General features: G+C 42.2%; 7 protein-coding genes and 1 pseudogene across 7 annotated transcripts; 4 read left to right on the top strand and 4 right to left on the bottom strand.

Annotated features, from left to right (window-relative positions):
* The first annotated feature begins 2,141 nt into the window (after positions 1–2,141).
* On the top strand, positions 2,142–3,071 carry LOC116318433 (olfactory receptor 142-like). The gene has a single exon (XM_031737437.2). The coding sequence runs from the start codon at positions 2,142–2,144 to the stop codon at positions 3,069–3,071; it is 930 nt and encodes a 309-aa protein (XP_031593297.2).
* A 10,545-nt stretch (positions 3,072–13,616) lies between these two features.
* Positions 13,617–14,546, bottom strand: LOC116318432 (olfactory receptor 11A1-like). Its single transcript, XM_031737436.2, has one exon. The coding sequence runs from the start codon at positions 14,544–14,546 to the stop codon at positions 13,617–13,619; it is 930 nt and encodes a 309-aa protein (XP_031593296.2).
* A 10,312-nt stretch (positions 14,547–24,858) lies between these two features.
* On the top strand, positions 24,859–25,785 carry LOC116318431 (olfactory receptor 142-like). The gene has a single exon (XM_031737435.2). The coding sequence runs from the start codon at positions 24,859–24,861 to the stop codon at positions 25,783–25,785; it is 927 nt and encodes a 308-aa protein (XP_031593295.2).
* A 15,563-nt stretch (positions 25,786–41,348) lies between these two features.
* Positions 41,349–45,858, top strand: LOC116318430 (olfactory receptor 11A1-like). Its single transcript, XM_031737434.2, has 2 exons — positions 41,349–42,254; positions 45,649–45,858. Exons 1-2 carry the CDS (start codon positions 41,349–41,351, stop codon positions 45,856–45,858), a joined length of 1,116 nt encoding a protein of 371 aa, XP_031593294.2.
* A 12,488-nt stretch (positions 45,859–58,346) lies between these two features.
* LOC116318429 (olfactory receptor 142-like) lies at positions 58,347–59,324 on the top strand. The gene has a single exon (XM_031737433.2). It carries the CDS (start codon positions 58,347–58,349, stop codon positions 59,322–59,324), a length of 978 nt encoding a protein of 325 aa, XP_031593293.1.
* A 24,242-nt stretch (positions 59,325–83,566) lies between these two features.
* On the bottom strand, positions 83,567–86,823 carry LOC116319574 (annotated as a pseudogene).
* A 6,358-nt stretch (positions 86,824–93,181) lies between these two features.
* Positions 93,182–94,108, bottom strand: LOC116319583 (olfactory receptor 4S2-like). The gene has a single exon (XM_031738962.2). It carries the CDS (start codon positions 94,106–94,108, stop codon positions 93,182–93,184), a length of 927 nt encoding a protein of 308 aa, XP_031594822.1.
* An 11,515-nt stretch (positions 94,109–105,623) lies between these two features.
* Positions 105,624–111,131, bottom strand: LOC120432792 (olfactory receptor 142-like). Its single transcript, XM_039597983.1, has 2 exons — positions 110,241–111,131; positions 105,624–105,716 (listed from the first exon to the last, which is right to left on the bottom strand). The coding sequence occupies exons 1-2, from the start codon at positions 111,129–111,131 to the stop codon at positions 105,624–105,626; spliced, it is 984 nt and encodes a 327-aa protein (XP_039453917.1).
* Between the last annotated feature and the right edge of the window lie 7,456 nt (positions 111,132–118,587).

Raw genomic sequence — 118,587 nt, 5'->3', positions numbered from 1 at the left:
CAGACATGACAACAAGATCTTGACAGCATAAGATGTACAGACATGAAACACATGAAGGCAAAGGAAACTTAAACACTGGGGTTGAAGACCCAAGGGGAACTGAAAGATAAACTACAGCAAGGCAACCTAGGCAAAAAAAATGAACCTAAAGGACTTAAATGTAAATATAAACTAAAACTCAAAACTTTGGGTCAAAAGACCCAGGATCGTGACATCCAGCCCCTCTCCAGGACACTGGTTCCAGAGACCATGCTGTGTGTTTAGGTGAGCCCAACCTCTCAACCTCATGCACTAACTCAGACTCCAGCCCCACCAGAGAGTTCCCATTCCATGTACCAATTGCTAGTCTCGGTAGCCAGGGATCAGTCCTCGAGGGCCTCTGTTCCTGGCCACCGCCTGACACACATTGCACCCAACCCATACGGCACATCTTGCAGCTGTTGGGTCTACAGGAGGATGGGCCCATGTCCCCTTTTTCGGGCTGTGCCTGACCGGCCCCCAGGAATTGCTCTTTGTCTGGTCCCTCACTCAGGACCAATTTGCCATGGGAGACCCTGCCAGGGGGCAAATGCCCCCAGACACACAAACCCCTCCAACACAATAAGGTAGCAATTCACGAAGGGGAAGAAAAGTCTGAGTGGATAGGGTTGCCAACTCTCTCGCTTTGAAGGGGAAATAAAGCTACCTTAAATGTCCCGTATATTGACCGTTACCTGCACTGTCACTTTCTGACCAGCAGAAGGCAATCTTGACTGCAATTGTATCAGACGAGTGCTTGTGTGAAGTCACAACTGTCAGTGATGGCCTGTCATGTACACCAGATGTGAGGAGTAATATGTCATTTGTAAAAATAAGGTGCCATTTGGTCTACATAGCATAATAAACTGGGAAGTGAAGCCTGTATTTACAGTATTTTATTACAGTACATTTTTTCTTTTTGCTTATTTTTAAAAGGAAATGCCCGTGTGATATCTGTTATCATTTACTGTATTGTTTTAGATGAGGAATTGATTAAACTGAATACCAACCATCAGCACAGCTGAGTGTGCATTGAGCTTCTGGCATGCCAGAGTCTCCCTTATTTGATACTTAAAAAGTTGGTAAGCCCATGAGGGGATGAATGATGCCAGATGAACAGCAAAGCGAGGTGCAGGTGAGTTGAGTACCGTTCCAGAAAAAACAAACTGGGCACACAAGGAAACCACAGTTAGAATATGACGAGACCATGTACAACCCCTCGACCCTGAAGAGAACTGAACACCAGACGCCACACGCCTTGAAGATAACTATGTGCCATCCCCAGAAGAAGGAAGAGGGAGGCACACGGTGGAGCCTCCACAGCCAAAGGACCAGAGCCAATGGGCAACTGACTCTGGCAGTGGTGGATCATCCCGGTATGAGCAGGACAGGGCCCGTATTCCTCAGATCCTCCGGAAAAGCCTGGCACCGGCTGTTAGAGCAGAAAATCCGGCCTCACAAGAGTATGAGAATGGGAATAGCAACACTATCTTCAGTGCCACTGTGTGAAGTTCTGGGTATTCTGCCTTGACTTTATTCTGAAAGGATACGATAGATTGGGATGTGAATAGAACATTTTACTTCTCCATACATTTTCTTGATGTTGTAAGTTTTGGTTAATTTAATACTCTCGGGAAAATAAATAGCACAGAACAATCCAGTAGGCCTGCATTTATCATTCCTCTCTGTCTTCCTCTGGATTTTCACAGAGAGGTACCTGGCAGTGCTAAACTGTGCTGCTGTGGGATAGATGAAATACAGTTAATTTGAGGTTGAATATTTACCAAATTTACAGTAAAAAAAACTTCAGAACTACTCTCTCTCTCTCTTTCTCTCTCTCTCTCTCTCTCTATAGGAAGCTTTATAAGACGTTGAAGCAGTGTTTCAGCTCAGTGGGGACAAGGCAACAGGACATTTTGTTACCTATTTCTAAACTAAACCTTTAATTGACTTTGTTATGTTCTTTCCCTGATAATGAATTGCTTCAGTAATATAACACTTGCTCATCTTCCGGTGAGCTTAATGTGTAAGGTGTATGTGGCGTCAGTGCAGTCCAGTTTTAAGAAAAGGTAAACTATTTATTAATGTGAACCAGTCAATTGTTCTAAATCCAAAGAACAATCATGTTAAACACCACACAGGCCTCATATTTCACCCTTGCTGGATATTTTGACACAGGACATGTAACTAACTTGTGCTTCATTGTTATTCTTGCTTTATATATTTTCATTGTAGGTTCCAATGTCCTGCTGATTGTGGTTATCTGTGTGAACAGAAGCTTACATGAGCCTATGTACATGTTTCTGTGCAGCCTGTTTGTGAATGAGCTGTATGGTAGTACAGGGCTGTTTCCGTCCCTCCTGGTTCAGATCCTCTCTGATGTTCACACTATTTCTGCTGATATTTGTTTCCTGCAAGTTTTCTGTGTACATTCATATGGGGCTGTAGAATATTTAAATTTAGCCATCATGTCTTACGACAGGTACCTTGCTATCTGCTGTCCTCTGCAATACAGCACACATATGACATCAAAAAAAATTGGCATACTTATAGCTGTAACGTGGTTCTATCCTTGTTTTGCAATGGTTGTCTTGCTGTCTTTAACTTCACCTTTGCAGTTGTGTGGAAACACAATTTACAAAGTATACTGTGACACACACTCTGTTGTGAAGTTGGCATGCTCAGACACCACTGTGATCAACTTGTATGGCCTCCTTGCTACTTTTAGCACAATCTTTGGTGCTTTGCTTTTCATTCTTTACACCTACATGAAGATTCTGCTGGTTTGTTTTTCTGGTTCTGATCAGACGAGACAGAAAGCTGTCAGTACCTGCACGCCTCACCTGGCTTCCATATTGAACTTTTCCTTTGGAGCAAGCTTTGAAATTTTACAGAGCAGATTCAATATGAAAAATGTGCCAAACATGGTGCGCATATTTTTATCATTATATTTTCTTACATGCCAGCCGCTCTTCAATCCTGTGATGTACGGCCTGAAAATGACCAAAATCCGCAACATCTGTAAAAGTCTGATAACAAACACACACCTCTGAAATAAAGTTGCGCATCATTGCCCTTAGTTATTGACCATTTTTAAGCCTATATGTGTATGGTGTATTACTTTTCTTCTCTTAGAAATTCTGCCTCTGAATTGTAATTTTCAGAAAACCTCCACCACTCCACTACAGTACATTTAGGTATACATTTTCCACCAGGGTCTCAGACTTGAATCACATTCCTCTACTAAAAATGTTAGAGGACGATCTCACACGTAGGAAAAGTTTTACCTATATCTCTCATGGGAAGAGTACAGGGTGGGCCATTTATATGGATACACCGTAATAAAATGTGAAAAGTTGGTGATATTAAAGTCCTGTTTGTGGCACATTAGTATATATGAGGGGGTGTTACGTCCCCCCCACCATGGTGGAGGCAAAGGTAGGAAGGAGACAGCAACACCGGACAACCACAATCAATGAAGGAGGAGGACAACAGGACAGTTAAGAATCAGGCAGGATTTATTGGTTGCTTATTTATTGCCATGATAGTCAAACTTAACAAAAGAAAAAGGTGGGGGAGGAGGACTGGGCGGTTGAGCCAAATCAAAGAAATTAATAAAACAAACAAAGGTCGATAGCTTCCAGGGCCTAACTAAAACAAAAATGCAAAACAAAAGGCCTACCTAGCTACTCGACCAAAGGTCAGTGAAAACATACAAAAGTGGCATCAACCGCATAACCTAGTGTGTCTAACAGTTTAAAACTGCAGCCAGTGTATAGGGTACCCCAGCTTACCTGTCCAGCCTCCCACCACACACAATACAAAGAAGCCTTTTCACAACTGTTTGTCATAAAGCAGCAGCCACCAGCTGGCTACTCGTTTGTAGTGATCCTCGAAGAGTGATTGGCCAACTGTGCCCAGACCAGCCAATAGACACATGCCAATCAACTTTGAACTGGCCAATAGGTGGAGGATTGAAACCTGAAAGATAAAAAGAGCACAAAAGCAAAGCCACATCTCTTGGCACGTAACAGGGGGCAAACTCCTGAAGATGGGTGGTGACCATGGTGGCCATTTAGAAGTCGGCCATCTTGAATACAACTTTTGTTTTTTCAATAGGCAGAGGGCCATGTGACACATCAAACCTATTGGTAATGTCACAAGAAAAACAATGGTGTGCTTGGTTTCAACGTAACTTTATTCTTTCATGAGTTATTTACAAGTTTCTGACCACTTATAAAACGTGTTCACCTAAATTGATGCACTCATTTGAACAATATGGCCAATTATCTGGGTACAAAATCAATATAGGTAAAACCCAGCTACTCTCATATAATTATAGCCCACCAGAAGAAATAAAAAGTAGTTACCCCTTGGCATGGCAAACAGAGTCTTTTAAATACCTAGGCATCAACCTATCAAATGATCTTACAAAATTATTTGAACAGAATTATTTACCTATACATAAAAAAATAAAGGACGACATAGCAAGATGGAATTTAATTCCTTTCTTTAACCTTAGCTCAAGAATTGACTCTATTAAAATGAATATATTGCCAAGGTTCTTATATCTATTTCAAACCCTACCAATAGAGATTAACCAAAATCAGTTTAATGAGTGGGACAAAATGTTATCTAGGTATATATGGCAAGGTAAAAGACCAAGGGTTCACCTCAAAACATTACAGCTGGCTAAGCAAAAGGGAGGATGGGGCTTGCCTTATTTCAGATATTACTATTTTGCAGTGCAGATGAGAGCAGTGATATGCTGGTGTAACCCATCATACACTGTCCAATGGAAAAACCTTGAGGAAAAAATGTTGCCCATTCCCATCCAGGCAATTTTAGCTGATAATAATTTACAAACTTACATAAATAACATTGATAACCCATGGGTGAAACGGACCCTTAAAACATGGAAAACTGTTATAAAGGAACATAAACTAGAGGCCAACATTATAGCTCTTAACTGGTGTGCTTATGACTCAGAGTTCATACCTAATAAATTGGATTCTAGATTCAAGGATTGGATAGCTAAGGGTATAACAGACCTATGTAGTATAATGAAAGATGGAAAATTGCTCAGTTTTGAAACGCTTAAAAGGACATATTTATTAGAAAAACAAGACTTCTATCGATATTTGCAGCTACGGCATTATGTTGATACGAAGACGAAAAATGCAACAAAGACAGGCACATGTTTGATTGATTTGTTTATAAAAAGCTATAATTCAGAAACTATTGATAGAATTGTTTCATGTCTGCATAAGGGTCTTTTGGACTTGACATCACATTCAACTTCATATATTAAAATAAAATGGGAGAAGGAAGGAGGGATAAATATATCTGAGGAAGAATGGACGGCAATATGGAGGTATCAATGGATGTGTACAAGCTCCCAAAAATGGAGGGAATTCGGCTGGAAGAGCCTAATTAGGTACTTTATAACACCCTCCCAGAAGTCCCACTATGATAATAACTCCCCTGTCTGCTGGAGAAACTGTCGAAATCAAAGTGCAAACCACTACCATATTTTTTGGGATTGCTCTGTTTTGAGGGACTATTGGAGAGAAATACACAACGCTCTACAGTATATCTTCAAATGTGAAATACCCCTTGAGAGTAAGACTATGTTTTTTGGACACGTACCTCAGGAATGGCCGAAAAGGGATAAACATTTAGTAAATATTTTGCTGGTGGCCTGTAAAAAGGGTATTACCAGAAAATGGTTATCACCGGAGAGCCCAACTATAAATATATGGATGGACATTAGAATAGAATAGAATAGAATAGAATAGAATAGAATAGAATAGAATTCAACTTTATTGTCATTGCACATGTCACAGGTACAGGGCAACGAAATGCAGTTTGCATCCATCCAGAAAGTGCTTTAGTCGTGATACAGATATATTACAATATAAATTAGCAATAATAGAGATGTGTAAGTATATTACAGAAATGGGTCTATTATGGTATGTTATAATGTACACAGTGTGAAGTATGTTATGAATATTCTATAACTATAAGTATGTACAGGCTGTAGTGAGTACAAGCTATGTACAGGCTATGAACAGGATATAAATATGAAATAAAAACTATACAGAAATCTGAGATATACAGTTATACAGAATGTGAACTATGTAAGTTATAAACAGTTGTGGGATTAAAAATTATCGTATGTACAGAATGATTATCTACACAGAACTATACAGTAGTGGTAAAGTGCTAGTGGTTGTGGGTGTGTGTATGTTCAGTCCATGAGTTTAACGTGGGTCAGATGTCAGGAGGCAGAGTTCAGGAGTCTGACAGCTGTGGGGAAGAAGCTGTTCCGGTACCTGGTGGTCTTAGTCCGAGGCTCCTGTAGCGCCTCCCAGAGGGCAGGAGGGTGAAGAGTCCATGTGATGGGTGACTGGGGTCTCTGATGATTTTCCCAGCCCTTTTCAGACACCGCTTCCTGTAGATGTCCTTTATGGCAGGAAGTGGTGCTCCGGCGATGCGCTGGGCAGTTTTCACGACCCTCTGCAACGCCTTCCGGTCCGAGGCAGAGCAGTTCCCGCACCAGACTGTTATACAGTTGGTCAGGATGCTCTCGATGGTGCAGCGATAGAAGTTCACCAGGATGTCTGAGGACAGGTGGTTCTTCCTCAGAGTCCTCAAGAAGAAGAGGCGCTGGTGAGCCTTCTTGACCAGCTTGGAGCAGTTGGTCGTCCAGGTGAGATCCTCGAGATGTGGACTCCCAGGAACTTGAAGCTGCTCACACGCCCACAGCCGCCCCTTAATGTGGATGGGTGGATGTGGGTCAGCATTCCTCCTGTAGTCCACGATGAGCTCTTAGTCTTCTCGGTGTTAAGCAGCAGGTTGTTTGTGTCGCACCACTCAGCCAGACGATCCACCTCCTCCCTGTAGGCGGCCTCGTCGTTGTCACTGATGAGGCCAATCACCGTGGTGTCATCTGCAAACTTAATGATGGTGTTGGAACCATCAGCAGGTCTGCAGTCATGGGTGAAGAGGGAGTAGAGGAAAGGGCTCATCACACAGCCTTGTGGTACACCGTGTTCATTGTGATTGTTGATGAGCAGCGGTTATCCAGTCGGACATGTTGGGGGCGGTTGATCAGGAAGTCCAGTAACCATTTGCAGATGAGGGAACTGATGCCCAGGTCTGTCAGTTTCCTGATGAGTTGTGAGGGTGGATTGTGTTGAATGCTGAACTGAAGTCTATAAACAGCATTCTGGCGTAGGTGTTGTTGTTGTCCAGGTGTGAGAGGACAGAGTGCAGTGCGATGGACACTGCATCCTCTGTGCTCCTGTTCTGGCGGTATGCAAATTGGTGGGGTCCAGGGTGGGGGAGACAGGATTTGAAGTGTGCTAAGACCAGCTGCTCTAAGCACTTAGTGATGATGGGGTGAGGGCTACTGGGCGGTAGTCATTGAGGCTAGATGGGTTGGAGTTTTTGGGTATCGGGACGATGGAGGTGGATTTGAAGCAGGCCAGTACCACAGCGTGGGCCAAGGACAGATTGAATATGTCTGTCAGGACTCCTGCAAGCTCCCCCAGAACACGCCTGAGAACACGCCTGGGGATACCATCAGGACCTGCAGCCTTGTGGACATTGATCCTGCTCAGCACCGCCTCCTACATCGGTGGGGAGAGAGTCAGAGGTTGGAGGTCTGGCGTCATGTCTGTTATGGTTGTGGTTGTGGGGTTCCCTCGCTCAAAACGAGCATAAAAGTTGTTGAGCTCGTTGAGGAAGGAGGCATCAGAGGATGTGGGGAGGGTTTGGTGGTCCTGTAGTCTGTAATGGTCTGGAGTCCTTGCCACATGCGTCGGGGTTGGAGTTGGAGAAGTGTTCTTCTACCTTCTTTTGTAATGGTGTTTGGCTTTTTGATGCCCTTCTTTAGATTAGCCCTGGCTGTACTGTAGGCGTGTGCATCTCCTGACCTAAAGGCGGTGTTGCGGGCCTTCAGGAGGAGACGAACATCCCGGTTCATCCAAGGCTTCTGGTTGGGGTACATGGTGATCCGCTTTCTGGGTGGTGACACTGTCTGTGGTTTCGAGATGTAATCCAGTACAGATGAGGCGTACTGGTCCAGGTCTGTGTGGTGAACATATTCCAGTCTGTGTTTTTAAATCTGTCCTGGAGCACTGCGTCTGTCCCCTCTGGCCACACTTTTTAATTGTCCTCACAGCAGGTTTCACACGTTGGATGAGTGGTGAATACCTAGGTGTGAGGAACAGGGAGAGATGGTCCGATTGTCCAATGTGGGGGAGGGTGTTGCTTTGTAGGCTCCAGCCAAGTTGGAATAAACATGGTCTAAAGTCTTGTCTCCTCTGGTGTGGCAGGAGACATGTTGGTGGGAATCTGGGGAGGACTGTCTTTAAGTTTGTGTGGTTGAAGTCGCCAGCAACAATAAAAGCAGCCTCGGGTGTTTATTCTGGTGTTTGTTAATGGCTGCAGAAAGTTCTTTCATGGCCAACCTAGCATTAGCGTGGGGGGATATATACTGCAGTGAGTATGATCGAAGTGAGTTCTCTGGGGAGATAATAAGGTCTGCATTTGACCATTAAAACTCCGCATTAGGTGAGCAGTGACTCTCAGTAGTAGTGGAGTTCATGCACCAAGCATTGTTAATATAAATGCACAAACCTCCACCTCTGGTCTTGCCGAGTCATCTGCTAGCCTGTCGGCTCGGTGTGTGGCGTCCTGCTAACTCGATAGCATTGTCCGGGCAGCTGTTGTTCAACCATGTTTCGTGAAAAACATGACATTTGAGTCCATAATCCGTCTGTTGTTAGTGATGGAGAGCCGTATCTCATCCATTTTGTTTGCCAGAGAACGGACATTGGCGAGGAAAATATTGGGTGAAGGCAGCCGATGTGGTGTTAGCTTTAGCTTAGCCCGTAGCCCTCCGCGCCTACCTCGCCTTTGTTTACGCTTCTCGGCGCCGCCTCGTGCACTTCCGCCCGGCCGGGAGAGTGGGCAGCCTCCGGTGTTCTGGAGATCTCTGGGATGAGTCGGAGATCGGCGATAAAACTGTTGGAGTTATGAGTCCAGATGTCCAGAATCTCTTGTCTGCTGTAGGTCAGCAACGCACAGCAATTCTGGATGAATAATCCGGTTAAAAGTAGATAAAAAACCGCTAAATAGCAGATTCTGGAGAGACACTGAGCCTCGCGTTGTTCACGCGCCGCCATCTTGGTCGAATGGACATCTATAAAATGGAAAAGATAACAGCTTTTGTTAATCACAAATTGGATAAATTTACATCATATTGGGAAAACTGGGTCAAATATGTCACGCCTCACAGGCCAGATTTTATTTTCACAAACCAGTAGTTATGATGTCTGAGAGTATGCAAGAGTAAGATCACTCCCTATCAATACATAGTTTTTTTGTTGTTGTTGTTGTTTTTGTTTTTTTTGCCTGTTTGTTTCAACTGTTGCTATGGCTGTAAGTTTTTTTTTCTTCTTATAACCTGGATATAAACTAAAATACTATTTCGGCAATAAGGGCAGACAACAGATGCAAGAAGTATCCTCATGTGATGTATATGCTGTGAATGTCTGTTTCTGAATGTCAATGGAAAAATAAAAAATTATTAAAAAAAAATAAAATAAAATGTGTTCAATGTGCTGCCCATTGTGTTGGATTGTCAATCCAACCCTCTTCTCCCACTCTTCACACACTGATAGCAACACCGCAGGAGAAATTCCAGCACAGGCATCCAGTATCCGTAGTTTCAGGTGCTGCACATCTCGTATCTTCACACCATAGACAATTGCCTTCAGATGACCCCAAAGATAAAAGTCTAAGGGGGTCAGATTGGGAGACCTTGGGGTCCATTCAACTGGCCCACGACGACCAATCCACTTTCCAGGGAACTGTTCATCTAGGAATGCTCGGACCTGGCACCCATAATGTGGTGGTGCACCATCTTGCTGGAAAAACTCAGGGAACGTGCCAGCTTCAGTGCATAAGGGGGGAAACACATCATCATGTAGCAATTTCAAATATCCATTGGCCTTGAGGTTTCTATTGATGAAGAATGGACCCACTATCGTTGTACCAAATATACCACACCAAACCATCACTTTTGTTGTTCCAACAGTCTTCCAACAGTCTCCATCCAATGTGGGTTAGTGTCAGACCAATAGCGGTGGTTTGTTTGTTAACTTCACCATTCACATAAAAGTTTGCCTCATCACTGAACAAAATCTTCTGCGTGAACTGAGGGTCCTGTTCCAATTTTTGTTTTGCCCATTCTGCAAATTCTGTGCGCCGATCTGGTTCATCCTCGTTGAGATGCTGCAGTAGCTGGAGTTTGTAAGGGTGCCATTTGTGAGTAGCTAATATCCGCCGAAGGGATGTTCGACTAATGCCACTCTCCAGTGACATGCGGCGAGTGCTACGCTGTGGGCTCTTGCTGAATGAAGCTAGGACAGCCACTGATGTTTCTTCATTAGTGACAGTTTTCTTGCGTCCACATTTTGGCAAATCCAACACTGAACCAGTTTCACGAAACTTAGCAAGCAGTTTGCTAACTGTAGCATGGGAGATGGGTGGTCTCATAGGGTGTCTTGCATTGGAATCTGCTGCAATGACCCGGTTACTACAACACAATTTCGAGCCGCTCCTCACGTGTTAACCTCTTCGACATGTCAATGGCTGTGAACGATTGTAGGGTGATCGTGGCTCAAGAGTTGGGAGTTTGCCTTGTAATCGGAAGGTTGCCGGTTCGAGCCCCGGCTTGGACAGTCTCGGTCGTTGTGTCCTTGGGCAAGACATTTCACCTGTTGCCTACTGGTGGTGGTCAGAGGGCCCGGTGGCGCCAGTGTCCGGCAACCTCGCTGATAAAAAATATTTTATCAGAAACAGTAAATTTACTGAATATAATCAAATTCATCACACAACTGAATCTAGAAATACCTACATGGGGAACAGAATTTCCAAAATTCAGTATCCCCAAATTGTGATAAAAATGTATGTTATTGTTGTTTGTTATACTCAAACATATACATCTACTGAACAGACAACTCTGCTGAGAACTATATGCATGCTATATGGTCCTGCATGGCTGTCCAGAGGTTCTGGATATGTAAAAAGCTGTCCACATGGTTTAGTAGATGTATCCCAACCTCACTCAAGCTGTGCATCTTAGGTCAGCGGTCCCCAACCTTTTTTGCACCACGGACCAGTTTATGTCCGACAATATTTTTACGGACCGGCCTTTAAGGTGTCGCAGGTAAACACAACAAAATAAAACCAGTACCCAAAAAAGAAGATTTATTCTTCTTTTAACAATAAAAATGATTAAAAAATAACACTAAAAACTGATAAAAGCCCTGAAAACCATAAATTTCACACCCAAGCCTCAACTCTCCCGGCCCGATACCAAACGACTCACGGTTCCTCCAGTCATGTTTTCTGTCCTAGTCCTGCCTCTGCTGCCGATCACCCATCCTCACCTCTCCTCTTTCCTGCTCACCTCCACCGCTGCCAACAGCCCTGCCAGCAGTGATACACTCTGCCTTCTGGTGGACAGAAATTATTTTTTGAGTGGCACAAATCACTTATCTGGCATCTTATTGTGACACCTGATTGTTCTGTAGTTTTCAATGGTTGTTCAAAAAACGTCCGAGGCTGTATTATTAGGTAAATAGTTGTATATAATTTTGTTGTTTGCAAAAGGTATGCATTTTTTTTTTCATTTTAATTTGCATTTGAACTTATGAAAATGGTTCTTTAAACACGTTGTTTTCACAGTACATTCCTTTGTGTTTTTTGTCTGTCAACTGCATTAATACAGTATGTCAAAATAAAAATAAAAAATTGTAAATCAAACAGGTTGTTCTGAAAAGAATGATACCAAACACATTTTCAAAGATGAACTATATAGGTAAAATCAAAATTATAAAGGACAGCCAAACATTTGCTGGATGGAGCTGGCGTAAGAACTTTGAATCAAGGAGTGAATCTAATCTTTGCCAGCCTGAAAACTACGAGCCTGACAACCTTGTTTCCTGCCCAGTGGCTATTTGTGTTCCAAGATGAGTCCTGTTTGAATCGGTTTGAATCTGAACCATGCACCTGAGCAGCCTTTTCCAGGGACTGTTTATGCTCCGCAGCCTGCATATTCCGTTGCCCAGCCTCCAATTTGAGAGATTAACTTCAAGGCAGTCCAAAAATCTTTTTCCATGGCCTCTCCGAACTCCTCCAAGACCTGAGTTTTTGCTTCAGCCACTACACAAGCCACGTTCTGCTTGGACTGCTGGTACGCATAGGCTGTCTCCAAAGTCCCGTATGTTAACCAAACCCAGATCGATGATACGATTATAAGATTGATCATAGATCTGGTCTAGGGTGTTACTTTTGCACAGAAGTCCAGTTACAGAACACTTCTCAGTTTTAGGTCAGTCAGGCCCTTCCCCCCAGGTTTCACTGTAGTTGCCCACATTAGTGTTGAAGTCTCCCGGAATGACGACAGAGTCCCCGGGTGGAGCGCCCTCAAGCAACCGACTGTTAGGGTTGAAAATATTTTATTTTCCTACTAAAGAAAGCTGATTTCAATCATTTGCATATACACACTGCAAATGTGCTCATATGAGTTGGCACTCCGTCTTTTGAAGGTCGAAAGCTTTGTTCGGTGTGACTGTCCGGATATATTGTAGGAATGATGTAGAGTGCAGAGGGTTGATTGCAAACATGCTTACACACAGATAATGGTTAGAATAAGTCTCTGGGTTAGAGTCCCGAACATGATATCCTGAACCAGAACTTAGAATCAGTAGAAGAACAATGGATAATAACATTAGATTATCAAAGCTAGGCAGGGAGGTGTTTTCCTTCTGTGTCTCTTAGAGAGGAGGAAGCAGATACCAGATGGGGTCACAGCGGTACGAGGATGATTCTCAGCAGACAGCAAGATTGCCACGTCCATGTGGGGGAAAGATATCTGCGATAATCTTTGCTTTTGTCTCACTATATGATGTTGTACAGCCCGCTTGAGGGTCATCCTTTTTGTGAAGCATGCTGCTGGTTCACACAGAGATCCACAGCGCTGTGTAAACTGTGTAAACAAACATTTTAACTGCCAAAGCAAATTAAATCTTTTATAATGATAGACCTTTCTCCTTCTGAAATTCCTTCTGAAAAGTTTTGAACACAACACCACCCACGGACTCCAAGAAGGTCGGGTACTCGAATTGATGTTCAGCGCAAAACTGCAGACGAATTGATAAATATTTTTTAAATACAGCACTTTAAAGTGACGGGAACTTTCATGGAACATTCATGGATCAAGTATTTCTTTATTTTGGGCATTTTATTGTGTAGTCAGCAGAAATTACACAACTGTCAAGCAGACATAGTAATTAAAAAATGTAACATAAAATGTAACTCTAACCCAAAATCTAGAAGTCGAGAATAAAATAGTAACATTCAAACATCCTAAACCATTTAAAAGACCAATGGCTGCCTGGAAATAAGGTTTTATGCCTATTTTTTCTTAAGGTTGACTTAAGGTGTGACCAAAGCCAAGAAACTCCTTAGAATATGTATGTCTAGAATCATTCAGGATTTCTTTTATGCAAAACTTTACTTCAATTTAAAGGTCTAAGTGTCAGCAGATTTTTACATAAAATGCGGATCTTAGTCATGTTCAGGCCATAAACTAAAGGATTTAATAGTGGCTGGCTTATTAGCCAATATAATGACAGAAATATACGTAACAAAACAGGTACACTGCTCATATTGAACCTACTCTGTAATATTTCAAAGCAAGCTCCACATGAAAAGTTTAACACACAGGCAAGATGAGGACTGCAGGTACTGATAGCTTTCTGCCTCACCTGTTTGGAACCAGAAGAACAAACTCTAAGGATTTTTATGTAAGTGTAAAGCATGAACACCAGAGGACAACATACTGTGCATAAAACAATAATAATTCCATATATATTAAGTGCTTTAGTGTCAGAACAGGCCAGCTTTATGACAGAGTAGTTGTCACAGTACACTTTGTTAATAATGTTCCCACATAGCGGTAAAGTGGAACTCAAAGAAATCATGAGAGCACATGCAAGAATAGCATATAACCATGTTATAGCAATTAGTATAGCAATCCTCTTGGGTGTCATGTATGTGTTGTATTGCAATGGAAAACAGATAGCGAGATATCTGTCATAAGACATAACAGCCAGATTTAGATATTCAGCACTCCCATAGCAGTGAATACAATAAATCTGCAAGTAACATAAAGACGCAGGAATGATATTAATATCACAGATGATGTGAAGCAGGAGCAGTGGAAACAGAGTTGTGCTACCATACAGTGCATTCACAAACAGGCTGCACAGAAACATGTACATAGGTTCATGTAAGCTTCTGTTCACACAGATAACCACAATCAGCAGGACATTGGTGCAAACTACTGAAATATAGAAACAGATGACAAGCATAAAAAATAAATACTTGAAAATCCCAATATTCAAGAATGCAAGTCTGAAATGTGAGAACTGTGTAGAGTTTGTCATGATTACCATGTCAGTTGATAAAGCTTATTGACAGTGCCGACCGGATGATGTGAGTTTAACAGTTTTTATGAAAAAATATAAAAAATCTTTGGCATAACATCAAATTAGAGCATCGACAAACTGAAACTGTGGTCAGTTTACATATTCAAATGAAATTACTCAATGTGAAATCAACATCAGCTTAGTTTTAGACCACTGTGTAAATCGTAGTGTGTCTACCTGCTGTCCTTACCTGATCACAGTCAGCCCCTCCTAACTGAGCGGAAACTCTGCATTCCCTTTTAACCGTTTCAGCTCAGGGAAAGCCCACAGCAGGAGACTGACCCTATTACCCAACATCCCACAGGAAGGGCCTCTTGGTAACCTTGGAAGTTTGTGCTATCTAAACAAACAACTATAATCATATTTTGCACTGTAATAAAGAATCCACAGAAGTAAGAGGGGTTTTTTTTATTTGTGGAATGTGTTTGTATGTTTGCTTTTGTATTATGATTCTATGACCAACAAGGTCTGTAATAAGGAAAGCTACACACTATTATGGGCTTCTTTTGGTTAATGGACACAATGTTTTTTTGCCCAGATTGTCCCGTGTTTTCCCAGTTAAACACTTAACATTCTCAAGTTACTGGTTTCCCATTTTCCACATACTTTTTACTGTTAATTTCCTAATGTAATTACGAGTGACAACAGTAGGGTACCAGTATGTGCCTTAAGACGTAGAGAGAGGTATTTGTTGCTGCTTGCCAAAAATGAAGGACATTTTTCAAGATACTCTGCTGAACACAGAGAGCTCTGAATTGTGCAGCACTTGGTACTGCTATCAGAGGAAAGTCATGTGTAACAAAAAGGAGCCAAAGCACACAGCGTTGCGAGTCAAGCAATATTTATTTGCAGTGTTTTCTTTCGCTCTTATCAGAGCAGCTTTCCAGCTACCTCCGTTGTTCCACACCACACACTCTGCACAGATTCAGGTGTTTTCCTGACAGCTCTGACTTACTGCCCTCCTCCTCTGGCCCTGGTGGCTCCTGAAGTAGGGAAGGTGGATTAGGTAATGCTCACCGGCTGTGACAACCAGCCTCCCCTGACACCCTGAACCTGCTGCTGCACCACTGCCCTGCAGCTGAGCCACAAACCACACTTCGCCAGTTGGGTGGGAGAGGAAATCAGCCACAACCTTTTTTGCCCCCAGCCTATGGACCACTTTGAACTTAAAAGGCTGAGGAGCCAGATCCCACCGTGTGATGCAGGCATTGGGATCTTTCATGCAGTGGAGCCAATGCAGGGGGCGTTATCCGAACAGAAGGTGAAAGGGTGGCCCAGGAGGTAATAATGGAGGAAGTTGACCACCCACCAGATTGCCAAGCACTCCGTCTTCACGATGCTGTACCTGGACTCCCGCTCCAAAGGTTTCCTGGTGATGTACACAACCTTTCTTAACTGCTGGGAAAAAGCCCCTGGCCCTATGTCAGTCTGCATCAGTCTGCAGGATGAAAGGTATGGAAAAGTTAGAAATGGTGCAGGGGTTCCCCACAGAGAGCCTTCTTCACCTGTGCAAAAGCTGCCTGGCACTCTTCTGTCCAATTGACCAGATCTGGACAATCTGGGAACTTCCTTTTGGATGAGATCAGTTAAGGGGCTGGCCAGCTCCACAAAGTTCAGGACAAACCATGGATAAAAACCAGCCAGCGCCAAGAGCTGTCACACCTCTGTTTTAGTTTTAAGATGGAGGCAGGCTGTGATAGCCATTGTTTTATCCACCTGCAGGCGCACCTGCCCACCTACCAAGTGGTACCCCAAATATAGTCCGATCTCACACTTTTTTAGCTTCAAGAACTCCAGGACTGTGGCCACCCATTGTCATGCAGCACATGCAGCATGTGAACAGAACACCTGGCCTATGAGGCCAGTGTTAATAGACCTCTCTGCACTGAATCATACTTGTTATTAATCTCTGTCTCTCTTCCACAGCATGTCTTTATCTTGTTTTCCTTCTCTCACCCCAACCGGTCGCAGCAGATGACCCCGCCCCTCCCTGAGCCTGGTTCTGCTGGAGGTTTCTTCCTGTTAAAAGGGAGTTTTTCCTTCCCACTGTCGCCAAAGTGCTTGGTCATAGGGGGTCTAATAGGGTGATATGGTACTACAAGGTCATTAAGATAAGATGGGGCCTGATTATTTAAGACCTTGTATGTGAGGAGCAGGATTTTGAATTCAATTCTGGATTTAACAGGAAGCCAATGAAGGAAGCCAAAACAGGAGAAATCTGCTCTCTCTTTCTAGTCCCTGTCAGGACTCTTGCTGCAGCATTTTGGATCAGCTGAAGGCTTTTCAGTGAGTTTTTAGGACATCCTGATAATAATGAATTACAGTAGTCCAGCCTGGAAGTAATAAATGCATGAACTAGTTTTTCAGCGTCACTCTGAGACAGGATATTTCTAACTTTAGAGATGTTGCACAAATGGAAGAAAGCAGTCTTACATATTTGTTTAATATGTGCGTTGAAGGACATGTCCTGGTCAAAAATGACTCAAGGTTCCTCACAGCATTACTGGAGGCCAAGGTAATGCCATCCAGAGTAAGAATCTGCTTAGATACCATATTTCTAAGATTTTCAGGGCCGAGTACAATAACCTCAGTTTGGTCTGAATTAAGAAGCAGAAAGTTAGCGGCCATCCAGGTCTTTATGTCTTTAAGACATTCCTGCAGTTTAACTAATTGGTGTGTGTTACCTGGCTTCATGGATAGATAGAGCTGGGTGTCATCTGCATAGCAGTGAAAATGTATGCTATGTCTTCTAATGATGCTGCCTAAGGAAGCATGTATAATGTAAACAGAATTGGTCCTAGCACTGAACCCTGTGGAACACCATAATTGACCTTAGTGTGTGAAGAGGACTCTCCATTTACATGTACAAATTGGAGTCTATTAGATAGATATGATACAAACCACTGCAGTGCAGTACCTGTAATACCTACAGCATGTTCTAATCGCTCTAATAGGATATATGGTCAACAGTATCGAACGCTGCACTGAGGTCTAGCAGGACAAGCACAGAGATGAGTCCACTGTCAGAGGCCATAAGAAGATCATTTGTAACCTTCACTAAAGCTGTTTCTGTGCTGTGATGAGCTCTGAAACCTGACTGAAACGCTTCAAATAAGCCATTCCTCTGCAGATGATCTGTTAGCTGTTTGACAACTACTCTTTCAAGGATGTTTGATATGAAAGGAAGGTTGGAGATTGGCCTATAATTAGCTAAGACAGCTGGGTCTAGAGATGCTTTTTGAGTAAAGGTTTAACTACAGCCACCTTGAAGGCCTGTGGTACATAGCCCATTATTAGAGATAGGTTGATCATATTTAAGATTGAAGCATTAATTAATGGCAGGACAGTTAACTCAGAAAGATCAATTGGAGAAAAAGAGTCTAATTGAGTCTAATAACAGATTAAATGCCATGTTGAGGCTGTCATTTTTAGCATCTACATGGATGTTAAAATCACCCACAATAATTATTTTATCTGAGCTGAGCACTAAATCAGATACAAAGTCTGAGAAATCAGAGAGAAACTCTGTGTAAGGCCCAGGTGGACGATAGATGATAACAAGTAAGACTGGTTTCTGAGTTTTACAGCTGGGGTGGACGAGGCTAAGCATCAGGCTTTCAAATGAATTAAAAGTCTGTCTTGGTCTTTCGTTAATTAATAGGCTGGTGTGAAAAATTGCTGCCACACCGCCCCCTCGGCCTGTGCTTCGAGGTTTCTGGTAGTTAGAATGACTCGGGGGTGTTGATTTATTTAAAAGTTTCCTAGATATTTTCACTATGTTGTACAATAAACATTGTCCTGTAAACGAACACAGGACAAAGAAAAAAAAAGATAAAAAGTCCTTGGCTCACAAAAGGAATTATCAATGCTTGCAAAAAGAAAAACAATCTCTATAAACAGTTCATCAAAGTAAAAACAAAAGAAGTGGAACGTAGATATAAAGCATATAGAAATAAATTGACTGATATTATAAGAACGAGTAAACAACTTTATTATAGAAGAAGATTATATGAAAATAAAAACAATATAAAAGGAACTTGGGATGTGTTAAATAACTTAATTAAACAAGGATCTTCTGGAACATCATATCCTCAATATTTCATTGATGCAAATGGTGAAAATCATAACATGAGTAACATTGTTGATGGGTTCAATAAATTTTTTATAAATGTTGGCCCTGAACTAGCAGCGGACATCCCGTGTCAAAAAAATGAAAATATCAGTAATATAAAATCAAATCCTTTTTCACTGTTCCTCTCAGCTACAAATGAGCAAGAAGTAATAAATATCACATTAAAATGTAAAAGTAAGTCTTCAATGGATTATCACGACATAAATATGTCTGTAGTTAAACAGGTTATTCTGAATATTGCTAGTCCCTTAACATATGTCTGTAATTTATCATTTCAGTCCGGTTGTTTTCCAAAAAAATGAAAATTATGAAAGTAATACCACTATACAAAAGTAATGACAAACACAGTTTTACCAATTATAGGCCTATTTCTCTACTGCCTCAATTCTCAAAAATTTTAGAAAAACTTTTAATTCAAGATTAGAAAAATTCCTTGAAAAACATCAAATAATAAATGTTGGTCAGTATGGTTTCAGAACGCAAAGAACCACTTCTATGGCGATAATTGAGGCAGTAGAAGAAATTACTAATGCACTGGATAAAAATAAATATGCAGTTGGTATTTTTGTTGATCTCAAAAAGGCCTTCGACACAATCAATCACTCAATTTTGTTGGATAAATTGGAAAGATGTGGTATTCGAGGGAAAGCTGGTAACTGGTTAAAAAGTTACCTAACGGGTCGGGAACAATATGTTTGCATTGGGCATTACCATTCAGAAAAACTTGATATTACATGTGGTGTTCCCCAAGGGTCAGTGTTGGGACCAAAACTTTTCAATGTATACATAAATGATATTTTTGATGTTTCTCAAGTACTTAAACTCATACTGTTCGCAGATGATACCAACATATTTTTCAGTAGCAATGATTATACTGATCTTGTAATGACTGTAAACAGGGAGCTAAAATTAATTAAAAAAAAATGGATGGATATAAATAAATTATCATTAAATATAAATAAAACTAAAGCAATGTTTTTGGTAATTTAAAATATAATATAGAATTACCAATTATTATTGAAGGTGTACCAATTGATAATGTGAGTGAAAACAAATTTTTGGGAGTCGTAATTGATAACAAAATTTCATGGAAACCCCACGTCAGACACATAAAACCAAAATTTCCAGAAGCCTCGCAGTTTTGAACAAAGTGAAACCATACCTTGATAAAGATGCACTTCACTCTGTACTGTACCCTGGTCCTTCCATATTTTACATATTGTGTGGAAGTGTGGGAAACACATATAAAAATACAACTAATCCATTAGTCACAGTACAGAAACGAGCACTGCGTATTATCCACAAGGCTGGTTATCTAGATCATACTCTCAAACTCTTTCTTCAGGCAAAGCTACTTAAATTCCAGGATCTGGTTAATTACAATACATCCATAATCTTATACAAAGCCTTTAATAAACTTCTACCTGCAAATTTACAAACTATATTTGAAATTCGAGAAAAGGCTTATAATGTGAGAGGCTTCGGAGAATTTAAATTACCCAGAACTCGAACAACCCGTAAAGGTTTTTGTGTGTCTGTATGTGGTGTGAAAATCTGGAACAGTCTGAGTTTACAACTGAAACAATTCAAAAATATTCATAAATTTAAATTCCTCTACAAACAGTTGGTCTGGTCACAGTATACTCAATGATGGTTTTAGTGTGCTCTGTAATGTCTGTTCTCTTACCATTGCTGGTATGGATTCAAAAAAAAAAAAAAAAAAAAAAAAGTGTATGTATGTACATGTGTGTGTAGATGTGTGTTTGTTACTATGTGATTATTATTGCCTGTTACCTGTGGTAACGCAATTTATAATTAATATATTTTGTACTCAGTTATGAAGGTTCTATTTGTTGTTTGCGAGCTGCCGTTGAGATGCCCAGGGCTGTTGATGTGTTGTTTGGTTTGCAATGATGGGCGTAGCTGTGGGAAGCTATTGTTTTTGTTGATGAGTGAGTATAGGGTGGGATTTAATAAGTTTTCTTCGTCCCACCTCCTTTTCAGGTAAATTTTGTTTTTGTTTTGTGCACTTTATGTTTAATATATGTATTTTGTTGTGCCTGAAATGAACAAATACAAAAAAAAAAAAAAAAAAAAAAAGTAACATAATCATCCTGCTGCAACCAGGTTTCTGTAAGGCAGAGTAAATCGATTTGTTGATCAATTATTAAGTCATGTACTAACAGAGACTTGGAGGAGAGAGACCTAATATTTAATAATCCACATTTCACTGTTTTACTCTTTGGTTCAGATGTGGATACTGTATTGTTCTTTCTTTGGGATTTTTATGTTTAAGTTGTTTGTTGCTGGTTTTGGTTTGTTTTTTGTCTGTTTGGGAGCTGACACAGTCTCAATGGAGATGGGTTTTGGGGGTAGCAGGAGGAGAGAAGCTGCAGAGAGGCGTGTAAGACTGCAACTCTGCTTCCTGGTCCCAACTCTGGATAGTCATATTTTGGGAGGTTTAATAAATTGGTCCATATTTCTAGAAATGAGAGCTGCTCCATCCAAAGTGGGATGGATGCCGTCTCCTAACAAGACCTGGTTTCCTCCAGAAGGTTTGCCAATTATCTATGAAGCCCACATCGTTTCTGGGACACCACTCAGACAGCCAGCAATTTAGGGAGAACATGCGGCTAAACATGTCACTCCTGGTCTGATTGGGGAGGAGACCAGAGAAAACTACAGAGTCCGACATTGTTTTGGCAAAGTTACACACCGATTCAATATTGATTTTAGTGACCTCCGATTGGCGTAACCGGGTGTCATTACTGCTGACGTGAATTATGATCTTACTGTATTTACGTTTACCCTTAGCCAGCAGTTTTAAATTTCCTTCAGTGTCGCCTGCTCTGGCCCCTGGAAGACAATTGACTATGGTTGCCGGTGTCTCTAGCTTCACATGTCTGAGAACAGAATCACCAATTACCAGAGTTTGACCCCTGGTGGGTGTGTCGCCGAGTGGGGAAAAATGGTTAGACACATGAACAGGTTGGTGGTGTACCTGGGGCTTCATTTTAAGACTATGCTTCCTCCTCACCGTCACCCAGCCGCCCTCTTTCCCCAGCTGCTTGGGGTCTGCCGGGGAACAGCTAGCGGGCCCTCGCTATCTTCGGCTGCACCAGCTACAGGGGCCTGGCTAGCTACGGGTGAATGAAGGGTGCGGCCGAGTCTCCAATTCAGTAATCCTGGCCTCCAGAGCTGCAAATATGCTACATTTGTTACAGGTATCATTACTGCTAAAAGAGGCCGAGGAGTAGCTAAACATCTGACACAATGAGCAGGAAAGTGCAGGAGGGACAGGTGAAGTAGCCATGGTGCTAACGAGTTGGCCACGAGCTAAGGTCAGCTAGTGGAACAGTAAACACACATAGAGTAAATACTTTATATAAATTAGGGAGTGAGTACACAGAGAGTGTGCTTCGGATGAAGCATGTGAAGATTATACTATGGAAACAGAAGTTATCTAAAAGTTTGTAATTAAATTGCTGTGCAAATAAGCTACTCAAAAACACCACCGTGTGTTGGAACAGGAACAGGAAGTGATACTGTATGGCAAAGAGAGCAAACAACAAGTGATAGCGCCAGTCGAAGGAGAGTCTCGTATTAAGAGACATGTCTCTTAATAGGTGCCATTTTGGGGTCCTTATACAGACGCAATAAGGTAATATTATGTTGAAGCACAGTACTTATTACTCTGTGAGGCTCCTGACTATGGTAGCTGTAATGCTCCAACAATCCATCGAGCAGTGTGGCTTCGTAGCTTATCAAAATTGTACTAAAACATTTTGACAGATTTTTGAGCACCATGTACCACATAAAATCTGTTCTGTCATGGACCAAACCCTAAGAACTTATTAGTTCTTAGGGTTTGGTTCTTGTCTTCTGTGTGTTATTATTCCTACCTGTGTTCTTCCCCCCTATGCTCTGTTCATGTCCCTGAGTTTGTGTGCAAAACAGTCTGTGAGTTTCCTGTTTTACTTTGAAAGTCTGTGTCTCGTGTCTTGTGAGCACTTCGCTCTCACACTGCAGGCCTACTTGTTGTTCCTAGAGTATTTAAAAGTAGAATGGGAGGCAGAGCCTTCAGTTTTCAGGCCCCTCTTCTGTGGAACCAGCTTCCAGTTTGGATTCAGGAGACAGACACTATCTCTACTTTCAAGATTAGGCTTCAAACTTTCCTTTTTGCTAAAGCATATAGTTAGGGCTGGACCAGGTGACCCTGAATCCTCCCTTAGTTATGCTGCAATAGACGTAGGCTGCCGGGAGATTCCCATGATGCATTGAGTTTTTCCTTTCCAGTCACCTTTCTCACTATGTGTTAACAGACCTCTCTGCACTGAATCATATCTGTTATTAATCTCTGTCTCTCTTCCACAGCATGTCTTTATCCTGTCTTCCTTCTCTCACCCCAACCGATCGCAGCAGATGGCCCCGCCCCTCCCTGAGCCTGGTTCTGCTGGAGGTTTCTTCCTGTTAAAAGGGAGTTTTTCCTTCCCACTGTCGCCAAAGTGCTTGCTCATAGGGGGCCATATGATTGTTGGGTTTTTCTCAACAAGCCGCCGCCTTCTTTGATCCGAACATCTCAATATCTGAACATCTTACCTTGGGCATGGGCATCTGAGAGGTTCCCCCCTTGTCTATCTCTGATTGGTTTAGCACTAGGTTTACTAAACCTGCGCAAATTTGCGTAACTTCCCTAAACCCAACACCCCCTAGTCAAAGGAGTTTGCAAAGAAAAGCGTCTGGACTTCTTTGAGTTGCTTGAAGACGTTTCACCTCTCAGCTTCTCGGATGAGAGGTGAAACGTCTTCAAGCAACTCAAAGAAGTCCAGACGCTTTTCTTTGCAAACTCCTTTGACTACGATGACCTGGATGACTGAGAACCTTCACAGACAACACCCCCTAGAATTACTGGGTTTTTTATTTTCTGGTGCAAGTCCCGAGGTGTTAAACAACGATATAGGCATAATGTGTGTCTGTTATTGACCACACAGACTTTCAGAGTTGTGGAGACTTTTTTTTTCTTTTACTTGAATGATGTTTTTAGCGGAACATTGGCACATTGGCAGAATGTGCGGGTGTCGGCGTGCGCTATTGGATTGTTGTGGGAATTCCCTACGTCATTACACCTTTCTGCGCGTCTGTGTAGAGACACCCATGTGACACACAAATCGATCCAACGGCAGCAGCACAGAGTCAGTGCTCCAGTGCTTCAGCGGCGTGTTCAGCTACTCTAAGCAGCACCTTCATGATTGGTTTAGGCCACAATATGGGCATAATATTGTCTGCTTTTCGCTACGCAGAGACTCTCAGAGTTGCAGAGACTTTTTTTTTTTTAATCGAACGGCTGGTCGGTGCGACCAAGAATTATTTTTACTCACATCATTGAGAAATAATGTCGCATTTGCAACCAAATTGGTCGCACTTTCGAGCCCTGACACTGCTGTCAGACTCTACAACAAAGACTTTGCAGCTGACCAAACACACAAATCCACACGTGCAATAACAGTTAGCGTAATTTTTCTGACAACATAGTATTTGACTCTATTGTTACAGTATGTTATTGTTTTATCTTATCCTATTCCATTGTTTTTATTAATTATTGCTGCTGTAACTTTGCACTGTCCACTTTCTGCTATGAAACAATAAATTTCCCGTGTGTGACTAATAAAGGTTATCTTATCTTATTTTATCTTGTCTTATCCTATCTTATCTTATCTCTTGAATAATCATTGGACAGTGTTATGAGCATAAAAGTCCAGCTCCAAAACACTGCTCATGCTCAATGCTTTATCAATTATCAAAAAGAACAAAACCCCAGTTGCGTTATGTAAAAACATTAGCCTGAACATACACTGTGTACCATTAATAAAATAACTATGGTTTGTATCTCTTGGCATTATTTCTACATTTGGGTTTTTGAAACCACTAGTTTGAAATCTTTTTTTCTGAGTCAGTGTCATGTAGTGTGTCCCCTGATAATGACGTTATACTGCTGCAGTGAAAAGGATAAAACAAGAAGCGATTCAGTGCAGTTGGGAGGGACTTACAATCAGGCCACTGTTGGGTGATTCTCATCCTTAAATGTAACTCAGTTTGTGCACAGTTTAAGTGATGTATGGTAAAAACAAAAAGAGGATCATGATGAACTCTTCACAGGTTTCATATTTCACACTCACTGCCTACCTCGACAGCGGGGCTTTGAAATATTTATATTTCACAGTTGTTGTGTTTTTATATATTGTTATTGTTACTGCCAACGTCCTGCTGATTGTGGTTATCTGTGTGAACAGAAGCTTACATGAACCTATGTACATGTTTCTGTGCAGCCTGTTTGTGAATGAGCTGTATGGTAGTACAGGGCTGTTTCCGTTCCTCCTGCTTCAGATCGTCTCTGATGTTCACACTGTTTCTGCTCCTCTGTGCTTCCTGCAGATCTTCTGTGTGCACACATATGGAACTGCAGAGCTAACTAACTTAGTCGTCATGTCTTATGACAGATATCTTGCAATATGTTGTCCTCTTCAATATCACACACGAATGAGTTCTAGTAAGGTATCCATGCTCATTGCTCTAATGTGGTTTTCCTCGTTTCTTGGAATCACGCTTTTGATTTCTCTAAGTGCTCCTCTACAGCTGTGTGGGAACATCATTAACAAAGTGTACTGTGACAACTATTCTATTGTTAAACTGGCCTGTTCTGACACCACAGTCAATAACATCTATGGTCTTATTGTCACTTCTCTCACCACCATATCCTCTGTCTCTCTGATTCTCTACACCTACATGAGGATCCTGAAAGTCTGTTTTTCTGGATCCAAACAGACCCGACAGAAAGCCATCAGCACCTGCACGCCTCATCTCGCTTCTCTGCTCAACTTTTCCTGTGGTGCCTTCTTTGAAATTGCACAAAGTAGATTAAACATGAAACATGTCCCAAATATGGTGCGTATTTTTTTATCATTATACTGGCTCATATGCCCACCGCTCTGTAATCCTTTACTTTATGGACTGAATCTGACCAAAATCCGGATCATGTGTAAAAATCTAATCTTAAGTAACATCTAAATGCTTGATGTTGAAACTTAGACGATAGTAAAGAAGAGATGGGCAGACAGTAAGGGACAATGACACCCAGACAACTGCAGCAAAGCCATACCTTATTATTGTTATTTGTGTTTTTATACTATTTTTTGTTAATGTTTTAAATCATTTGTTTATTTGCTCACATGTCAGCTTCCTGAAATAAATGTCATTTTTGATAAAATGTGACACTTTTGGAACTTTTTAAAGTGCATTTCTTATTTTATTTACATTTCTGTATTCTATTAATTTAATATAATTCAGGTAATTGTTGTTTCTGTCCAAGTCTGTAAGTCCTTGCATGTATGCTCATGTTGGAACAGAAGACATTTTCCTGATCTTTCTCCTTTTGTCAGACTTTAAGGTTTTGATGAGACTATTCAATCTTATAACTTTCAGTAAAAGGATTATGTGGTGGGGCATGGACTGCGGTGCCTTGTGGACGCACCTGTACCGCAGCCGCAATCTGTATCCAATTCCCCGTCTTCAAACACGGGGAATTGGAGTTGGCTAGGGATATATGTAAATTCAGTAAAATCATAATTCACGTCGGCAGTAATGACACCCAGTTTCGCCAATCGGAGGTCACTAAAATCAATATTGAATTGGTGTGTAACTTTGCCAAAACAATGTTGGACTCTGTAGTTTTCTCTGGTCCCCTCCCCAATCAGACCAGGAGTGACATGTTTAGCCGCATGTTCTCCTTAAATTGCTGTCTGTCTGAGTGGTGTCCCAGAAATGATGTGGGCTTCATAGATAATTGGCAAACCTTCTGGAGGAAACCTGGTCTTGTTAGGAGAGACGGCATCCATCCCACTTTGGATGGAGCAGCTCTCATTTCTAGAAATATGGACCAATTTATTAAACCCCCCAAAATATGACTATCCAGAGTTGCAGTCTTACACGCCTCTCTGCAGCTTCTCTCCTCCTGCTACCCCCCCAAAAACCCATCTCCATAGAGACTGTGTGTCATGGTTAGGCTGTGTGCAGGCAGGATGAGGACCCAAACGCAAGCTCACGGAGGCAGGAATGAACTGAAAACACAGCTTTATTGCTGGACAGAGAAACCATACAAACTAAACTGGGAAAAGCTAATTATAATGTACACTAGGAGACACAGGGAGAATCACACACAGAACTGAGGGAGACGCGGACATAAATACACAGAGGGTTAACGAGGGAAGTGGGAGCACACGGGGAACACAGGTGACACTGATAATCATAACAAGACACAGCAGGAGTGAACGCAACACTGACGGGAGACTGTCAAAGTAAAACAGGAAGTACACAGAGGTTCAGACAGGAGGAGAGAGAGCACGGGGAGAGCACAGACATAACGGGCTGGGTAAAACATGGAATAAAACACAAGGAGAGAGGAGGGCTCACAGATACACAGAGGGGCACACAGGGGGTAAGAGTCACAAGGGGAAAAACACATAAGGAACAACGTAACAAAGCAACCCAGGAAGCATGGCCTAAATAAGGAACAAAATACATGAAAACTAAGAATACTGGGCCAACATGGCCCAGGACCATGACACTGTGTCAGCTCCCAAACAGACAAAAAACAAACTAAAAACCAGCAATAAACAACTTAAACATAAAAAATCACAAAGAAAGAACAATACAGTATCCACATCTGAACCAAAGAGTAAAACAGTGAAATGTGGATTATTAAATATTAGGTCTCTCTCCTCCAAGTCTCTGTTAGTACATGACTTAATAATTGATCAACAAATCGATTTACTCTGCCTTACAGAAACCTGGTTGCAGCAGGATGATTATGTTAGTTTAAATGAATCAACACTCCCCGAGTCATTCTAACTGCCAGAAATCTCGAAGCACAGGCCGAGGGGGCGGTGTGGCAGCAATTTTTCACACCAGCCTATTAATTAACGAAAGACCCAGACAGACTTTTAATTCATTTGAAAGCCTGATGCTTAGCCTCGTCCACCCCAGCTGTAAAACTCAGAAACCAGTCTTACTTGTTATCATCTATCGTCCACCTGGGCCTTACAGAGTTTCTCTCTGATTTCTCAGACTTTTTATCTGATTTAGTGCTCAGCTCAGATAAAATAATTATTGTGGGTGATTTTAACATCCATGTAGATGCTAAAAATGACAGCCTCAACATGGCATTTAATCTGTTATTAGACTCAATTGGCTTCTCTCAAAATGTAAAAGAACCCACCCACCACTTTAATCACACTCTAGATCTTGTTTTAACATATGGCATAGAAACTGAACATTTAACAGTGTTTCCTGAAAACCCTCTGCTGTCTGATCATTTCCTGATAACATTTACATTTTGTTAAGGGTTCAATGTTGAGAGAGGAATCCATAAATAATCACAGATCCGGTCCAGTGTGCAATTAGACGACATTTTAATGAACACATGTGTGAGTTCAACAACCCAATCAGTATTGAACTGTCTTTACCATATTCAGACAACGGTTTTATAGGGTTAAGATAATACAGCCCCTTTTCTGTTGCTAGGCAGATTTAAACAAAGCATACGTCACTCCAAAACCACAATGACTCTTAACATAGTCTAAAACAGAACATCTTCTTCGGGTCGACGCCAGGTGCTTCCTGTCAGCTGTCTTCGCTGTCGCTTATCTCCTGGAACATCAGGTGCACTTCCTGTAACAGACTACCACGTACGCCTCGACTTTGCAGCCATAGCAAAACGTATTTCAACTCTTGCCTACTAAATGAGTCTCTCTAATTTGTGTGTGCGTGCACGTGCGAGGGCGCGTGCATGCTGTGTACTGCGTACGTGTCATGACCTCTCGTACTATATGTGTCTGTATGTGTGTCTCGCCCTTAAATGCTCTCTTTGCTTTCAGTTTCACTTCTGCAAAAGCCTGCAACTTCAAAAGCCTATAACTTCCTGTCTCTGCCCTCTACACAGAAACACTGAGATCATAGAAGCATTAAAAACATTTAAATTATAGATTCAACTCAACCGTTTAAAGTGGTTCTTCTTGGACCTGTAATAAAGACTATAACCATATATTTGAACATCTGAATGCATCTAAATGCAACATCACTATTAATACTGAAATGTTAATGATGATTATAAAAATAGCAGCAAATAATAGCAGTAAAATATTTCTATTCTCAATAATTTACAATAATTGATTACACAGCAGTGGAGAGTAGACTTTATCAAAGTAGATGTCTTTCTGAAAGTGCTGTAACTAAGTTTAAGAATATAATCCACCCACTGTTATCATCTTCAATGCTCTGTACCAACACAGAGTAGAGCAGCTACCTGAACGCTACTCCAACAGAGGTCTATTATCTTGTTAATAATTTTACCTCCTCACTACGTACGACTCTGGATACTGTAGCTCCTGTGAAAACTAAGGCCTCAAATCAGAAGTCCCTGACTCCGTGGTATAATTCTCAAACACGTAGCCTAAAGCAGATAACTCGTAAGCCGGAGAGGAAATGGCGTGTCACAAATTTAGAGGATCATCATTTAGCCTGGAGAAATAGTTTGCTGCTTTATAAGAAAGCCCTCCGCAAAGCCAGAACATCTTACTATTCGTCACTGATTGAAGAAAATAAGAACAACCCCAGGTTTCTCTTCAGCACTGTAGCCAGGCTGACAAACAGTCAGAGCTCTATTGAGCCAACCATCCCTTTAACGTTAACTAGTAATGACTTCATGAACTTCATCACAAATAATATTTTAACCATTAGTGAAAAAATTACCAATAATCATCCCACAGATGTAATATTATCTACAGCTACTTTTAGTACCATTGATGTTAAGTTAGACTCTTTTTCTCCAATTGATCTTTCTGAGTTAACTTCAATAATTACTTCCTCCAAACCATCAACGTGTCTTTTAGACCCCATTCCTACAAAACTGCTCAAAGATGTCCTGCCATTAATTAATTCTTCAATCTTAAATATGATCAACCTCTTAAATATGATCAACCTAGGCCAATCTCCAACCTTCCTTTCATATGAAAAATTCTTGAAAGAGTAGTTGTCAAACAGCTAACAGATCATCTGCAGAGGAATGGCTTATTTGAAGAGTTTCAGTCAGGTTTCAGAGCTCATCACAGCACAGAAACAGCTTTAGTGAAGGTTCAGCATGCTGTTCTGCTGTAGTTTCCACTCCAGCTTCCTTCTGTAATTGTCTTTAGCCTCTCTGATCTTGTCCTTTAGTAACACCTGGACCTTCCTCATCTCCTCTTTGTTGCCCCCTCTGAAATCCCTCTTCTTGTCGTTGAGGAGGGGTTTGATGTCCACGGTTTGTTATTTGGGTAACAATGAACAGTCTGAGCTGGAACAATGGAGTCTGTACAGAAAGTTATGTAGTCTGTGATACACTCAGTAAGCCCATTGATGTGCTCGGCGTGAGGCTCACAGAATGTTTCCCAGTCGGTCACCTCGAAACAGCCCTGTAGTTCCGCTAAGGCCTCCTCTGACCACCTCCTAATGCTCCTCATGGTCACAGGTTCCCTCCTCACAGTTGGCACATAGCGGGGGGTTAGGTGGATCTGGTTGTAATCTGACCTTCCAAGTGGGAGGAAGTAGGAGGAGCTGTATGCATCCTTGACATTTGCATACAGTAGGTTCAGGATTCTCTCCCCCCTGGTGGGACAGGCAACATTTTGTTTGAATATTGGTAGTATACTGTCCAAGGTGACATGGTTGAAGTCACCTGAGATCGCAATGAATGCCCTCAGGTGCTAAGTCTGTAACCGGGCTATGGCCAAGTGGATAGTGTCACATGCAGCGGTGGGGTTAGCAGAGGGAGGAACATAACCAGGCCATCAGCTTCAGCTAGTGATGGCTGACTAGTGGCAGGTGTGGCAACCTCCAGTGGGGGAAAACTTCCAGTGTCGCGATCCCCCTGGCAACCCAAAACGTTCAGAAGCGAACATAAACATAGGCATGGAGATGGAGGGAGAAGGAGAGAACCCAACCAACACTACACACAGAAAATAATACATTAACAGGACTCCTGCTTCGGACAACCCACAAGGATCGGCAGCCCGAGGAAGACAAAATACACCAACCACGTGCACGTCCGGATGCCAGCCATGCAGAAGACAGCAGCGGAGACACAGGCGAAGCAAATCCAGAGGTCGGCAGTGCGGAAGGCAGCAGCGGCGATGCAGATGCAGTAAATCCGGAGGCCAGCCCCACGGGAGGCAGCGGCGATGTCCAACCAGTGGCCTGGAAATCGGCCAGTGGCAGTGTGCTGAACATGACTCAGACGAGGCAGGACCAGATGAGGCAGTAACAGCAATGTGGTTGTTGCAGGCCTTGGGGGCGGACCCTCCAGCGTAGGCAGAAGACGGCTGAACGAGCCCCTCGGACTCTCCAGTGGGAACAAAAGACGGCTGAACGGCCCCCTAAGACCCTCCAGCGGAAACAGAAGACGGCTGGCGCGGTTCACCGGAACCCCCAGCGGACACAAGGAAGTCCTGGCCGGGCTCTCCAGAACCCCTAGCGGACATGATGAAGTGCTGGTCGGGCTTTCCAGAACCCCTAGCTGATGAGGCAGATGGCGGTGTGGGAGCCGCGGAGTGCTGGATTGGCTCGCCTGAGCCTCCAGCGGGAGTGGATGCAGGGTAAGAAGGTGTGGGGACCCCTGGCTGTAGAGGTATTTGAATTGATGGCTGAGCTGATGGTTGGGTTAGGTGAGCTGCAACCTGAGTGGGTAACTGAACTGCCGACAACGGAGCAGGTTCATCCAGAAAGGCTCCCGCGCTGCCATCGCCGTGGACCGACTCTACGTGGACGGACAGCTGTACCGCGACCCCGGCATCACTCCGTGGTTGTATTGACTTCACTCCAGATAAGATTCCGCTACACTCTTTTCTTATCCACTCACACTTTCTTGCATTAACATGTCTTTAACGTAGCAATATCAGTATGATGTCATAACAGATAAAACACCGTCACCTTCCGTCATTGCATTAGTTGGAATGTTTCCGTTTCTTTTCTTTCTTTCTTTTTGTTGCTCACCATTCTCGTTGGTTTCTTTCCTTCTCTTTTCTTTCACTGCGTTGATCACCTGCTTCCCCACTCATCCACAAACAACACCCTGTGTTTCTACATATTCACACACCACGATCACGCAGCAGCACATTTACAACAGCCTCACAGCGCACAGACAGAAGAACACACACATTTAAGCCACGCTTGCTCGTATTAGTTAATATGGGCACACATAGTCAGACTTATGGAGCCTCTTGCCAGATATTTGTCTTTTCTCTACTAATAAACAAGTGGTGCATTTCCATTCTCTTCACCCATCTAAACGAAACACGCAGTGTACATCATCGCCCGATTGAGGCCAGGGAGCCATCCGGCCGAACCTACCTACTCCCCCCAACTGGCTTCCAAACCGGTGACAGGGGCGTGTCCCTTCTGGGGGCCGCCAACGCCTCCAGTGGTGGCAGCGTTGCTGGTCTGACGGCCGGCCACCTGGCGAGCTGGCACGACCCTGCAGGCCCAGCTCGCTGGGGGCTGGACTGGCGTCTGTTGTGCCGGGACAGCTCGCGTCTCGCTCTCGGCCCCAGGTCGCGCGGGACCCCCTGACACGGGGACCTCCATTTCCCCCCGCGGCTCCTCCGTCACCACCACTGCTTCCAGCTGGAGCAGCACCTCACGCGGCTCCTCTGTCACCACCACCACCCCTCCCAGCTGGAGCAGCCCCTTGCGTGGCTCCTCCGTCACCACCGCTGCCACTCCCGGCTGGAGCGTCTCCTCCGTCACCGCCCGCGGCTCCTCTTCCTCCAGCCAGCGCAGACCCTTGCCCGCCTCATCCGCCGCCTCCAGTTGGAGCAGCTCCTCCATCGCTCCTGGCAGGAGCAGCCCTTCACCCGACTGTTCCTCCTCTGGCAGGTGCAGACCCCCCCCATGCCCTGTCCACCACCTCCGGCTGCCGAGGTGCCCCACACAGCTCCTCCACCGCTTTCCCACCATCAGGATACCCCAGGTGGCATTTGCTCTCCTTCCGCAGCTCTTCCTGTTGGCGGCGCACCTCTGCCGCCTACTCCCGCTGGGTGGCCGCCATTTCGGCCACCATCTGGGCCAGCTCCTCCCTTCCCTGGCTCCGGTAAGGACCCGCCGTGCCGCCTCCTGGGTTTTGGCACCAGTGTGGTGTGAATGAGACATGGCGAGCCCACGGGTGACAGTTTTAGCCATTTTATTACACGCGGCTGCAGCTCTCAAGCTGCCAGCCTCAAATACACCACACCACAACAACACACCAACCCCTGAGTCCCCGTGTTTTACCAGGCTGGCGTGATTGCGGATGCCGTGCAGGTGCATCTGCACGGCACCGCCGACCACGCCTCACCACAACAAACTTAAAACACCTAAGTTTTGTTAAGGTTCAAATATTGAGGGGAAATCCAAAAATAACCACAGATCCAGCCGGGGGCAATTAGACGACATTTTAATGAACACATGTGTGAGTTCAACAGCCCAATCGGTATTGAACTATCTTACAATAGTCAGACAAAGGTTTTATAGGGTTAAGATAGTACAGCCCCCTTTTCTGTTGCCAGGCAGACTTAATACAGCATACGTCAACTCAAAACCACAATGACTTTTAACATAGTTTAAAATGAACATCGTCTTCGGCTCGAACCCAGGTGCTTCCTGTCTCCATCCTGCCCAGGCTTATCTTCTGGAACATCAGGTCCACGTTCTGCACAAAATGTCACTCATGCAGGCACAACTTTGAAGTCGCAAGCAAAACATAATTAAACTCTTACCTATATAAATGAGTTTATCTAATATGTGTGTGCGTGCACGTGCGGGGGCGCGTGCGTGCTGTGTACTGGGTACGTGTCATGACCTCTCTCACTATATGTGTCTGTATGTGTGTGTATGGGTGCCACGCCCTTAAATGCTCTCTCATCTCACCCGTTGCACTTCTGACCTGTCACCAGAACAGAGGCTCATCCTTACATGTAATACCCTAACTGGAACTATATATGTAATATGTTGAGTAAATGTTTAATCAAGAGCCTCTACTAAAAGCTTAATACAGTTTCATAACCTACTCACAGTACTTGCACTCAGACTCTGCTTTCAGTTTCACTTCTGCAAAACATGTACTTCCTGTCGCTGCAGCTCAGTTTTCTCACCCACTGAAAACTCCAGTGTAAGAATATAAAAACATTCAAAAGCCTTTAAAATTATAGATTCAACTCAACAGTTTAAAGTGGTTCTTCTTGGACCTGTAATAAAGACTAACATAATACCAATATATTTGAATATCTGAATGCATCTGGATGCAACATCACTATTAATCATGAAATGGTAATGATGATTATAAAAATAGCAGCAAATAATAGCAGTAAAATATTTCTCCTCTTGACAGTTTCCTAATGTGTTCGCAGCTTGTTACAATTCTAGACAAAGGGGACAAATTAATTGCTCCTTCCATAATTCTTCTTCTACCTCACTACAATCTGGAAATATTAAAAATTTCTCCTAAGCTTGCAGATTTAACTAAATTAAACCACGTCCCACTTTTAAAGAAAGTAGAAGGCAATCTGGCTAGATGGAAATCTCTATCCACCAAGTGTGGTACAATTTCTTACTCTTAAATGCCCCAAATTATCGTCTAAAATATACAGAACACTTTCTAAAATAGATGCTAAATGGGAAGCAGATTTATCAATCAGCTTAGACCAAAACTTCTGGTCTCAGGGATGCATAAAAACGTTTCCATTGATTAGAAATCCCAGTCTGCAATGAATACAACACAAAATACTACATAGAGTGCACTATACAGGTCATCGGATGTTCTAGATGGGCTTTACGTCTTCCAGCAACTGCTCACACTGTCAAAGCAAATTCACCAGACAATTATATCCACGCTCTTTGGTTCTGTCCACCAGTTCAGAAGTTTTGGCGCGAGATATGTGAAGACTTATCAAAGTGTCTGAAAGTAAAATTCCAACCTGCCCATTAGTGTGTTTGCTGGGCAGCTTAGATTATGTCACTACGGAAAAGAATATAGCCCATATGGTTTTCACTGCCCTATGCATAGCCAAGAAAATGGTCCTCATGAACTGGAAAAATAAAAATAATCTTAATTCTATATTCTTAATTCTTTAATTCAATATAGAAACCATCTAATAGATCACATTAGTCTTGATACAGCCTCTGCCACCACATTAGATCAATCCCTCTGGGCTCCTTTGATCAGCTCCATCACCTAGTGGGGGTGGGGGGTGGTAGTTTTTTCCCACCTTCGCTATGGCCCTGGAGGGCTTAACCCGGGGGTTGTGGTCATGACCTGATTAGGGGCACTGGTGGCTCTTAGATGGTGTTTTCCTCGTGGCTGCATGCAGCAGGGCTAGGGGAGGGTCTGTGGTGGCGGACGTAGGTTATTGGCCTGTTGGCCTGGCTGCCCCTGGGTGGGTCCAGGGCGGGCGTGGGGGCTTGGGGTTCTGCGGGCGCTCCGCCTTGTGGCTGGGGCTCTGGCTGGGCCTTGGGGGCTTGTGTCCTGGTTGGTGTGTCGCCAAGGTTGTGGGCGGGTGGATGCATGGGGCCACAGCCCTGGTGCCTGGTGGCCTCTGGTGCATCGGCCAAACTGGGGGCTCTTAAACTGGCAGGGGGGTTGTTTCATCCTTCAGGAGTTCTCTGCTCTCCAGGAGTTCACTCTGCAGGTGGGTGAGGCGAAGGGGCTAACACGGACAGCAGCTTCAGTGTGCTCTATACAGAAAGTTAATGATGCATTCTTCACATGAAACCGTCTGTTCAGCCAGATTTCTATTTTACAAATAGTTTGCATAATTAAGCATAAAAGGTAATTATGCAAACTCTCTGTAAAATAGAAATCTGGCTGAACAGACGGTTTCATGTAAAAAATGCATCATTAACTTTCTGTATAGAGCACACTGGGAGGAGGTGTTGGCCGTCGAGTCGGAGTCGGTCTGCTTGTCTCCACCCCGGGGGAAAAGGTAACATCTCCTGGGTCTAGGTGCGGTTTCCTCCTCTGAGGGCGAGGGGGAAGCTGCCGGCAGAGCCCACAGGCATGTCACTGCAACCCCCTTTGGCTTCTGCTCCGTGGCTGCTGGTTGACCCCTTGTCTGGGGCTCTCCTCAGCTCTTCCCAGGAGGGTGGCATGGATGCCCCTCCAATGGTCCTCCTTGGGCTCCCGTACTCTGGGGCCTCTGGATGTCTGGGGCCTGGATCTCTTTTGTGCCTGCTTCATGCCCTGGGGTGCAGGGCTATGAATCCCCACACTCCCTAGCAGATAGTTATATGGAGAAATACTCCAAATCGATCTCTCAGGTCAGCAGATAAGTTGCTTCTAGTTGTCCCTAGGTGCAGGATAGAAAACAGAGGAGACTGGGCCTTTGCGATTGCTGCACCCAAACTTTGGAACAGTCTGCTTCTTGAAATAGGATCTCTCCAACACTTGACATTTTTAAAACCCATCTGAAAACATATTTTTACTCTCTAGCTTTTAATTGCGAGTATTTTTGTTTTCTTCTTTGTGTTTGTTCTACTTTATACTTTGTTTTAATATGTATAGCATATTTGGTCAACCTGTGTGGTTTTAGAATAGAATAGAATAGAATAGAATAGAATTCAACTTTATTGTCATTGCACATGTCACAGGTACAGGGCAACGAAATGCAGTTTGCATCCATCCAGAAAGTGCTTTAGTCGTGATATAGATATATTACAATATATATTAGCAATAATAGAGATGTGTAAGTATATTACAGAAATGGGTCTATTATGGTATGTTACAATGTACACGGTGTGAAGTATGTTATGAATATTCTATAACTATAAGTATGTACAGGCTGTAGTGAGTACAAGCTATGTACAGGCTATGAACAGGATATAAATATGAAATAAAAACTATACAGAAATCTGAGATATACAGTTATACAGAATGTGAACTATGTAAGTTATAAACAGTTGTGGGATTAAAAATTATCGTATGTACAGAATGATTATCTACACAGAACTATACAGTAGTGGTAAAGTGCTAGTGGTTGTGGGTGTGTGTATGTTCAGTCCATGAGTTTAACGTGGGTCAGATGTCAGGAGGCAGAGTTCAGGAGTCTGACAGCTGTGGGGAAGAAGCTGTTCCGGTACCTGGTGGTCTTAGTCCGAGGCTCCTGTAGCGCCTCCCAGAGGGCAGGAGGGTGAAGAGTCTATGTGATGGGTGACTGGGGTCTTTGATGATTTTCCCAGCCCTTTTCAGACACCGCTTCCTGTAGATGTCCTTTATGGCAGGAAGTGGTGCTCCGGCGATGCGCTGGGCAGTTTTCACGACCCTCTGCAACGCCTTCCGGTCCGAGGCAGAGCAGTTCCCGTACCAGACTGTTATACAGTTGGTCAGGATGCTCTCGATGGTGCAGCGATAGAAGTTCACCAGGATGTCTGAGGACAGGTGGTTCTTCCTCAGAGTCCTCAAGAAGAAGAGGCGCTGGTGAGCCTTCTTGACCAGCTTGGAGCAGTTGGTCGTCCAGATGAGATCCTCGGAGATGTGGACTCCCAGGAACTTGAAGCTGCTCACACGCTCCACAGCCGTCCCCTTAATGTGGATGGGTGGATGTGGGTCAGCATTCCTCCTGTAGTCCACGATGAGCTCCTTAGTCTTCTCGGTGTTAAGCAGCAGGTTGTTTGTGTCGCACCACTCAGCCAGACGATCCACCTCCTCCCTGTAGGCGGCCTCGTCGTTGTCACTGATGAGGCCAATCACCGTGGTGTCATCTGCAAACTTAATGATGGTGTTGGAACCATCAGCAGGTCTGCAGTCGTGGGTGAAGAGGGAGTAGAGAAAGGGCTCATCACACAGCCCTGTGGTACACGGTGTTCATTGTGATTGTTGATGAGCAGCAGTTATCCAGCCGGACATGTTGGGGGCGGTTGATCAGGAAGTCCAGTAACCATTTGCAGATGAGGGAACTGATGCCCAGGTCTGTCAGTTTCCTGATGAGTTGTGAGGGGTGGATTGTGTTGAATGCTGAACTGAAGTCTATAAACAGCATTCTGGCGTAGGTGTTGTTGTTGTCCAGGTGTGAGAGGACAGAGTGCAGTGCGATGGAGACTGCATCCTCTGTGCTCCTGTTCTGGCGGTATGCAAATTGGTGGGGGTCCAGGGTGGGGGAGACAGGATTTGAAGTGTGCTAAGACCAGCTGCTCTAAGCACTTAGTGATGATGGGGTGAGGGCTACTGGGCGGTAGTCATTGAGGCTAGATGGGTTGGAGTTTTTGGGTATCGGGACGATGGAGTGGATTTGAAGCAGGCGGTACCACAGCGTGGGCCAAGGACAGGTTGAATATGTCTGTCAGGACTCCTGCAAGCTCCCAGAACACGCTCTGAGAACACGCCCGGGGATACCATCAGGACCTGCAGCCTTGTGGACATTGATCCTGCTCAACACCGCCTCCTACATCGGTGGGGAGAGAGTCAGAGGTTGGTGGTCTGGCGTCATGTCTGTTATGGCTGTGGTTGTGGGGTTCCCTCGCTCAAAACGAGCATAAAAGTTGTTGAGCTCGTTGAGGAAGGAGGCATCAGAGGATGTGGGGGAGGGTTTGGTGGTCCTGTAGTCTGTAATGGTCTGGAGTCCTTGCCACATGCGTCGAGGGTTGGAGTTGGAGAAGTGTTCTTCTACCTTCTTTTTGTAATGGTGTTTGGCTTTTTGATGCCCTTCTTTAGATTAGCCCTGGCTGTACTGTGGCGCGTGCATCTCCTGACCTAAAGGCGGTGTTGCGGGCCTTCAGGAGGAGACGAACATCCCAGTTCATCCAAGGCTTCTGGTTGGGGTACATGGTGATCCGTTTCTGGGTGGTGACACTGTCTGTGGTTTCGGAGATGTAATCCAGTACAGATGAGGCGTACTGGTCCAGGTCTGTGTGGGTGAACATATTCCAGTCTGTGAGGGAGAGATGGTCCGATTGTCCAATGTGGGGGAGGGGTGTTGCTTTGTAGGCTCCAGCCAAGTTGGAATAAACATGGTCTAAAGTCTTGTCTCCTCTGGTGTGGCAGGAGACATGTTGGTGGAATCTGGGAGGACTGTCTTTAAGTTGGTGTGGTTGAAGTCGCCAGCAACAATAAAAGCAGCCTCGGGGTGTTTATTCTGGTGTTTGTTAATGGCTGCAGAAAGTTCTTTCATGGCCAACCTAGCATTAGCGTCGGGGGGGATATACACTGCAGTGAGTATGATCGAAGTGAGCTCTCTGGGGAGATAATAAGGTCTGCATTTGACCATTAAAAACTCCGCATTAGGTGAGCAGTGACTCTCAGTAGTAGTGGAGTTCATGCACCAAGCATTGTTAATATAAATGCACAAACCTCCACCTCTGGTCTTGCCGGAGTCATCTGCTAGCCTGTCGGCTCGGTGTGTGTGGCGTCCTGCTAACTCGATAGCATTGTCCGGGCAGCTGTTGTTCAACCATGTTTTGGTGAAAAACATGACATTTGAGTCCATAATCCATCTGTTGTTAGTGATGGAGAGCCGTATGCTCTCTATGCTTAGAAATAAATTGATTGAATAAATTGATTGATTCATTGATTGATAAATTGATTGATTCATTGTTCATAGACACAAACTGCACCTTTCTTGGCTGCTACCTCAAAGCACATTGTGCGCTGTCGGTCCTGCATGCTGCACAACAACATTCAATATTTAATATTTACTGTTATTTACACTTAGCTAGATAAATGCGATGGTGTTGTGGTTATTATGGTGCTCTCTTTTTTGCTTGTTTTCTCTTTTATTCCTCTCTCAACAGGTGATCCAGGAGATTTTTTTTTTAAGTGCCCTTTCTCACTGTCCCTTTTCCCCTCGCTTTTTCTTTTTGTCAAGAGATTTATTCTAAAGGACACTTCTTCAGCTAAGAGTCTAAGGGTAGAAACACACACAGATGCTGCAGTTTTTACTTGCAAGGGCGGTCACAGAACGCTCACACGAGAGTGGAGGCCCTGTGAAGTGCGCCCTGTTACCGCTCTGGTCTTTATTTATATACAAAAGTAATACAACAGTGAATACGTCTATTCATAGGCAGAGGAATGTTAGTGCGTAGGGAGTGAAGATAAGAGTGGTTCAGGTGTATGGGTGTGTGTTGTGAGATTCGGAAGGACGCGGCCCCTCTTCTTGTTAGGGAGCGCAGATAAAAGTGTCCAGCTCTCCTCTTTCTGCTTGTTCAGCTATTATCGCTGTGAGAAAGAATTTACAAAACAGAAACGGGTCTTGTAGTGGACAACAGTCTAAGTCATCAAAAGGTCATCATGCAGTATTCTATCATATGTAGACTCATATCATTAAAAGCTTATACTGACTACTAAGTACAATTTTCCATTGACATTTTTCCTTCCTCTCTTTTTTCTCCCTTTCCTGTCCCCCAGCCACGTCTGTCCCATCTCTAACAACTAAAAATAAAATAAAATAAAATAAAACAATCATAACAACAAAGGTTGATCAAATGGACCAATATGGCAAGGCCGTGATGATCCACTTGGTAAAGTAAATCCGTTGGTTATCTTTCTTGGCCTTCAGACAACGATTTTAATGGCCAAAGAACCAAACGGGACAGGCAAAAAACCAACAAAAAACAGAGCAGGTAACTGAGTTTCAGTCTGTGCTAAAGGCAGAACTAGCAACTGAAAAGAACCCTGAGCTGGCGACTGAACAAGATACTGAGCTGATGACCTGAGTGATGGTAGTGGTGGGAGTTTCCTGTTTTTTGTTTTTTTTGTCATTTTTTGTAATATTTTAAGGCTACTTGGTTATGTTAAGGATTATTCTATAATATCTGAGTTGTTCTTCCAGTATTGTTTAGTAGATTTCCCCTTGTGTCTCACTATGCAGTGAGTGGCTGGTGGAGTGCCTGATTTACTGTGTAGATAGCAAAGAGCAGCAGTAAACAGGAAGAGTATGGAGGATTCAGAACAGTGCAAGTGCTCACAACCAGATAATGGGATTTACAGGGAGTTGTTAGAAAAATAGGATCATCTTTGTAAACACAAGAACATAACATTGGTGGGAGATTTTCTTGGCCTCCTTCCTGGGATTTCCTGAATCCCCTTTGTCCTTTTAAAAACAGTAATAGTATGCAGTCTTAAACATGAGTGTTAGATAATGAGCTCTGCCTCCTGCTGTGGGTGTCAGCCGAGGTTAGAAGATGCAGCATCAAATTTTCAGGTCAATGACAGCAGAAGATCAGCTCATGTAATGATTTCATCCAAGACTTTGTTGTAATCATTAGAAATACTTTTGATAAGGGAACGATAAGTTTGGCTTATGTTTAACTTTTATTGTCTTTCTTCATTCTACGCATGTGCTCAGTGATGACACTTTAAACCAAACTGTGCTCGTGTAACAGATTTATGTTTCATCTAGGTCCAGCTTCTCATTGAAAATGTATATATAATAAGTTTGGAGCTTGTTTCTTCTGAACTTATTTATCATCATTAGGTTTGATAAGCCAATTGTACAGGCAGCAGATCTGTGAGATGTTTGAAAGATAAAAAAAACAAACATATTTTTAGGTGAACCATTCAGTTATCGTGAATCCAAAGAACAATGACGATAAACACCACACAGGTCTCATATTTCACCCTTGCTGGATATTTTGACACAGGACGTGTAACTTACTTGTGCTTCATTGTTATTCTTGCTTTGTATATTTTCATTGTAGGTTCCAACGTCCTGCTGATTGTGGTTATCTGTGTGAACAGAAGCTTACATGAACCTATGTACATGTTTCTGTGCAGCCTGTTTGTGAATGAGCTGTATGGTAGTACAGGGCTGTTTCCGTTCCTCCTGCTTCAGATCCTCTCTGATGTTCACACTGTTTCTGCTTCATTTTGTTTCTTGCAGATCTTCTGTTTTTATGCTTATGGAAGTATTGAGTTTAGTAACTTGGCTGTTATTTCTTATGACAGATATCTTGCCATCTGCTGTCCTCTGCGATATCACACATGTATGAGTTCTAGTAAGGTATCCGTGCTCATTGCACTAACATGGCTGTTGACTTTTCTTGCAGTAGGTGTTTTAATTTCTCTGAGTGCTCCTCTGCAATTGTGTGGGAACATCATTAACAAAGTGTACTGTGACAACTACTCCATTGTTAAACTGGCCTGTTCTGACACTAAAGTCAATAACATCTATGGAATACTTTACACGCTCACTTTAGTTGTTCTGGTAACTTTAATTTTTTACACCTACATGAGGATCCTTAAAGTCTGTTTTTCTGGATCCAAACAGACGCGACACAAAGCCATCAGCACCTGCACGCCTCACCTCGCCTCACTGCTCAACTTTTCATGTGGTGCTTTTTTTGAAATTATACAAAACAGATTTGATATGAGACAGCTCCCAAATATGTTGCGTATTTTTTTATCAATATATTGGCTGACGTGCCAACCACTCTTCAGTCCTGTAATCTATGGGCTAAATCTGACCAAAATCCGAGTCTCATGTAAAAACGTAATCGGTAGAATGAAGGTTTTTACACTTTCTCACAAATTAAACTTTAAAATATAGTATTCAGTTAAAACTATGTGTTTGTGCTTTATTGACCAAATATTTGGCAGTTGAATTTCTCCAGATTCAATTCTGGAGAAGATTAAATATGTCTTCATGTCAGAATCAAGATTCATCCTTTTTGTCGTTTTCGTTCCTTCTTTTTTGTTTTCCCGATCCATCTCTTTTCTGATTTGAATTTAGCCACAAGCTGACAGGTTTACAAGGACTGCTGCAGCATCTTATTATAATGAAATCTCATGAGAAATGATATAATAAAGAATTGTCTGAACTGGTATTGTTTTTGGTCTTAATGTGTCTGAAATGAGAAGTCATTGTGCCATCACTTAGTTCATTGTTTAATATAATTGTATTTAGAAGCTTTAGGTCAGCCTAAAGGGTACAAGATCATTTTTTGCAGTCAGGTGTTAGTTAGGGCTAATGGTACAGCTGATTTTGTGCACAGATAAAGTTTTAATGCCAGTTTCTTTGCCTTTTAGATTTAATAAATGTAAGTTAGTGAACAGGTTTTTCTCTTTATCCCTTTACAGAGGTGATTTCTTCCATTTTATAAAAGCCTACTTGTGCCTGAAATTTCTGCAAACCAACAGATTAAAGAGTCATTTACTTTCTTCCAGTAACCAGCAGAAATGGAAGTGAGAACATATCCATCTGCTCTGTTCTGGTTATCCTTATGAGGGTCGCTGGAACCTGTCACAGCTGCCATAGGGTGTGGGGTGCTACTATGTTGTGACCCAAAGGACACAGCATTTATCCTGGATATGGAAAAATATGTGTGTGTGTGTGTGTGTGTGTGTGTGTGTGTGTGTGTGTGTGTGTGTGTGTGTGTGTGTGTGTGTGTGTGTGTGAGATTTACATTGCTGTGCTTGAGAGCCACCATCTACCGGAACCAAATTCCTTGTATGTGTCTGCACATATATTTGGCCAATAAACACGATTCTGATTCTGATTCTGATATTAAACTAAGCAGCTGCTGCCATAGTTGGAAACTGGAATTGGCTGGGCTGCGCAATGAATTCTGGGATAAGTTGGGCTTTCCACTCCATAGAACTAGTTGCAGACCACGGAAAATTGCATATTTGCTTACAGTCATCAGATGATAGCCTTATTCCTGCTTCTTTTTGCCATTTTCAAAATTGGATTCTGGTGTTGACAGGGCCTTACATTTATTGTAGTCCCATACTTGTTGATACCTTTAAAAAATCCTTCTGTTCAAGATCATAATTTTCTCTCAGTGTGTGGAAACTATGTATTACTCTTTTGTGGGTGAAACAGAGGTAAGTTTTAAGCCCTATTTAAATCCAGGATTCAAGTCTTTTATTTGTTCTGTTAGAGGGAAATTTTGCATCATAACCACACCATCTGAAAACATGCAACATACCACATCCCACTCAGTTTGACCACTCCCCATCATCTTTTTAGTGTGTGGTTTCTCCAAGAGTTTTTTAAAAGAAATTAAAAAAAACTGTTCCCTATCAGCAATTGTGGTTTTGGTAACATTCTAAATTCTAATTCCTTTCACCTGGCTTCATAGCCTCTATTGCACGAGTGCTGTAAAGGGATCAGTTGTGCAGCATGAAATTCATCTTCACCCCCCTTAACCTGTAATACAGACTCAAAAAGGGAATAAGGTTCCATCAGTGTAAATCTGATTTTATCCTAGAGGACAAGGGGCTATAATTTGTTTGTGAAAGTTAAGCCATCTCAATGTCTGTCATCCCTTTACTGTGTTTTATTAGTTGGGGTAGGTCTGTAACTCCCACTGTTGGCCTAGTGTATAAAGCCTCTATTATTTTAAAAATGTTATCCTAAAAGCCAGATATTCATAGTACTTTATATAAGAAGGACCACACCACCGAATCAAAGGCTTTCTCTGCGCCCAGACCCACCATCATAGATTTAGTCTTATCTTATATGTTGTGGTATACGTGTCATGGCTGTATGCAGGCAGGCAGTAAAAGGACACAATATGCAGACTCACAAAGGCGGAACTTAAACTCAAAAACCACAGCTTTATTGCTGGAAAAAGACAAAACAAAATCCAAACTGGGACTAATAGAAACAGTGCATGAAAACAGAACACACAGGCCAGAATGAGGAATGACGCAACAATGAATGGGAACACATGCAGACACTAAATACAGGTGGGGAAAAGGGCAGAGAGCGAACACCTGGAAAACACGGCTGACACTAAGTACAAAGACAAGATTGGGAGGAACCAAACAGAATACGCTGACCTTCAAAGTAAAAGAGGAAACAGACTGGGTACAGAACTAAACCTAAGAACTAGACACAGGGACACTAGAACAAAACCTCAAAACTCGAATACAAAAACAGAACTCAGAACACTAGAAGTCATATACAAAGGAGAAATCATAGAATAACAACAATTATAATACACAAAACACTGGGTCACCAACCCAGGACTGTGACAATATGCAATGTTCGACTTTTATTATCCATTGTTTGTCAGATAAATCCCATCTGGTCCAAATGAATAAGGCTGGGTAGAACTTTTTCCAGTCTACGTGGAGCTTAAAAATACAAACCATAAATCTTACTGCGAAAGTTTTCCCTTCTTTTCTATTTTATATATTTTCATATATATCAAAAAGGTTCAAAAGGCAAAACTCTATGTTGTTTGAGTTAATAGAAAAGCTGACTTTGGAGCATGCTAAATTGTATTTGACATCTTTGTCCAAAGCACCTGTGAGTTATTCCATCATCGAAGAACCTGCCGCTGTTGAAAACCTATTTTTATAGTTTAGATTTTTATATAACAGTCTTTGTTGGGGTTCTGCAACACATTCTCATCCGAAGTGTAACATACCGACACTATCGTTGGTATGTTAGACTTTCGGCCACCCAACCCGTCTGTATGTTACGCTTTTGAAAACATGAGAACCGTTTGGAATCAATCCACACATGTACATTTATTTTACTGTCTCATCATGAATCGCTTTGGAAAACACTTTGGAAATGGTTAGGATTAGGTTTAATGTTAGGGTTAGGGCTGGAATACACAGCTGGAACATGTGTTACCACCAGGAGCGTCATTCTATTGGATTCCATCCACAATCCGGCCTGTAGCATAGGGACGCTGAAGGTCAGTTTTCGCGTTCTTATGTGGCGTCCCGTAAGAATGTGACAAATCTTTGGTATGTTATACGTTGGAAATGAGAACAGTTCTAGCAGTGTAATATCTGGCCTGTTAACTCCACTGAAGCATTGGGAATGTAATGCGGTTATAGTAAATCTCCATTTTATTTGTGTGGGAACTGGCATAGGTGAGGAAAATTGATGGAAGCAGGGGTTTGTGTTCTTCTTGTCACAGCAGGATGCAATAACCAGCAACAACCCTCCCCCAATGGGACAATCTGACAACTTCTCTCTGCTCCTCATCCCTGCCTACACCCCCCTCAGGAAACAGACCGCTCCAAGCACCCAGGTCATTAAAACATGGCCAGGTGATGCTCTCCTCCAACTACAGGACTGTTTTGATCTGACAGACTGGTCCATCTTTGAGCAGCAGGACCTGGAGACGTGACGCTTTAGCTCCGCCGATTAAGATGACCCTATCAAACTGCCATTCGATCTCAAATAAGGCAGTTGTTCTCAATGACCTTTTTATTAGGAATAACTTGTACTTTATGTTCCTAACTTGGCAGCAGAATATGGAATTTGTTCATTTTAGTTAACTGTGCCCAGCAGACTGTAATTGTAACCACACTGCGTCTTTCAGGAGGTGGAGGTGGGCTGGCAGTTATTGCTAGAAACTCCTTTTTCTGTTGTCCGGTGAAGACCCCCTTCCCTTAACTCTTTTGAGATTCAGATGATGAAGATCAATAGGACTTATCCCTTCTATGTGATCTTAATCTACAGGCCACCAGGACTCGCCAGGAGTTTCTTACTTGAGTTTGGGGACTTTCTATCCTCAACCATCAAGCTGGAAAGAATCCTTCTGCTGGGCGATTTTAATTTCCATGTTGTTGACAGTTCATGTCACGCTGCTTCTGAATTTCTTACTCTCTTAGACTCTTTTAATTTTGCCCAACATGTGACTGGGCCAACACACAGCGGTGGCCACAATTTATCTGAAACCGATGATATAAAACGGCATGTGGCCTCCTTCATCTCGCAATGTCGAAAAATTCTAGATAAAGTGGTTCCCTTAAATCAGAAAAGGCAGCAGTGCTAAATCCCCGCCCTGGTTCTATCCACAGCTTTAGGTGAGTGTGCCGCAAAACTGAGCGCCTGTGGAAAACCACAAAACTTGAGGTTCATAAACCCCACTTAACCCTTGTATGGTGTTCGTATTTTTGTTACTCAGCCAGTGTTCATGGGTCTGGTGGACCCACTAGAGTTTTGGCTTTCCAATTAACACTATCAAACAATTTTATGTTAAATTACTCAACAGATGTTTACTTTATCCCAATTACAAGCCATGTGAACAGCAAACATGGTTAATTTTTTCCTTTACCTTTGTTCGATCACATTTATGAATTAATGTGCTTCTCGTTTTGTCAATAAAATGTTATAAAAAAAAAAAATCAGTTCTAATCAAGTGTACATATCCTTATACCATATTTTGCAGGTTTTGATGGTATATACTGCCTAAAGGGGCAACGGCCTCTAAATGGCATGGGTCTCACAGACCCGAATACCATACAAGGGTTAAAAGAACTATTATCTACCTTTAATGACATGGTGAAAGACTCGAGAGCCACTTATTTCTCTAAACTACTTGCAGCAGGAAAAAGAAATCCTAAAGTTGTCTTCGATACAGTGAGTAGCATCATCTCCCCCCGAACGCTGTTTACACCTGTCTTTTCAGATAAGGACTGTAGTGAATTTTTAAGATTTTTTTCAAGATACAATTAGTGGTCTAAGAGGTAACATAACTCCCTTAGATAGCCCCTTCAACCATGATCTTCCACAGTCCATATTTATGGAATCTTTCCACCCAGTTTCTTTAAAAGATCTATAGGAAATACTGACCCAAATGAAACCCTCAACGAGTTCAGTTGATGTCCTACCTACTTCTTTATTTTGCAAAGTTTTTGACACCATCGGGCCCTCTGTGGTCATGCTGATAAACTGTTCCCTGATGTCTGGCTCTGTCCCCAGGTGCTTTAAACAGCGGGTTATTCAACCTCTGCTGAAAAAACCTAACCTGGATCCGACACTTCAGTCAAGCTACAGTCCTACCTAAAAACTTCCTTTCATCTCTAAAATTTTAGAAAAAGTCATTTGGTTACAAGTAAAGAAAGCACTGGAGAAGCATAACATTCTTGATAACTTTCAATCAGGTTTTAGAGAGTTACACTCCACAGAAACAGCTCTCCTGAAAGTCACAAATGACCTTTTGATGGCCGCAGACTGGGGTGATTACTCGGTCATTGTACTTCTGGACCTTAGATCAGCCTTTGATACCATTGATCATCAGATCTTAATCCATCGCTTAAATCATATGGTAGGGATATCTGGATCTTTCCTACAGTGGTTCACCTAATTTCTGGCGGATAGAACACTTTTAGTTTCAATGGGAAACTTCCGATCAGCTGTAGCTAAATTTTCATGTGGAGTCCCACAAGGTTCGGTTTTAAGCCCCCTGTTATTTTCACTATATATTCTTCCTTTAGGCCATATCATTAGCAGTTTCAAAATTATTTCCTACCATCTGTATGCAGACGATATCCAATTATCCAATCTCTTTTAAACCCTAGGTATTAGACGAGTTATCCCCTCTAATTGACTGTCTTAAGGAAATTAATGTTTGGATGACAAAAAATTTTTGCAGCTGAACACAGACAAGACTGAATGCTTAATTCTAGCTCCAGAGAATATCAAGCCCCAAATTAGTCAACATCGGGATGCCTTTTCATCCTCGATAAAAGCTACTGCTCCGAATATTGGAATAATTTTTGATCAATCTCTGTCTTTTGACTGTGACCCGCTCCCGCTTTTTCCTCCAAGAAATATTGCCATACTTCGGACTATTGTCTCCAAAGCTGAACTGAAGATGCTTGTCCACGCCTTCATCTCCTCCCGGTTAGCCTATTGCAATGCACTCTTTTCCTGTCTATCTAAGGCTTCATTAAATTGCCTCCAAGCGGTCCAAAATGCTCCAGCAAGCCTTTTAACCCACAGTAATAAATTTTCCCATATCACTCCTATGTTAAAATCCTTGCACTGGCTTCCGGTTGGGTACAGATATAAGTTTAAAATCCTCACCTTTACGTTTATGTCTTTACAAGGTGAGGCCCCCACCTATATCACTGAGCTTCTCCAAGCCTACTCTCCAAAGCGGATTCTTAGATCCACTGATAGTGGTCTTCTGTTTATTCCACGGACCCGTTTGAAAATGAAGGGGGATCGTGCTTTTTAAGCTTTGAGTAATGTTCGTGTGTAATATGTTGTTTTATTTGATATTTATACTGTCCTATTGCTTTGTTTGATATGCTTTTATACTTCCTTTATATTGTTATATTGTTTGTTTGACATGCCCTTCATTCCCATTCTTGTCTTAAAAAGTGCTATATAAATACATTTTACTTATTTTACTGGAGACCTTCACTCAGTCTGTCCATTTCTACATTAAGTGCTGTGTAGAGAATGTGACAGTGACCAAAACCATTTGGGTTTTTCCTAACTGAAAACCTTGGATGATGAGTGAAGGTTCTGATCAGAACTCATAACTCAGCCTTCAGGCTGAGGGACAGTTCTCTGTACATCACTGCCAGAGCCAACCTTAGGAGAGGCATCAAACAGAAGGCCTATAAGGGGCCTTCACCAGGTGTGGAGAGGCATCCAAGCCTTCACTAACTGCAAAAGACAGAGCCCCCAACAGCAGCCTCAGACTTGCAGAGGAGCTCAGTACCTCCTTTGCTCGGTTTGAGACAACCCCTCGCCCACATCTCCTGACCCTCCACTACCCCACCCACCCAGTGCAACCCGAGCAGTGACCCCAGGGGAGCTGCCCGTCCTGACGGCATCCCAGGGGCTGTGGTTAAAGCCTGCTTGGACCAACTGGCAGGGATTCTTACCAGGCTGTTCAACCTCTCCCTAACTCATGCCACAGTTCTCACCTGAGGGCCTCCACCATGTTTCCCATCCCCAAAAGACTGACATAGACAGCCTCAATAACTACTGACCTATCCGGTCTTTAAGGCTGACGTCATTAGCCATGTCTGGGCCCAAACTCCGCTGCAGATCCCAAAGTCAAACGATCACAAAACTATCTAAATTCTTTCATCTGTAATAAAATGATCAGCGTGGCTGCTTTACCAGGTGTAACGATTACGTTGAACATCCAGGCATCCATGAAAACAGGGTTTGTGAAATTTAACAGAGAAGTTAGCAGGGAGTTAGCTCACTAGCGTCCATCTAAATATAATATACCAAGTTCTGATTGAGAGATTTCTGAAACAAATTAAGATGAACAGCTTTGCTTTCACTTCCGACATAAATGAAGACAGGAAAGTAAACAGCAGTGACGTTTGTAGGGTTACTGAAGTTGGGCTAGCTGCTATATAATGATGTGCTACGTGATTGCTAGTGACACAGCTATGTTAGCATAGCATAAACAGTGAGGCTGGAGGGCTAGCACTAACAAACGGAGGACTTTTTTCCACTGGATAAAAGTTAATGTGAGGGTTCCCAGTGGTTAGGGATAAATACACTCGGATGGCAGGATGGTGTAAACTGACCAAACTTAAGTCAGGAGAACAACTGGGATAATCCATCCACAATACGAGGTTAGTCATTAATACACTGCTGCATGGGCTGGGCTGTAGTTACATTGTAGGGGTTTAAACTTTAACTGAGCTTTAAAATGATTAGTGGTAATAAAAAACCGAGACAGGCCGACAGTGATCAGTGACTGTTACTAGGGGCTTGTTGAGATTAAATAGAACAAGATACAAAACATTAAAACACATTAAAAACACAACAGCCTTAATAAATGCAGAGTACTTTGGGCCCTTTGGAAGCAGGATTCATCACGTCATCACTTATATACTGGGTAGGCCTCACGTCTGTAGACATGAAGTAAATGGTAAATGGCCTGTATTTGTATAGCGCTTTACTTAGTCCCTAAGGACCCCAAAGTGCTTTACACATTCAGTCATCCACCCATTCACACACTGGTGATGGCAAGCTACATTGTAGCCACAGCTGCCCTGGGGCGCACTGACAGAGGCGAGGCTGCCGGACACTGGCGCCACCGGGCCCTCTGTTAGGGTTCAGTATTGAGAGAAGAATCCATAAAAACCACAGATCCAGGCGTGTGCAATTAGACAGTATTTTAATAAACACATGTGTGAGTCCGACCGCTGTGCAGATTTCAGCGTCGAACTGAACTTACAATCATGAGACAAGGTTTTATATGGGTACAATAACAAAGCCCCCCTCTTTTACAAAAATAGACAATAGTACAGCTTACGTCAATCCAAACCACAAACTGTTCCATGAACCTTTAACATAGCTCTAAAGAACATTGTCTTCGGGTCGGTGCTTCCCCTCTTCGCTGTCGCTCGTCTGGTGCACTTCCTCTAAGTACTTCGGCACACTTCTGCATTTCTGCCCTACCAAAATAGATCTGTTATGGTGTGTATGTGTGTGTGCGTACACGTGCAAGGGCGCGTGCATGCTGTGTACTGCGTACGTGTCATGACCTCTCACTATTGGTGTCTGTATGTATATGTCTCGCCCTTAAATGCTCTCACATCAGCCCGTTACCCTTCTGACCTTTCACCAGAACAGAGGCTCATCCCTCCCTATAATAACCTTACTGGAACTATATATTTAATCTGCTAAATATGACTGACTAAACACCCTACTCTTTGGCTTGCACTCACTCTGCTTTCGGTTTCACTTCTGCAAAACATGCTCTGCAGACGCGTTTCGTTTCCTGTCTCATTTTGGCACAGAGAGTATTTTCCTGTCTCTGCCCTCTACACAGAGATCATAAAAGCATTAATAACTTTTAAATTATAGATTCAACTCAACCCTTTAAAATGGTTCTTCTTTGGACCTGTAATAAAGACTAATATAATACCAATATATTTGAACATCTGAATGCATCTGAATGCAACATCACTATTAACATGAAATGTTAATGATGATTATAAAAATAGCAGCAAATAATAGCAGTAAAATATTTCTATTCCTCTCACTTCCCCTTTTGACCTCTGGATGACATCCAGAGGTCACCAAAACAACGAAAAGCATAACCGAAACTAATAATTCACGGAGTAGATCCTAGTCTAAGACTAGATCCACCTTAACTGTAATGGATAAGAACCTTCTCCCTACTATGCTCTAACTTACTCTGTTTCCTCAATTGTTCTCTTCATTCAAAGGCATAAACCTAATTATGTTTTGACTTTCTGACTTTTGTTCCTATCTAATCTTAAACATCACTCATCTCAATCTACAGCTTTTAACAGTCTTACAGCACTGCTGTCATATGTTTCCTATTGTTCCTTATCTAATCACCCACATCCTGTACACCAAACTGTCACTGCTGCAAGGGCCTACCTCTCATCTAAAGTCACCTTTCACAAGAAAAATCCTAAACACTTATTCTACTAAAGGATCAAAGAAAAAACAACCACTTTAATCACTAAGTGTAAGCACCTAGTTAATTGCTCCTAGATAAACTTCATCATAGCTAAAAACTGAACTCTCACTGTATTTTGAACTCCCATTTCCTGGGTGATAACCTGTTTGAATCTATCATTTTATTTCATTTTGCTGCTTTTAATGTAATGACTCCTTCTAACTTAAACTTTATCAGACTTAACCAACCTATATAAGCTTTCTCCCTTTGCTTCTGTTTTCTGTATTTCTGTAACTGCTATTTATATAAGAGGACTAATTTAGAGCTGCATGTGTTATCTCAATATTTTATATGTCACTCAGTTTAGTTACAAGCAAAACTCCTATTCAGTTCCTCTTTCTGTCATTTGTTATTGGGCCAACTCAAATTCAGTTAAAAGCTAAAGGAATTTCAGGCCCTAGGCCTCAAATCAATACTGTCCTGTGTGTTGATGAACTCTATATGTCTGTAAGCGTGTGCAATCCTTCAATAACTCAGGTCATTCTCACAGTAGATTGGCTAATCATAACGTTAACCAAAAGTTTATGACCCTCAAGAGACGACTCTCTGAGCCACAACTCCGTTAAAGGCACAAAAATGCAATGTGTATGAAAAAATCATTTCTACATATATAATCTCCAATATTATTCATTTGAGTCAGCGAGACTTTTAACATCCTCATAAAAAGCTCTCCTCTACCCTAAAAATAAATCTATTTACTATCTGTTTCTAAAGCCTACATTATAACAACATTCTAGCATTATGTCACTGTTACAACTTATCCTAAAAATCAAAAAGAAATCACACATTTTCTACTCATAAAATCTTCACTATTTTCCCCAAAGCATATCCTTTATTCCCACAATTTCCCCTTTAAGTTTGGTGTACAACTTCTTATTAACACCAGCAATTTATCTTCTAAACCTAATTCAGTTCATTTTAATCCTTTCTTTTAACAAGTCCTCAGTTTTACTATATCTAGATTATCAAACAACCCCAATCATTATAAAATCCTAGTAAAACCCTTTCAAATTAAACAAATTAAATCTTAAACCCCTCTTTTTTGACACATCTCATGTGGCAAAAAAACTCAACATGCTCCACCCAAGCTTAACAAATTAAAAGGAAAAAGGTTAGTCATTTCATTTCCCAGAACCGCTCAGCAATTCTCCTCTCGGTGTTTTGCTTCAGCCCTGAAAACCTGTGTTTAAAGAACAAAATCAATTTAATCATCATGTCAAATCTCCTCCAACTCGTTGCTCCATGCAAAGTCTGGATCCTTGGAACTTCCTGGAAACAAAACCTGTACTTTACATTTCATACTCTCCCTCTATGATCCAGTCTGTGTCATGACAAAACAAACTTAAACAAAACAGTTATTAATCATGTGTCACCTCAGTTCATGGTAACTTAAGTTACACCAAACAATGTTTCCCTTTTAGCATTTAGCATTCTATAATGTAATAACATGGTCTAACCCAAATCAACAAAGCAGAAATTCACCCAAAGGAACATCAGCATCCCCAGATTTAAGTCTTCCACTTCTCCTGTTTGTCAACCTTTTATTTATTTCCCCCCTTGGTCCAACCACTCACATTCACTCCCATGCATTCACACATGATATTTTTTTCGTTTTCCTTTTTAGGAAAATAGTTCTCTATACTTTTGACTGGATTGAATCGATACAATCCATTTTTAGACAGAGACTTGCCGCCAATCAGTCTCTGATTGTAATCAATTATAATTCTGTAAAGCCCACCTGATTTTCGTACTTGGTAATTTTGTCAGCGCCGTCCGTTCACTCTCTTCCAGGCCTGCTTAGAACAAAAATGAAAAAAGAGAGCTGATTATTAGCTCCTCAAAGTACCAAACAAAATCACCTGACAGGTTTTTTCCTGAGTGCACTTACTACTACAAAAAATTTTTGGGGCCCCTCTCAGACATATCCACGTCTTAATTAAACACCCTCTCTGGAAATAAAACAACAGCCTCAAAAATCTGAAACAATCTTAAATTTCACCCGTTCAACACACGAAAACCTCGTCAAAAGATCAAAGACCGTTTGCACAATGTCACCCTTCCTCACTTTACCATGTGTTCATTCAGCACAAGATAAAAACCAATTTCAACCACATATCATCCTTAAATTATAAATTTCCTGTCCAAATCTGCCCCTCTGAACAGACCTGACCACCGTAATCAAATATCCTGATACTTTACCATTATATTTCTCCCAATACTCTTCATCAGCCCCGATCTCTCTTGAACTGAAAGCCTCCGACACACACACACACAGGAAGTGTCTTTGTCACTCACTCACTCCAGCTAATTTGCATAAACCCACAGCTCAACAGCCAACTTAACAAGAGGAATACATGTTTAAACCTTATCACATTATTGAATTATTTTCATTTTCTTTCTATACTAATCACTTACTTTGATAAATCAGTGCAAGAGCACTCCTGAGTCACTCTTATAGACACTTTTCTTTTGTTTTTTTTTTTTGTTTTGTTTTTTTCCATAACTCACTCCCTTGTCATACAGCTTCGTTTGAGTTATTCCACAACAACTCTATTTTATCCAAGTATGTTTTAAGTGTATTTTCTTCAACATTCACACCATTTTAACCCTCATGAAATTACCAGGCTGATTTAATTACATATGTTTGTGTTCTTAGCCAAGTTTTAATCACTATCTATGCATTACTCTTCATGAGCTTATCTCTGTATGGTTAGTGCATTTTCTGTTTGTATGTGTGGTTTTTATAAATGTTTCTTTATGATCTTTGTGATCTTGTAAATGTTTCTTTGCAGTGTTTCAAACTCCTTTTGACAGGGTGTGTTTTCTCTCTCTGGTTCATCACTGGTCATTGTTAATGACATTTCCCCTTCGTCTGTGCCCAGTGGCCTTACCTGTTAAATCCGTCTCCTCCAGTGACTCCACGGTCACTCCGGGACTTAGGTTCGAGCAATCGTGACTGCGCCTTGCCTTAGGTTGTCCCAGGGTTTCGAGGTGGGATCTTACCCGTCATGGGCTGTCCAGCCTTCCATGCCCGCCTACTACAGGGGCCGACTGGGCAAGAGTGTTATCAGATCTAGGGGACACACTGGTTCTGGAAATTAAAGGAGTGTAAACTGCTTTCTTTATTAAACTTTCAACAATAATTTCACATGTAACAGTTTGTGTACGTGCATTTTCAATTCATTAATGTAATTGTTAGTTCATGTATTTATTTCTCTCAGTCTGTCTCTTTTCTAAAACCTGTAATTAATATAATTTTATTACTTTATTACTTTTTCTTAAAACATGCATCCGCTTCATCTTCTTAGAATTTAACTCTGTCTATTTCTCTGGGTGCTCCCCTGACATCATCAGTCACACACACCTTCCTCTCACACACACTTTTAAATATTCTAACCTCTTTCAGACGCCATGACTCGTCTCACACACACTGCCTTCTCTCTCTCAAACTTCCATTTTCCACTCACTCAGACAAATCATGCAGAGTCACTCAAATCAAATACTGACAGCATTCACACGGTTAAAATCACACAAAAAATACGCTTTCATACGAGTATTTTGGACATGCCTTCCATGATCAGAAAGAGCAAGTCAAAAGAAAAAGAAAAAGAAAACTGAAACCTCTCATCATCTCGCAGCTTCTCCCCACACACACATAACTGAAAATAAAACACACCAACATTTATGGCTCACGAAATATACATCTATCAAAATTCAGTCATTTCCTATGCATCCACACTAATATATTCAAACTGTATTTACACTCTCATAATAAGCAAAACCAACCTCTTATATACAGGCATTTAGCAAAAAGCTCTCAGTCCTCTCAAAATTGAAACCACCCTCTCTGCGTCACACTGCTGCTCATTTGCATTTACACACACATCCGTGCACATCCGGCTGTGCATTACTGACACAGAGACTGATCCTACTCATAGATCTCATATTTTATATTACAGACGTCTTTAATTACAACTGCACAGATTTTTTAGGCCTCTTCAACTCCTATGTAATTTCGATAATAGAACATAACGGCTCCAACCGATCAGTCCCAGACTTTTTGTGCTCAATTCACCAGGGCGGTCCCAGACTGTCCTGTCCAGATCTCTAAACCTAACTTAATTTGCCAGCATACCCAATAAGCGCAAGAATAGGGGACTTGAACCCCTAGCAATTTTGGAAGTTCCCCAGTTTTCCCGGCTTGTCGTGCCGTACTATCCCATTAGTCGCCGCTAGGTCAAGGATAAACGTCTTTATCCAGGAGGGAGCGTTACCTCCGAGAAAATGCGCTTCTTAACAGACGCCGCTGTCGTCCTAGACAAATTTAGAATAATTTGAAACAACAATCTACACCCAACACAGGATTAAGATTGAGGACAACCCTCAACAGTTTTAGAGATTCCCCAGTCCTCTTCGGATGTTGCCCGAAACTATCCCTAGTCATCGCTAGGTGAAGGATAAATTTCTCTATCCAGCAGGGAGCGTCACCTCCGAGAAAGTTCTTCAGGGTTGCATAACCAATGGGACTTGAACCCACACAATGACCAAATTCCCTATCATTCTAAGAGTTCACTTAGCAGTCCAACTGCTTTAATTCTCTTTTCATTCCTTTATTCTCATTACTCAGTACTGTCCCTTATACTTCATTATCATTACTTCAACCGGTAAACTTCATCAAAATTTCGCCAAAATTAAAAAACAGACATTCACCAGTAATTTTCAGTGAGTAGACTTTAATTTGACATGCCCAATGTGACACCTTTTGGAAAATTCAACAGGTATGTGCCTTACCTTTGTTTAAGCCGGCTTATGTCCACTCACTTCAGACCACTGACTCCTATCTGCCCATCCAATCACCACAGACCCTGGATCTCTCCATCTACACCAAAATTAATTCCCTCTCTTCACCGGAACGAGCCCCCAAATGTTAGGGTTCAGTATTGAGAGAAGAATCCATAAAAACCACAGATCCAGGCGTGTGCAATTAGACAGTATTTTAATAAACACATGTGTGAGTCCGACCGCTGTGCAGATTTCAGCGTCGAACTGAACTTACAATCATGAGACAAGGTTTTATATGGGTACAATAACAAAGCCCCCTCTTTACAAAAATAGACAATAGTACAGCTTACGTCAATCCAAACCACAAACTGTTCCATGAACCTTTAACATAGCTCTAAAGAACATTGTCTTCGGTCGGTACTTCCCCTCTTCGCTGTCGCTGCGTCTGGTGCACTTCCTCTAAGTACTTGGCACACTTCTGCATTTCTGCCCTACCAAAATAGATCTGTTATGGTGTGTATGTGTGTGTGTGTGCGTGCAAGGGCGCGTGCATGCTGTGTACTGCGTGACGTGTCATGACCTCTCACTATTGGTGTCTGTATGTATATGTCTCTCCCCTTAAATGCTCTCACATCAGCCCGTTACCCTTCTGACCTTTCACCAGAACAGAGGCTCATCCCTCCTATAATAACCTTACTGGAACTATATATTTAATCTGCTAAATATGACTGACTAAACACCCTACTCTTTGGCTTGCACTCACTCTGCTTTCGGTTTCACTTCTGCAAAACATGCTCTGCAGACGCGTTTCGTTTCCTGTCTCATTTTGGCACAGAGAGTATTTTCCTGTCTCTGCCCTCTACACAGAGATCATAAAAGCATTAATAACTTTTAAATTATAGATTCAACTCAACCCTTTAAAATGGTTCTTCTTTGGACCTGTAATAAAGACTAATATAATACCAATATATTTGAACATCTGAATGCATCTGAATGCAACATCACTATTAACATGAAATGTTAATGATGATTATAAAAATAGCAGCAAATAATAGCAGTAAAATATTTCTATTCCTCTCACCACCACCAGTAGGCAACGGGTGAAGTGTCTTGCCCAAGGACACAACGACCGAGACTGTCAGAGCTGGGGCACTGATAGTCTCTGACATTGCCAAAAACATCATTGACTGCCCTCTAACACCCCTGGATGTCATCGCCTGATCCTCCTGTCTCAGGAAAATTACGTCCATGTTTGCTATTTATTGCTGATGTCTGTACTATTTATATATATTTTTTCACTCCTGTACAGTTGGCATGGGGCAACCAAGATAATAAAGTACTATTCTATTCTATTCTATTCGATTCTAACAAAAGACAAATATTCATTTTTCTAAAAGCCCATTTGGGTTTTTGAGATCACTAGTTTGAAATCTTTTTTCTGAGTCAGTGTCATGTAGTGTGTCCCCTGATAATGACGTTATACTGCTGCAGTGAAAAGGATAAAACAAGAAGTGATTCAGTGCAGTTGGGAGGGACTTACAATCAGGCCACTGTTGGGTGATTCTCATCCTTAAATGTAACTCAGTTTGTGCACAGTTTAAGTGATGTATGGTAAAATCAAAAAGAGGATCATGATGAACTCTTCACAGGTTTCATATTTCACACTCACTGCCTACCTCGACAGCGGGGCTTTGAAATATTTATATTTCACAGTTGTTGTGTTTTTATATATTGTTATTGTTACTGCCAACGTCCTGCTGATTGTGGTTATCTGTGTGAACAGAAGCTTACATGAACCTATGTACATGTTTCTGTGCAGCCTGTTTGTGAATGAGCTGTATGGTAGTACAGGGCTGTTTCCGTTCCTCCTGCTTCAGATCCTCTCTGATGTTCACACTGTTTCTGCTCCTCTGTGCTTCCTGCAGATCTTCTGTCTGTACACATATGCAAATTTGCAGCTCAGTAACTTAGCCATCATGTCTTATGACAGATATCTTGCAATATGTTGTCCTCTTCATTATCACACACGTATGAGTTCTAGTAAGGTATCCATGCTCATTGCTCTAATGTGGCTGTCTCCTTTTCTTGCAATCAGTGTTGTAATTTATCTGAGTGCTCCTCTGCAGCTGTGTGGGAACATCATAAACAAAGTTTACTGTGATAACAACTCAATAGTTAAACTGGCCTGTTCTGACACCACAGCCAATAACGTCTATGGAGTACTTGGTGCTATTTTCATAACCATATCCTCTGTCTCTCTGATTCTCTACACCTACATGAGGATCCTGAAAGTCTGTTTTTCTGGATCCAAACAGACCCGACAGAAAGCCATCAGCACCTGCACGCCTCATCTCGCTTCTCTGCTCAACTTTTCATGCGGTTCCTTCTTTGATACTGCACAAAATAGATCCAACATGAACCACGTCCCAAATATGTTGCGTACTCTATTATCATTATACTGGCTCATATGCCCACCGCTCTTTAATCCTTTACTTTATGGACTAAATCTGACCAAAATCCGGATCATATGTAAAGGTCTAATCTTTGTAAAATGCCGATGCTTGATGTTGAAATTTAGACAGGGCAGTGCATTAGTAAAGAGGAAATGAGAGTAAGAGCGTTGTGGGCTGCTGGCTCATGCTCAATTTACCGTTGAGAGTTTATGAAAATAAAGCCATCTCTTATTATCACTTTATTTATCATAACGTACTATTAATTTATTGTTTAAATCCTTTGATCATTTGCTGTCATGTCAGCTACCATAAAGACGCCTGCATACAGACTGAATCTGAACAAAACTGAAACAAATGCAAACTTTAACCTGTAATTCTTTGCTAAAATATATATCGGTACTTTAGTCATTAAATATCATCCAGTTCATTTTCCCTGTGATCTCAGTTTTTAAATTTTTTTTTTTCTTTTCCTGAATTTTCTGAGTTTAAGACTTTGAAGTGTGTCACATCTTGTTTAAGAAATCACTGTGAACTTTGCTGAAACTGTTTCACTCTTTGATTGTTTTCAGTTCTGTTGCTCCTGATGATCATTTCATTTTGCTACTATTGTCAAACACAATGTTTGATTAATTATTTTTTATGAATAAAGTTTTGTTGTAACTATCGGCATGAAAGCAAAAGCAGAATTACATTTTACTTTCGATTTGTAGCTCAAATGCAATTATATTTAAAGCAGTATCATTGGTAAGCAGCTACTAGGCCTAATAATTTAAGTTTTATTCAGTCATCACAAATTACACATATTGCTCTTTAGTTTGAAGCCTAATCTTAAAAGTAGAGATAGTGTCTGTCTCCTGAATCCAAACTGGAAGCTGGTTCCACAGAAGAGGGGCCTGAAAACTGAAGGCTCTGCCTCCCATTCTACTTTTAAATACTCTACACTGAAAAAAATAATCAGTGGGACATAAAAAAAAAAAAAAACATGAAAAAAATATTGTAATCGGTTGCACAAAATTAAGTTATGTTTGGTTAACCTTAGTTTTTTATGTTATACCTGCACACATTTTTCTGGTAACATGAACATGACTTTTTTATGTTGTTGTTATGTTTTTCATTCCGGGCAAATATTTATAGAAACCACTTGTTTATCAGACATGAACTTTTTGTGTTAATTGTATTGGACTACTATGTGTTATATTGACAAGGTTATTTTATGGTAAGCTTATTTTATTTTATAACAAATTTCTAATATATAATATATAATCTAATATATAATTGAGTGTTCAATAAATAAAACTAAATTAAGGCTGATCTTACTGTATGTACTGTACACTTTCTCTTCAATCAAAGAAATAAGCAAAACATTTTTAAACAATGACCTGTATTTTTGAAAATACTACACAGTTGTAACAATGGACTTTCAATTCAGGCTTCCAAAATATACATGAGTCATATTTGTACAATGCATCTCTTGAAAAACATTCCACAACATTCCTCAAAGTTATCTGCTGTAACCTGGATACAACATTGTGGCCTTATGACATCACGCTTATGTAAAAAATAGTTTTTTAAATGTAAGAGCCATAAGGTAATATGGCAACAGGGGTGTAATTATTGAAATGACACAAAGAAGAGACTTAAAATAACATTATAACCCACAGGCACAAAACCAAGAGACCTAAACTGATTAGTATTGGCTTGCTTCTATCACTAAACATCACAATCACTAATACTAGACCATGCAATCTGTTTGTAGTGGTGCACCTTGGGAAAACAATTGCAAACTGGTGAAATTAGTGCAAGGCACCATTTCCATTGAGAAAAATGGACATTCAAAGTTTGATTTTTTTTTTCAAAAGAGCCATGGCTTGAAAAGTGAACACTGAACACTGCAGTAATAAAGGCCCCAAGTTGAAAAGTGCCAGAAAAATAAGTTTCACTATGTACTGCAACTTTACCAGTGCTGGCTTAAAAGAAAGGATGGTACATATTCGAAGAGGTAAACATGTTGTTCCCACATCATAACTGGAAAACTGTTCAACCGTAGTCTGGTCCTGAAAACCTGGGCCTTCTTTGAAAGGCTGTTCCTTATGAGCTCCATAAACAGTTTCTATAATACCTCCAAGGTATACTTTTCCAGTGGGTAGGTGAGGTTCAAAGTGTACATTAGTCCAAACAGCATTGCAGCTGCTAGGGTATAGTTATCCAAATCCTGCCAGACTCTCTGGCCTTCAAGGACTATCCCGATGTCCTCAGGGCTGCCATTGGTATCTCTTGACTTTATGATGTAAATTCCCATGGTTGTTTCCTTATTAGATCGTTGGATAATGGCTTCATCTGTGGCCTAGAAAATGCAGAATTCCAAAATTTAATTAAACAGAACACTGGTCAAAGAACATTATACCAAATCTTATTTTAATCTGTGTCACTATTCCAAAAATGTTAACATTAACACATTAGGTGAACAAAATGGATTCATTACAGCACGTGATTTGAGTCCTCAGAATGCTTAAAAAGGTAATGCATTTCTGAAGTGAAATCTCCATGCAAAGAAGCAGAATACTGCCAGAGCATAGAGAGGTGTTCAACTATGAACTCCACACATAGTTCTAATGCAGGTAAAAGAAAAAAAAAAACCCATGGTAAATTGTGAAAATCCCAGGTGATTTTCAACATAGTCCTGGCATAGAGTGACAAGCAGCATTTTGTTAAAATTATTATTTTCCCTAAAGTGTATACACAAATTATTTTTTTTTACCTGGGCCGTGGGCTCCAGAATGTTCTGAAGTCTTCTTCCTATTTGTCCTCCTCGCCTTTTGAAGACCTTTATTAGTTTGTCAGATAGCACATCTATCTGCGAGAGTAATCTGGACTGCAGTGGCATGGTGGTAATGCACTTAAACTCTGCATTTATCTAAAAGGAGAAGTTGTCACATAAAAATGCTGTCAAAATCTCAGATCTCACAAGGTTACATCCACACAAAGTTGTTATTTTTGTCATATTACTATTTATTAGCTATGGGTCCCATGTTGCTGAGCAGTTCCATAGTTGCTCTTACTTCCATACCACCCAAAGCCTGTTTGCAACCACAGCAGTTGCCTCCTTCTGGCCATTTTGCAGTTCTGCCAAATGACCCAGAAACTACATCTATTAGTGTCATATACACATCAAGGTCTTTCATTAATACTTAGTTAAATTAGTTAATTTGACCTTTCCAGAAAATTTACCTTACAGAATGTGAGCTAACATATGCAAATCTTCACTAGTAAATAAAATAATGTTATTAAAACCTTAACTGTAACACCTCTACGTAACAGCGCTAGAGAATTGTTCTGAAGCAACACCAATCTGCCCTTCAGCAGGGATAAGCACCATATATCGATACAGAAAAAAATAAATTTAACATATTTATATTGTCTTTTTTTTTTTTTTTATCTCTTTAAGCCCTCCTCTCAGTCTCTCTATAAATCAGTTAAAATAATTTGTTGGGTTTTTGTGTGTCTTTAACATGTTATCAGTACATTACATTCACTGCCCCAGAACATGAAATAAAGCCCCACGTCATGCACTTCCTCTCCTAATGAGTACTGCAGGTGTCATGCCCTAAATAAACCGACTTTAGTGAAGACCCCCCCCACCCCCGAACACACACACACACACACACACACAGAGCCCACCCCATGGCAAACTAGCTTGTTTAACTGTTTAACTAAAACATTTTAGGTACAACCAGTTAACTAAATGGACACAAGTTTGTTAGTCTGTATTCACTGAGAAAAAACAAGCGAATGTGACTGAGTAGTAATAAGGTGGCACTAGTTCAAAATGGCGGCCAACCAAACCGGTCAGGTCCTGGGGTTATGCGAGTTCATGTGTGGAAACACACAGGGCGTCGGTGGGGTCATATGAGTTCATGTGTTTTTAACTTAATTTAAACAAACCATAAGGTTTTTAATTAAACTATTTTTTGTCACTTTGGTGTGTCTCAACATTCATTTATGCAAACATATGTGTCCTTAAGAGCAGTTCTTTGTTTTTGCGTGTAGGGGTGGAAGCTGCTTTGCTTCACGGTGCTCCACAAAGCCCGAATGCTTTTTATTTACATCTAGTCAAAAGTGTTGGTAATAGTGTTTTAATCACACTAATTTTGTGATTCTGACAATGTCTCAGCAGGCAGTGATGCAAGTATTTTATTTTATAAACCACTCAAATGGGAATTTCTTCTGAATGGACAATGTCAGCCTGTTCACAAGTCTTTCATTTAATCAAACCACTAGTTTTAATTTAACTAGTTTTTACGCATCTACTGGGGTTTCTTTCACTGGTTGATGCGATCATTTTATTTACAAATCGAGATTTTGGAATGTTGATCCAAAAGGGAGATGGAGCCAGCTAGTTTTTTTCAACACCGTAAATGGTCACAAATAACATACAGTCCTTTAGAAAATAAATGCTATAAGCAGGCAGTATCACTCTTTCAAACTAATTGTGTTTTAATCACACTCATTTTGTGATTCTGACAATGTCTCCTCATGCAGTGATCCATGCCTTTTATTTTAAAAACGGCATAAACGGGAATTTCTTCTGTACGGGTAATTTCAGCTTGTTCACAAGCGTTTCATTTAATCAAACCACTAGTTTTAATCTAACTAGTTTTACGCATGTACTGGGGTTTCTTTCACGGGTTGATGCGATCATCTTATTTAAAAATCGGGATTTCGGAATGTTGAACTAAAAGGGAGACAGAGCCAGCTAGTTTTTAACACAGTAAATGGTCACAAATAAGATTCAGCCCCTTTAGAAAATAAATGCTATAGGCCTACTTCTAAAACACGTTGCACATGATGTCACCTTTCCCCCCAAAGCAGCCAGTATCGCTCTTTTCAAACTAATCCTGTTTTAATCACACTCATTTTATGATTCTGATGTCACAGCATGCGGCGATGCATGCCTTTTATTTTAAAAATGGATCAAACGGGCATTTCTTCCGTAAGGGGTTTCATGGTTTCATGGTTTCAGAGTAGTTTTTAACACAACAGATGGTTGCAAATAACATTCAGCCCTTTAGAAAATAAACGCTGCAGTGATACTTCTAAACCAGTCGCACAGACCCGCTCCTTCTTTTCAACAGCCGATTAATTGTTTGAAATTGTTCAGGATTGCAAAAGCCCACTGCTGGTATCATGTAATTGTGATTCCTTCGGAAAAGGTAAAAGCCGACAGGTGTACCAGGCGAGCCGGGACCCCGCCTATTGTTTAAAGTGGCTAGTATCAGCTCTTTCTGTAAATCCTTAGGAATAGGTAAAAGCCCCAGGTGTAGCAGTCGGGCGGGAACCCCGCCTATTGTCTGAAGTATCGGCTCGTTTGTAATTCCTTGAGAAGACAAAAGCCCTAAAGGGTCTCATTTAAATTGATTCGAGACATACCTTCTTTTTGGAAACACCCATCCTATATAAAACACGCTCAGAGTCCGAAACCCTTAGCCATTTACCCATCAAGATCCGCTGCGGAGCACACCATTTTCTTTGCGATCATCAAAACTAACATCGTTCTTCATAACATGGACATCGTAAACGGTAAGTAAAACAAAACCTATTATTGTATTTTAAAAAGGTGTTATGTTAACATATTATAGGATATTTAAACATTTTTTCCTAAAACAAAAGCTTAATTTTTAGGAGTTCGGGAGAACGGCACAGGACCCTTTTCTTTAGAAACGGGCGCTTTTACAGCTGGAACTAGTTCTCTAACAGGCACAAGGTGTGTACAGAATTACGCGATTTTTAAACGTATGTATGTTTTAAAGTTGCGATTGTTTTAAATTATGTAATAACAATGTTTTTCTTTGATTTGTTCCAGGGTTAACAAACTGAGCAGGAAAACATTCAGACGCCCTGACCACAGAGCCCAACCTTACATCAGGTGTGTATACAACAGGATTTTTTTTTTTTTTTTTAAAGGGGTTTAAACAATTACAAATGTTCTAAAACCGACCGTTTTACACATGCAGAGCCACGCCAGAGAACGGTATGTGTGGAGAACCAGGGCCGAATAACGCACACTACAAGGTAAGCATAGGTATATATAAATTAGATAAAAAGAGATAGAGAGGGAGACACACTTATTCTGTTTGAAATGGGTAGAGACATGTATAAATGTTTTAACACATGTCTATCTTCACAGACTGCAAAACAGTACCCCTCCTCATAATGATCAGGACACCGAACGATCCCAAACGTTTTTGGAATGTTTAAGCAGTATCGACCTCCCAGAACAACAAAAACCCGGAGCTTCGTGCAACAGTGGAGTCAGAACCGATCTTCATCACCGGACCTACAACAACACCGAGTGACTGGCTGCCTCGTGATTTCTCTGATGTTTTTGACTACAGTATATCAGATTTCGATCTAGTTCATATACCCACCACCCCAGAATGTGCCAGAAATAGCAACGATTCACACATAGATTTTGAAGAAAACGGCACAACAGACTCTCAAATATCAGCGGCGTATGATGCTTACATGAAGGTTCCAGACGCCCAGCCTGCTGAACAGAGTCATACAGCTTCAATAGTTGATAAATTATGTTTGATTGAAGCTAGCCTCAGACAATACCACCAAGAGGCACAGATACAAAGGCAAGAGTTTACCAACTTCATAAACAAAGTGTGTAGTACATTAGACACCATCTGCAGCAAAATTTCAAGTCCCTGACTTTTAAAATCCAGACCATGGACCCTCCAAATAAATTATTTAAACATAATAACGGAACCTCCACTCCTGTTAGATGTTTTGACTTAGAGACTTTTATGCAGTGGGCTGAAGAAACAGATAACAAATTAGACGCTATTATCGCTAGACTTAATAGTGTGCCTGCATCAGCCTCATCTGATACACATCCTTGTCAGACTGTTCCTACGCCTGCTATTGCTGCTGGGGCTATTGTTGTTAACAATGCAGATTGTACACCCGCTGTTGCTCGGTCCGCTGTTGTTACTGATGCTAACCGTATTGCTGTTGCTGCTGTTGCTATTGAGCCTGTTACCACATCTACTAATACTTCTGTTACACATGCGTGTCCGGGCGCCGCTGCTGATGGTGCAACACCACACACCCCCTCAATCATTGCAAATTTCTCACAACCAGATACTGCAGTAATCGAGCCTGTTGTGCAGTCAGGGTCTGGCAGGCGCTCTCAGCCAGACATTAGAGAGATACCTAATTTTAATGCTCGTGAATTGCATGAGCGCATTGATTTTAGGGGTATAAGTCTCGATCACCCAGAACAAGTGCCTGCGCGAGTGCTTAGCCAATGTGATAGACAGAGCTGTAGCTGGATCTCAACAGGGCAGCGTTCTAAACGTGGTCCTGCGTGGCCCCTCGCTGGCTTCAGATGTTCAGGCTGTTTTAAACGCTGATGATCGGTATGATCCGGATCTGTTTCTCGATCAAATTGCACAAGTTATGCAGATGTAGCCGGATGGGCTACACGCCTTTCTTTTCTCTCTCGCTCACTCTACTGCTCTCTCCTGCGCTCGCTCTCTCCTGCGCTCGCTCTCGCTGCGCAACTACGCTAATTAGGAACCCACCTGTATATTGATTACAGGGTGGTGTTTACCTGTATAAAGGGAAGCCGGTTTTTCTTGTTGGATCATTCCTCCCGAGCTTCTGGTGCGACACAGCAGTAAATGCTGGCCTATCGGTTAATTTTACGATCGGATCGTGTGGCCGCTACAGGTAGGCCTCCTTCTGACCTCTGATTTTTCTCAAAGTCGGTAACTAGTAGTCATATTTTTGCGGCCCGCTACAGCGCAGCTGTTTCTTTTTTTTACTCCAGCCCAGTGGCGTGTCTAGAAAATTTTTGTTGGGGGGGCCAGGTAGGGGCACAGATTTGGAGAAGGGTGGCAGATGTAATTGGCAGATAATGTTAAAAAAAAAATTCTACCAACAGTTAACCATCATTCAATAACCCTGTAAACCTAATAACTGAATTTGCTTTTGACTCTTATTAGAATGAGGTTTTAACCACTACGGTGCAAAGTTTTTAGATACTGCGTTGATGAAGTACAAGAGATACAATCAGTGCTTTGTCAGTGTTTACGCAGCACTGAAGGACAGCAATATTTGCATAGTATTTTTACTGACATATAGTGCACATATGTTTTGGGCAAAAACATTTTTGAATATTAAAATACAAACATTTTTAACATACAATTGGCAAATTAGCCAATGCAAAACTTTATCTGCCTATTAAAAAAAGAAGATAATCTTCTTACAAACTGGTGTTTGATTTTGAAACAGGAAAAAAGTGGGGAAACAAATGAAAAGACTAACATTTGAATGAAACCTGAAAGCAAGTAAATACTTTCTATGCTGCCTTATGGTAAACTTTGGTAATATTGATGTATAAAGAACAACACTGGCTGATGATGAAATACAGTCAGCTGGCATGGTGACACTGCCAGTATTAACCTGCAGGGCTGAACTGGGACAAAAAAATTGGGCATTTTGACCAGAGACCGGCCCACCAGGTATTAAAGCCATAAAGCCTTTGAATGAAAACGAACGCTGTTGTGACAGTGATGTACACGGTCTTGTTGGTATATGTATGATTTCTATCAATTTTACGTCAGATAAAAACTCTAATAAAAGCTAGATATTTTAAATGAGAATAAGAAAGAAAAGTATTTCTTTGTGACCCCCTTTCCCTGTTAATGCCCGACCTGGCCCCCTGGCATAACTTTGCTAGATCCGCCCCTGCACAGTTACCAGCTGTCAGCTACTTAGAAAAGGATCCTGGTGTTATTTGTCTCTCAGAAACAGTTCATAACTTCCCTTCAACTCATCCATGTCACCTAAAAGGTAAACCTGTTTCTCCATCACCTGTTCAGCTCTGATGATTCAGTAAGGACATCTCCTGGTTTCATCTTCATGTTTCCCTCTCACCACATATACAAACCGACATCATGACCAGTAGCTTTTACAGCTGTGGCTCCAGCAAACATCAGCTGATACTAGAAATTAATATTAAATAAATTCTAACAACAGCTGATCAAGCTTAAAGGTGCTGCTGTTGTTTAGCGCAACACCCGCTGGTTTCCTCTTTCTGGCGCAAAGTGGGCGATAAACAAACATGAGAAAAGCCGATCAGCTGATCATTGATCAGTTTCATGATTGAAGTAGCAACAGGAGAGAGAGGGGAGAGAATGAGAGAAGAAGAGGCAGCTGTGCAGGAGAGACACAGAATAACTCCAGCTTTGTGTCTTTTTCATTCTAGCTTAAGTACAGGACAAACTGCGTCTCTTCTCAGCTCAATACAAAACCTGTAATATTTTCTCTGAATGAGGGACCATTCCATTTTTAAGGAGCCGTTGGCAACTCTACTAACCTTATGAATAAAATAAAGTTCACCATCAGCAACATCACAGCACCCACCCAGCTGTACAGAAACTCCGTCATGCTAGCTAGTACGCGGTACGAGTTATTGTAACTGACTGTAAAAAGTCAGCACAAGGAAAATAAACTCCACCTAAACTTGGTTTATATCTGACCCAGATAGACTGCAGGTCATAACTTCTTACCTGAAGTTTAGTTCACCTGACGCTCGGACCAGCAGCTGCCTCGGGTCTCTCCTCCTCCTGCCTACCCTTCCCTCATCCACCTGCTAGCCGCCGTGGAAGCTCCGCCATGCTCGATGGCCAGTTTAACATAGCTGGCTATGTTAAACTGTTAATCTTTCGCCGAAAAACTGTTTTCTGTGGTGCTGTCTTTCGTGCTTGGCTCTCCTACCTTTGCTAACATTATGCTCATAGCGCAGAAGCCGATGCTGCATTCACTTACATTCGGATATGTGAGCTTCACTGTGAAAACATAATCGTACATTTGATATTTCATTGGATTTTATTGTTTTGGCTTCGGGGTGGCACCTGGGGTGGCCAGTCTGGTTGGGGGGGGTGGCCTGTGCCCCCCCAGGCCACCCCGCTGGACACGCCACAGCTCCAGCCGTGGTGGAGAGACGCGTGAGTTGCGTCCACCGTGCAGTACAGCGCCTCCAGTCTTGGGGTAAGCCGCTTATATTATAGCTGCTAGTATTTTTAAAGTAGAGAAGATTAAGGTTATCTTTGCCCTTTTTTTTTGTTTGTAGGATTTGATTGCTGCCGCACCCTCTCAGGGATCAACTGCCTGATTTTAAGCGAAGAGTTGAGACGCCTGCCTAGCTGCTGTCTTGTCTTGCCTTGTTTTATCTCGTGTTCTGATCTGTTGGTTGTCCAGTTTTGTTCCTGCTGCTTGTCTCGCCTCGCCCCTGGGGGCTTTGGGTCTCACGCTAAGCCCCTTTTGGACTATCGTTTCACTCCAGCTTTCACGGCGGGTCGGGGCGATCCTCAGCTGCATATTGGGCTGGTGTTACAAAACTGGTACTGCCTCTCCCTTTTCTCCCAGTTGTGGAGAGCTGCGCGAGACTGAGTGGGGCTACGGACAATCGGAACCAGCACCAGCTGTGGGCTGGCTCGCAGAGTACAAGTACTTCTAATCTGTGCTCTGTGGTGTGTATGTGGGTGTGTTTTATTGCAGATCTCCATTTTTCTTTTAATTTCTTTTTTTAGTATATAGAGAGCCTGTTTTATGTCCCATGTTTTTATCCTTTTAATGTGTATGTCTTGTGTTTTTATTTCAGCGAACTGAGGATCAACCAGCGGCCGTGGGACCATAGGTGGCGGGTCGTTTTCCACACTACTTTTGTTGTTTCAGCACCAGGTGAATAGACTATAGTAGGTTTTTTTGTGTGGTTTTCTTTTGGTCCACCGCTGCTGGTAAGTCCCAGTTGTGTCTTTATTTTTATTGTAATTTGGGACACCGTTTTAGACATTCAGTGCGCTCTCAGTGTTTTGTTTTTACTTTACATTAATAAATAAAATTGTGTTAATATTTGAGTCGGCCTCAGTGTGCATCCCTGAACCTGTGCAAATGTTGTTTTAATTACATTTCATTTTTAAAGTTCATATTTCCTGGGGGCTAGAATTCCCCCTCAGGTGGCGTTGTCATTTTATTATTTCTTTTATAACCCCGCCGACCACTTGGTCACACAAAGTAATGATGAATCTATCAGTGATGATGAATTAGAGTTTATTGTCACGGTAGCTCAGAACAGTAGTGGCGGGGCTCGCTTAAGACTGGCGCACATCCCTTATGATGAGATTCTCTCAAAGAAAGGCAGACATTTATACACACCAAACAACACACACAACAATTTGTGCTTCTCCCTTTGCATAGCACATTCATTAAACTCAACATCCTCTGAGCTTGAAAAACTTGCTACAGCTAAACAGATGCATGCTGAAGTAGGTCTATGCGACACACAGCAAGTATCCTTCTCTGATGTCAGCAAATTTGAGAAGCACTTCAACATTAAGATTGTAATCTATTACCACACAGAAGGGCGTAAACGCCTGGAATGTTTTTTCACACATGAAGAGCCAAACACAAACATGTTGATGTATCTCCATAATCAACAGTACCACCTGATTTTAAACCCGCCCACTTTTTTGGGGGCTTCCTATGTGTGTAATTTCTGTTACAGTACATATAATACACCATTACACCACAGCTGTAAACATAGATGTAACACTTGTTACACACTCTGTCAACACCACAGGGGTCCCACAGTGAAATGCAGCAACTGTAACCGCATCTGCAAGTCACAACACTGTTACCAGCAACACAAATTATCAGAATTAAAACACAACACGATTCCCTGTGATAATATGAAGCATTGCATGCACTGCGGCAACACATATATAGAATCCAAGAAATTGCCACACAAATGTGCACAGCCTAGATGCGAGCACTGCCGTGAACCTAAGTTAGCAGGAGACTCCGACCATCAGTGTTTCATACAGCCTGTTGAAAAAGAGAAGCCTGGCGATAAATACATTTTATATGATTTTGAGATGAGGTACCACAACGGTAAACACGAGGCTAACTTTGTGTGTGCGTCTGATCTGCAGGGCAATAAGTTCACATTTAATACATTAAAGTGTGTGGAGGCGTTTGTGCAGCATTACAGACGCCCAAGGTTTCGTGGGTACACTTTCATAGCACATAATGCATCTGGGTTTGATAATTACATACTCCTGGAGTACTTTGTCAGACAGAGCATAACACCTAGTGTCATAATGAGCGGTAGCCGTGTGATTTTGATGCATGACCGGGACTATGACCAGCGGTGGATTGATTCGTTGAGCTTTTTGCCCATGGGCCTTGCCAAAATACCCTCTGCTTTAGGTTTTCAAGACCTGCAGAAGGGCCATTTCCCACACAGGTTTAATACGAGGGATAATGAGCATTATGTGGGCCCGTACCCAGACCCCTCCTTCTACGGCTATGAGCACATGTCTGAAAGCGATAAGGTGCGATTCATGGAATGGTACCAGGTTGCCTCACAGAATCCCTTTGATTTTCAGGCTGAACTCAGGCGCTACTGTGTTAATGATGTTGATGTCCTGCGTAAAGCATGCAGCATATATCGTGACACGCTACTGGGTTGTACACAAGTTGATCCATTCACGTATACCACCTTGGCTGCATTTAGTATGGGTGTGTATAAAACGCTGTTTCTGCCTAGAGACATGCTCGCTCTCACGTATGATGGGGCATACGTTGAGCAGAATAAGACGTTTTCTAAGGTCTCTATCGAATGGCTTCAATACGTGTCCCACACCACCAACACAGTGGTAAAACATGCTCTCAGAGGAGGCGAACAGAGGGTTGGGCCGTATTTTGTGGACTGTTTTGACCCCACAAGTAATACAGCTTATGAATTTTCAGGATGTTTTCACCACGGCTGTGTTAAATGTTACCCCGAGAGTGAAGTTAATCCTGTCAGCAAAGCATCCTATGGACTGCTGCATCGCATGTTTTGTGACAAAGTGGATGCAGAGAGATCACAACACAGTTTGAGCGTAATAGTGATGTGGGAATGTGAATGGGCTGCCTTGAAGCAGACAGACCCCACAGTTGTGGCTTTCATGCACACAGACAGAACGCCTGAATCCCCGAGACGCCCTTTTTGGCGGTCGCACAAATGCTCTAAAGCTGTACCACAAGACTGCAGGTGATGAAAAAATATTTTACTACGACTTCACCAGTCTCTATCCCACAGTGCAGTCTAAAAAAGACTATTCTGTAGGACACCCTCAAGTCATTTACACCAACTTCGACAAGCTAGAAAATTATTTCGGCTTTGTTAAATGCACAGTGCTCCCACCTAAGGGTCTTTTTCACCCCATCCTTCCCTACAGGTGCCACAGCAAACTGATGTTTCCACTCTGCAGCATGTGTGCTGAAGACCAGAACCAGCACACTGCATGCGGGCACAGTGACAGCGAACGGGTGTTGAAAGGCACTTGGGTCTCATTTGAGCTTGAAAAAGCTGTTGAGAAGGGATACAGGGTTCTTACTATTGATGAGGTGTGGCATCTCCCCAATAAGACCAACACATTGTTTAAAGACTATGTGAATGCCTTTCTAAAACTAAAACAGGAGGCCTCGGGGTATCCAGAACATGTGAAAACACATGAGGAACAGCAGAAGTACATAGACGAGTATTATGAGAAGGAGGGAATAATGCTAGATCCATCCAAGATTTGTGTAAATAAAGCTGTTCGTAACTGTAACAAGCTGTTGCTAAACTCGTTATGGGGTCGTTTCAGCATGAGGTCAAACATGGCGTCATCTGAATTCATTACAGACCCTTCCAGATTTAGCCAGCTAATGTTTAGCGACCAGTACGATGTGCGTCAGTTTTGTTTCATCTCTGACGACCTCGCAATGGTGCAGTGGCGCCACGCTGATGGTAGAGCATCCCGTGTGAAGGACATTAATGTCTTTGTCGGGGCCATGACCACTGCACACGCCAGACTCATGCTGTATGATTTGTTAGACAACTTGCAGCAGCGCATGCTGTATTGTGACACGGACAGTGTCATTTTCACGGCACGCCCTGGCGATTGGATGCCTCCTCTAGGCCCTTTTCTGGGGGATCTCACAAGCGAATTAGATTCTGGAGAGGGTGGTGTGGAGGATTACATAGTAGAATTTGTTTCCGGTGGGCCAAAATGCTACGCGTATCACACATCGCTGGGCAAGACCCAGGTCAAATGTAAAGGCGTGACACTGAATGCATTAAACTCGAAAGTTGTCACCCACGACTCCTTGAAAGGTTTAGTCCACAAGTTTGTAGCCAATCAGACATCAGACACACAGCTAGTTGCTGTGTCTGATAGCATCAGACATGATAAAAAGAAGCTTCATTTGAAGAATGAAACCATTGTGAGAAAAGTTAAAGTTGTTTACAATAAGCGCCGTGTGCTCCCAGACTTCACAACCCTACCTTATGGATTTTAAATTAGATCAGGGGTTTGACGCCTGGTTGCAGCACCCATTCAGCATGGTGGTCAGCGGTCCCAGTAACTGTGGCAAGACTTTTTTTGTTAAAAGCGTCATTGAAAATTCTTCCAGGATTATATCACACAGCATTGACAACATTGTGTATATATACTCATGCTGGCAGCCTTTATATGACCAGCTTCTTAAGATAAGAGACATAAACTTTGTTAACGGTATACCCGAATCTCTTGCTGATGACACCCTTCTGCCTACAGACAAGAACAACTTGTTAATTATAGACGATGTAATGAACGATGCCGCTAACAATTTAGAAGTACAAAATGTGTTCACAAAGTATGTGCATCATAGGAATTTGAGTTGTATATATCTAGTTCAGAATTTGTTTATTCAAGGAAAATCCAGTAGAACCATTTCCTTGAACACTATTGTTTAAAAATCCGAGAGATAAATATCAGGTTATGCTTTTAGGTAGGCAAATGTTTCCTGGTAACACTAAATATTTTATAGAAGTGTTTAATGATGCCACATCCACAACATACGGGTATCTTTTAATAGACTATAAAGCTAAGACACCGGACCATTTAAGACTCAGAACAAATTTACTATCAGACGGTCCAGTTGTTTACATTCCAAAACAAAAATCAGCAAAGAGGTGAAAGGATGTCATCACGCCTGCGGAGGAATCTGTCTCTTTTGGAGATGATATACAAGGCTCCCCCTACTCTACGCAGAGTCATTATTAGTAATTCAAACTTGGATTTCATCAATGCGTTGTGTGAGATAGCCTTTAACGTATTGCATGGTAACATTCCACTGACCAATCAGCAGTACAAACAGCTAAAAAAGAAAAAAACAATAATCAGACTGATTGCTGACAAAAAGATCAAAACTTTGAAAAAGAGAAAGACAATCAACCAATCTGGAGGGTTTTTACTGCCGTTATTAGGGGCTGCAATCCCTTTCATAACCAGTCTGATAGCAAACAGGTGAAAATGGAACATGTGCAAAAGATGTTTTTGGTGCCCCAACACCAGTTGGACTTAATAAAGCAACAGCAGCAGCAGCAGCACACAGGCAGCATCAGACAACAGGCTCAGAACGAGTTGGACAAGGAGATGTTACAAGTGTTACAAGATTCTGACATAGATGTGTATGAGAAGGCTAAAAAATATGGCGATATTCTCCAAAGATACCTTACGCTTGTGAGACAAGGTGCCCGTGAAAAGAATGTATTGTCTTTATCACTACCCGAACAATTTAACAGGGATGTGCAACCCCAGTCGGTGGACACATCGGCTGTTCATGGTGATGCAGGGGTGAGGGATCTTGTTGCGGAGAATGTTTTAACACACATACCTAAAAGGAGTAGGAGGAATGCAGAAGTTATTCTATCAGCGGTGAGCCGTTCGCCAGACTTGATCTCTTACAATGGCAAAGGCGAAATTGTTGTTGATAAACACACCATCCCTGGTTCACACATTTATGATCTGATTAAAGCCGTCACAACCACACACACACCTTCTGAGGGTTTGAGACCCATCGGATGGTCAGAGTTTTTAAAAGCTCTCTGATTTAAACATACCGTTATCAGCCATATCTAACACAGGCATACGTAAGACCATTGCCATGTATAAAACCGATCACACGTTGCCTGAAGACCCTGGTTTTTTAAAACACACACCAAAAAAGAACACCCCTGGCGGACCGCTGCGACATAGTGCATTAAAAAAAAAAAAAAAGAATAAAAAAAACAAATTAAAGGGGGGTCCTGTAGAGCGGTTGGATTTTTGAATTCAGCTGAAATTGTTTTTCTGCTAAAAATATTTACTGTTTGGTGTTTTTCTACTGTAAAGTTTTTTTTCACTTATTGCTGCTAAATTGTTTTGTTTTGTTTTATTTTATTTTATTACTGTTAAATATTTTATGTCTTTTATTACTGGTTAATGTTTGATTTCTTTTATTTTTGTTTAAACAAAGTATGTTGTGAATCTATATATATGCGATTTGATAATAAATACCATTGACTCGATTAAATCATGCTCTCATGTAGTTTTTATTATTCTCATTAGCACATGTCAGTATCCACGTTGCACACACACATAATCACTGCATACAGCAACAGGCTGTATGTTGTTGACAAATCGACACACCATAGCATCATTACAAATTAAATCAGACCCATACATGTTAAGCAAGTGTGCATAAGATACACCATTTTGCATATGATATAAAAAAAAATACACAATGTTGACCGCATGTGATGGAGAAGTCGTTCTGCACTTGTTTTCCTGAATATAAAACAGTGGAACAGTTTTTTAGAAGAAACATCTTTATTGGTGGGGGAAAACTGTCTAACGAGTGTCCAAAACTATCAAAAAAATAACCGTGTCTGTCTCTCGAAATATAAACAGCAAGCCAATGTTAGCCGGGCATCGTAGAAGTGTGGGTGTTTACAATACCCATAGCAGGGAGTCTTTGAAGCCGTTCAGTGGTTAGCTAATCATAGGCTAACACTCCTAGGAAATGTGTGCTTTTATTGATAATCCTGCCAATCACGGCTGATAGTTCTATAGTGTTCATGACCGTTTTTGTCTCAATAGTAGTCCAAGAGCACCTGTCTCATGTTAGATATTTCAATGACTGAATCAAATACAGAATAGCACAAGAGGTTCACTGTGCGGGGTAGTGGATTTCTGAAACGGGTTTCCAATCTCACGTTCCCAGTTTTAATTAACGACACATTCCCTGAATGTCCTTCGTCAGCTTCCAGATTGAAACAGAATAAAGTGTAGCCGTTACCAAAGTCGTCACGTGTTATGGCCAAGGGTCTGTCCTTTAAATGTCTTCCTGTGGTTTGTATCAGCTGGTAGAATTCTCTGGTATAGAGTTTTCTCTGGAAATTTGGCTGGAATGGTTTAGCAGGATAAGCCTGACTATCAGCATATAAAGACATAACTTGAGATACGTGTAACTTGAGAAACACCTTGCCGTATAAAAAAGGGTATGTGTTGATTTCGATCGCCTTTCAAATCAATTTCTATGTCGTCGATTAATGTCTTTGACACAGGTGTGTAGTGTGGGCTGTCAAATTGTAGAATAGGCAACCGGCGGTCATCGTCTGAAATATTTATAACTCTTAATAGCCTCGCGTGGGCGTCACCCACAAGCTGGTAATCAACGATATCTGCATAAATAAAGATGTTATATTTTCCCCCGTATATGTCTGCGGGGTGCGGGGCGTATGTGTTTTTATAATGAAGTACAAACGGGTCTCCTGTTTTGAATCCTAGGATTTCCGCCAGTCTCCCTCTAAATGTGAGAATGGTCCCCCTAGGCCCCATAACACAGGCATGGTTACTAATTGCGTTGTATTGCATTTTAATGTCGCCTGCGGCTTGGTGCTGCTGACATTTAAAATTAAATTCTTTTATTATCTGTTCCACAGATGCATAATGACCCACAGACAGTTCGATCATGGTTACGGCTATGGTTTCATCTTTGACTGGGTCATGAATTTCCACTCGCGAATCTGATTGTGGAAAAGACAGCCATATGCGTGGGTACCGTATCTCTATAACAGCGACCTCATACGGCTGATCCAAAACAATAGGTTTTGCTAGCTTTGTTCTAAAATTAGATATCTTATTGTCTGGGTAAACGTGCCGAAGCATTCGAGAACAGCCTTACATAGAAGCCTGCATTGTTGTTCTTTTTATTCATGCTTTCTCAGTCTCTGCACAGTGTTGAATGAATGTATGTAGGGCTGCGTCATCTGAGTTAATCACGCCTCAACGATGTCTTTTTCTGGAATCCACGAATTAAAGCTGGCGGGCCATCCTAGCCATTTCACTAGCACCTGCTTTTTCCGACCCACTTTTTTTCTAGCCAATATGTTTTCAATTTTAAATGTTTTGTTTTCATCAACAACCACACGTTGCATCTCAGGCTCATAAAATGTCCCTTTCAATACCTCTCCGGCTAGATCCGCTAGTCTGTACACTGGGGGCTGTCTCCCTATAAGCTCCTTGACTGTGAAAATCTCATCGGTGTAGGTCTGCTCGTATCCTTTTCGAAACTTTCCTCTCAGTTTTGATATTCGTACAGTGTCACCAATATTAAATTTAAAGCGCAGTTCCCTCTGAGGCCTCGTTTTGTACAGCGTATTAAAGACCAACTTCTCATTATCCTTATCCACCTCTGCTGGAGCCATTTGGATAGACCTGTGATAAGCATTGTTATATGCTTGTGTGAGATCTGGTATGACATCTACATATCTCCGGGAGTTGGCAGATGTTAAGTACTTCCACCTTCTACCCTTGAAGCTACGATTGAATCTCTCGACAATACTGCATTTAACCTCGCTAGCTGTTGAGAAATGCTTGATATTATATCGCTTCATTAGCTTTTTAAAGGTTGCATTATAAAACTCTTTGCCTTCATCTGTTTGTAGTTTCACAGGGATCCTTCCCTCACTAAGTATATCCTCAAAAGCAGCTGATACAGCAGTCCCCGTCTTGTTTGTGAGGCATCTAACCCATGCGTATTTTGAGAATACATCTATACATGTTAGCAGGTATCTCACATTATCATTATCTGCCACATATTCACACATGTCAACTAGAGATGGACCGATCCGATATTACGTATCGGTATCGGTCCGATACTGACGTAAATTACTGGATCGGATATCGGCGAGAAATAAAAAATGTAATCCATCCATTAAATATCAAAAAAGCACCTCACAAAACTTGCGACACGGCGTAACTCGGCTCATAACCGTAGCACGTCGGCGCAGTGTGCTCACGTGATAGAGCGGCTGTGTGTCGCTACCAAACCAGCATTTCATCTCCGAGGAAGTTATCCCAGAGAGAAGTAAAGCAAGTGTGTAAGTTCATCTCTGAATGTTTGTAAAGCATTCCCGCGTTAAGCTTAAATGGTAAATGGCCTGTATTTATATAGCGCTTTCTAGTCCCTAAGGACCCCAAAGCGCTTTACATATCCAGACATCCACCCATTCACACACACATTCACACACTGGTGATGGCAAGCTACATAGTAGCCACAGCCACCCTGGGGCGCACTGACAGAGGCGAGGCTGCCGAACACTGGCGCCACTGGGCCCTCTGACCACCACCAGTAGGCAATGGGTGAAGTGTCTTGCCCAAGGACACAACGACCGAGACTGTCCAAGCTGGGGCTCGAACCGGCAACCTTCCGATTACAAGGCGAACTCCCAACTCTTGAGCCACGATCGCCCCGATATATGGAGCGACTGCCTCTCTCTCCCTCCCCTTCCTGCTGCTACTTCAATCGTGAAACTGCTTAATGATCAGCTGATCGGCTTTTCTGTCGCGAGTCCGTCTCTCTTCTTTGTATTTGGTCCACTTTGCACCAGAAAGAGGAAACCAGCGGCTGAACAACAGCAGCACGTTTAAGCTTGATAAGCTGTTGTTAGAATGTATTTAATATTACTTTCTACACCAGGATCCTTTTCTACGTAGCTGACGGCTGGTAACTGTGCAGGGGCGGATCTAGCAAAGTTTAGCCAGGGGGGCCCGATAGGGCATGAACAGGGAAAAGGGGGCACAAAGACATAATTTTCTTTCTTATTCTCATTTAAAATGTCTAGCTTTTAATAAATAATTATCTGAATCTTACACCCAAAGTTTTAATCTGATGTAAAATGTATAGAAGTCCATTACTGTATATAGTAACTGTTAAGTCTAATATACCCTAGTAAGCTATAGTACTTTTTCCTTTGGGAAGGTACCATCTGTGCAGTCTGCAATTCTGTTGAAGAAAGATGTTGAATCTATTTAATTATTCTTGAAAAATAATTTATTTCTGTGCATTTTTTTTTCACCCTGCATCAAATTAAAGTTGATTACATCGATTAAGCATCATGAGGTGGAGGGTGGGGGTGGTTCCGTATTTTTTTTTTTTTTTTGGGGAGTTTGCAACCCTATTAATTAGGTTGCTTAATATTTCTGCTAAGTACTCTTTAAAATACCAGAATAGGGAGGATGGAGCAGGTTTAAGTTTATTAGATTGATCAGTGTTGCTGAACTATGAAATATTTTGGGTGCAGTGTATTTTTTGCATACAGGTATAACAGAATAGCTTTAGTGTTGTTGTTTATTTAAACTTGAGTATGAACTTATACAAAATGCAGCAAGATATTAAGAAAACAGTTTTATTGATTAAAAAACACACAATATCGGATTCATATCGGTATCGGCAGATATCCAAATTTATGATATCGGTATCGGTATCGGACATAAAAATGTGGTATCGTGCCATCTCTAATGTCAACCAGATCGGCTTGAAACTGTTTGTCGACCCCTGTCACAAACACTCTATTCCTGGGGAAGTGGACCCTCGCAGGTTTATGGAGTGTGTAAGTGTCGTCTCATTCTAAATAATGTTTGACCTGAGATAGTGGAGGTGTTACACCTGATGCCACCGCTGCCGCTATACGTAGCTTATTTAAACTGGCCAACCCTGCAGGATGGGCTGGATCATGATATATTTTATGCAATGTGTTTTCCATGATTTACAGACCACAAATGACTAAGATGTTGTTGTTAACACGTCTTTTTATTTAATTTTCACACAGACACAGAGAATGGATACTTGAACAGTACACATTAAACCAGGTGTCTCCCAGCCCAGTAGTTTCCAATCATGCGGAGCATGGCTGGTTTAACACGGCGGGCGCAACTACTTGCTTCTAGCAGGTGCGTAAAGTTGTCATTAATGGCACATACTATATGTCGCTCTGATCTCAGTTCACACATGATGTGTTCTGCAACTCTGCGGATTTGCGTTCCAGTCCCATCTACGGTGTTTGAGCGTACAAACAGCCGGATGGCTGGGATGAATCGGTCAGTCTGGAGCCTTATCATCACATCATCATAGTAGGTGTCAAAGAAATACTCAGACAATTCCTGCAAGCAGCTGTGTTGCACCTGACTGGGGTGGCCTGTTTGACATCCGTAACATGTTTCTTGTAGAAACTCATTCAATGCCAACATCAACAGGTGGAGAGTTGCGAGTTTGATGTCGATTACAGTTTCCTCCCACAGGTCTGCTATGAGGGGGTCCTGCGAGCATTGTGGTGAGGGTGGTGGAGTCAGGGGGGTCTGAATTAGCAGCGCTGTTGATGGTGACTCTGACAGGTCCCACGACTGCATGTCATGCTCTGTAAAATGAAAACCAAAAGCTCTTAATTTGTTACACAGATACACACGCAAACCCACACCCCCACACATTAAACCTACCAGTTCATTGTTTAGTTGTCTGAAGGTCTTATGATTTTAGGTTTGCACAGGGTAGCAGGCAAACCAGTCTTCGGACAACTCGCCAGATCGTCAAAAACAAGGCGTTTTCTAATACTCTCGTACGCAGTGTTGAGTCTGTCCCTCTTGATCGCGTCATCAATCTGGCTAAACAGACGCGACAAACCTCTCCAGTTGCACCACTGTATAAAAAACAAGTCCTTAAACCATCTTGTGCGCTCCTCGAGGTTTAGAGGGTAAGGATTTAACCTCCAGTTTTCAAGCCCTCTGGAAGCAATAAGACTATCCCTGTCATCACATACACTGAGAAAAATAAAGTCGTCAGGGTTGCGATTGAAACGATCAGCCTCAACCCTGTAAAGCTCAGGGCCTGATGGACTGTTCCACTGGGAAACATACAGCAGCTCTGGGAAGCCCACATTGTCCAGGTCCGCACACACTACGGTGCTGAAGAGCTTCCAGTTTTTAGTAGACATGACTCGGGGTTCCCCCCAAAACAAACCCTCGCCACAATCTACACTAAGCACAACTGCCCCATCGGTATATTTAATGGCATACACATACCCTTCGGCGCCTCGATATTCTAACTTTAATACAGTCCCCTCTACGGCGTTTTCACAGCGTTGCTTTTTACGTTGAGGACCCCGACTGCATACTCCTGTAGACATACCTAGAGCGGCTGTGGCATGGGAGATGTCCTGGCTGGGTGTCATGCTTGATGCCGATGTCATCCTGAGCTCCTTAGGTCGATGCGTCGGGGATCCTTAGCGCAATGTGTCGGTGCTCCTTAGGTCGTGGTGGTATCAATGCTCTAAATATGTGGAAGGTTCACTTTTATACCTATACAACCTTGGCCATCCCACTAGGAGGAGTCGTTACCGCCCAGAGGGAGGTGTTTCCACACATAAACAAGCATAACTGGTAACACATCTGAACGCGCATGTGCACACGCACGAAACCGGTCAAACCGGTTTGGTTGGCCGCCATTTTGAACTAGTGCCACCTTATTACTACTTGACTGGGCACACACTGAAAAAAAGCTAATGCACATAATATTGTCCCGCAGCTTAAGCTAGCATTATCGTTAGTTAACTTAAGGAATGACTTGTTTTTTCCATTATGTTGCTCAACGGCAATTCATCAGAAAAACTTCCCCATCTAATGGATGTTCTCTTCGTTTCCTCTCAAACATGTAGTTTTCAGTTTACCTCGACAAAGTAAAGCTCAGCACCAAAGGTAAACGAAGCGAAGACAAAAAATGGCGGACTGCCACAGTGAATTTTCCCTCGCAGAACACACCCTGGGGGGGTGGAGTTTCAACAGAAAACATAACTATTTTCTGTTATTTTGATATGACTGGTTTTAAAAGACTAAACATCCTTCTAAAACAAGTGAAAGGCGTGAGACTTAATTATGTTTAGACCAAAAATATAAATGATTTATGTTGGATATATTTACTGTATTTTTACTAATTTAACAACCTCATCATTGCATTAGCTTTATGCTATAGCATTACGCTTACATTAGCTTGAAGCTCAAGGTCGTCATTTTATTTAATTTCTTTTTCTGGGCTTACAAACAGGACACACAACATTTAGATAACCGTTACACTGAATCTTGGGTCTGTGTTGAGTCTTCCAGCTGCTGACTACAGAAGCTAGATTGACCTTTCAGCATGTTTATAGGGGCTGTGGCTATGTGCTGGTAATGTTACCATGTGTACGCAGTGTTTCAACAAACTAGTCATATCCCGGCCCTACATTAGCTTGTTTAATGGTTAAGACACTGCAGGTACCACCACTTACTACAGACACCGATGCAAGTTCGTAATAGTCTGTTAATTTAGACTGAAAGAATATACAAACATATATATGTTAATTACTAATTTGCTTATCGCATAATTTCGGTTACCATTAGCTAACTGGAGCCTAACATTGGCCTTTCATGGTTTTCGATAAACAGCCCACATACCTGTAAAATAACAACACCCCAGTAAAAGTCCACATATATAAAGGGTCTACACTCTTTCTCACTGGTGTGTTAGCTTTAAAATCTTATTTACCTTCAAGTGTAAAACTCCAGATGGTAGTAGATTTTCCAAAGCGAGAGACAAAAATGGCGGACAGTGCAGCCGATTTTTCCTTTCCAGGGGGCGGAGCTTGAGGATAAAACATGACTAACTTGTTTCTTTTCAACATGATTTGTTCTAAAAGAATGAATATTCTTAAAGAATATGTGAAAATTAAAAGACAAAAATATGGTTAGATGTGAAATTTAAATTAGTCATGCTGGATATATGAAGTAATTCTATGCAAATTCAACAACCACGCATTTTTTTCAGTGTAGGAACAATTCTCACTGTTAAAGGCCTTAAAGGTGTTTGGGTTACGATCATTCCACCCTGGAAAAACAGCTCAGAGAATCATTAAACACTCGTGCCAGTGTGTGGCACTGATAGGAAACAGGCCAAAAGATGGATGCAGAGATGGATTTGCTGTGCCAGTATCTGATTTCTGAGACCTTGTGGGAAATTTGCAGTAATTTCATTAAAATTCAAATGATAAACACACAACATAAAAAAACCTCAACCAGATTTTTTTTCTTATCTTTTTATTTTTAATGATAATTTTTATGGAACATAAATGTATTCTTGTTGAAAGGCCATTTGTACAGTTCATAGTTAATTACTGATTTTTAACTTTCTTCTAGTTTGTACTTTGGAATAATTAGCTTCATCCTCTGTTCACCCGTACCTGACAAAACGAACACAGACTGAACAGATAAATCTGACACAGGATCATGAAACTGTTGATTTACTTTAGAATAAGTTTTGATTATTGCAGTTAGGTTAGAAAAAGGCACCTGACTCTGAATTTAACATTCCCTGATCTGTAAATGTGTATTCATAGCCTAAAAACTCTTCACCTACTAAGAACTGTTATATTTTCTTCATATACATAACCTGAAAAGCTCCTGATAAACATGTGAAGCACTGATAAGTGTTTACTGTTTTTAATGTTAGAAGTGGTTACACATCACAGGGTGTTCAGTTACATCTCCGAGAGCAATGATGCTGCATTACAAACTAAAAATGTACAAAGAATTTAGTTTCCTTTTTTAACTTTTGGGGAATAAAATATATTTATTGATATATTATGAAAGGTTCTTACTTGGTTCCCAGTCAGCCAGGGATTTAATATTTTTGTTTGGAAAATGGAAAAAAATCTGTTTTTATGGTTTTGAGTTGAGTGTATTTCCTATAAAAATGTGGTTTGTGCCTCAGCTGCAGGGGAGGCTGGAACAGCTAGCAGCCATGAGCTAATTAAACCTCCCCTTGTTTTACGCTGGGACTGGGCCAGAAGGAGAGAAGCTGACAGCGAGGAAGCTGGTGCTGTACACTGAAGCTGACCAGGCATTAGTGCAAAAGCACTGAGTAAAAGTTGTATAAAACAATAAAAAGTTATACCGGACTGGAAATGCTGCATCCTGTGTGTGGTCAGCCACTAACTTAAGAAGCTCGTTACAATGATGTAAGCTGCAGGTGCTGCCTGGCTGGTACCTGTGCTAACCTTCAGTTATCACCACACTTTATTTAGCTTCCAAGACATGAATTGTTATCATTGTTGAGCTATTTCAGAACTTGCATTTGGAATTACTTCTCAGATGAAAAATGAGTTCAGGCTCTGCGGAGCCTGGAAAGAGAGTAACTGGACTTTAGTTTCTGTTCTTTTCTAGAAACTTACAGAAGCTCCTCAGGCTCATCCCTTTTCTGTAACACTTGCTAGAAGTACAGTGAATGCAACTTTGACACCTGTACCTTGAATGCATCACCGATTAAACATTTAACAGTATTATGTTATTATCTCAATATGAGATAATAACATATTGAATCACTTATTTACTGAGGGGCAACCGATCCGGCTAACTTTGCCCTGAGCTGTTAATGTGCTGTATATTTAGAACAATAACTAAGACAGATGTTTATTGCTATGTTTATATTAGGCAGAAAACACGTTAAACATAAAAAAGCCACCATGAGAATAATCACAGTAATAATCTGAGTTATTTTCCCAAACATTGAACCCATTTTCTTCAACTCCTGACAGGAACATTTTATAAAAACGTCCAATTTTGTCAATGTTTATTCTGATTTTTTTTTTAACTTATTGAATTTAAAGAAATATACCACAGTTTCCACATCAAGCATTTGCATTTTACCAAAAATCAGAATTTTACATTGGATGCGGACTTTTGTCAGATTCAGTCCGTAGAGTATAGGATTGAAGAGCGGCTGAAATGTGAGCCAATATAAAGATAAAAAAATACGCAACAGATTTGGAACATGTTTCATATTAAATCTGTTTTGCACAATTTCAAAGAAAATGCCAAAGGACAAGTTGAGTAGAGAAGCGAGGTGAGGCATGCAAGTGCTGACGGCTTTCTGTTGGGTCTGTTTGGACCCGGAAAAACAGACTTGGAGGATCCACATGTAGGTGTAAAGAATGATAGACACTGGACACCCAAATGTCACAAATGCACTAATAAGTCCATAAATGTTGATTAGTGTGGTGTCAGAGCAGACTAATTTAGTGATGGAGTAGTTGTCACAGTACACTTTATCTATGATGTTCCCACACAGCTGCAGAGGAGCACTCAGTAATGGGGGAACAAAGCATAAAACTGAGGCATACATCCATGTTAGAGTAATCAGTACTGTTTCTGTTTGTCATCAGTGTGATACTGAAGAGGACAAGAGATGGCAAGATATCTGTCATAGGACATGATGGCTAGGTCAAAAAACTCTACACAAGCGTACGAGTACAAACAGAAAACCTGCAGAAAGCAAAATGAAACAGAAACAGTGTGAACATCAGAGAGGATCTGAAGCAGGAGGGACGGAAACAGCCCTGTACTACCATACAGCTCATTCACAAACAGGCTGCACAGAAACAGGTACATAGGTTCATGTAAGCTTCTGTTCACACAGATAACCACAATCAGCAGGACATTGGCAGTAATTATAAAAAAAAATATAAACAGAAGTAAACATGAAACAGAAGTACTGAAAATGCATAGTGTCAAAGTAGGCAGAAAGTGTGAGATATGAAAACTTTGTAGAATTACTCATGGTCAGCATACAACACTTTTCACATGATCACCCACTTGTAACTACAATTTTACCTTCTGGTGTAGATAAAAATTGGAAAACTAGGTACATTTCAAGCTTGTTCATGACCAGAGTTAGCACTGACACACATTCAGTAACACGTGTGTTGACATGAAGCTGCTGTGAGTGCAGCAGAATGACCTCATTAAGGAAGGTCCCTTCTGACCATGCAGAAAAACAGCTCAAACCAGTGACAAACCAGTTCCATACCAACAAGTTTTACAACTAATCAATCACAAACAACCCAAGCTCTTTTTTGGAAATACCAAATATACATTACCAGTCAAAAGTTTGGACACACTTTCTCATTTAATGTTTTTTATTGATTTTCATGAATATTTGCATTGTATGTTTTCACTAATGGCATCAAAATTATGAATGAACTTATAGGGAACTTTGTGGTAAACAAAAAATTGTGAAGTTATTTAAAACATGCTTTCTGCTTTACATTCTTCATAATTGCCCCCCTTTGCTTTATATTTTCACTCTTGGCGTTCTCTCCATGAGCATCACGAGGTCGTCTCCTGAAATGGTTTTCCAACAGTCTTGAAGGAGTTCCCAGAGATGCTGAGCACTTGTTGGCAGCTTTGCTTTCACTCTGCGCTCCATCTCATCCCAAACCATCTCCATTGGGTTAAGGTCAGGTGACTGTGGAGGCCACGCCTCCAGCACTCTCCTTCTTGGTCAAAGAGCCCTCACACGGCCTGGAGGGTTTGGGCTCATTGTGCTGTTGAAGAATAAATGACGGGATGGCATGTGTGCTGCAGGATGCTGTGGTAGCCATGTTGGTTCAGTGTGCCTTCAGTTTGGAATAAATCCCCAACAGTGTCATCAGCAAAGCCCCCAAATTAGGGATGGGTACCGGTGTCCGGTGCCATAATGGCACCGGTTCTGACATAAACGGTAGTAACCAGACCGAAAAGCAGCGCACATTTCGGTGGTTTATTTTACTGAGATGTCATACACTTTGGATTCTAGCCAATCATTTTACCTTTGCAAGCATAGTAGGCGGGACCAGGTACGTACGTTCTTTTAGAGCAGAGCTACAGATTAAAAATGCCCAAGGCGAGGCGGTCAAAAGTCTGGCTGTACTTCACAGTTAAAGATGCAAACTCAGCAGCCTGCAACAAGTGCTTTAAGGTGATACTGTGCAAAGGAGGTAACACCTCGAATCTGATGAAACACCTGGCGACGTATAACATTTTGTTAAAAGCCGAAAAATGCGCCGTGTTTGATAGCTTGCTGCGAGACCTCACACCGAGCACATCTACTGCGGGTGTGGTGCCTGTTATCGGACCCGTAGTTAGCAACATCCCCCAAAAACCCGAAGAGGAGAGTCCTGGCCCCTAGCCCTGTCAGCGTAGCAGAAATGAGGACGGATGATGATGGCAGCAGCAGCCGTTCTTCTCTGCGTGAGTAGCTTAATGTTGTTCGTGTGTAATTTACGTTGAGTACACTAACCATGTTTTTAAATTAATGCATGTAAGGCATGTAAGGTGAACTAGCAAACACCGTCGTAGTTACATGCGGCTGTCTTCTTGTTTGATGGCAGATACTCCTTCACCCTGGCCAAAAAGGCTCAAGTGACCAAAGTGGAAAACAGCTAAACATGAGAGGTTTTTGGACACAGTTTGTGTTTTTTCCATTGTTTAAGCACTGTTTCCAGCCAAGAGTGAGACCATATATGCCCTATAGCTGCAGAAAAGGCTAACATTGTTATCTTTTTACAAAAAAACAGCTGAACATGAGAGGTTTTTGGACCAATTTTGTGTTCTCCATTCTTTAAGCACTGGTTCGAGCACCGTTTAAGCACCAGCACCGTTTCAAAAGTACCGGTTTGGTACTGGTATCGGATAAAACCTAAATGATACCCATCCCTACCCCCAATACCATCATACCTCCTCCTCCATGCTTCACAGTGGGAACCAAGCATGTAGAGACCATCAGTTCACAAGACATGAACTGGTGGAACCAAAGATTTCAGATGTGGACTCATCAGACCAAAGCACAGATGGTCTAATGTCCATTTCTTGTGTTTCTTGGCCCAAACAAATCTCTTCTGCTTGTTGCTTTTCCTTAGTCGTGGTTTCTCAGCAGGTATTTAACCATAAAGGCCTGATTCACACAGTCTCCTCTGAACATGTAGAGATGTGTCTGCTACTGGAGCTCTGTGTGGCATCTATCTGGGCTCTAATCTGAGCTGCTGTTAACTTGTGATTTCTGAGGCTGGTGACTTGGATGAATTTATCCTCAGCAGCAGAGGGGACTCTTGGTCTTCCTTTCCTGGGGCGTCCTCATGTGAGCCAGTTTCATCGTCGTGGTGGTTTCTGCGACTGCACTTGGGGACTCATTCAAAGTTTTAGCAATTTTCTGGACTGACTGACCTTCAGTTCTTAAAATAATGTTGGACTTTTGTTTCTCTTTACTGAGCTGATTGGTCCTTGCCATAAGATAAATTTATCAATCACTGTTTGTATCTGGAAGTATACAAACAGAAGGGTCCCACCTGTCTAGTAGACTGGCCAGGTCAAACACAAGACCCTGTTATTTTGAACTGCTCCAATTCAATCAATTTTATTTATATAGTTTCAAATCACAATAACAGTGGCCTCAAAGTGCTTTATATTGTAAGGGAGACCCTACAATAATGGAAAGAAAACCCCCAAAAGCCCAAAATGAATCATTTCCGGAGGGCAGCTGCGTGACCAGTGAAGAATCTGCTTAGATACCATATTTCTAAGATTTTCAGGGCCGAGTACAATAACCTCAGTTTGCTCTGAATTAAGAAGCAGAAAGTTAGCGGCCATCCAGGTCTTTATGTCTTTAAGACATTCCTGCAGTTTAACTAATTGGTGTGTGTTACCTGGCTTCATGGACAGATAGAGCTGGGTGTCATCTGCATAGCAGTGAAAATGTATACTATGTCTTCTAATGATGCTGCCTAAGGCAGGGGTCTGCAACCTTTAACACCCAAAGAGCCACTTGGACCCGGTTTCCACGCAAAAGAAAACACTGGGAGCCGCAAATACTTTTTGAAATCTAAAATGAAGATAACACTGTATATATATATATATATATATATATTTTTTTTTACCTTCATGCTTTGTGTGAACAACTAAAGTAAGTAAGTAAAGTTTATTTATTAAGCGTTTTTCACAGACAGGCAGTTACAAAGCGCTGTACACAAATATTAAAATAATACAATCAATAGACATTATACACAATGTAAAAGATCAAATGTAAATAATGTAAAGAATATAAAATACGTAGATCAACAAAAGGCTTGTTTGAACAGAAAAGTTTTTAACTGCTTTTTAAAAGAATCCACAGAGCAACTAAAGTGTGTTGCTTATGTAATCCATGAAGTGCTACAGAGAAAATTACATTTTATTTATGTAAATAAATAAAATGAACTCTTAAAGAAATATGACAAAAGGAAAGACACCCAGCTGAACTAAAATGATCCATGTAGCAAACAAAAACTGTTGTCAGCCGCCACCCTTTTCAGGTCAAGGCTTTTGGAGCCTTGACCTGACTTTTAAAAAGTAATTGGAAAAAAAGCACTATGCTGCTAAAAAAGGAAAAATAGATATTTGCAAAATTCTGCCTAAATATGTATTTTACCTGCTTAATGCGTGTGGCGGGGCGTGGTCTGCAGTGCCGCTGCAGGGGAGGTGGACGCACCTGAGCGGCACCCGCAATCACGCCTCGCCGCCTTAAAGTCTGTGCTCTCTCTGCTGTTGTGTTGTTGGTATGTGTCGGGCTGTGAGCTGAAAAGCTACAGCCGGCTGTATGCGTACAGCAACCGTGTGTGAAAAGTGCTCAATATAGAGATGCTGAAAAGCAGCGGGTCTGCCGTGGTACGAAGTCACTTTCATCTTTACGCAGGACTGTAAGCTGTTATCTGTGAGGCGTGAGCGGTGTTTGTTTTTAACATAGTTCACGGTGGAGAACAGCTGCTGACATAATGTGGATCCGAAGATCCATAATTGGCCTACCTGGGGTTGAAAGTCTCAATAAATGCATGGTGTTTCAAGGGTACACCGGCTTCCGCGAGTGTGACGCTTATTTTGAGCCATGAAAAAATAATAAAATATAATTTTATTTTTATATTTCAATATCACAATAATCTTCCAATTTAGAACTGCAAGTTAAAAGAGAGCTAAACAGAAATAAAATACAGCTAAATACTTCTAATTTATTTTCCCAAACCACCCGGAGCCGCAAAATAAGGACTAAAGAGCCGCATGCGGCTCCAGAGCCGCAGGTTGCCGACCCCTGGCCTAAGGGAAGCATGTATAATGTAAACAGAATTGGTCCTAGCACTGAACCCTGTGGAACTCCATAATTGACCTTAGTGTGTGGAGAGGTGTCCCAGTAGTGGGTCTGCAAGATACTGGGTTGTGTTTCAGGTTTTGAATTAATATTCTTTGATTTGTTGTTATCCAGAGTCCTGGTCCTCTTTATGGTTTTGTGCTTGTGTTGTAGTTTTTCTCCCTAGGAATCTGTCTGTCTTCCCATGTTTCAGCTTTTTCGAGCTGCTGTGTTCCATGTGCCCTTTGTGTCTCCCCAGTTAGTCATCTCTCCATGTCTCAGTTAGTACTCTTGTCTCTGTGCTCCATGTTTCCCTTTCTCCTCTGTCAGCCGTGTCTCTTTGTCAAGTCCGCATTTCTGTGCCTGTCTTATGTTTCCTGTTTTACTTTAACAGTCTCGCATCCTTTGTTAATGTTTGCAGTTTTGCTTCTTTTCTATCTCGTTATGTCAGATTAGTCCCAGCTGTGTTTCCCTTCGGCTCGCTGTTCCCTCATTACTCAATGGTATATTTAAGCCCTGTGTTCTCCTCTGTCCATTGTAGTTTTCCCAGTTTCCAAGTTTTAGTTCCATGTTTCTAGTTTTCAGAGTTTGGGTTTGCACTTTTTATATTTGGCTCTTGCATGTACAGCAATAAAGCTGCCTCTTTGAGCTTACTTTTCTGTTTATGAGCCTGCATTTGGGTCCTACATCCTGCCTGCCACAGCACAGATCATGACAAGAGGATTCTCCATTTACATGCTGTTAAAAGAAAATTGTACATAATGTGATCAGCTACATGAAATGTGCTCTTTTTTGGATCACTAAACAAACCACATGTCTACGTGACTTTTCACCTAATAACTCTTGTGATGACGAACTTATTCAGCTACTAACCGCTTCCTGTTTTTCTGAGAACATTCAGATGTAGAAAAGGGAAAAACCCGCTGCTCTGAGTGACGCTGTTATCTTTGTACACACACACACACACACACACACACACACACACACACACACACACACACACACACACACACAGACAAGTATAAATAAAGCACGCAGACAGTCATGAGACGCAGGTCTTGCGTTCCATGACTGCCCCTCGCGAGTGAAAGACAGCTGCAGTGTTTGTGTTTTCTAACTCGGGGTGAAGAACTACGGGGGTGATTTAAAGAAATCCCCTGTCACGTGCACAAATTGGAGTCTATTAGATTGATATGATACAACCCACTGCAGCGCAGTACCTGCAATACCTACAGCATGCTGTAATTGCTGTAATAAAATATTATGGTCATCAGTATTGAACGCTGCACTGAGGTCTAGCAGGCTAAGCGCAGGGATGAGTCCACTACATATTACGCTTAGCCTGCTAGATTATTGTTCTCGAGCTAATCTGAAGGCCACATGAAGTTTGACTCTGCAAACAGTTGGTGACCTCTGCACACTGTGCACCTCAGCATCCACTGATCCCACTCTGTGATTTTACATGGCCATCATGGCTGAGCTGCTGTTGTTCCCAATCACTTCCACTTGGTTATAATCCCACTAATATCTCACTGTGGAATTTTTAGTAGCACAGGTGTCGTCCTATCACAGTAACACACTGGAGTTCACTGAGCTCCTGAGAGCGAGCCATTCATTCACAGGTGTTTGTAGAAGCAGTCTGCAGGTGTTGGTTTTATACACCTGTGGACATGGAAGTGACTGAAACACCTGAATTCAATGATTTGGATGGGGGAGTAAACGTGTATTAAAAGTGTATTATTGTGTATAATTACTAACACCTCTCTGTATTATCGTAGGATTTACCTTATACTATAAAGCACTTGGATGCAGCTGTTATTGTGATGTGACACTATAAATAAAACGTAACTAAACTGAACTGAGTGTCTGATAATGTTTCTGCATAAGTGGAAAAAAATAAGCGTTTCAATGACAGGGTCAGAGGTTTTACTCCTGGCCCAGACCTTTGTGATAAATGACTTTAATTACAACCTAACCCCATACATATGTGCAGAGCTGGAAGCTTCTACACTGTATTCCACTCCCCAGTTTTAAACCATCACAGATTTAACAGTTTTTATGGAAAACATTTTTTAAGGGAACCATCATGGATTCTTGTGATGGGCCATGTTTCTACCAATGTTTCTGTGAGTGTCTATCAGGCCAGCTTGAACTACTGAGGTCACCGTCACCGTCGATCGCTGTTCAGCTCCACGTTTGTAATCACGGTGTTGCAAGAATTATAGTAGTCATAGTAGTACTACTATGACTACTGATAAAACTGCAGCTCCACAATGCTGTTCATAAACATGGCATATTATAATCAGCACAGGTCTGCAATTAAGACAAAGATGAAGACGCTTCCAAAGAATACTTTATTGGATTTCTTTTAATTTTACATTTAAATGTTTTCATTCATTTATCCTGTTCGTTGACACTTTTATGGACCATTGTTTCCTCTAGTTTACAAAATCCTTGATTCATCATTGAGACTAGAAAAGTTTTACATAAACACCACACTATGTACCATTCTGACTAATGTGCTTAAATACATGTTTTATTCTCTGTTATGTGAGAATTGGTTGTGTAAATAAATGTTTCATTTATAAGATTTCTAAATATCTTTGTGTAAGATTAATATTTCATATTATTCACAGTGACAATATGTGACAAAAATTTAAATAAACTAGTTTTGTTTGAATTTGTTTTGAAATATGTAAATGTATTGCCTATTGCAGTCACACATATTCCAAACATTGTGAATGTTTGGAATATGTATATCCAACACATATTGTGAATGCAGAAGTTCCAGAAATAAACTTAATAAAGTATCTATTAACTTTGTAAATTCATATCTTACCAAATAAAAGACTTTTACATATGAGCTGGATTTTGGTTAGTTTGAGTCCGTACAGGACGGGGTTGAAAACTGGTTGGCAAGTGAGAAAATATATCGATAGGAAAACGCGTAAGATCATGGGAGCTCTGCTCATGTTAAACCTGCTCTGCACTATTTCAAAGAAGCAACCAAATGAAAAGTTGAGCAGAGAAGCGAGGTGAGGCGTGCAGGTGCTGATGGCTTTCTGTCGGGTCTGTTTGGATCCAGAAAAACACACTTTAAGAATCTTAACATATGTGAACAAGTTTAGGAATGCAAGACCAATTAGTACAGTGAATGTGTACACGAGTCCATAGATGTTATTAACTGTTGTGTCAAAGCAGGCCAGTTTCATGACAGAGTAATTGTTGCAGTACAGTGTGTCAACAGTGTGTCCACACAGCTGCAGTGAGGCATTCAGTGATATCATCACAACTATATTCAGAATAGGGAAAAACCATGTGAGAACGATCAGCTTGGCAACCTTGTTTAACGTCATATGTGTGTGATACTGTAGAGGATAGCAGATAGCAAGATACCTGTCATAGGACATGATGGCTAAATTATAAAACTCTATATTTGCATAAGTGTAGAGACAGAAGATCTGCAGGAAGCACAGAGGAGCAGAAACAGTGTGAACATCAGAGAGGATCTGAAGCAGGAGGAACGGAAACAGCCCTGTACTACCATACAGCTCATTCACAAACAGGCTGCACAGAAACAGGTACATAGGTTCATGTAAGCTTCTGTTCACACAGATAACCACAATCAGCAGGAGGTTAGATCCAAATATAAACACATACAGAGACATGACAATAGTGAAATATAAGTATTTGAATGGCCCAGTGTCAAAGTAGGCACTAAAAATGAAATATGAAACCTGTGAAAGGTTTGTCATGATCAACAGTTTGCTTCTCGGAACAATGAAAGTTAAACGAGGATCACAGTTTTATTTAATAGAACTGCCAAACAAAAGCAGTTTTTAGTCTACTTACAGCATGTTACAGACGTGAATTTGCGTAAAACTGACTGACATGCAGACGTTCCTTCATTTAATCTCTTCAACCAGGTGATGTAATAGTCTGAGCTCATTGCCAACAGACACTAATTGTGTCTCACAGCTACTATCAGCATGAAAACAACATTTGCTGAAATACATTAACTGTAACTCTAAACTTTTTAAAGGGTTTTATGTGTGGACATGTTAAATTTCTATAACTTTTGATCCAACTATTGCCTGATATATTGTATGTGAATGCCAAAATGATAGTTTGACATTCAGGACTGCCCATCCACCATCTGGTCTGGATTTTTGTAATATATCCCACTTTATACGTGAACGCCTGTTATTCCATATAAATGACTTGAGCAGAGAGTCCACTTTTTTTCCAGTTGTCGACTGGGGGGCCAAAGGAAACATCAAACTTATAAAATTAATTTTGGTAATACATTCATTTTAAGTACAGCAATCTGAGCTGGCACTGACGCATGTGTCCATCTATTAACATCCTTTTCTATCTTTTTTAAAGTATCACAGTAGTTGTTCTTAACAATAGAAGCTACAGACGCCACTATCTAAATACTCAAATAATTAATCTGTCCTACAATGTTTATATCCGGTGGGGTATTGAGAGTGTTCCTGTCTAATTTGAGTAACATAAGAGCAGATTTCCCGAGGTTAATCTTAAAACCTGACAGTTTACCAAAAGTATCTATTAAGTTCAATAGTGTGGGTAAGGTCGACTGGATATCCGACATGTCAGATATCCAACAGGCATCGTCAGCATATAATGAAATATGGTGTTTTGTACACCCTATAGAAACACGGATAAAGGTGTTGTTTTGGCGTATTGACTGTGCTAAGGGTTCTATAAAAAGGATAAAGGAGTGGGGAGAGTGGACATCCCTGTCTTGTCCCGTGAAATATACTAAATGTAGATGAGGGAATTCCACCAATACAGACACTGGCTGAAGGCTCGGTGTATAAAATTTTTATCATCTTAATAAATTTTGGGCCAAAGTTAAATTTTCTAGTACTTTCTACAAAAACCTCCACTCCACTTGCTCAAATGCATTCTGGGCGTCCATAAAGAAAAGACCAATCAGAGATCAGGACCTACTTGATTCATCAATAATATGGCCTTAGTCATATTAGGAAGGGACCACTTCCTTGGTAACGATGGGCGATGAGGGATGAGGAAGTGTGAATAGTGCTGTGGTTTGGGGAAGGCCTTGAAGGGGACTGGCGACGGCTCTCGGTCCGGGCAGATCCCCCTGTACTAACGAGAAATAAAGGGAGGAAAGGAAGAGAGGAGAGGACAGGAGAAGAGAGGAAAGAAAAGGGGGGGCAGGGTTGGGCATGAAAATGAGAACAGCAGGTATTGGAGCAGGAGGGTTTTTGTAGGCTGAGGCCGGAGGGGGCGTGAAGGAGGAGTGGTCCCGCTGCTGAAATTCAGATGATATCTCCACTTCACTAGCAGGGACCACTTCCTTGGTAACGATGGGCGATGAGGGATGAGGAAGTGTGAATACTGCTGCGGTTTGGGGAAGGCCTTGAAGGGGACTGGCGACGGCTCTCGGGCCGGGCAGAACCACCAAAGAAGGCATCCCCTACAGGAGCGGAGACTGGGCATTACGTAGGTCTTGGAGATTGTTTGTGAATGTATAACAGGTAGGCTTGTGATGATCATCGACCCAGGAGCTTGATTGAGTGGTCGGGGATTCCTTTGTGGAAGGCAGAAGTCACGGCGCTGATGCGGAAGGAATGGCCAGAGAAGAGATTTGGAGGAATTCCAGAAGACGAGAGCACTTGGCGAAAGTGTGAGAGGAACCATGTCCTGGTAGGGGCGTGGCCAGATTCGGTGATGAACAGAGGATCTGAAGGTAAGGCGTGCTGAGATTTTCTGAGGTGGAGGTAAGGGTTAGTGATTCGAAGGGACTTAAAGGTGAATTTATTTTGAAGCAGTATATAGGTGTGGGGCTGCCCGATTGATTGGTTTTGCTTCGTTTGAGGGTGAAAATAAGGCAGTTGTGGAATTAAAGAAATCGTTTTACTGTTACAATATAATCTACAGCATTAACATTGCATTAACAATATCACATATAGCTTTAAGACGGCATTGAGACATTTAAACATACCGACACCATATTAACCTTTATTACAGATGCAGGTATAATCATTTTTATATTTTTATATCTTTATACACACATTGCAGTTCTGTGCTTATAAAAGAGTTGAAGCTCGCCCAAGTAATTAAAGGTCAAAAGCTTCTTTTGGCGTGAGGTCCGGACGATCTATTGGATAAGTGGCTTAGAGCTGAAGAAAGATCGCACACATGCTTACAAAACACATATATATACCACATATAACCTAGAAACAGGCCTGAACAGAGGCCTGAATGTATTCAGCAACATGTTGCATTAGAGTTTACTTGACAACAGGTGACAGAAGGAGAGGACGAGTCCATGGGGACCTCAATGGCCTGAGACCATCGCCTTATTTGGAAGAAGATGCCAGAAAGGGGAACTTCTGTGTCTGCATTTAGCTCTTAAAATTGATCATTGTCTGTAAAAGAGGCAAATAATGTTCTTAAGATGCAAATTATGTGCTTGTAAATGCAAGAGGGGGCGTTATAATACCCTGATGATATAAAAGCAATCTGAAGTGTATTTCTGACGGAGATCCATGCTGATTGTGTGCAGTAATTATCTCCCCGCGCGTGTGTTCAAATAAAATCATTGTTTTGACCCAACCCTTCTGGACTTTTGTACTCTTCCTCAATATTTGATACCCGTAACATTTTGGGGGCTCGTTCAGTCATTGAGGTGAGGATTGTCGGAAGTTTGGACGTCCGAGGGGCGTCAGACGGACAGACACGATCTGGTGATCGTATTGAGTGGACAAAGGGCAGCCCATCTAAAAGGTAAGGCACTACCTGTTGAATCATTTCCAAAGTGTGCCAAATTGGATATTGAAATTCAAAGTCTACTCATTAGATTACTGGCAAATGTCTGTATTGGGATTTTAACAGATTCTGAAAAGTCTTGAAAGTTTGAAATAATGACCAGGAGGGAGAACACAGAGGTTGGTTTCGTGCAGCGGTGCTGGCAGGGCTGCCCATACAAGTTAGAACTGATCTAGAAAAGAATCCAGACTTTGCTGTTGCAGATTCCTCACAATGGGAGAGACACGTGACAAACCGACTGCAGCAGGAGCAGGACGACGCAAACAAACAGAAGAAGGAGTTGGAGGAAGCGCAGGCGTGGCTGCTCAAGTTACAGCTGGCAGAAGCAAAAAACAAAGCCAGCGAGAAAAAGAAAGAGATCAAGGAAGCCACGAAGAAAATGATGGTGGCAAGACCCCAGCCTGATCCCGTGCCTGAATGGCCAGATCAGGACCCCAACGTCTACCCTGATGACCGCTGGCCCGTCAATGCACCAAGGCAGCGACAACCCGCAGGGAATTGGGGGGCCACTAGAACGTTCAGAGGGCGTGGTGGATCCGCCGGGAGAGGACAAAGGGCTCGTGGGGCGGGGAATCCCAGTAACACGTCCTGGAATGCTTGTTTCAGATGTAGAGCTGACGGACATTGGGCTCGGGAATGTCCTGGACCGGCCCAAAACACTCAACAGCGTGACTACCAAACCCAGGTACGCAGAGCTCCAAGAGGAAGAGGTGCATACAGAGGAGGACACCAAGCTCCAAACCCAGGTGCAGCGCCAGTCCCCCAGTATCCAGTGGCTGACTGGGACTGGGAGGGGGAGCAGTACTGACGGAGCCCTGACAAACCGGACAGCATGGGGATGGCAGATCCTATGCTGTCAATGACCGTGGAAGGAGCACAACTGACCTTTCTGGTGGACACTGGAGCAACTTACTCAACACTGAGAGCCACACCAAACAGTGCAACACTCTCCAACCACACTGTGAGTGTAGTGGGTTTTTCTGGGGTTCCTATGACTCTGCCACTAACTGATCCAGCACTGACAAAGCTGGGAAAACAGACTTTGAAACACCAATACGTGGTGTCCCCACAAGTGCCTGTAAATCTGATGGGCAGGGATCTGCTCGTGAAACTGGGAGCCACTATCATGTGTTCTGCAGATGGACTGACTGTTACTCTTCCAGGAGGAAAAGAGTTCCCGTGCCTGGGGACACACTCAAAGAACCAATACCTGGTGCAAAACTCTGAACAAGCTACAGCTGACATTTACTGGGGAAGGCTAGTAGAAGACGGCATTCTGAGACAATACCAGCTGTGGAAACCCTGGATCATGAGCCTGTCCGTCTACACCCCGCCGCGTGATCCCTACCACGTCACTCTCTTTTATGACAGAGACGATGATGACATGTACCGAGAAAACTTCCAATCTGAGCTTGAAGGTGAAATTTGGAACGTGCGTTGCCATAATATCTATGTCAGCCCGGACGGAGTAGCAGTGGCTGTGAAATTGACGGACGAACAACTGCCTTGGTACGAGATGGGATCAGATTCGGCTCCTCATGTCACATTGGCAGTCCATGTAGGTCATCAGGCGAGAGAAATGGGACCATTTCTCTCGCGATAACACCAAGTGTTATCGCTGGATAACACTTGGTGGCAAAGCACTCAGATTCCAAATGTGTGGTACGCGCCAAAGTGCAAAACGTACCGAATCACCTGTCTGTTTAACGACGCAGTGGTTTTAGAACATCAGGAAATATCAAGAACACATGGCCGAGAGAAAACTGACCACCCTGATGCAGTCGACGCGCTTTCACAACTGCCTGACACTCTGTGGTCTACGGGGCCCAGACTCGCTAGTCAGCAGTCGGAGGCACAATTAACAACGCAGTACAGACACAAAGCGAAGCGGAGGAAGGGATTGCAGAAACCATTGAAGGGCTACTGAAAGTAGGTGTGCTTGAGCCTTCACAATCATTTTGGAACACACCTATTTTGCCAGTGGAGAAACATGGGACAGGAAAGTACAGGATGGCACATGACCTGAGGGCCATTAATTCCATACTGCGCACCGACACTCTGCCCGTACCAAACCCATACACGGCTTTAACTGCCATCTCATGGGACCAAAAGTGGTTAACAAGTATTGATCTTGCTAATGCTTTCTTTTGTCTCCCCCTACATGAGTCACTCAGGGACATTTTTTCATTCACATACAGAGGCCAGAAGTACAGATACACACGCCTGCCACAAGGCTTTGCACTGTCCCCAGGCATTTTCAATCAGGTGCTGAAAGATGCACTGTCACCATGCCACCTGCCTGAAGGTTGTACACTGATACAGTATGTTGATGATCTTCTCATTGCAGCCCCGTCAGCATCAGCCTGCACGGCAGCCTCGCTCGTGGTGCTGAACAGATTGGCGGAATGTGGCTTTAAAGTAAGTAAAGAAAAACTGCAGTTGGTCTGACCAGAAGTAACGTTTTTGGGCCGTGTAATCGCACACAGGTCAGTGGGTTTGATGAGCACACACAGGGACCAGATCCTGACACACCCTAAACCAAGAACCTTGAAGGAACTCCTTTCTTTTCTTGGGTTGACAGGTTACAGCAGACAGTTCATTCCTAACTATGCGGGCAAAACGGCCCCTTTAAGGGACCTGATAAAGAAGGTGGGCGTTCGAAATCTTAAGGTTGAATTGCCTTGGACGCCAGCCACAGAAACAGCGTTCATTTCACTGAAGCAAGATCTGTCAAGAGCCACAAACCTGGCCACACCTAAATATGACGAACCATTCTATTTGGATGTTTCTGAAACAGACAGAATAGTAAACGGTGTGTTGTTTCAGAAAAAGGGGGGAGGCAGAGATGTGCTTATGTATGTCAGCATAAGACTAAATCCAACAGAAGCCAGGCATCCTACATGCACACAACATGCAGCTGGGGTGGCAAAAATCATTCAGGAAACAGCACACGTAGTGAGAGAACATCCACTAAAAGTGCTCACCACACACAGTGTAGTAGCGTACGTGAACTCACAAGCTTTCACCATGACACCATTGACACAACAGAGATTGAGCAAAGTCCTAGACGCTCCAAACCTGACATTCATACATGAAGGAATCAATATGGTAGACTTAATGGGGTCAGGGGAACCACACGACTGCGCCAAAAAAGCTGAAGCTGAAGAGAAAATCAGAGAAGATCTGAAAGCAGAGCCCATCCCCGGAGCTGAGGACTGGTTCACAGACGGCTGCTGTCATCGTGATGAAGAAGGACTGAAAGCAGGCTACACTGTGGTTTGCAGGAGAGGAAAACAGTATGAGGTAAAAGAGGCTGGAAGAATTGAGGGTCAACAGTCAGCACAGAGAGCTGAAGTAATAGCCCTGACGCGAGGGAGAGGAGAGGTCTCAGATGCAAAAGCGGCGTGGCTGAAGGTCATTAAATGGAAGTGGAAAGAGCCCCGCTGGACCGGTCCGTACAAGGTGACTGCCCGGACGGCTACAGCGGTCCGACTGAAAGGGAAAGGCGACACCTGGTTCCACTGGATGCAGTGTGCTGCAGCAGACGAGAGCTTGGTGGAGGAAAACCCGGCTTCACCAAACACAGGTGGTAACAAAAATCAGAGGCAGAATAAATCCTCTCACCTGTGCAACGGGCCGACCAGTACTCCACCTGGAAGGCCGAAGCAAGAAGAACAGCCTAGGAGGAGATCGCCACGCCAGCAGAAAGGAGTGGTAACAAATTGAGGAGAAAGAAAGGAGTAAAATCTTATGCTAAAAGTACAAATTTCACACAACACAATGCACCCACACGAATCAGATACACGTAATGGGACACGTGGAGAGAAGAAATTGGTAAAAATGCTTCTCACAACCACATGCTTGCTATATCAAAAAATATTAGTTATGGCCGTGTGTTTTCTCGTGTATATTTTGCAGACCGTCCCACGTGCCCTAACGGAGGTTAGTCCAGCCCAGCACCTACTGAGAAACTGAATACTGAGATGTGGCTGTTGAAAAGACCAAAGCGTGAGGTGTCTCAGCGCATATAATGGCTTAGAACTGGACTACGTTAAAGGGTCCACAAGCTCATACACGTTTGATTTGTGTGAAGTGATTAATTGCAAAGGAGCAAACAGCAGCTGGAGGGGATATGATGTGTGGGTTTGTAGCCACCGTGATATATGCATGAGGGGAGGGAACCCTCACTCCAGCCGGGGAATCCGCCCTGTACTGGCGTCATATACTGCGGGGCAGTGGTGCGCTCCTGGCTGGGGGAATGTGGTAAGTTGGACCGGAGTAGGGTGGCAGCCACATGTGCCTGGAGGATTGAAGGGAATAGCAATTCAGAGGGATTTTTCTGCGTCTCAGAACCCTATCACTCTTTCTCTGGGTCCCTGGAACACTCTGCCCAGGTCAGATAGTCAGGGAGGCGTGTTCTACCTGGTAATTGGGGTAGATGTGTCAGGGACAGATCCAATAGGGGTAATTAGAATAAACTTACTTAATGCAAAGCCCAAGCCAGTAATACACATGACTAACAATGTAACAAACTCTGTCACAAACATTACAGGAAATGGAGGAAATGGGTCGTCAACCGTCACACCAGAGGAACATGAACCAAAAGGCAGACGAGTCCTGACGGTCGATTATACTAGGTTGAAGCCTCAGGATTTAATTGAGTGCGCCACCGGTTTCAGTAACAGTAACCTTTGGCTGGACTAGGTGGCTCAAAATGCTAAAGAACAACAGGTATCTAACTGTGTTGCTTGTGCTTCAGCTAGGCTGCGTTTGTTTACAGAGCCAGCACCACTGTATCCAGAGGATAAGTGGGGCTACGACTGCATGCTGCGACTTACTAGGGAAGCGGTGAGTACTGGCAACTGTTCAATCTTGGCCAGCCTCTTCCCACCAATTGACAAGCAGACACAGGTGGGGCCATTCATGACTAGAAAAGACAACTACACGTGCTTTAAGTTCTCTACAGATAAGACAAGATACAAGCTGGGAGAGATTGACCCTAGCTGGTGCTCTGTGACACTCACAGGAAGGACCACTAACAATAGGAATGACTCAAGCACGGTAATTGGAACATGGGCAAGAAGTGGGTTATATTATTACTGTGGGCAGAAAACTATTTTGGTTCGTGTTCCTATGGGAAGTGTCGGGACGTGCGCAATGGTGAGACTAGGAGCCCCACTGATGCTGATTGAGAACAAAGCAAAAGTCATACCACAAAGAAACACACGCACATTGGCAGCCAGATGCATGAGACACATTTTGGCAAAGGGGGGTATACAGGGGGCACATGCATACAACCCCAGGGTGGACTCGCCCACGTGGATTGACTCAATAGCAGTGCCCAGGGGAGTTCCCGATGAATATAAACTAGCGGATCAAGTAGCCTCGGGATTTGAAAGCATATTCATATGGGTAATGCCAAATAAGAATGTGGAAAGAATAAACTATGTTCATTATAATGTGCTGAGACTCTCAAACCTATAACCAGAGACGCCATGGAGGGATTAGTGGAACAATTGGGCCCGACTTCGTTGATCGGAGTCCAAAATTGGATGGCCCTTGACATGTTGTTGGCGGAGAAAGGGGGCGTGTGTGCCATGTTCGGTGACCAGTGCTGCACCTTCATCCCCAACAACACTGCCCCAGATGGCTCGGTTACCCGAGCCCTGGAGGGCCGTAAAACTCTGTCTAAAACCATGCCACCTGCCACCAATCTGGCATCCCGGTGCCGAGGTTGGTGGCACAGTTTAGCAATGGAGGAATATGTGGCTGAGGCCTGGCAACTCGGTGCCGAGAGGGTTTGTTGGGGCGAGCTGCGAAGGGGGGATTGGGGCACACAGAGCTGGCAACCCTAGATGAGTGTCACGCTGAGTGGGAGGAGCAGCTGAGGAGGGAGCATGCAGAGTGGTGGCGAGCTGCGGCTGTAGCTGGCTGGGTGAGGCTGAAAGGAGTGAGGAAGCGTTCTTAATGGAGGCGCTAGCTTCGTTTGTGCCCGGAAGAGTATTAACTCTGTTCGGTGAATGAGAGCGGGAGCGCTGAGATGTTGAGAAGAAACGGAATAATTGTAGCCTTGTTATCGGATTGATGAAAGCGGATGCCTCTCTCTTTCAGAACTCATTGGAGACGGGCGACGGTCCAGTCAGAGATCTTCGTGGGCAAAGAATCTTCAGGAGACCTCACCGGAGCGTGGGAACGGCGGCGTGACCTTGGAGTTGAACGCTGAGATCGATCGTTTTTCCAGGAAGCTCTGCGGGGCTGGAGACATGCCTCTGGGTGATCTGGAGTGGAGCCGAGAACTTTTACTGGGAGGAGATCGTCCTCTAGTAGCAGATCGGAGGTTGTAGTTTTGCGGGGAAGGGGAGCGACCGGAGCCGCTGTATTGTTGAAAAGAGCGGAGAGAGGAGTTCCGGGGAATGCGAATGGCAGACCTGACGGCTGCACGGCGAGAACGGCTGCTGGAAGGAGTGCCAGTCAGGCCGGCTGTAATAGGGCACTCCACGGTGGCTCCACTAGGAAGATCGTTTGCAGATCGCGAACTGCCAGGGGAAAATCAGGTGGAGAAAGAGCGAGGTCTTGGTCCGATGGTCTGAGCGACAGTGAATCTATGGTGATGAGCTGAAGGGTGAGTAGGAATCAAGCTCTTAGAATTTGCGAGGCGTCTGACAACGAGGGGTGTAGGAGGAGTGGTCCCGCTCCTGAAATTCAGATGATATCTCCACTATGTTGTGAGAGGCTAACCTACCTTTCATGAAACCAGTTTGATCATTGTGAATCAGGTTACCCAACACGTTCACGAGGCGTACAGCTAATACCTTAGCTTATAATTTAATATCTGCATTTATTAAGGAAATAGGTCATAGTTAGGTAGTTACAGCACTCCACGGGATCCTTACTTTACCAGGCTTTGGCAAGACTGTTATTAAGGCTGTATTAGAGGGTTTTTTTTTAAATGGATCCTTATCAATGGCATACTTCACTGCCTCTAACCATAGTGGCCCCAATAATTAAGATAAGATAACCTTATTTAGTCCCACATGTGGGAAATTTGTTTTGTTACAGCATACAGTGGACAGTGCAAAGTTACATTGCAAAAATAAGAACAACACTGGAATAGGATAAGAATAAGATACTGTACATAATAGTTTAGAATAAAATAAAATAAAATACTATATACAACTGAGTACAATACAACATTGTCAGAAAAAGAGTATTGCACTCAGTGTTATTGCTATTGCATATGTAGAGTCTGACAGCAGCTGGAAGGAGACCTGCGAAATCTCTCCGTCCCACATCGTGGGTGCCGCAGCCACTGAAGGAGCTGCTCAGTGCTGTCAGAGTCTCCTGCATGGGGTGGGAGATGTTCTCCAACGGGGATGACAGCTTAGCCACCATTCTCCTGTCACTCACCACCTCCACTTGGTCCAGAGGGCATCCTAGAACAGAGCTGGCCCTGTGTATCAGCCTGTTCAGTCTCTTCCTGTCCTCAGCAGAGATGCTGCCGTCCCAGCAGACCACACCGTAAAAGATGGCTGAGGCCACCACAGAGTCATAGAAGGTCTTCAGGAGTGGGCCCTGTGGGAGTGGGACAGGAGACCTAAGCCTCCTCTCCAGGTACAGCCTGCTCTGCCCTTTGCCAGCAATATGGACTAAGCTCTCGCAACACTTATACAGGGATTGATGGACACCACATATTCCCAGCTGAATGTGGTTGTATCCTTTCTCCAACTCCATAAAACATGTAGACTGGTTGGGCAAACTCCCACACACCCTGAAATATCCTTAACAGAACAAAGCTTGTCCAGTGTTCCATGACCAGGATGAAAACTCCATTGTTTCTCTTTCTTCCCAGTACCCTACCATCGAAATTCCCAGTAGACTGAGGAGTGTGATGCCGCTGTAATTTGAGTACAAACTTATTCTTATTTTTGGTGATTTTAACATCCATGTTTGCAGTTCTACATATATATGACAGGTAAGCTCAATGTCCTGCATCACTTTAGAACCACGGTTGAAATTATGTGATCTGTTTAGATCTTTTACAGTCTTCCTAATTTACTACAACCTTCTCCATGGCCATAGCTAATAGTTTTTCCTCTGTTGCCCATTTTAATTGGGATATCCCTCAGGACTCAAGCCTTTGCCTACTTTTGGTTTCAATATACATGCTTATTCTCAGCCGCATGATTCTATATCTCTAACCCCAACAAACAGATGATGTGTGAGACACTGTGTTTTTAAGATTCAGTTTATTTTCAAACCAACAAATATCACATGACAAGACTAATTTTTCTGCACATAAAATCTTTTGGCTTTGCCTCTTCAGATTTTATGTTTTTTAGATTTATTTATTACCAAAAATACAATTATGTGTAAATTGACTGACCAATGTACAAAAAATATATTATAGTGCTACAGTATAAAGTACAAAAAACAAACACCCATCTGAATTTAACAAGAAGACATGGAAGCAGGGGCGGTCCTAGCCTGTTTGGTGCCCTGGGCGAACACTTTCTCTGGTGCTAGCACTGAAGGGTTCTGATTGTTTCAGGATGACCTGCCATTATCCAATCACACATCTGCTTACCTGTATCTTTTGCTCGTTTCTCCTCCTCTTATTTTCTCTTTTTTCTAAACTGAGCACCTGATGGTTTTGAACTTTTCTTGTCCATCTTACATTGGTTTTAATTTTGCACTCCAGTATGAACACCCATCCCCCAACCCGAGGATCACCACAACATAACCTAACAGACCTACACCTTAGTTCACAGAGTCACTTTGTCTAGGGTTTATTTCTGGGATTTCGCACAACCCAGGGTTCAGATCATGAATACATAATGGGCTTGGATTTACAACATTATGAATGAAATGTGCTCTATTTGGAAGCAGCAGGCCCCTCCCCTTTCGACGGGTTGTGTGTGAGACTTTAAATCATCAAACTGTAAATTATAAATTTTAAATTGTCATTGATCCCTTTACCCCGAGTCCTAAAGTGTATATTTATTTTCTTATTCTTCTCATATTTATTGTTTGTTTACTTGCACTGCTGTAACTGGAGCCTCGTCATCTCGTCTCTCTATATACTGGACTGTATGTAGCGGAGATGACAATAAAGTTTACTTTGACTTCAGCAGCGAGCAGGCGCACCGAGAGCTCTGGTGCTCACTTTTCACGTATAGAATTTCGAAAAAACATCGGTGCAAATTATAAGTCTGTATCATGATGTCTGGTGTTTTCATGTTCGCTGGTTTGTTTTTATTTTGTTTTATTTTGCGGGTTGGTTATTAGATGCTGCTCCAGCCAGCCAGAGAATCCCCCGCCGCCTCGCCTTCTCCTCCCTGTGCCGCAAGCAGCAGGCGCACCTCGCAAACCGATTGTGTAAATTTTATTTTTGTAAAAAAAGGTTCCACATGTCACTGTTGAAGTGGGGCATTAATCAGTGTGACACCACTTGTAAACATGCTGCAGGTGTGGGGGTTCCCAGCCAGAGCTGCATGGACTCCACACTGGTAAGGTACACTTTCTGTAGCTCCTCTCCCTGTACTAAATTATATGTTTAAATTTGGTGTATTTTTCTTTACTATGTATTAGTTCTTATGGCTAAAAGCTCCCAAAGTGTTTTTGATTACTTTGAACAAGGAAAATAGTAATTGGAACTGCCTTTTATCTTTTACAGCATCCGTTTATGTGTTCCCTACTTGTGCTAAACAGGGATGAGGAGAGGCCTGCTGTTGCTGCTTGACACTGATTTTGCTGCTGCACTTTGTCTTTTAGGTATGTGTGAATGTATAGGTTTTGTTTTATGTGTATATTGAGTTCATCATCTGAGGCTGCACACTGAATAGTATTTTCAGCCATGTTGGGAAGAGTTACATTTATTTGAATGTGTACCTTGTAATTGATCCATCTTAGTGGGGATTTAAATATTACAAGTTATTATTAGTAGCTTATTTTTGACTACACCTTGCTTTATATTTGTCTCGGTTTTACCACACTATTACATTTGATTTTAAAGTGGTTGTTGAGAGAAACCTCACCATTGTTCTGATAGTTTCAATTTTTTTCTATATTGTGAGCAGAGCTGCATGGACTCCACACTGGGATGAGGAGAGACCTGCTGTTGCTGTGTGACACTGATTTTGCTGCTGCACTTTGTCTCTTAGAAAATAAATCCAGTTTTCAACCACTCTGTGTCTGTCGTCACAACGCAGTCTTCCATTCGAAATATGCTACATGAGCACATAGAGGTGACCAGGGGGACTGTTGCCAGGATCAGGTTGCATTGGTGGGCCTTGTGAATGGCCAACTCATTTCCCAAGATTGTTGGCGCTCTCTCTCCCAGAGAGTGTGCCAACCACACAGAATGGAGGCAGGATTGTAGACTGCATCAGCAGCAGAGAATTGACGAGAGAGTGCGTCTGGTTTTGACGTTTGGAAAGCCAGGCCTGTATGTGATGGTAAAATTAAAGCAGGTAAAAACAAAGTCAAACCTCTTTGCTGAGCGTTGAGTCTCTTCACCTTTTGGAGGTATGCGAGGTTCCACCCACTGCCTACATTCCTTGAGGGTAAGCTTGATTGCCAGCGGCTCCTGATCTCTGACATCATAATTCTGCTCTGCAGGGAAGAGAAAGATGCACAGACATGAGTAATACCTTCTTTATCTTGATAAAAAATGGCTCCCTACCTGAAATCTGATGCATCTACCTCCACTATGAACTGTTCGATTGAGAAAGGAGGTGAAGCATTGTTTGTGGAGATCAGAGGATTGAGCCGCTGTGGTTCACTGGAACTGTAACTTGGGAGAGTTGGGTTGCGTTAGAGGCAAGTCAATGTTATTTAAATCCCAGATGAATTTATAGTAAACGTTAACAAAACCAAGGAAACATTTCCACTGCTTGACTGCCCAGTCAATGACTGCTTGTATCTTAGTGGGGTCTGGTTTATGGTGTCGTTTTTCAATGATGTGGCTGAGCAAAGAAGCATTGTAAACATGAAATTAACATTTTTCACCCTTTACAGACAGCTAGCTCTCCAAAAGCTGCTGCAGGACTAACCTCACGTGATAGTGGGAAGATCGGGATGTCATCCAGGTAGACAAGCACAAGGTCATTTATGAAATCCTGAAGGACGTCATTGACCAGGGCCTGAAAAACACTGGGTGCGTTAATTAGTCCGAAAGGCTTACCAGTTATTCGAAGTGTCTCAGATAGGTGTTGAAGGCTGTCTTCAAGTTGTCCCCCTCCCCAATCCTCACCAAGTTATAGTCATTACAGAAATCCAGTTTGCTGAAGATGCTCCCTGTAACAACTCAAAAGCAGAAGAAACGAGAGGCAAGGGATACTTTGCATTGATTTTGTTCAGTTCCAAAAATCAATGCAGGGGTTGAGGGTCTTGTCCTTTTTCTCCATAAAGAAGAAGCATCTAATGGAAAGGAAGATGGGTGAACGATACCTGCGGCTCGAGCACGATACATTTTTCCATAGTCTCGCGTTCATGCTTTGACAAACTGTAAAGTCTGAGGAGCACTAGGCAGGAAGTCTATGGTGCAATCATATGGCCGAAGTGGAGGAAGAGACAGCGCGAGATGTTTTCTGAATGCTTCAGCTGGCTCATGATAAACAGGTGGGACTGATGAAAGATCAGGCTGGTCTGGTTCGGAGAGTGTAGGATGTAAATTGTTCTGATGCAAGACAGGCTACAGCCTCATCATGAGACATGATAGGCAGAAATCCTCTTCGTCGTTCAGGTCCCCTGCAATTAATGATGAGCAGTCTCCTTTGGCTGCACAGGGCATGAGTCAATGAAATGGCCTCAGTGGCCTCAGGATAGGCACTCACGCACAGCTACACTCCGAGAGAAAGAAATGAGCATGACCAAATTGCATGATTAAGCCCCATTTTCTTCCTTTCTGCTCTCTCAATCAGCAGCCTTTTCCGAGTCCCTACTGCTGGAGGAAAAAGTGAGAGCCTGAAACATTCTGGGACATTGAATGGAATTTTTTTAACCAGTTCTCACTAACATCATCAACTATTCTAATACACATGAGCGACTCCAACAAAGGACCTAACTCTTTAACTGTCAATTCATGCTTGAACTCCTCATTCAAGTTATTCAGAAAAGTGCCATGGGGGGCTTTTTCCTCCTCGCCAATATCCAAAAATTTGTAGAGAAGTCAGCCACAGTCTGCTTACCTTGTTTTAATGTAAAGAACCGATGAGGAGATGCATCCAGGTTGGATTCCTTATCAAAAAAATTGCAAAACCTTACAAGGTTTCTTCTAAAGAGAGATTAGGTTTAGCTTTGCACACAGCAGGGGTCAATTTAAGGGCACGGCCACATAACAATTACACACAAAAGACTTTTTTTTTAAGAGCAAACCAAAAGGCTATTTTTGAACGATTTGATTCATACATTTTCCGCTGTTGCCTGAACAAAAAAGAACATTTGGTGAGGAATCCAGCACATTTTCTCTACTCACCTGTGAACACCTCTGGAGACGGGAGAGGTCATTCAAAAGAAAGCAGTCTTACATATTTCTTTGATATGTGCATTGAAGGACATATCCTGGTCAACAATGACTCCAAGGTTCCTCACAGTCTTACTGGAGGCCAATGTAATGCCATCCAGAGTAAGAATCTAAAGCACAGACTTGGACATGACTTAAATAAAACAAAATTCTATTTTAAATAAGAAATACATGTTAAAGCTTTCCAGAAGTGTCAGTGTAAAAATTGAATTTGAAAAAAAAAGACATTTATTTTGCGTTTGTTTTTGTAGAGTAAAGAATTTAATAGCAGCTGAATGTCAGAATCTAATCATTTAAATGTTTTAAATGAGAAAAAGAGAACAAACAAAGCAAAAATGAAAGTATTTGAAACATACTTTTACGTTCTAAAATTATTTTATAGGCTAACAGTAAACTGTCTTCAAAGACAGATTATGAGCATATACAGAAGACAGCAGGAGCCTGGATCCTCTCCACATTTCCTCTCTGCTGCTGCACTGACTGGTCCAAGTTCTAACATCAAGCATTTAGACTTTACTTAAGATTAGACCTTTATATATGATTCGGATTTTGGTCAGATTCAGTCCATAAAGTAAAGGATTACAGAGCGGTGGGCATATGAGCCAGTATAATGATAAAAAAATACGCACCCTATTTGGGACATGTTTCATGTTGAATCTGCTTTGCGCAGTTTCAAAGAAGGCACCACAGGAAAAGTTGAGCAGAGAAGCGAGATGAGGCGTGCAGGTGCTGATGGCTTTCTGTCGGGTCTGTTTGGATCCAGAAAAACAGACTTTCAGGATCCTCATGTAGGTGTAGAGAATCAGAGAGACAGAGGATATGGTGGTGAGAGAAGTGGAAATAAGTCCACAGATGTTATTGACTGTGGTGTCAGAACAGGCCAGTTTAACAATAGAATAGTTGTCACAGTACACTTTGTTAATGATGTTCCCACACAGCTGTAGAGGAGCACTTAGAGAAATCAAAAGCGTGATTCCAAGAAACGAGGAAAACCACATTAGAGCAATGAGCATGGATACCTTACTAGAACTCATTCGTGTGTGATATTGAAGAGGACAACATATTGCAAGATATCTGTCATAAGACATGACGACTAAGTTAGTTAGCTCTGCAGTTCCATATGTGTGCACACAGAAGATCTGCAGGAAGCACAGAGGAGCAGAAACAGTGTGAACATCAGAGAGGATCTGAAGCAGGAGGAACGGAAACAGCCCTGTACTACCATACAGCTCATTCACAAACAGGCTGCACAGAAACATGTACATAGGTTCATGTAAGCTTCTGTTCACACAGATAACCACAATCAGCAGGATGTTGGCAGTAACAATAACAATATATAAAAACACAACAACTGTGAAATATAAATATTTCAAAGCCCCGCTGTCGAGGTAGGCAGTGAGTGTGAAATATGAAACCTGTGAAGAGTTCATCATGATCCTCTTTTTGTTTTTATCATACATCACTTAAACTGTGCACAAACTGAGTTACATTTAAGGATGAGAATCACCCAACAGTGGCCTGATTGTAAGTCCCTCCCAACTGCACTGAATCACTTCTTGTTTTATCCTTTTCACTGCAGCAGTATAACGTCATTATCAGGGGACACACTACATGACACTGACTTTTTAAAAATTATATAGAATCTTAAAAAGCCATCATGACACAGTGCCAATAAATACAAACCATAATTATTTAATTTCATGTACACAATGTATATTCAAACAAGTTGTCTGCAAATAAAGTGAAGCCTATGCTATGATAACCCTATGCTGAAACCAGTTTGACCATTTTGAACAACATGTTCATTTATTGTCATTAATTAATGGCAGGACTTCTTTGAGCAGTTTTGTAGGAATGGGGTCTAAAAGACACGTTGATGGTTTGGAGGAAGTAATTATTGAAGTTAACTCAGAAAGATCAATTGGAGAAAAGAGTCTAACTTAACATCAATGGTACTAAAAGTAGCTGTAGATAATATTACATCTGTGGGATGATTATTGGTAATTTTTCTCTAATGATAAAAATTTTATTTGTGAAGAAGTTCATGAAGTCATTACTAGTTAACGTTAAAGGGATTGTTGGCTCAGTAGAGCTCTGACTGTTTGTCAGCCTGGCTACAGTGCTGAAGAGAAACCTGGGGTTGTTCTTATTTTCTTCAATCAGTGACGAATAGTAAGACGTTCTGGCTTTATGGAGGGCTTTCTTATAAAGCAGCAAACTATTTCTCCAGGCTAAATGATGATCCTCTAAATTTGTGACACGCCATTTCCTCTCCAGCTTACGAGTCATCTGCTTTAGGCTACGTGTTTGAGAATTATACCACGGAGTCAGGTACTTCTGATTTGAGGCCTTAGTTTTCACAGGAGCTACAGTATCCAGAGTCGTACGTAGTGAAGACTTAGAACATAATCAATCTCTGTTGGAGTAGTGTTAAGGAAGCTGCTCTGCTCTATATTGGTACAGGGCATTGAAGATGATAACAGTAGGGTAATTTCTATTCTTAAACTTAGAGAACTTTCAGAAAGACATGTACTTATGATGACCAGCTGTGTGTGACAGGCAGAGTTGCGGACCCAAAGTGCAGACACGCAGGCAGTACTGAAGTTAACAATGGCTTTATATAGACATTTTTCTTCTTCTTGTATCCCATCGACGGATCAAATGAGCAGTTACTAAGGTCAACAGGAGGAAAAAACAAAAAAAGAAAAAAAAGAAAAAAGAAAAGAAGAAAAAAAGAAAAGAAAAAAAGAAAAAAAAAAGAAAAGAAAAAAATGGCTTTATTGCTGGATCTATGGTGAACCATAACAAACCTGGGAAGGCTAACTGGCAGAAACGAAACAGACATAATGGAACAGGAGCTTTATTACAGGGACAGGGCACACAGCAAGCAGGAGCTTGCAACACAAGATGAAGGGAGACAGACAATAAATACATGAGTGGGATTCAGGGCAGAGAGGAAACACCAGGAGAACGCAGCTGAACACAATCAACTCACGTGCAGGGGAAGCACAGCTGAACACGCAGACAAAACCCAGCGAACAGAGGGAGGAGAGGGTGAGAGAATAAGGGGCAAGAGATGGCGAGAAGGCGAGTCCAGAACAAGAAACACAGTCCAAAAACAAGGAACAGGAAACCAATCCTGCGGCCAATGGCGGCAACAAAGCAGTAGACGGCCATGGCACCAGTGGCAGCAGTGAAGCAGGTCTGGCGGATGGAGGCGGCACCAGTAATGTTCCACCAGGGATCAACAGAGGTGACTGGACACCTCAGATGGCTTGGCAGATGGCTGGCCACAAGTGTGGTGCAGAAATCAGGCTGAGATTAAGCAGGACCAGAGAGCATGGCGACCTCTGGCTGAGCAGGTGACAGCGTGGAAGCCACAGATGATTGAGCAGGTGGCGCAGCTACCTCAGCAGAGCCACAAACCAGCAAAGGACGAGGCTGGATGGTCTCGCCTGAGCCTCCAGTGAAGACAGGTGGTGGAGTTGAGCACTAAATCTGATAAAAAGTCTCAGAAATCAGACCGAAACTCAGAGTAAGGCCCAGGGTGACAAAAGATAACAACACATAAATCAGGTTTTTGAGTTTTCCAGGTAGGGTAGACAAGGCCAATTGTCAGGCTTTCAGATGAATTAAAACTGTCTTGGTGTTTGGTTAATTAACAAGCTGGAGTGGACAGACTAAGCATATAACTCCTGGTCCGATCAGGGAGGAGAGAATAATAATGGATTGCATTGATGTAGTGCTTTTCGAGACCCTCAAACCGCTTTACAATTCCACTATTCATTCACTCTCACATTCACACATTGGTGGAGGCAAGCTACAGTTGTAGCCACAGCTGCCCTGGGGCAGACTGACAGAAGTGAGGCTGCCATATTGTGCCATCAGCCCCTCTGGCTGGAGAGAAAGGGGTTCCACAGAGTTCCATAATAGGACCAATTCTGTTTACATTATCCATGCTTCCGTTAGGCAGTATCATTAGAAGGCTTGCCTGAGCCCTCAGTAGAGACAGGTCGTGGCTGCACAGGCTCAACTGACCCCCAAGCTCAGCACAGGGTGCTGAGCTGCCTCCAATGGCAGCTCAGCACAGATGGCACCTGAGACAGATGAAGAAGACCAATTATCTCCTCCCCAGGAGCAGGAATGGCTGCAGGCACCTGCTAAACATTAGCCGCTCAGTCGACGCAGACCAAGGTAGTGACATAGGTTGCACAGGTAATAGTACACTGTAAGAAATGTACGTAAAAATTACAGTAAATAACTGTAAAATGGCAACGGTAAATTACCATTAAATCAAAAAGAGTAAATGATTGTAATATGTATATTAAATTTCTGTAAATTGAAAAGCGGTGATTTGCTTTTATTTTTACACTGCTAATATGTTGAAAATATATTAATGTACTGTAATATGGCACATTGTCTTTGAAAACAACAGGAAAAATCTGTAACATTATTTACAATTAATCACCCTACAATTTACATAATAACTCTGTATGAATGACAATCTTTCCTGCTTTTTTCATTTGAATGCACGATTTACAACTACATATTAATTACTCAAAATTTACCGTATTTTTAATTTGAACAAAATGTCAAAACATTGTTAGAATTATTGTGAAAATTACGGTGAAATGTTTTTAATATTAACAGTAAATACAATCAATTACTAAAAATTAAAAAAAGTATATTTCTTTAAGTTCTACAGTCTCACCAAGTATACCGCAGCTATTTACAATGAAAAAAAAATATTTTGTGTTATAGGGAGGTTTAAATCATGGATGTGCCACTGTTCAGTCTGTGTTCAATCTGTTTGAGTGTGATACCACCTGCTGAAATTAAAATTAATTGATAAAAATGAAATACAAGAAAATAATGAAATAATGTTAATAAAATAATTGGTGTAGTTTGCAAGGCCAAGAGCAGTCAAAGAATGTATTATAAAAGCTGTAACAATCAGTTTCTTTGAAAAGTCTCATTTATATGCACATTTTGGAGACATTGCATCACGTGTCAACAAGGGAGTGCCCCCAACACCCTGCACTGAACCAACAACCTTCTCTTTCAATGTAAGTATATCATTAGACGTGAAACGTATATCAGCTGTAACCATAGTTCGCTTGGTCAGTTTTTTTGTTGCGTTGAAAGCGTTCCTCTGTTACAGGCTTCGCCTTCAGTCCTGTTTAGTTTTCTGGAAAGTTCATGCTAATGCAGCAGGTTGAAGATTTTAGCTAGCTTTACTGTGAAACAAACACCTGTTTAATTTACCAGGAGCAGCTAAAGACAATGTTCCTTTTTGATTTCTGTGCCAAGTCAGTGAAGTCACTGAGGGGTTATGTAATTCATGGCGACCTGCTTCTGCCATCCTGACCATTGTAGAGGAAATTTTAAAAAAAAAATACATGAGTTGGGTCAGTCATATACTCTGAATAAACTACACTTCTAAAAACTCAAACAACATTATCTGATGAGGGTATTGCCAAGCTTTGTGAGGCGGTCAAGGGATCCAGGCTGTTTTCTGCATGTCATAAAGGGCCAGTGAGGACAACACACTCCAGAACACAGTCCTTCATACACATGTTGAAGTATGTGAAGCCAAAGAAAAATTTTTTTAGGACAAAGTAAGAATAGAACAGATCAGTTTGCATACTATGTACCTCTAAGAGAGACGTTGAAATATTTGTTAGACTCTAATTTGTGGCAGAGATGTGTAACAGGTGAGCAATCAGCTGAGTCTTCATCAGATGTACTGTGTGACATTAGTGATGGTCAGATATTCAAAAGTAGTACTTTTTTTTTTTTTTAACCAAAATCCATCATGTTTCAAACTACTGCTATACCAAGATGCCTTTGAAGTTGTTAATCCTTTATGGAAATAAATCGATAAAACTGTAGTTAAAGGAACCTTGTTTTGCATGCTGGAGATAATTTGGGCTCACATTGCACTGGTGGCTTCTGCTTTAGTCATACACAACATTTCTGTAGATACTGTTTAATGACGCAATCTGTTTTTCAGGGTGGTGATCCAAATCAGTGTGGAGCAGAATGCACCACAGAGATGTACAACTCTCCTGTTGAACACCTCAAGACTGAAGGTACACCAGATATAGAAGGAGTAAAGTTTGAGTCAGTTTTCAACTGTTTAAAATATTTTCACATCTGTCAGCCAGGTTTGCCATTTTGATTAGGACACAAGATTTTTATGGTATTTTGTCATATGATGTTGTGCTGTTTCTTAATTTTTTTGTGAAAAAAAAGAATGGTTCACCTACTCCATTCTGAATCGGAGCATTAAACAGTTTAAATACTCTGACTCTGATACCTCTTCAAAGCCGTGTGAGATCAGTCCTCAAACAAATTCTCAGCACAGTTAATACAAAACTGGAACTTTTTAAGGCTGTTGCCTCTCATAATTGGTGACAGAGTGGAAGATGGAACAGATGATTTTTACCCCACTGCATCCAGACTGCAAATGAATCGCGTATGTGCGAAGCCACTGCTGGCATGTGATGTGCAGCAGCAGCAGAAGAAAAGGACCTGTGAGGCTCAGTAACAGAGATTTTATTAGAAAAATACAGAAATTTTGCGCCGAAAAATATAATTTTTTTCCCAATGCATCACAGTAACTTCATTTCAGTTTGTTTGTTTTCATCAACAAATAAAGGAGGTTACATATAAGCTACTTTTTTTTATTGCTCAAAACTTGTCTGAACAGAGGCTGCACTGGTTGGTCCACTATGATGTATGTGGCTGAAGAAAACAAATTGCTGTTATTTTTAGGTTGTACAGTCCTGATCAAAAGTTTTAGACCATTTGAAAAATGGCAAAAAATCATTTTTTTGCATAGTTGGATCTTAACAAGGTTCCAAGTAGAGCTTCAACATGCAACAAGAAGAAATAGGAGAAAGGCAAAACATTTTTTGAGCATGCACTTTATTAAAAACAATGCTTAAACTGAAACAGGCTGTTTTACAGCTGATCAAAGGTTTAGGACCACACCTCCAAAAAAGATGGGTAAACCCCAAAACAGAGAGTTCCAAACTTGAACTCAGTAATTAATTGGTCCGCTGTTCTTGTTGATCACTTCATGCAAGCGTTTCCATGAGGTGACTGGGAACATTTCTCCAAGTGGTGAAGATGGCCACACGAAGGGTGACTACTGTCTGGAACTGGTGTCCATTCTCAGTTGGATTTAGATCAGGGAAAGACGCAGGATGGTCCAAAAGAGTGATGTTATTCTCCTGGAAGAAGTCCTTTGTCCTGTGGGCATTGGGGACTGCAGCGTTGTCCTGTTGAAAAACCCAGTCGTTACCACACAGATGAGGGCCCTCAGTCATGAGGGATGCTCTCTGCATCATCTGGACATAGCCAGCAGCCTTTTGACACTCCTGCACCTCCTGAAGCCCCATTGTTCCACTGAAGGAAAAAGCATCTCCCCAACCATTGTGGCACCCCCTTGTTTGTAGGGCGTAGAAAACATCTCAGGTGGGATCTGCTTTTCATGCCAGTAAGGTTGGAAACCATCAGGACCATCAAGGTTAAATTTTTTTACAGGAGAAAAAAAAAAGGTTATATTTTTTTCTCATCAGAGAATTGGTTTTTGAAGCCCTTCAGTCTCAGATGCCATTTGATGGTTATGGGGGTGCAGTTGGCACCACTAATGGCCTTAATTTGGCTTGAGGATTTTTTAGGTTTTCCACTTCACGTTTTTGTTCCATAACCCCCAGGATTATTTAAGAAATGACCGTCTTAACTGCGTCCCACCTCAGCAGCGATGGCGCGCTGTGAGAGACCGTGCTTATGCAGTTCAACAACTTTACTTCCGGCGCCCCCCGTGTGCGGCAGCCTGTTACAGCAGCTCTGCTCATTCTGAGTTTCTTTCTTTCTTATTTTTTTTCTCCTTGTAATTTTTATAGCTAACGTATTGCAGTTAGACTCTGCAACCATGTTCTACCGTTTTGTGCTAGTTCTGGTCGTTTTTCTTAGTTTTTTTCCACTTTTTTCACCCGTGTCTGGGGACCCAGTGCAGGGATCCTTTGTTTACAGTAGGGATCAGCTGTTAGCGCTGCGTCCCGCAGCGGTACTGCCTGCGGACAGATTCGACATTCCCAGCGAGCTGAGGAAGAAAAGACGGGGGTGTCGTGCTCGGAAGGAGCGCCGTCGCCCGAGGAAGGAGACGTTATCGACCATTGCTTCCTCCTGTAATCATTGGAAACGTAAGATCTTTGCCCAATAAGATGGATGAGCTCACGTCGCTAACCTGGTCACAGAGGGAGTACCGGCAATGTAGCATCATGATGCTAACGGAGTCGTGGCTAACACCGCTAACTCCGGAGTGGACAGGACGACAGACAGCGGTAAGAGGAAAGGAGGGGAACTGAGAGTGAATGACAGATGGTGTAACCCTGGGCACATCACTGTGAAAGAACAACTCTGCAGCAGAGACATTGAGCTGTTAGCCGTTAGCACGCGTCCGTACTACCTGCCCCGGGAATTCTCGCATGTTATCGCAATAACAGCGTATGTCCCCCTCGCCAGCGCGGATGCAGCCTGTGACTCTCTCCACTCTGTGGTCAGCAGACTGCAAACACAATCTCTGAGAGCCCTTCTCATAATATCAGGGGACTTTAATCATGCCTCACTGGACTCCACACTGCCCACCTTCACCCAGTATGTGACCTGCCCAACAAGAGACAATAAAACACTGGACTTACTGTATGCCAATGCAGAAGAGGCATACAGTTCATCACCTCTCCCTCCCCTGAGCAGATCTGATCACAACCTGGTGCACCTTGTCCCTGTGTATGAGCCCTTAGTGCGCAGTGAGCCACCAGCCACCCGCACAGTACAGAGATGGTCGGAGGAGAGCGAGGAGGCTCTTAAGGACTGTTT

The sequence above is a fragment of the Oreochromis aureus genome, linkage group 14 (assembly GCF_013358895.1).
Source record: "Oreochromis aureus strain Israel breed Guangdong linkage group 14, ZZ_aureus, whole genome shotgun sequence".
Lineage (NCBI taxonomy): Eukaryota > Metazoa > Chordata > Actinopteri > Cichliformes > Cichlidae > Oreochromis > Oreochromis aureus.
The sequence above is the reverse complement of the archived record's forward strand: the minus strand, read 5'-3'. Positions and strand labels throughout refer to the sequence as shown.

Bases quoted from the DNA above. Each gene is read 5' to 3' on its own strand.
- LOC116318429 (XM_031737433.2), top strand. From the start codon at position 58,347: ATGATGAACTCTTCACAGGTTTCATATTTCACACTCACTGCCTACCTC.
- LOC116318431 (XM_031737435.2), top strand. From the start codon at position 24,859: ATGATGAACTCTTCACAGGTTTCATATTTCACACTCACTGCCTACCTC.
- LOC116319583 (XM_031738962.2), bottom strand. From the start codon at position 94,108: ATGACAAACCTTTCACAGGTTTCATATTTCATTTTTAGTGCCTACTTT.
- LOC120432792 (XM_039597983.1), bottom strand. From the start codon at position 111,131: ATGATGAACTCTTCACAGGTTTCATATTTCACACTCACTGCCTACCTC. The intron at 105,717-110,240 runs ATCATATATAAA...TCATCCTGAAAC, and splicing joins TGAATCTGACCAAAATCCGA to AATCAGAACCCTTCAGTGCT.
- LOC116318432 (XM_031737436.2), bottom strand. From the start codon at position 14,546: ATGACAAACTCTACACAGTTCTCACATTTCAGACTTGCATTCTTGAAT.
- LOC116318430 (XM_031737434.2), top strand. From the start codon at position 41,349: ATGACGATAAACACCACACAGGTCTCATATTTCACCCTTGCTGGATAT. The intron at 42,255-45,648 runs GTAATCGGTAGA...TTGTCACAGCAG, and splicing joins TCCGAGTCTCATGTAAAAAC to GATGCAATAACCAGCAACAA.
- LOC116318433 (XM_031737437.2), top strand. From the start codon at position 2,142: ATGTTAAACACCACACAGGCCTCATATTTCACCCTTGCTGGATATTTT.